The 138,375-nt window shown below is 56.8% G+C and overlaps 5 protein-coding genes and 2 long non-coding RNA genes across 11 annotated transcripts in view; 4 read left to right on the plus strand and 3 right to left on the minus strand.

The window, feature by feature from the left end:
* Positions 1-22,604: 22,604 nt before the first annotated feature.
* On the minus strand, positions 22,605-28,344 carry LOC126935890 (uncharacterized). Its single transcript, XR_007719334.1, has 3 exons — positions 27,989-28,344; positions 27,776-27,858; positions 22,605-23,076 (listed from the first exon to the last, which is right to left on the minus strand). It is a non-coding gene; the product is annotated as an uncharacterized LOC126935890 (long non-coding RNA).
* A 1,709-nt stretch (positions 28,345-30,053) lies between these two features.
* Positions 30,054-51,439, plus strand: CD81 (CD81 molecule). 2 transcript variants are annotated; one of them, XM_050757950.1, is made up of 8 exons: positions 30,054-30,359; positions 44,147-44,261; positions 47,861-47,958; positions 48,694-48,822; positions 49,454-49,558; positions 49,909-50,010; positions 50,670-50,756; positions 50,846-51,439. In XM_050757950.1, exons 1-8 carry the CDS (start codon positions 30,294-30,296, stop codon positions 50,906-50,908), a joined length of 765 nt encoding a protein of 254 aa, XP_050613907.1. In that variant the 5' UTR covers positions 30,054-30,293; the 3' UTR covers positions 50,909-51,439. The 2 variants fall into 2 exon arrangements, with proteins under 2 accessions (XP_050613907.1, XP_050613908.1); XM_050757951.1 differs by having other exon boundaries at positions 48,748-48,822.
* Positions 51,440-54,861: 3,422 nt separating this feature from the next.
* On the minus strand, positions 54,862-56,671 carry LOC126935865 (uncharacterized). The gene has a single exon (XM_050757978.1). The coding sequence runs from the start codon at positions 55,492-55,494 to the stop codon at positions 54,862-54,864; it is 633 nt and encodes a 210-aa protein (XP_050613935.1). The 5' UTR covers positions 55,495-56,671.
* Positions 56,672-56,716: 45 nt separating this feature from the next.
* On the plus strand, positions 56,717-58,259 carry TSSC4 (tumor suppressing subtransferable candidate 4). The gene is made up of 2 exons (XM_050757923.1): positions 56,717-56,825; positions 56,986-58,259. Exon 2 carries the CDS (start codon positions 57,009-57,011, stop codon positions 57,996-57,998), a length of 990 nt encoding a protein of 329 aa, XP_050613880.1. The 5' UTR covers positions 56,717-56,825; positions 56,986-57,008; the 3' UTR covers positions 57,999-58,259.
* An 87-nt stretch (positions 58,260-58,346) lies between these two features.
* On the minus strand, positions 58,347-77,698 carry TRPM5 (transient receptor potential cation channel subfamily M member 5). Its single transcript, XM_050757848.1, has 24 exons — positions 77,582-77,698; positions 76,744-76,924; positions 75,689-75,855; positions 74,876-75,059; positions 73,081-73,145; positions 72,719-72,910; positions 72,274-72,376; positions 70,486-70,604; positions 69,673-70,023; positions 69,460-69,600; positions 69,268-69,391; positions 68,622-68,767; positions 68,048-68,160; positions 67,704-67,796; positions 67,324-67,582; positions 66,635-66,753; positions 66,152-66,284; positions 65,883-66,057; positions 62,046-62,199; positions 61,451-61,632; positions 61,025-61,157; positions 60,387-60,459; positions 59,903-59,969; positions 58,347-59,413 (listed from the first exon to the last, which is right to left on the minus strand). Exons 1-24 carry the CDS (start codon positions 77,696-77,698, stop codon positions 59,307-59,309), a joined length of 3,498 nt encoding a protein of 1,165 aa, XP_050613805.1. The 3' UTR covers positions 58,347-59,306.
* On the plus strand, positions 65,988-67,539 carry LOC126935892 (uncharacterized). Of its 2 annotated transcripts, none has more exons than XR_007719336.1 (3): positions 65,988-66,066; positions 66,440-66,726; positions 67,474-67,539. It is a non-coding gene; the product is annotated as an uncharacterized LOC126935892 (long non-coding RNA). The 2 variants fall into 2 exon arrangements; XR_007719337.1 differs by having other exon boundaries at positions 66,006-66,066; positions 66,437-66,726.
* Positions 77,699-100,793: 23,095 nt separating the features above from the next.
* The window catches only part of KCNQ1 (potassium voltage-gated channel subfamily Q member 1), a 403,706-nt gene continuing 366,124 nt past the window's right edge, over positions 100,794-138,375 (plus strand). For 2 of the 3 annotated variants that reach the window (XM_050758292.1, XM_050758293.1), the window contains exon 1: positions 100,895-101,280. In XM_050758292.1, the coding sequence (XP_050614249.1) occupies positions 100,895-101,280 (386 nt within the window). Of the gene's footprint in view, positions 101,281-138,375 lie in introns of all 3 variants that reach the window. The other variant, XM_050758291.1, reaches the window with a different exon arrangement.

Raw genomic sequence — 138,375 nt, forward strand, 5'->3', positions numbered from 1 at the left:
TACACACAGACATGAGAGGATTTACGAGGGGAATTGGCTCACCTGATTATGCAGGCTGAGAAGTCTCACGACAGGCAGTCTGCAAGCTGGAGACCTAGAGAAGCTGGTGCGGGGCTCAGTCCAAGCCCAAAGGCCTCAGAACCAGGGGAGCAGATTGTGTAACTCTCAGTCTGAGGCCAAAGGCCTGAAAACTGGTGGTGGTGGAGTAGCTACTGGTATGAGTCCCAAGGTGCAGTGGCTGGAGAACCCGGAGTTCAGATGCCCACAGACAGGAGAAGATGGGTTTCCTAGCTCTGGAGAGAAGGAGAATCTGTCATTCCCTGCCTTTTTTTCTCTCTCTAGGCCCTCAACCTATTGGATGGTGCCCACCCACATCAGGTGAGGGTAGATCTTCCTTATTCAGTCCATGGATTCAAATGACAATCTCTTTCAAATCTACCCTCACAGATACCCAGAAATAATGCTTTGCAAGATGTGATGGCTAATTTTGGGTGTCAACTTGACTAGATTAAGTGATACCCAGATAGTTGGAAAAGCATTATTTCTGGGTGTGTCTGTAATACAGTTTGGATATTCACCCTCCACCCCCCACCCAAATCTTATGCTGAATTATAATCCTTCATGCTGGAGGTGGAGCCTGGTGGGAGGTGACTGGATCACAGGGGCAGATGCTACATGGCTTGGTGATGTCCTCGAGATGGTGAGTCACAAGATCTGGTTGTTTAAAAGTGTGTGGCACCTCCCCCCACCTCTCTCTTGCTCATGCTTTTGCCATGTGACATGCCTGCTCCCCCTTTGCTTTCTGCCATGATTGGAAGCTTCCAGAGGCCTCCCCAGAAGCAGTTGCTGCTATGCTTCCTATATAGCCTGCAGAAACATAAGCCAATTAAATCTCTTTTCTTATAAATTATCCAGTTTCAGGTTTTTCCCTATAGCAGTGCAATCACAGCCTAAGACAGTCTGTGACGGCGTTCTCAGAAGATATCGGCACTTGAATCAGTGGACTGAGTGTCTTAGTTCATTTGTGCTGCTATAAGAAAACACCTGAAACTGAGTAATTTATAAAGAAGAGAAACTTATTTTCTCACAGTTCTGGAGGCTGGGAAGTTCAAGATCGAGGTGGCAGCAAATACGTTGTCTGGTGAGGGACCCTATCTCTGCGTCCAAGATGGTGCGTTGTGGCGGCCTCCTCCAGAGGGGACGAATGCTGGGGTCCTCGCATGGAGGATAGTGGAAGAGCAATACAGGGTGAACTGTCCCTGAAGCCTTTTTGACAGGGTATTCATTCATTCATGAGGACAGAGCCTGCATAGCTTAATCACTTCCCAAAAGCCCTGCCTCTTAATACCACCATGGGATTACGTTTTAACATGAATTTCTAGGGGATATGTTCAAATCATAGCATTCTACTCCTAGTCCCCCAAAATTTGTGATCTTATCACATTAAAAATATATACATTCCATCCCAGTAACTCCAAAAGTCTTAACTCATTCCAGCATCAACTTTAAAATAAAAGTCCAAAGTCTTATCTAAACATTGTCTACATCAGATATGAGTGAGACTCTAGGTAATATTCATCTTGAGGCAAATTGCTCTCCGGCTGTAAACCTACGAAATCAAACAAGTTACATGCTTCCAAAATATCATGGTAGGACAGACATAGGATGGGTATTTCCGTTCCAAAAGGGAGCACTAGGAATGAAAAAAGGGATAATAGATCCCAAGTAAATCCAACGTTGAACAAGGCAAGCAAAATCAAATCTTGAAACTTGAGCATCATCTCCTTTCACTCCACGTCCCACCTTTCAGACACCCTAGGGTGGGCGTTGGGCCCCCAAGTCTCCAGGTGGTCCTGCCCCCATGGCTTTGCTGGCTGTGGCTCCCAAGCATTGCAGTCCCATGCCTTTGGCTGTCCCAGGCTGGAGCTGCGCAGCGGTGTTTCTACTGGCCCGTGGTTGAGGCTCTACTGATCCCATGGCTGACCCCATGACTCTACTAGGCCATATCTCCATAGCACATGCTCTGTGTGTGCCTGCAGAGGATGCTGCCAAGGTTTATTGCTTGTGCCTCTGGAGGGGCAGCCTGAGCCACACCTGGGCCCATGTGAGCCATAGCTGAGGCAGCTGAGGAGTGCTACACTGGAACACAGGGAGCAGAGACTTGAGGCAGTACTAGGCATGGAGGCCCAAGGTCCTATAGGCACCCAGGGACCCTCCAGAGCCCGGGGTTCCTCCCTTGACTCCATTCTGCCCTCAAAGCCCTAGGACTCTGAGCCTGTGATGGCCACGGCAGTCTGGAAGATCTTTGAGATGCTGTCAGGGCCCTTCTTCCATTGTCTTAACGAATAGCACCTGACTTCCCTCTATCCCCACGAATCTTATCAAATGGTCACTGGGCCGCACCCTTGGTTTTCTCTCCTAAACACGTGGCCAAGCTGAGACTCTTCCAAACCTTTAAGTTCTGCTTCTCTTTTGATTATAGATTCTCTCTTTAACTCATTTCTCTCTTCTTGCATTTCACTCTACGCAGTTAGGAGAAGCCATGCAGCCCCCTTCACGTTTTGCTTAGAAATTTTTTCCTCTAAGTATTCTAGTTCATCACTGTTAAATTCTGCCTCCCACAAAGCCCTCAGGCACAGACACAATTCAGCCTAGTTCTTTACCGCTTTGTAACAGGAACGGTCTTTCCTCCAGATTCCAATAAGATATTCCTTATTTTGATCTAAGACTTCATCTTTACTTTTCGTATTTCTACCAGCTTTGGGATCATGATCACTTAAACATTTCTTTCTTTCTTTTTTTTTTTTTTTTTAGACGGAGTCTCGCTCTGTCACCCAGGCTGGAGTGCAGTGGCACGATCTCGGCTCACTGCAAGCTCTGCGTTCCGGGTTCACGCCATTCTCCTGTCTCAGCCTCCCCAGTAGCTGGGACTACTGGCACCCGCCACCATGCCCAGCTAATTTTTTGTATTTTTAGTAGAGACGGGGTTTCACCGTGTTAGCCAGGATGTTCTCAATCTCCTGACCTTGTGATCCGCCCACCTCGGCCTCCCAAAGTGCTGGGATTACAGGCGTGAGCCACTGCGAGCGACAGGCCCACTTAAACATTTCTAAGAAGACTGAGGCTCTCTCTACAGATCTCCTCTTCTTCTAAACCTGCACCAGAATTGCCTTTAATACTTTGTTCACAGCCGTTTAGGCTTTTTCTACCATGCACTCCGAAACACTTCCAACCTCAACCCGTTACCCAGTTCGAAATCTGCTTGCACATTTTCAGGTATTTATTACAGCAACACCCCACCTATGGGTAGCAAATTACAGCTCAGTCCCTTTGTGCGGCCATAACAAAATACCTGTAGTTTGGTCATTTCTACAACAAATTTATTATGTCACAGTACGGGAGGCTGGAAAAAGTGCAAGATCAGGACACTGGCAGTTTCGGTGTCTGGTGAGGGCCCCAGTCTCTTCTTCAAGATGAAGACTTGTCGCTGCCTCTCCTGAAGGGGACAAATGCTGTGTCATCACACGGTGGACAGTGGAAGAGCAATACAAGGTGAACTATCTCTGAAGCCTTTTTTATAAGAGCGTTAGTCCATTCACGAGGACTGAGCCTTCATGACTTAATCACGTCTCAAAAAACTCTACCTCTTAATACCACCACAGCGGGGATTAAGTTTAAATATAATGTTTGGAGGCCAGGCGCAGTGGCTCATGCCCATAATCCTGGCACTTTGGGAGGTTGAGACGGGCAGATCACTTGAGGTCAGGAGTTCAAGACCAGCCTGGCCAACATGGAGAAACTCTGTGTCTACAAAACACAAAAATTAGCTGAGCGTGGCAGTGCACACCTATGGTCCCAGCTACTCGGGAGGCTGAGGCAGCGCTTAAAGCCCGGAGGCGGGGGTTGCAGTGAGCCGAGATCGCACCACTGCACTCCAGCCTGGGCGACAGAGTGAGACTCTGTCTCAAAAAAAAAAAAAAAACTTGGAGAAGGCAAATTCAAACCATGACAGTAGAGAAGGTCCATCCTCACCCAGCGTGAGTGGGCACTATCCAATCAGTCATGGGTCCAGATGAGGAAAAACGGTAGAAGAAAGGTGAACTCTCCCTCTCTCTTTGCCTCTCCACACGCTCTTTTCTGGAGCGGGGACACCCATCTCTCTTGCCCTTGGATATCAGAACTCCAGATTCTTCAGCCTTCGCACCTTGAGACTTGTACCAGTGGCCTCCAGGTCCTCAGGCCTTCAGCTGCAGACTGAGAGTTACCCGACTGGCTTTCCTGATTCTGAGGCCTTCACACTTACATTGCACCACACAGCTGGCTTCCCTGGTCCCCAGCTTACAGATGGCCTATTGTGGGAATTTTCAGCCTCCGTAATCATATGAGCTAGTTCCCATAATAAATCCCTTTTCATGTATCTACATATCCATACCTGTATCAATCCTATTTCTTTTCTTTTTTTTTTTTTTTTTTTTTGAGATGGAGTCTCGCTCTGTCCCCCATGCTGGAGTGCAGTGGCGTGATCTCGGTTCACTGCAACCTCTGCCTCCTGGAGAATCAAGCGATTCTCCTGCCTCAGCCTCCTGAGTAGCTGGGACTACAGGCACGTGCCACCATATCCAGCTTTTTGTATTTTTAGTAGAGATGGGGTTTCACCATGTTGTCCAGGATGGTCTCAAACTCTTGACCTCGTGATCCACCAGTCTCTGCCCCCCAAAGTGCTGGGATTACAGGTGTGAGCCACCACACCTGGCCTCAATCCTATTTCTCTCCTATCGGTTCTGTTTACCTGAAGAACCCTCACATAGGTTTTGGTATCAGGAGCGATTCTAGAGAAACAGAATCATAAGAATGAGTTTTCTGAATGTGTGTTGTGCTTTTTGGAACTGGCTTTCTAATATGACTTGACTTAAAAGTGCAAGGAACTCTACTTTCAATAGTACACAGAACACTGATGGTCCATGGTGTGAACAGTTTATGAAAATATGCAAATTTCTGCATTGTATACTCCTAGTAAACCACTTACAAGAGGTGAGGAGCTTAGTGACTCTGTATATGATATTTTCGAATGCTTGTGGAAAACCAAGGAATATAGTGATGTAGGCTGGTTACCAGTTGGTTGCTGGACAAAGTGATGAAATCAAAGGATGTGCTCAGTGATTCAAATTCCCAGTTCCAGCTCTGTATAAATAACCTGTGAGTGGCTGAGTGAACCCTGAAGGAGAATCTCCTTTCCTGTAGCCCTAGGGCCAAGACTGCTGAAAAGGAAACAGAGTCCTCATCATGAAACTGGATGAATTACAGAGCAAGTTGAACTCTCAGCCTTGCAGGTTGTCCACTGTTACAGTGAGGGCATTGACTGGGGAACAGGGGATCCTGTAAATTGGGATGGAGACATATGGGAGGACCCTGATGAAGCTGGGGACGGTGAGCCTCTAAGTTACGATGAGTCATTTTGTCAGCAGAAGCAGCCTCCCTGCACCCAGTGGCAGTGCTACACCCACCCCCAGTGCTACACCCACCCCCAGTGCTGCACCCACCCCCAGTGCTACACCCACCCCCAGTGCTACACCCACCCCCAGTGCTGCACCCACCCCCAGTGCTGCACCCACCCCCAGTGCTGCACCCACCCCCAGTGCTACACCCACCCCCAGTGCTACATCCACCCCCAGTGCTGCACCCACCCCCAGTGCTACACCCACTCCCAGTGCTACACCCACCCCCAGTGTTGCACCCACCCCCAGAAGTACTGGCCTTGCCACCTCCTCTGAGGCATTAATCTGTGTTGCCTGAGGAAAGGGTAAGGACTTCCCCTAAGGCAGTTGCTGATTCTTCTCAGGAGCCTCCCCAACCCCTCCCTTTGCTTCAAGACCTATAACAAAACTCACAGCCCAGCAGCCCCTTGAAGGTGAGGCCCACGGTGTGACACAGGAGGAGACAGGCCACATCCCAGAAGAGCCACCTGACCTCTCCGACGTATACAGACAGACACCCGGAGGCATGAGTGGGAACAGACACTGAGTGTGGGCACGGGGGGAGGAACGTGGAGGTGGAGGGGCCGGGTGTGCAGACGTGTCCACCAAGCAGAGGCTGCATTCCAGGCTGCAGCTCGGGAACTTGGAAAAGCTCTATCTGGTGGGTTAGTTGAAACATGGATCAAAGGATGCCTGCAGTGAGCCAGCTGGAGGTGCTTAAGCCCCCTTGGCTTAACATAGAGAAAGGGGTTCAAAGACTTAGAGAGACTGGAATGTGACAGTTAAAACTTCCTCACCCACCCTGGAAGGGCCCAGAACTCAGACCTTTCACAACAGGGTCCCCAGCCCCCCAGGCCAGGGACTGGTGCTGGTCCACGGCCTGTTGGGAACTGGGCCACGCAGCAGGAGGTGAGCGGTGGGCGAGTGAGCGAAGCTTCATCTGTGTTTATAGCCACTCCCCATCGCTCACATTACCACCTGAGCTCCACCTCCTGTCTGATCAGCAGCAGCATTAGATTCTCATAGGAGCACAAACCCCACTGTGAACTGCACATATGAGGGATCGAGGTTGCACACTCCTTATGAGAATCTAATGCCTGATGATCTGTCACTGTCTCCCATTACCTCCACATGGGACTGTCTAGTTGAAGGAAATCAAGTTCAGGGCTCCCACTGATTCTACATGGTGGTGAGTTGTGTAATTATTTCCTTATATATTACAATGTAATAATAATACAGATAAGTGCACAATAAATGTAATGTGTTTGAATCATCCCCAAACCACCCTCCAACTCCGAGTCTGTGGAAAAATACTCTTCCATGAAACCAGTCCCTCGTGCCAAAAAGGCTGAGGACTGTGGTTTCACAACGCTGAGACATAGATTTGTGAGGGAGCCCAGTCTCCTTGCAGAGCTCTGTAATTGTTCTTCTCTGTAGGCCAGACTCACAGTAGGAACTGCAGTAATCAACTGCAAAACTTACATGCAACAGGAATAATTGGATCCTGGGGTAGCAGGGCCCAAGTGGGGGCACTCAGGCACCAAAGGCAAAGTGGGCGTGGTTACCATGACCGACAGCAGAGGCAAAGTAGCAGTCAGACCTGGGCCACAGGTCTGACCCATGTAGACCTATGGCGCTGGCTGCTTACCATGTTGTTCCTAGCAGTGAAACAGACCAGAAGCCTGCTCAATTCCTACTGGGTACAAGCAAAAAACTTCCAGATCAAGTGGACAGAACTCTAACTCCAACCATAAAAACGAGAATCATGGCCTCAGCCATTCACAGACTTGAGTCAGTCTATGAATCCAGAAAGAATGAAAGAAAGTCTGGGTTCCCTTGAGGAAGGACCCCAGGACTGCCAAAAATGTATATACACTGTTAATTCTTCCCCTGGTCTTCTCCAAAGGGGTCTATGGCCTTCCATCTGGGTAACTGTGTATTGGAGAAAATAAAATAATGCGACATTTTGGGACAATTGGACACTGGCTCTGTCCTGACATTGATTCTAGGAGATGCTGGAGGGACGCTGTGGCCATCCAGTTAGGGAGGGGCTTAGGGAGCCAGGGGATCAATGGAGTTTTAGCTCAGGTCTGACTCCTGGGTCCAGTGGGTCCCCGGCCCATCCTGTGGTCATTTCCCGGGCTCCAGATGCGTAAGTGGAACAGACACACTCAGCAGCCAGCAGAGTCCCCACATGCATCCCCTGACCTGGGCTGCTATGGGGGGAAAGGCCAAGTGGAAGCCGTTAGAGAGGCCTCTACCTAGAACCGTCAGTCAAAAGCCATCCCACATCCCTGGAGGAACTGCAGACATCAGTGCCACCACCAAGCACTTGAGAGATGCAGGGGCAGTGATCCCCACCACAGCCCATTCCACTCGCCTGTTGGGCCCGTAGGGGAGACAGGTGGGTCCTGGAGAATGACGGGAGACTGTCCTAAGTTTGACTCCAACTGCAGCTGCTGAGCCAGACGTGTTTCCATTGCTTGAGCAAATTAGCACATCTCCTGCTTCCTGGTGCGCAGCTACTGATCCGGCAAATGCGTTCTCCTCCACCCCCGTCCACAAGGCCCAGCAGAAGCCAGGCCAGCAACGCACCCTCTCCACCCCACCTCAGGGGCCTCTCACCTCTCCAGCCTGTGTCGGAGGTAATTCTCAGGGGTCTCGATCACCTCTTCCTTCCCCAGGATGTCACACTAGCCCATTACACTGATGACATCATGCTGATGGGACGTAAGGCACAAGAAGTAGCCACCATTCCAGACTTGTCGGTGTCAGAGGGTGGGGAATAAACCCAGCTGCAATTCAGAGCCTTCTACCTCAGGGAAACGTCCAGGGGTGTGGGGCCTGTTCTAAGGTAAAGGACAAGTCATTGCATCTGAATCCTCCTGCAACCAAAAGAGAAAAACAGCACTAAGCGGGCCTGTTTGACATGGGGTTGACATGTTCTTTCTCTTTTAGGTGTCCAACTCTGTCCATTTACTGAGTGATTTGAAAAGCTGCTAGTTCGAAGCATGGCCCAGAGCAAGAGAAGTCTGTGCAGTAGGTCCAGGTTCTGCGCATGCTGTTCTGCCACGTGGGCCACACGACCCAGCAGATCCAATGGTGCCTGGGGTGTCAGTGGCAGACAGAGACCCTGTGTGGAGCCTTTGCCAGGCCCCTGTAGGCACAGGCCTTTAGGATTTGGGAGCAAGGTCCTGTCATCATCCACAGATAACTCCCTCTCCTTCTGAGAAACAGCTCTTGCCCTGCTTCTGGGCCTTTGTAGAAATTAAACATTTGGCAGTGTGAATCTATAATCCCAGCACTTTGGGAGGCTGAGGTGGGCGGGTCACCTGAGGTCAGGAGTTCAAGACCAACCTGGCCAACATGGTGAAACTCTGTCTCTACTAAAAATACAAAATTAGCCAGGCATGGTGGCGAGTGCCTGTAATCCCAGCTACTTAGGAGGCGGAGGCAGGAGAATCGGTTGAACCCGGGAGGCGAAGGTTGCAGTGAGCCAAGATGGTGCCACTGCACTCCAGCCTGGGTGACAGAGGGAGACTCTGTCTCATAAAAAAAAAAAAAAAGAAAGAAAGAAAGAGGCTGGGCATGGTGGCTTAAGCCTGTAATCCCAGCACTTAGGGAGGCCAAGGCGGGCGGATCACAAGGTCAGGAGATCGAGACCATCCTGGCTAACACGGTGAAACCCCGTCTCTACTAAAAATACAAAAAATTAGCCGGGTGTGGTGGCGGGCGCCTGTAGTCCCAGCTGCTCGGGAGGCTGAGGCAGGAGACTGGCGTAAACCAAGATTGCGCTGCTGCACTCCAGCCTGGGTGACAGAGCAAGACTCCATCTCAAAAAAAAAAAAAAAAAAAAAAGAGAAAGAAAAGGAAGGAAGGAAGGAAGGAAGGAAGGAAGGAAGGAAGGAAGGAAGGAAGGAAGGAAGGAAGAGAAACTAAACTAGACAAGGGCCACCAGGTTACCACGTGACTTGAACTGCTCATCATGATCTGGGGACCATCTGACCCACGTAGCCATGAAGTCGTGTGTGCACAGCAGTGCTGCATCAGCCAGTGGAAGCGGGGGATAGGTGATCAGGCCCACGCAGGTCCTGAAGGCACAAGTAAGTTATGTGAAGTAGTGGCCCAAAGCCTGTTGGGCCACCCCACTGCTGCTCCCCTGCCTTCTCCCTCCCCGTCTGTACCTGTGGCTTCGTGGGGAGTTCCCTCTCATTAGTTGACAGAGGAAGAGAAAACTTAGGCCAGACTTACAAATGGTTCTGCTCAGTATGCAGACACTACCGGAAAGTGGACAGCTGCGGTCCTATAGCCCCTAGGGGACATCCCTCAAGGACAGTGGTGAAGAGGAGTCTTCCCCGTGGGTGGAACTTCCGGCATGCACCTGTCTGTGCTCCACTTAGAAGGAGCAGATGTGTGACGATATTTGATTCATGGCTGTTGCCATTGATTTAGGTGGATGGTCAGGTGCTTGAAAGGAACATGATTGGAAAATTGGTGACCAAGAAATGTATGGAAGAGATGTATAGACAGCCCTCTCTGAACAGGCAAATGACATCAAGATATCTGTGTCCCACGTGGATGCTCACCAAAGGGTGACCTCAGCAGAGGAGGACTTCAGTAATCAGGTGGACAGGATGACCTGCTCTATGGACACCAGTTAGGCTTTTCCCAGCCACCCCTCTCATCACCCAGTGAGCTCCTGAGCAAAGTGGCTGTGGTGGCAGGGATGGAGGTTGTGCATGGGCTCAGCAACATGGACTTCCACTCACCAAGGCCAAGCTGGGTACCACCAGCACTGTGTGCCCATCTGCCAGCAGCAGAGACCAACACTCAGCCTGACAGGCTCCATTCCCCAGAGTAATCAGCCTGGTGCCTGGGGGCAGGTGGATGACACTAGAGGCTCCCATCATGGGAAGGGTGCTAAGGCTCCATTCCCTAGAGTGATCAGCCTGGTGCCTGGAGGCAGGTGGGTGACACTAGAGGCTCCCATCATGGGAGGGGCACTGAGGCTCCATTCCGTAGAGTGATCAGCCTGGTGCCTGGGGGCAGGTGGGTGACACTGGATGGCTCCCATCATGGGAGGGGCGCTGGTTTGTTCTTACTGGGATAGGGGCCTGCCATGGATATGCATTTGTCTTCCCTGCGCACAGTGTTTCTGTCGTCACTACCATCTGTGGGCTCAGAACGCCTCATCCACTGCCGTGCTGTCCACACAGCATTGCTTTGACCAATGAACTCACTTTGCAGCCAAAGAAGTGTGGCGGTGGGCTCATGCTCGCGGCATTCACGTGTCTTACCACGTACTCCATCATCCTGAAGCAGCTGGCGTGATAGAATGGTGGAATGGGCTTTTGCAAACACGGCTCCAGCACCAGCTGGGTGGCGATGCCTTGGAGGGCTGGGGCAAGGTGCTGCTCCAGGAGGCTGTCTGTGCTCTGGATCGGTGTCCGATATGTGGAGCTGTCTCTCCCACAGTCAGGATTCACGGGTCCAGGAACCAAGGGGCAGAAGTGGGAGTGGCACCACCCACCGTCACCCCCAGTGACCCAGTAGCAGGGTTTTTGTTTCCTGTTCCCATGACTTTACGCTCTGCTGGCCTAGGGGCCTAGGTTCCAAGGTGAGGAATGCTGCCACCAGGAGACACAACAATGACTCCATTGAACTGGAAGTTAAAGTGCCACCTGGGCACTTGGGGCTCCTCAAGCCTCAGAGTCAACAGGCCGATAAGGGAGTTTGGATGCTGGCTGGGGATTGAACCAGAGGACCCAGGGGACATTGGACTGCACTCCACACTGGAGACGTGGAGGAGTGTGTGGAATGCAGGAGGCCCCTTAGAGCTTCTCTAAGTGTAACCACACCCTGTGGTTAAGATCCCTGGAAACCACAGCAAGGCAAGTTTCCCTAGGAAACTACAGCAAGGCCCAGACCCTTAAGCACTGAAGCCTTGGGTCCCCCCGCCAGGTACAGAACCATTACCAGCTGAGGTGCTTGCTGAGGGCAAAGGGACTACAGAATGGACAGTGGTTATAAATACCAGGTACTCCTGTAGCTTGGCCAGTTGCAGAAACGAGGACTGCAACTGTCACGAATGTTTCCTCTCTATTTTGCTAAGAAAGCATTTGTGCGTATGCGTACATATATTCAGCAAATATCTGTTTTCTTTCCTCTCTTACTCCTTTATCATGTAGTGTAAGATCTACTGACTTTGTCTCAGTATCAAGGTATTGTGAATTTTACATGACAGTGTTGAGGTCGTGGGATATTGGGAGAGACTTCACCTCCTCTTCCAGGGAGGGAGTCAGTGCGTGTCTGGTTGTTTGCGGGATAGTTGTAACATGTTGGTTGGAACCATGACCTTGCTGCTGTCTATTTGGAGACGAAGTACAGTTTAAGGAGGCGTGTATGGGTTCCAAGCTGACAAGGAGTGAACTTGCGATGGTTCGTTTCAGCTGTCAACTTGACTGGATGAAGGGATACCCAGAGAGCACGGAAGCATTACCTCTGGGTGTGCCTGTGAGAGTGTTTCCAGGAGAGGCTGGCGTTTGAGTCCGTGGGCTGAGTAAGGAAGGTCTGTCCTCACCCAGCGTGGGAGGGCACCATCCAATCCACTGAGGGCCCAGGCAGAAGGGAAAGATGAATTGGTGCTCTCTTGCTCTCTCTTCCCCCGCCAGAGATGGGACACCCACCTCCTACTGCCCTTAGACATCGGAACTCCTGGTTCTCTGGCCTTTGGACCCTGGGACTTATACCAGTGGCCCCTCTGACTGCGAGTTACACTGTCGGCCTCCCTGGTTCTCAGATCTTCAGGCTTAAACTGAGCCACACTACCAGGCTCCCTGGGTCCCCTTGCACAGGGCAAATCATGGGACTTCTCAGTCTCCATAATCATGTGAGCCGATTCCCATAATAAACTCCCCTTTCTTCCATCCATCCATCCATCCATCCATCCATCCATCCATCCATCCAGCTACTCAGCTAGCTACCTATGTCTCTACTTATCTCTCTCTATGTCTACCTATATCTCTGTCTACATCTGTATATCTCTCTGATCTATCTCTATCTCTATGGTAATCTCGATCTATCTATCTGCCTGTCTGTCTGTCTGCCTGCCTGCCTGTCTGTCTGCCTGTTTGCCTGTCTATCTGTCTGTCTGTCTGCCTGTCTATCTGCCTGTCTGTCTGTCTGTCTGCCTATCTGCCTACCTGTCTATCTGCCTGCCTGTCTATCTGCCTGCCTGCCTGCCTGCTTGTCTGTCTGCCTGTCTGCCTGTCTATCTGCCTACCTGTCTATCTGCCTGTCTGTCTGTCTCTCTGCCTGTCTATCTGCCTGTCTGCCTGTCTGTCTGTCTGTCTGCCTGTCTGTCTGTCTGTCTGTCTTGGTCTCTATGGATCTGTACTTATTCATCTATCTCACTCCGTTTTTCTGTCTCTGTATCTATCAATCTACATCATGGAGGACCATGGCAGGCGCTCACCGCTGTGCACTGCACCATCCCTCCCAGTGGGACCAGAGCACTGGTCCAGCCGGCTGCCCACAGCTCTCAGCTCTCTTCTCCCAAGGAAATGCCCTCAGCCAAAGTCAGGTCCCTCACCCATGGCTTCTCCCTGCCCTGGAAGCCACCTCAACCCAATGAATGGTTGATAGAGGAAGCAACAGGTCAGGTCCTTCACCTCAATTCATGGCCTCTCTAAAGGCCAATGCTCCAAAAGCACCCAAGGCATCATCAGAAACCATCTTTGCGAGTGCAACACAGCTCAGCTCCCCACACCTGCTCCTTCCCTCTCTCCCAGCCTTTGTCCCTAAGAGCACTCGCCACTTTAGCCTTGACCTGCACGTCTGTCTGGCAGTGTCTCTCGGGGAACCAAACCTCAGCGGTTTGGAAACAACAAATTCCAAAGGTCGTGCCTGGGCCTGGAGCTCTGCTGACACGGAAGCCATGCCCACCTGGGACCTGAGGGCGTTTCTTGTCTCGCAGGCCTGATATTGAGTGGTGTGCACCTGCACATACATGTGGTTGTTAAAACACAGAACGGCTTCCATGCTGGTTGTTAAAACACAGAACGGCTTCCATGCTGGCTGAACAGCCCCGACCTTGAGGCTCCAGGTGTCCCCCAGAGGCCACCCAGTCCCTTCCCCCAGGATCCAAGCAGGGCACGACAGAGAGCTTCTGGAACGTCACTCGATGCCGTGGCCAACCCCATTCTGATGGGTCCGCACCATTCGGGGCTGCTTGTTAAGCATGACTAAAGTCACGCACCGTCGTCTCCCAGGACTGCCACAGCAAAACGCGTCTGGCAGCCTTCACAGCAGACATTTATCTCCCCAGCCCTGGGGGCCCCAAGTCCAAGCCCAAGTTGTTGTTGGGGCTGGTTCCTTCAGGGGCTGCGAGGGAGCCTCTGCCCAGTCCCTGCAGCCTCTGCCCAGTCCCTCCAACCTCTGTCCAGTCCCTCCAGCCTCTGCCCAGTCCCTGCAGCCTCTGTCCAGTCCCTGCAGCCTCTGTCCAGTCCCTGCAGCCTCTGTCCAGTCCCTGCAGCCTCTGCCCAGTCCCTGCAGCCTCTGCCCAGTCCAGCAGCCTCTGTCCAGTCCCTGCCCTCTGCCCAGTCCCTCCAGCCTCTGCCCAGTCCCTGCAGCCTCTGTCCAGTCCCTCCAGCCTCTAGGGCTCCCCCGCAGCCTTGTGCTTCTTGGCTCATGGAGCATCACTCTAATCTCTGCCTTCACCTTCACACGGCGTCCTTCCTGTGTGTGCGTCTGCATCCAAATTTCCCTGTTCCTAAGGTCACTGGTCAGATCTGAGCAGGATCCTAATGGCTATAGCTTAGTTACATCTGCAGTGACCTTATTTCCAAATAAGGTCACATATGAGGCACTGAAGGTCAGGACTGCAACTTGCTTGTCTTCCTATCATGGAATCAGACCAGCAGGTGCGTCACATTCTGCCAGAGGGAGAGCGGGCAGACGCCCAAAGGGCTGGAAGCTCCGGGAAGAACTGCAGTTGCAGCTGCTTGGACAGGCGTGGGCGCTCAAACCCTCCCATGACAGCCCTGGTTGGGGGCTCCATCCATGGCCCCTGATGGAGTGGGGTAAGGCCCTTCCTTCTGACCTACAGGACCTTGGAACTCTGGGCCACTGCAGAGGGACTCAGGGTCTGACCAGCAGCCTTTGACATGGCCAAGAGTGAAAGTGATGGGGACCCCCCCACGAGCCATCAGAGCTCTGTCTCCAGAGCCTGCACAGGGAGTGTAGGACAAGAAGCAAAGGAATCAGGAGCACGTCAAGGCGGACACCAGATTTGGAAGAACGCCCCAGGGGAGGTGCTCCCAGGCGGGTGGGGCAGAGGGCAGTCTCCTCCTAGGCTTCCCTGGGTCCCGGCCCGGCCCAGCTGGGCGTCCCACCATCTTTGGTGTGGTGTGCTCTCTGCCCGGGGCCCTGTGATGGGAGTCTTGCTTCTCTAAACCGCGAGGCCCTCACAGAATCCCCCAGCACGTCTGAAGCACCTGGAGGAGAAAAGATTTATTTCCTCATTTGTCGCCAGATTCATGGTTGAGGCTCTCATAACAAAAGACAGATTAACAAGAGAAAAGCAGACACATGTATTCAATATCAGTTTCATGTAGTATAGGAGCCTTCAGAAATGAGGACCCAGCACTTTGGGAGGCCAAGGCGAGTGGATCATTTGAAGTCGGGAGTTCCGAGACCAACCTGGCCAACATAGTGAGATCCCCATCTCTACTAAAAATACAAAATCAGCCAGGCATGGTGGCAGGCACCTGTAGTCCCAGCTACTGGGGAGGCTGAGGCAGGAGACTCTCTTGAATCCGGGAGGTGGAGGTTGCAGTGAGCCGAGATGCCTGGGTGACAGAAAAAAAAAAAAAAGAAAAGAAAAGAAAAAAAAAAAAAAAAAAGAAATGAGGACCCAAAGGAAGAGGGAAACCCGTGTATTTTAATGTGAAGTTTGATGGAGAGTCATGCAGAAGTGTGACTGGATTGGACAAAGTGGGCGTACTCGTCCGTTCTCGCACTGGTATAAAGAATACTTGAGACTGGGTAATTCATAAAGAAAGCAGGTTTAATTGGCTTGCCGTTCCCCAGGCTGTACAGAAAGCATGGTGCTGGCATCCACATGGCTTCTGGGGGCGGGCTCAGGAAACTTACAATCATGGCGGAAGGCAAAGGAAGAGCTGGCACTTCACATGGCCGGAGCAGGAGGAAGCCAGAGGAAGAGAGGGGAGGTGCCATATGCTTTTAAACAAGCAGGTCTCATGAGAACTCACTATCATAAGAACAGCACCGGGGGGAAATCCACCCCCAGGATCCAATACCCTCCCAGCAGGCCCCACCTCCAGCATTGGGGATTACAATTCCACATGAGATTTGGCAGGTACACAGATCCAAACCATATCAGGGTGTGGCCTAAGGGTGATAAACCGGGGGGACTTGGCAAGTCCTGCGGTCCTAGTCCATCATGTTCTGTTAGAACAGAAAACCACAGACTGGGTAACTTCTTGGCTCCTCGTCCTAGAGGCGGGGAGGTCCAAGATTGAGAGGCTGCCTCTGGCAGGGGCCTTTGTACTGCCTCATCCCACCACAGAAGGGCAGAGAGGGAGAGAGAACAGCCAGAAAGAAGGGGACCAAACTCCTCCTTCTGTCAGAGCCTGCTCCCATAACAATGATGTTAGTACATTATGGGCAGAGAGATGGGGGACACATTCAGACCACAGCAGCCCCCTCAACCTCCACATACTGCACATTGAGGGGAGGGCCGGGGCACTGGAAGGAAACATCAGAGCCTGGAGAAGACCACCAGGCTCACCAGGGCTATGCCCTCACCCGGCACCCAGCACCAAGGGGCTCATGGGAAACAAGATGGGTCTCTCGGTGCATGAGTGTGGGGAACACACAGTCCACAGTGCATCCTGGGCTCATGATCTGAACCCCGGTCCTGGGCAGCCCTGGGGAGAGGCTCCAGGCTGAGATCAGCCACATCTGGGGGAGTAGACAGTGTCCCCAGTCTCGCCTTGTCCCATGGACTCTGACAGGGGTTGAAGAAGCAAGGAGGCTCCAAGGACCAGGGAGGGGGAGTCTGGCCGGCGATCTAGGAGCATCAAGGCGCCTGCTCCCTCTTGGCATGGCCCAGTCCTGTAGGTGGTCAGTTATGCAATGCCACTGCCTTCCTACCCACAAGGAGGGTGGGTGGACTCAGCGGTCAGGCCCAGGCTTCCTTCTTGGCTCAGGCGAGGAACACAGGGGGCTTTGGGCTTTGCTTATTCAATTAACAAATGAACTCCTAGTCTGTGCCAGGCCCCCATTTAAATGGTCCCTGGGATACAGCAGGGTACAGAATGGGCCCCAACCCTGGCCCCATGGCTGACCTTCTGGAGAGCCTGAGGAGTGAGGGGTGCCCTCCAGGCACAGCAGATGGGGCAGGCTCTGCATTCGGGGCACCAGCCGCTTTCCCATCACCCACCCACTCCACCCGAGCCCTTCTGGGTCAGCTGGGCTCCTGGCTCTGCCTGCCTGGAGTGCAAGACGCCAAGTTCCTTCCTGGACAGTGAGAGAACCACGCCAAAAAGAAATGAAAGGAAGGCAGACGGCGAGATGAGGGAGAGGGTGGGCACCCAGCCAGGGACTGCAGAGACGAGGAGGAGACACAGAGACCCACTGTCCCCAGCCACTGCCAGTGAGGCTGGCCCAGGGCCAGGAGCTCGGTGTCCCTGGCATGCATGTGGCCCCCCGCGCTCCCATGGCCAACAGGAGTGGGGCGGCCACCTCGTCTGCCACAAGCCCCTCCCACCTCCCATTCACTGGTCTCATTTTTAAGTTTTTCTCTCCCAGTTATTCAGGATTGATTAGGAGAGCAGAGCAATAACTGCACGTGGTTCTTCACTTTCCTTCACATAAGAACCAAACCATCATCCACCCCAAGCCTCTCTCTCCAGCCTGCCCCCGAAGTGAGCACGATCTCCCTCCTCTTCCACGGCTGTGCTGTTCCCAGCGGAGGCCCAGGCTTGGCCATCCGTTCATTCTTGGAGTCCTCAAGAGATTGTGAGCTCTGCAGTGGGGAGCAGCCGCTGTCAAAGACCCCGGAACTTCCTCCTTGCTGCGTCCACCAACCCCCACTGCCCGCTGGGCACTTCCAAGCTGAAGCAAGCTTGCTCACTGAAAAAATCTTACCTTTGACCAAACTTCCCACTCCCAAGATACCCAATCTGGCCTCCCCTCTGGATACCCCTGTGGGTTTCCCTTTGCTGATGGGGTCCCCTCTCGAGCTGTGGTTCCCCTCTGCTGATGGGGTCACCTCTCCAGGGGGGCTCCCCTCTGCTGATGGGGTCCCCTCTCCAGGTGGGGCTCCCCTCTGCTGAGGGGGTCCCCTCTCCCGCTGGGGCTCCTCTCCAGTGACAGGGTCCCCTTTCCATCTGGGACTCCCCTCTGCTGACAGGGTTCCCTCTCCAGGTGGGACTCCCCTCTGCTGATGGGGTCCCCTCTCCAGCTGTGGCTCCCCTCCACTGATGGGGTCCCCTCTCCAGCTGTGGCTACCCTCCGCTGATGGGGTCCCCTCTCCAGGGGGGCTCCCCTCTGCCGACGGGGTCCTCTGATGGGATCTCTACTCCAGGGGGGCTCCCTCCACCGATGAGCTCCCCTCACTGGGCTAGGTGACCTCCCTGCCCTATCTGTGTCTGCAGGTTGAGGCCAGGCAGGGCTGCCCAGTATCCGACAAGCTCCCTTTCTTTCTTGGGCACTGCCCACTTATTCAGGTCTCAGCCAGGCAGCCCCTCCAGGGGGAACCTTCAGAGTCCCCTTCAGCAACACAGCTTCCTCTCTGTGGCCCAGCTCATGCTGAAGTAAACAAGGCAATGTCATTAACAGCTGGTATCAGCTTGTACGGGGAACCAATGGCCCCAGAAGCCTCTGCGGAGGCCCAGGCTGTGAGGGTCCGGGGTCAGGAAGAGCCCTCAGGGGTCCCTCCTCACAGGGGATGGTGACAACACAGTGGGGGACAGAGGGGTCAGGGCTGGGTCCAGGACAAGGTGACCCTGGCCAAAAAAGGCCGGGCCTGGTGGGCACCAGCATGGAGGGAACACAGCCGATTGGAAAAGCAGGACTGGGTCCTCTTCTGTGCTTCCAGCCCCTTTAAACCTCATGCAGCTTGTAGGAAGGGGATCAGAGGCCCGTGGGCTTCCCACAGCTATGCTGCACCTGGGGACATGAAGCCCAGGGTAGCTCAGCCAGCTCTGGTCATGGCCGACAGACCCTCCCACCAGCCTCACCCACCCTTTCTCAGGGAACAGGGTCCTAACAAGCTGCTTCCTTATCCCTATGTTGAACAAAAACTCATGGGTTCAGACAAGAGTGAAGGTGACTCCGCCACCACCCATCCCACCTCCAGCAGGCAGCCGCCCCCAAAATTATTGATTTATTAAATCAATGTCAGGTGCCAGCCAGCCCCACCTGTCCCCAACCTGCAGGCACCGACAGGGGTCACTCAGTACAGGGAGAGGAGCCCATCAGTGAAGGGGGGCCCCCCTGGAGAGGGGACCCCGTCAGCAGAGGGAAGCCCCAGCTGGAAACAGTAAATAGGCAGACTATTCACTGTCTTCCCCCTCAAGCCAGTCCCACAGAGTCACAGAGTCCAGTGGCTACCAGACCTCCTGGGCCCACCCAGGAGGCCCCAACCCCACTCCAGCCAGCAGGACCATCTAGCCATGTCCCCTGGGCAGGGCCTCCCCCTGCTCAGCTCAGCCTGGATTTCCGGATTCCACTGCCTGCCAGGGATCCTGAGGAGGAGATAGTATCAGAGCTTCACCAGCCCTTCTCATACCCAGGAGTCCTTGTGATGATAACAGTGTGTGCACCAGGCTGTGCAGGTACTGGCCAGGATCCTCTGAGGGGATGAAATCTCCACAGTAGAGCACCTCTCTGATGTCCATCCTGGGCTTCCGTGGCCCTGCCTGGCCACTGCCTGCTGCTCTTGGTCCAGATCATGGACCCTCAGAGGCCAACCAGGCCTCAGCCTGTGCCTACAGCATCCCCTCTATCCACTGGGCTCCTGAATTGCTCCTTCCACCTGTCTCCCACCCAGAGCAGAACGAAGGGGAGGCCCCCAGAGCCCGGCAGCTCCCGGAGAGACTCCCGTCCCCACCCCACACGCCATCACCACAAACTGCCAGAGAGTTTAGCGGATCCCATGACTTGGGGTCTCCAAAGAGACCCCCGGGACATCTCATCAAGACTCCCCTGGGCACCACACGCTCAGGCTTCCCACCCCTGGCCTACCCCACGGGGTGTGCCCAGTCCCGCGTCTCCCCCCAAATCCACGCATGCATGAGCCTGAAAGCACCACACACCCTCTGGTGCTCAGCCCTCCCCTCCTCCCTGGGGTCCCCCACACCCTCTGATGCTCAGCCCTCCCCTCCTCCCTGGGGTCCTCCGCACCCTCTGACGCTCAGTCCTCCCCTCCTCCCTGGGGTCCCCCACACCCTCTGGTGCTCAGTCCTCCCCTCCTCCCTGGGGTCCCCCACACCCTCTGGTGCTCAGTCCTCCCCTCCTCCCTGGGGTCCCCCACACCCTCTGGTGCTCAGCCCTCCCCTCCTCCCTGGGGTCCCCCACACCCTCTGGTGCTCAACCCTCCCCTCCTCCCTGGGGTCCCCCACACCCTCTGGTGCTCAGTCCTCCCCTCCTCCCTGGGGTCCCCCACACCCTCTGGTGCTCAGTCCTCCCCTCCTCCCTGGGGTCCCCCCACACCCTCTGATGCTCAGTCCTCCCCTCCTCCCTGGGGTCCCCCGCACCCTCTGGTGCTCAGTCCTCCCTTCCTCCCTGGGGTCCCCCACATCCTCTGGTGCTCAGTCCTCCCTTCCTCCCTGGGGTCCCCCGCACCCTCTGGTGCTCAGTCCTCCCCTCCTCCCTGGGGTCCCCCACACCCTCTGATGCTCAGTCCTCCCTTCCTCCCTGGGGTCACCCTCTGGTGCTCAGTCCTCCCTTCCTCCCTGGGGTCCCCCGCACCCTCTGGTGCTCAGTCCTCCCCTCCTCCCTGGGGTCCCCCACACCCTCTGGTGCTCAGTCCTCCCTTCCTCCCTGGGGTCCCCCGCACCCTCTGGTGCTCAGTCCTCCCCTCCTCCCTGGGGTCCCCCACACCCCTGACGCTCAGTCCTCCCCTCCTCCCTGGGGCTCCTCCGCACCCTCTCCTCCTCCTCCCCTCCTCCCTGGGGTCCCCCGCACTGGTGCTCAGTCCTCCCCTCCTCCCTGGGGTCCCCCACACCCTCTGGTGCTCAGTCCTCCCCTCCTCCCTGGGGTCCCCCACACCCTCTGGTGCTCAGTCCTCCCCTCCTCCCTGGGGTCCCCCACACCCTCTGGTGCTCAGTCCTCCCCTCCTCCCTGGGGTCCCCCACACCCTCTGACGCTCAGCCCTCCCCTCCTCCCTGGGGTCCCCCACACCCTCTGACGCTGCTCAGGGGTCCTCCGCACCCTCTGACGCTCCCCTCCCCTCCTCCCTGGGGTCCCCCACACCCTCTGGTGCTCAGTCCTCCCCTCCTCCCTGGGGTCCCCCACACCCTCTGGTGCTCAGTCCTCCCCTCCTCCCTGGGGTCCCCCACACCCTCTGGTGCTTAGTCCTCCCTTCCTCCCTGGGGTCCCCTGCACCCTCTGGTGCTCAGTCCTCCCCTTCCTCCCTGGGGTCCCCCACACCCTCTGGTGCTCAGTCCTCCCCTGGGGTCCCCCCCACCCTGATGGGGGGTCCCCCGCACCCTCTGGTGCTCAGTCCTCCCCTTGGGGTCCCCCACATCCTCTGGGTCCTCCCTTCCTCCCTGGGGTCCCCTGCACCCTCTGGTGCTCAGTCCTCCCCTCCCCCACACCCTCTGGTGCTTAGTCCTCCCTCCTCCCTGGGGTCCCCTCACCCTGGGCTCAGTCCCCTCCCCTCCCTGGGGTCCCCTCCCTTGCCTTCCCTTGCAAACCTCACAAGAGGATTGTTTACTCTCCTGAAAGCAGAGAGGGCCCTTTTCTTGGAACCTCTCGGCCATCTCTGCCTCCAGTCCCAGCTGTTGTCAGCCTTGGCCTGGCCCCAGCAGGAAGTGATCACTGCTCTCCCTGCTTCCCGTCCGGCCCCAAGGTCTGTTCTTGCCCTTTGGCCAGAGAGGTTTAAAAGCACAACTCAGGCCCCACGTGCCCTGCCCCCCAGGGCTCCACACCTCTGAGCACCTGCGCAGTAACACGGAGGCTCCCAGCCCCGCCTCGCCCTACGGTCCCTTTCAACACTATCTGGCCTTGGGCCTTTGCTATTCCCGGGGCCTGGAAGGGCCCCCTCATCCCCCAAGTGTCAGACAAAGGCCTCAGAACAGTGTCCCTGCCCGGCGTGCTTGGTCTTGACTGCTAGGCCCCAAATCATTCCTTTTCCCATTGCCGCTTGGTTTCTCTGCAGCTCGGGTCACTACCCCAAATTCCTGAATTGAGTGACGTGTCTACCTATTTAATGTTTTCCCCGTCTAGACTGGGAGCCCTACAAAGGCAGGGCCCCCTGGGCAAGAACAGTGACGGCCAGGAGCCCCTGCAGAAGATAGCTATACGTGTGCCCCAGGCCCCAGATGGCACTCAGCCCTGCCTGTCAATGCTGGACATAGGGCAGTTTTGTGTGTGTGTGTGTTTTTTTTTTTTTTTTTTTTTTTTTGAGACGGAGTCTCGCTCAGTCACCCAGGCTGGAGTGCAGTGGTGCGATCTGGGCTCACTGAAAGCTCCGCCTCCCGGGTTCACGCCATTCTCCTGCCTCAGCCTCCCGAGTAGCTGGGACTACAGGCACCACCACCACGCCTGGCTAATTTTTTGCATTTTTAGTAGAGATGGGGTTTCACCGTGTCAGCCAGGATGGTCTCGATCTCCTGACCTCGTGATCCGCCCGCCTCGGCCTCCCAAAGTGCTGGGGTTACAGGCGTGAGTCACCGCGCCCGGCCAATAGGGCAGTTTTTATCCCGGCTTTCTACACAAGGAGGAAAGACTAACCATACCAGCGGGCAGCGGCCGGATCACATATGTCAATAGAACTCTGACCCCTGAGAAGCCTGGAAGCCAAACCACACCTCTGTAGCAATCAGCCCAGAGGCTCAGGCCACGGCTAATGGCTGCCAGGTTCCCTATTTTTGCCCCCAACTCAAGACCAACTGGAGGAAGGCAAATATGCCCCTGATGAAGGGTGGCTGCCTCCAGCTTCCCCAGCCCACAGCCTCAGCCTCCCCAGCCTGCTGCCTCTAGCAGCACACATCTGAAGCCTTCTCTCTTGGTTGGTTTTGTTGGTATTTTGGAAAGTTTTTCTTTTTTTTTTTTGAGACAGAGTCTCGCTCAGTCGCCCAGGCTGGAGTGCAGTGGTGCAATCTCGGCTTACTGCAAGCTCCGCCTCCCGGGTTCACGCCATTCTCCTGCCTCAGCCTCCCGAATAGCTGGGACTACAGGCGCCTGCCAACACGCTAAATTTTTTTTGTATTTTTAGTAGACACGGGGTTTCACTGTGTTAGCCAGGATGGTCTCGATCTCCTGACCTCATGATCCGCCTGTCTCGGCTTCCCAGCGTGCTGGGATTACAGGTGTGAGCCACTACGCCCGGCCTTTGGAAGGTCTTTTATACCTTTAATAAGATAAAATTCATATAGCATAAAACTTAGCAATTTAAACTGTAGACTTAGTGTGGTGTGACTTTAGAGTAGTCACAGAATCGTGCAACCATCACCACTGCCTAATTTTAGAACATTTTCAACATCCCAAAGACAGACCCCCATAGATACCTGTTAGCACCCACTCCCCATCGTGTCCGCAAAGCCCCAGGCAGCCACTTAGCAATCTACTTTCCATCTCTATTAATTTGCCCATTCTAACCACTTGAAAAAAAATGGAATCACAACAGTCTTTTGGGTCTGGCTTCTTTCCTTCAGCATCATATCCTCAAAGTTCATCCATGTTGTAGCTTGTATCAGTACTTTGTTTATTTTTATGGCTGAATAATATTCCACTGTATGGGTAGATCAATATTTTGTTTATTTATTTATTCGTTGATGAATATTTGAATTGTTCCCACTTTTTAGCTATTAAAACTAGTGCTGGCTGCATGCAGTGGCTCATGCCTGTAATCCTAGCACTTTGGGAAGATGAGGCAGGTGGATCACTTGAGGCCAAGAGTTTGAGATCAGCCTGGCCAACATGGTGAAACCCCCTGTCTCTACTAAAAATACAAAAATTAGCCAGGCATGGTGGGGCATGCCTGTAATCTCAGCTACTTAGGAGGCTGAGGCAGAAGAATCTCTTGAATCCGGGGGGCGGAGGTTGCAGTGCACTACTGCACTCCAGCCTGGGCAACAGAGCAAGACTCTGTCTCAAAAAACAAAACAAGGCCGGGCGCGGTGGCTCAAGCCTGTAATCCCAGCACTTTGGGAGGCCGAGACGGGCGGATCACGAGGTCGGGAGATCGAGACCATCCTGGCTAACACGGTGAAACCCCGTCTCTACTAAAAAGTACAAAAAACTAGCCGGGCAAGGTGGCGGGCGCCTGTAGTCCCAGCTACTCGGGAGGCTGAGGCAGGAGAATGGCGTGAACCCGGGAGGCGGAGCTTGCAGTGAGCTGAGATCCGGCCACTGCACTCCAGCCTGGGCGACAGAGTGAGACTCCGTCTCAAAAAAAAAAAAAAAAAAAAAAAAACAAACAAAACAAAACAAAACAAAACAACAAAACAAACCACTACTGCTATGAACGTATATGTGCATGTTGTTATACAGACATATGCTTTCATTTCTCTTGGATACACACACACACACACACACACACACGTCTAGGAGTGCAATTGCTGGTTTTTATGGCAACTCTGTGTTTAGCATTTTGAGAAACGGTCAGTCTGTTTTCCAAAGTGGCTGCACTATTTTGCATTCCCACCAGCAATGAAGGAGGGTTCTAACTTCTCCACACCTCTGCCAACACTTGTTATTGTCTGTCTCTTTTATTTATAGCCGTGGTATCTCGCTGTGTTTTGATTTGCATTTCCCTGATGACTAATAATGGGGACATCTTTTCATGAACTTATCGGTCATGAGTACGTCTTCTTTGGAGCAAGGTCTATTGTAATCCTTTATCCATCATTAAAGGTAGGTGGTTTGTCTTTTTGTTGGTAAGTTATAAGAGTTCTTTACATGTTTAGATACTACTCCCTTATCAAATAGATGATTCACAAAGGTTTTCTCCCATTTCGTGGGTTGCCTTTCCACTTCCTTGATGGTGTCCTTTGATGCACAAAAGTTTTTAGCTTTGGCCAAGTCTAATTTCTCTATTTTTTCTTTTGTTGCCTGTGCTTTTGGTAGTGCATATTAAAAACCATTGTTTAACACAAGTTCACCAAGATTTATTCCTATGTCCTTTCCTAAGGATTTTATTTTTTATTTTCTTTTTCCTTTCTTTTTTTTTTTTTTTTTTTTTGAGATAAAGTCTCTGTCTGTCGCTGAAGCTGGAGTGCAGTGGTGCAATCTCGGCTCACTGCAACCTCTGCCTCCTGGGTTCAAGTGATTCTTCTGCCTCAGCCTCCCGAGTAGCTGCGATTACAGGCACCCGCCACCACCACGCCCAGTTAATTGTGTTTTTAGTAGACACGGGGTTTCACCATGTTGGCCAGGCTGGACTCAAACTCCTGATCTCAGGTGATCCGCTCGCCTCGGCCTCCCAAAGTGCTGGGATCACAGGTGTGAGCCACTGCGCCTGGCCTTCCTAAGGATTTTATAATTTTAGTGCTTACATTTAGGTCTATGATCCATTTTGAGTTAATTTTTGTGCACAGCATGAGGTCAGGGTCCAACTTCATTCTTTTGCACATGGATATCCAGTTGTCCCAGCACCATTTTCTGAAAAGACTATTTCTTCCCCCATTGAATTGTCTTGGCACCCTTGTCAAAAATCAACTGATGGCTGGTCTGAAGGCAGTGAGTTATCGCAATTGATTGTTCACAGTCACCTACAGATGGAACACCTCGTTCTACTCTTTCCCCCCTTCTCACTGCTGCACTTGAATTGTCTTTAAAAAAATCAATTGACCATAAATGCAAGGATTTGTTTCTGGAGTCTCAACTTTACTGCATTGATCTGTATGCCTATCCTTATGCTAGTACCACACTGTCTTGATTACTGTAGCTTTGCAGTAAATTTGAATCAGGAAATGTGAGCCCTCCAATTTTGTTCTTCTCTTTCTAGATTGTTTTGGCTCTTCTAAAATACAAATACAAAACGCTTGTATTTCCTTATGAATTTCCTTATGAATTGGAGGACCAGCTTATAAAAAGACAGGTGGGATTTTGATAGAGATTGTGAAGCTATAGATGAATTTGGGAGTTTTGCCATCTTAACAATATTACGTCTCCTGATCCATGACTGCAGGATATCTTTCCATTTAATTCAATATTCTTTGATTTCTTTCAAAAATATTTTGTATTTTTCAGTACACAAGTTTTACGCTTCTTTTGCTAAAATTATTTCTAGGTATGTTCTTTTTGCTGATATTATAAATATTGTCTTCTTAATTTCGTTTTTGGATTGTTCATTGCTAGGGTATAGAAATAAAATTGATTTTTGTATATTGATCTTGTATCCTGCCACATTGCTATGCATGTTTATTAGTTTTAAAGTTTTTAGTGGATTTTCTATATATGATGTCATATAACCAGCAAATAGAAAGTTTTATGTCTTAGTCCCTTTGAGCTGCCACAACAGACTGCCATAAACCGAGTGACTTATAAACAACACAAATGTATTTCCCACAGTTCTGGAGACTGGGAAGTCCAAGATCAAGGCACCAGTAGGTTTGGTGTCTGGTCGGGGCCTACTTCTGGGTTCGCAGATAGCTGTCTTCTCACTGTGTCCGCCATAGTGAAAGGAAGGGGCTCAGGGTCTTTCTAAGGCTTCGTTTATAAGGACACTAATCCAATTTAGGAAGGCTCTGACCTCATAACCTAATCTCCCAAAGGCTTCACTTCCAAATGCCATCACCTGGGGAGTAAGAATTTCAACACTGGGGTGGGGCACAGATATTCAACATAGCATTTTACTTCTTCCTTTCTAATATGGGTGCCCTTAACATCTTTTTCTTACCTAATTGCCCTGCCAGAGCCTTCCGGACAGTGTTAAATGGTAGCGGGGAGTGTTCACCCCACGTTACTCCTGATCGCAGGGGAAGAGCTACCCGGCTTTCACCACTGAACACCACATTAGCTGGGGTATTTTTGTCAGTGCTCTTTATCAGGTGGAGGCAGGTCCTTTCCATTTCTAGTGAGTTCAATGCTTCTTTATGAGGGAAGAGTGTGAGCTTTTGTTTGGGTGCTTCCCCTGCGTCTGTTGAGATGATCGTATGGTTTCGGTCCCTTATTCTATTGATATGGCGTATTTATTACCTTGGTTGCTTTTTGGGTGTTGATAATATCCAAACACTTCTGCCACCCCTTTTAATAGAAAGTTGTACAACTCCCCAACCTGCCTGTGCGTGTCTGCCCAACACGAGTGCCAGTGGCCGACTCCCTGCTAGAGTGAGCACTGCACAAATAGCCTCTGTTTGTCCTCATTTGAGTGATCTTCACGTATTCCACAAGAAATCAAGGCACAGGGGTCTCATGAATGGCTCCGCCAACCGAAGGTGTACTCCACTGGGGCTGTGAGTCACCTCACACCAGGGGGAAAGGTCTCTGTCAAACATGGCTTCAAGAAGCCAGGGACCTGGTGCCTCCCACAGGCCAGGCCCTGCCCCCCAAGTGCAATGGGAATATATGCACATGTTACCTGTCCCAAAATGCTGGGAGATGGTACTTCTGCAGATGGGGAATCTGAGCGACCAGCCTGAAGTCACAGGAACGGGAAGACTCCTACACAAGCCCAGCCGGGCTACAAACGCCTGCCCTTCCTCAACATGCCGCCGGCTGTGCCCACATTGCTCCAGCAGCTCCACCTTCCCCAGGCATAAGCCTTCTCAGGGGCAAGCCTGGGCAGGGCAGGCCCAGGGAGTGGTGCTCCCATCCCAGGCCGGGCTGCTGGGCAAGCCCCTCCTCTTTCTCCCCCTCATCCTCTGACAGAGTCCACCTGGATATTTGTCCTGGAGCCAGGATGGAAGCTCCACCAGGCCCAGCCCACAACAGGAACCCTTTCAGATGCACTCCTGGGTGCCTACTGTCCCAGTATCACACAGACACAAGCCATGTCAGCCATGGGATCGCCAAGGTCCCCATGAGGTCACACCAGTGGGTCGCTGGGAAGGGCACTTCAGATGTGGTGCTCCCACAACCCAGGCCCTGCGAAGTGGTCCTCCTACCTCCTCGTAGCCAGTCCTCCCTGTGAGCCTGCAAGTGCCTGTGAACGTGAGTTCCACTCTGGAGCTGAGACAGGCTGCTGCCCCTGCAATCAGAAGTCAGGCCCATGAAGCCCTCCATCACCTCACTGCAGTCAGAATAAAATGCAGCCCTCCTCTGGCCTCCAGGTCCCAAGGCCAGCCCCCCTGCCTCCTAGGCTTGCACCTGCCCCTGACCTGTGTCAAGCCTCTTTCCCCTGGCTCTGTCCACTCTGAGGCCCTTGCTTTGCTTGTGTTCCTCCAGCCTCACTGGTCTGCCTGGAGTGCTCCTCCCCGGCTCCGCCTGGCTGACTCCTTCTCAGGCATCAGGGCCTGGATCCATCATGGCTCTTCCAAGCCTCTGCACTTGGAGTGCTCCAGCCCCGTGGTTGAGAAGTGCCCCAACCCCGTGACCCTCTAGCAAGCATCCTAGGAATTCCCTCCCTCCCCAGCACTGATATGACCATCGTGCTGTGACACCTGTCATCTCTGCCAGAGCGGCAGGTCCTCAAGGAGAGGGGTCTGCTGCCTGGCTCCCACACCCAGGGCCTGGAACAGTGCCTGGCACACAGCAGGCACCCACTAAATATTTGACGCATGGCTGAAGAGGACAGGCATGCTGGCTGCTGGCCGGGCATGGCCTGCTTCTGAGGCTGGTGGTCAAGGACAGTGTGCACGGATCTGCCCCTCCTCCCACTTCCTGAAAGTGGAGTCAATGTCTCTCTCCACCCAACTCCCCCTGCTGAGGACACAGCCCACACCTTTAGCGGGAAATGTCCCCATCACTGGGGACAGCAGGGAGCTGATGGGAGAGCAGGTGTCCAGGACATCCAGAGAAATGTTTCCTCACACTGGAACCCTTGTCTATTCCCTTCTAAACAAAAAGAATCCTCAAAGACTCTCAAGTGACCATATAGTGTCTTTTCTTATAATGTCACTTTGACAGGCACAAAATGTAAAACCAGGCATAAATTCGTGCTTGTAGTTCTTATGCAGGCATGAATCCAAAACCAGTTTACAAACTAACCACCCAGAAAACTGGTAGAGCACAGATGATTACAATAGAGCTGTTCTGTCCAATGTGAGCGCTACTGGCCACCCAGGGCCATGTGAATTTAAATTACAATGAAACACAATGAAAAATTCGGTTCCTTGTGGCCACATTTCCAGTACCCAGTAGTCATTTGTGCCAGGGGTTATCCAGCTACAGAACATTCCCATCATTGCAGAAGGTTCTATCAGTTAGCACTGGATTGGACGACATTTGCTAAGACGAGCTAGCTAGAGCATGGTTCTCCGGACCTGGTTCCACATGGTTCCCAGGTAAGCTCCCGCCCACGACGCAGCCCTGTTGTCCATCAATTTTCTTGGAGAGGACATGGGAGACCTTTGTCGGTAGTCATCTCCTGCGAAGGCCTTCACTCCTTCCTCTGGGCAGGAAGCACCCCTCACTCTGAATCATTAGCCCAAAGCAGTAAGTGCAGCGGGCCTGGCCCCACACCTACAGGAAGAGCCACAGCGTGAGGCTGGCATCCCTGGGGCACGACACAACCAGGATGTGGATGAAATAGATGCAATATCTGGAGGTTCTCTTATAGGTGGCTCTGGCCTCCTGGACACTTCACACTGGTCTGGGAGCTGCCCTCTCAGGGCCCAGTGACCTTTTCAGATGCAGACTCCTGCAGCATGGGTCAGCAATTCTTCCCTTCCATGGGACAGGGATTGGTTGCCTGTACTTGAGGCCAACACTGACTAGGGGGCCTCATGCCTGCCCCCGTTCCAGCCCCGGAGAGCAATGTGAGCAAACCCTCCTGTCTCTGCAAAGCCAACCACTGTGGCATCACCTCCTTTAGGGAGCCCTCCCAGATTGTCCAAGGTGCTCACCTCCTTTGGGGAGCCCTCCCAGATTGTCCAAGGTGCTTGAGGGAGGGAGGAATAGGTTGTTCTCCCGGCACCGGGCCTGCACTCCTGGGCAGACGCTGCATGCCTGTCCTCAGGCGCGGCCCTGCTGCCACCCCCTCGGGGGCTCGGAGCGCGACAGCAGCTTAGGGACGCCTCCCGCGCCCAGCACGGTGCACCCGGGCCCTGAGGTCCTGGCCGAAACGCGCCAAGTTGGGGGTAGGTGCAGCGCCCCCATACCCCTCCGATGCGCGCCCTGGCGACGGGAGGCGGGGCCGGGGGCGGGCGCGAGCTGGCCGGGGCGGGGCCTACGGGGGGCGGGACCGAGGCGTCCTATAAGTGGTGCTGAGCGGGGCGCGCGCCCGGCCACAGAGCGAGCGCGCAGCAGCGGAGATAGCGGCGACCCCACCGCGCATCCGGCCAGGCCTCCGGCGCCCCGCGCCCCCCGCGCCCCTGCGCCCCCGCGCCCCCGCGCCCCGTTCTTCGCACCGAGGCCCCTAGGCCCGCCAGGCCCCCTTGCCGGCTGCCCGCCAGGCCCCGCGCCGGCCCGCCCGCCTCCCAGGACCGGCCCGCGCCCCGCAGGCCGCTCGCCGCCCGCGTCGCCATGGGAGTGGAGGGGTGTACCAAGTGCATCAAGTACCTGCTCTTCGTCTTCAATTTCGTCTTCTGGGTAAGGCCTGGGCCGGGGGCCAGGGCGGGAGGGGACGGGCACACACCCCACCTCGGGGAAGTCCCGCGGCCGCGTGCTAGGCCCCGCGGGCGCAGCGCGGGCCGCGAAGTTGTGGGGCCACCTGTGGGCTCCAGGAGCGGGGTGGGGGGTCGCCCGGGGCCGCCGCGCCCCCCAACTTTGGGGCTGAGGGCTGCGAGCCGAGTTTCGGGGCCTCTGTGCGCGGGGGCCCAGCTCTGCGGCCGGGCCGGGGCTTCTGGGGGCCGCCGGGCAGTTCCCGCTAAGTGATAGTGATGGGTGCGGTGGGCGCGGGCCGGGACCCGAGTACCCGGCCGCCCCTCAGCTGAGGAGGGGCCTGCGCGGGTCCCTGGCCGCGGATTCCGGACTGCTGCTTCGCGGGGACGAAGGGGGGGCTCGCGGGCGGGACTCCTGGCGCCCCGCCCCCATGAGCTCATCAAGGGCCGCCGCCCCTGGATGGTGGGGCGGGGGCGCACACTTTGCCCGAGGTTGGGGGCGATCCGCCTCACTCTCTCCCCAGCCCAGCTAACTCGCCAGTCTGCTGTCACCACCCGGGACCTTCCCGGGGGTCGCGCCTAAAAGGACGTCACCGCTGGGATGGCCCAAAAGCTGGGGTGCGCGCACCCTGGCTGTCCTGTCTGGGGGCCGATCTCCCTCTCCTCACCCAGACACGTTCCAGCCTAGGCCTCCTCCCAGAAGGGCTCTGGAGGCCTTGCAGGAGTGGGGTCCCGCGGTTCTGAGTTGGCACAAGGAAGAGAGTGGCACCAGGGGCCTGGAGTGGATGGCAGGGTCTGGGAGTGGGGCCGCTGCTTTGGAAAGAGGGGCCCCCACGCTGGGCATCTTTGGGTGCCAACGTGGGTGGAGGAGGGTCTCCTGCTGAGAATGGCTTTCTCCTGACCGCAGTCTTTGCTGCTGGGAAGTGACTGATGGGCTTTCGCCTTTTGTTTCCATTTCCTGTCAGTGTTGGAATTGGGGAGGGGGTGGAAATCCCTTCTTGGCCTGGAAGGACTGGAGTGGGTGTCCATGATGGTGGCCTCCCCGCAGCCACGCCCCTGGGCAGACACTGCAAGCCCCTCCCCGTGTCCCCCCAGGCTGTCACCCCCTTCTCGTGGAAGACTCGGCTGATGTCCCAGTGGACCGAGTGTTTCTCAAGTTGAGGCAGGGAGGGCAAACTTTTAAAATGGCCCCTGGAGCCAGTGTGTGGGACCAGAGACATCTGTTTCCCATCTGGACTGTGAGGATCCCAGTGCGGATCTGGGGCAGGGAGATTGTTTGGACGGGGAAGGACAGAGGCTGAACTGAACTCTCAGCTGGGAGAGGAGTGGGGCGGTCACATCCCACCTTCCCCAAGACCGACTGTTCTGCACAGTCTGCTTGGGACACTGGTGGGAGTCACTGTAGCCTTTGGCTCTGCCCTGGCAGTGGGGGCAGCGAGGCCATCTGGGAGGGGCTTGCCCTCCCCAGGCACAGCCCTGGCACCTCGGCCGTTGCTTAGTGGTGGCCTGCTTCAGCCCAGGCATGTGGGAGAGGCACGGGACACAGGATGTCCCTCTGCCGGCCCCTGGAGCCCCATCCCCTGATGAGGAGAGTGTGGGCCTGGGGGCGGGGGCTGAAGGGGAGTCAGGGAAGGGAACTTCTCTGGAGGTGGATTTTTGCTCTCTGGACGATGCGTCACCGCTGGGTCACCGCTGGGTGAGTCCCTCCTGCCTGCCCAGGCTGAGAGGTCTCCCTGGCAGTCCCCCGGGAGTGTCGCCACGGCGGGCCTGGAAGTTTCCCAGGCAGCTGGGGTGGAGACCTGACGCATCCCAGGGATGCTTGTTATTAAGGCTCGAGGAAATGTCTCCAAGGCCTCACCACTCCTCTCCCCAGGGCCCGCTCCCCGCAAAGCATTGAGAACTGAGTCCGTTCACAGTCACTGTGGACCCACCCATCCACTGGGGCTCTGTTGTAGCCAGGAATGCCAGGCTGGGTGAGGTGAGGTTGGTGGGCACCACCCTGGTGGACCCCCCTCCACCGTGGTGTCGCAGGGTGTGTGGCTGAGAGCACAGTGCCATGGGCTTGGGCCTCCCTCAGTGGAGTCCCCACCATACTGCCCTGGTCCTGGGCCTTGGCCTCCCCCGTCTGCAGTGGGGGCCCTCAATGAGCCTGCCTCCTGGCGTTGTTGGTGGATTCACTGACATGCCTGAGTGTTGACAGGGGGCTTGGTACAGGAAGGGCTCAGGGTGTGGGGGTTGGCCAAGGGTCCAAAGGGACCCCTGCCTCAGAGAACCCAGCCCAGGCAGGCAGGATGTGCAGTGGGGAAGGGGCTGCAGGAACCCTGCAGGGCCCAGAGGGACTCAGTGCAGTCCCGTGGGCTCAGGGGAGGCTGGTGGGGAGGAGGTTGACAATGCGTGTCTGGATGGGGCGCTTGTTAAAAGTTCCATTTTAGAGAGGAAAAAGGCCTTGCCTGTGGGAGAAGGCAGCTGGGGTAGCCTGACCTCTTTCACAGAAAGGAGCCCCCCCACACACGCACAGGCACTCACACACACGAATGTGCACACACCCTCACTCCCACCTGCACACACACTCACACTCTTGCTGTCTCACTTCCCGAGCCAAGGTGCCAGGGGGAGGTCCGGGCAGCGTGCACCTGCGCCCTGACCGCTTTGGGGGCCAATGAGAACTGGTCTCCCTGGGTGCGGGGCTGGCCCAAGCAGGGAAGATATTGCAGACACCCTGGCCAAGCAGCGTGGAAATCCTGTCCCTTGGGTGGGTCTGGGAGCCTCCATCAGAGGCGGCTGGCACCTGAGACCCACTGCTGCCAGGAGCAGGGCAAGAAAGCCTGTGTCCCGGGGCAGGGGCAGGGGACTGGCCCATGGGAGCCTTGCCTTCCTCTTCTGTGAAATGGATATAAGAGTCTTCTCCTCGGGGGCTGGCCAGGGAGCCCAGGAGAGGTGTCACCGGTCCCCGCAGGGAGAAGAGCTGTGTCTCCTGCCTGGGACTGGCTGCTCCCCCAACCGAATGCAGCTGGTGGCCACCTCCCAGTGGCAGGGCAGCCAAACCCGGCCGGGAAAGAGACTGATTAGAAGCCTCACTAACGGGTATTTCTCGCTTCCAGACAGCGCATGACTGTCACTTGGCAGGTCTGTTGCCGTCCTTCCGGGAGAGGGGCTGCAACCCTGGCAGGCGCTGTGGGGGAGGGGGGCTAGGACATCCTGTGCCTGGTTTCACCAAGTGGGCGTGTGGACTTTCCCTGGCTCTCCCAGGCTGTCTGACTGCACAGCTTTGGGGAAACGGTCACTGGGGCAAGCAGGCTGAGAAGAGGAAGTCTGTGGTTTGTCCCTGCTACAGACTGGCCCCAGTGAGGCCGTCCAGAAGTGCAGGGCACAGAGCGAAAGCAAGGAGGTGTGGGCCTACTTTCCTGGTCGCCCCTCTGGCTGGCTGTGTCTCTACCGCGTGCTGACAAGTCACCCACCCTCCCTGAGTGCACCAGGGTGCGTGCCCGAAAGCCCTCCATTCTTTCCTGGGTTTGAGGGTCCTTCTCCTACACCCACCCCAGTGCCCAGTTCAGCTCAACTTTCAGAAATCTGATTCACCCCCAATCCCTATCTCATAACTGCTTCCAAGCCCAGACAGGGAGACAGACCCCAAACGATCCCCTATTTCTATACCTGAAATCCCACCATGGGAAGAGCTTTGCTCATAGAGTCAATAAGGCTTAGAGTCCAGGCACCTGTGCGAGGGAGCAGGTGGTCACCCTCGTGCCGGCTGCGGATTGGAGAGGACCCTGGGGATGGGGTGGGGCTGGGAGGAGCCAGGTACCCTGCCCCTTGCTTGGGCCCCACCTCCCTGTGATCCCAGCTGGGCGCACCGTGGGTGCTGGGTGGTCTTCCACCCCTGCAGGTGTCTGACTTGTTCCCAGCACCCCTTTGGGCAAGAAGAACCAGGCTTACCCAGAAATGGGCTTCAGTGATCTCCACTTCCGAGTCGTCCCCACCTGCCTGGTAGGACGCAGTGGCACCTGGTATGCTGGACAGCCTTCCAGGAACCTCTGGACTTACTCAGTGTCCCCCAGCCCTGCACACACATTCTTTGTGTTTCTGGGCCCAAACTAAGCCCCCCAACCTGGGCTGCAGAGCAGGTGCTGAATCATGAGAGACCCTTGAGGGTCCTCCAGGTAGGCCCCCAGTGCTGGAGGAGTCCCCTCAGGCAGGGGCCATGCCCAAGGGCATGGAAGGTCAGCTGGATCTCGCTTTCGGGGCTGTAGGCATCCTGTGCTAGCCACCAATGCCATGGCCTTAGGATGGCCAGAAGGCAGCTGCCCCCCACTCCCCACACGAGGTTTTTGAGGGCTGCGGGCTCAAGGAGGTGCGGTAGGGCTGGGGGGCCAGGGGCGCAGAGCTTGTAATTCCCTCTCTCCCAGATGCGGGTGCCCCAGCAGGGGAGCTTCGAGAGTCCAGGTGTGAGATGCCAAATGCCAGGGGCCTGAGAGGAGGTTGCGTCCAGCTTGGCCAGAGGCTGGTGGCTCACGCCCCCACCCCGCCTTGCCCTTCTGTCTGGAGCTGTGCCCTCCCACTACGTTTGGAAAGTGATTGCTTCCCTCTTCCTCAGCCCCTTGGGCTCCCAGTTATGGAAGTGGTGCGATTCGGAGAAGGTAAAGGATGGGAGGGAGAGGGCTGAGTGATGGGGACCCCGCAGGGCACCCTGTGCTGTGTTACATGGAGCTCCAGGATCAGGGCAGGCGGGCAGCCTGGGGTCCTCACTTCTGTTCCCAGCCAGACCAGGCCCCTCACAGCCTGCCAGGAGCATGATATCCAGTGCGGTGTAGAACTAACCTCAAAGCTCAACCCCAGGTAACAGCGTAGGTAAAACACATGACCATGACAGGGCATGAGGCTCACCCCAGGACAGGTGAAGGATCCAGGCTGATGGGGGCCCAGAACAGTCCTGATCCTGGAGCTCCTTTCTGAGTGGGACCCCAGGGGTTTCCGAGGGGCCACGGTTTGGGAAGCACAGACTCCAGCCCCCACCCCATCCTGGGCCCCTGGGAGCTCACCCTCTCACACAGTAGATGGGGCAGCCACAGGCCACTCCTCCACCCCCCGGGACTCGGCCTGACCTTGGGCCTGCATGGAACAGTCTTTCCTTCTGTCCCCGAGAAGATGAAGGCAGCTCAAAGGAAGTAGTCCCCACTCTGCGCTGGGCAGGCTCCGAGCCTGGAGCCACCCACACCGCCCCAGGCTTGCCTGGTGATTATCAGGCCCACTGGGCAGTAAGGAAGCCACGGTTCCAGAGTGGTGGCTTGTGAGGAGCCCCAGCTGAGTGGGGTGCCTCTGGGGCGGGTGGCCACACCCAGGCGGGAGCAGGTACTGGCTCTTGACCAGGCTGTGTTGGGCAGCATCTCAGGTGCAGCTGGAGCCCCTGAGCTGCCCTGGGCCCCTCTACCTGCTCTCTGGTCCTCTGCCTGAGGCCACCCATCTCCCGCCTCCCGTCACCCTCCCTCAGGGGCACTGGCCCACCCAGACCTTTTTCTTTGAAGCACATGGCCCTGGGGTTGCCAGCCACCCCACAGCCCCTTGCCTGGCTCTTCCCCAGTGGGTCACTGGGACTGTGTTGACACACCCTTCCTACAGGGGCCAATGGGGTAGAGGAGCTTCCCAGAGCAGGGATAGGCTTAGAGTGGAGCAAGGGACTTCCTGGCTTCCCTGCCTTGGGAACAGCTGGCCCTGGAAGGGGCTTGGTCCTCGGGGCACCGGTGCCCACCACCCCCAATGCCTGGGAGACACCAGCATCCTCTGAGCCTGTGCCCATCCTCCTGGTCCTGAGGGAAATGACTCCTCACATCCCCCCAGCAGGCGGGGCCCGAAGGCCAGCATCCTCGCCTGACACCTATTTTTAGATGCTGAGACAGGCGGCTTCCTCGGGGCCAGGGGCCAGGGGCCCTGTGAGTGGAGCTTCCGCTTCCTGGCCTAGGAGAGGATTCCTGCTCCTCTTCCCTCCATGCTGCCTTCCCGGCCCTGGAGGCCACAATGGGGTCGGAGGGGCAGCTGCTCACCACCTAGGAGGGCCTGAGAGGGCCCCACATCACCCAGGGAGGAGTCTGGCCCTGTCCCCAACCTCCACACCCAGGCCTGGCACTGCCCCTTCTTGGTGGGCGGAGAGTGAGGGGTTGGCCTGCGGGGACCCAGGCTGGAGGGGCCATTCACCTCTGGCCCCCAGCGTCCCTTCCTGGAAGCACCTTGGCGAACTGCTCCCCTCCTTCACCCAGTATCTCCAAGGAGACTTCTTCCCTTCCTTCCTACCTCAGGGCCTCACTGTCCTCCTGGAGAGGGTGTTTCAGGCCCCGGCACCTCCCAGTGGCTGAACCAAATGGGCCTTTCCCGGTGTGTTTCCTGCTTGTGCAGTCCCTGGGGTGGGTGAGCAGGCACAGAGCCCGCAGTACGGCCCTGCCTGGTGACCCCTCTCCCCAGGAGCATCAAGGGAGGGCCTGGGCTAGAGACACACAGATGCCTGGCCTCTGTGTAAAGGCGGGTGAGCTGATGTACCATCGTCCTCGTCCCCCACTGGGGTGCCTGGGCAGCACTTGGGGTGACCACTTGGCCCGTCTGGGTGGGAGTAAGGTATGGGTGCAGCGACCAGATCCCTGCCCCTTCCTGCAGCTGTGGGGGTGTGTGTGCTGGCGTGGAGAGCTCCCACCTGAAGTTCTGACTCCCGGCTGTCTGGGGCCTGCGGGGGCAGCGGGCAGCTGGCATGGGTAGGGGAGCTGCCCTCGGCCTGCCTGGGCAGCGCCTGCTGCCTTTTGCTCCCTTTCAGCTGCTTCTTGGAAACAGCGGACAGGCTGGGCAGGAACCCAGTGTGCTTGGCAGCCCCCCCTTTTGAAGTCGATTCTGTTATTTATTAATTCCCAGGAAGGAGAAAGAAACAATCCTTCATAGAGTTACAAACACTGCTTTCAGTAGCCTTGCAAGGAGCCCTCCAGGAACCCCACAGGTTACCTGGGCTCCATCCTGAGGGCCACCCTCCATCCCCAACCCCCAGCACCGCATCTTGTGGGGTGGGGTGTCTCGGGAGGTGGGGCGCCTCGGGAGGTGGGGCATCTGGGGAGGTGGGGCGTCTCGGGAGGTGGCGTGTCTTCGGAGGTGGAGTGTCTCGGGAGGTGGGGCATCTGGGGAGGTGGAGTGTCTCGGGAGGTGGGGCATCTGGGGAGGTGGAGTGTCTCGGGAGGTGGGGCATCTGGGGAGGTGGAGTGTCTTGGGAGGTGGGGCATCTGGGGAGGTGGAGCGTCTCGGGAGGTGGGGCATCTGGGGAGGTGGAGTGTCTTGGGAGGTGGGGCGTCTCGGGAGGTGGGGCATCTGGGGAGGTGGAGTGTCTTGGGAGGTGGGGCGTCTCGGGAGGTGGGGCATCTGGGGAGGTGGAGTGTCTTGGGAGGTGGGGCGTCTTGGGAGATGGGGCATCTGGGGAGGTGGAGTGTCTTGGGAGGTGGGGCGTCTCGGGAGGTGGGGCGCCTCGGGAGGTGGGGCATCTGGGGAGGTGGAGTGTCTTGGGAGGTGGGGCATCTGGGGAGGTGGAGTGTCTTGGGAGGTGGGACATCTCGGGAGGTGGGGCATCTGGGGAGGTGGAGTGTCTTGGGAGGTGGAGCGTCTCGGGAGGTGGGGCATCTGGGGAGGTGGAGTGTCTTGGGAGGTGGGGAATCTCTGGGGCCGGGCCACTTGGGAGGCAGGACATCATGAGGGCAGGGCATCTCAGAAGCCGGGCACCTCCAGAGCCTGGAGTATCTTAGGAGGTGGGAGCTGGTGGCAGAGAGGCGTCCCACAGGCAAGCTTTGAGCAGGGAGGTGCCTGTATGGATGTCTCTGTGGGGAGAGGGATGACAGGAGGTCCAGATTCCAGCGCTTATGACGCCTGTGTTGGAGAGCCGGGTGCTGCTGTGCAGGCTGAGTTGTGTGGGTGTCAGCTTCTGCACTTTTATTTCCTGGTTTGTAGACAAGGCAGAGAGAGGCTGAGATGGGCCTGAGGTCACCTAGGTGAAAGGCACTCAGCAGCCAGGGCCTTGGGCTGCCCTCTACCTCATCACCATGAAAGCGGGACTCTCTTTTAACTGACATCCGGGCTCCATAGTTACTCCAGTCCTAACTCTGATTGATCCTAAGACTGCACTTCTAAGGACACGGCTTTGGTGTTTCCCACGCTGCTGCTTGCCCCTGGGAAGCGTTGGCTCCGCCTCGGAAGAAGTTAGCACCAAGATGGCAGCCTGGAGCCTTTGGGGCCCAGAAGAAACACTGGCCCCCAGGAGTTCAGTCATCAGGGACTTGGGACGTGGGGGCTTTTCAAACAGCTTTATTTAGACGTGATTGACACACAGTAAATGCAGATGTTTAAAGGGACCAACTTGGTAACTTTTGACAGATTTATACCCCTGTGAAACCATCACCAACTCCCCAAGCGCCTCTGGGACCCTTGGGATCCCTGCTTCCTGCCCCTCCTCCCCGTCCCAGGGCAACCACAGGCCCTCGCTGTGGGTGCACACAGCATGCATTTCAACAAGTGAACTCAGAAGGCCCTCGTGCACCGTTGCTGTTCTGCCTCTTTGGTTCAGCACAATTACCCGGAGGCGCACCCGTGCTGTGGCGTGCCCGTCGTCTCTGCACCCGTGCTGTGGCGTGCCCGTCGTCTCTGCACCCGTGCTGTGGCGTGCCCGTCGTCTGTTCCTTTTTATTGCCGAGCAGGGTTGCACCCACGTGTGCAAGGCCGCGATGACCCCCAGGTCCACCCGTTCACCGGTCAGTGGGCATGTGGGTTATTTCCATTTGGGGCATTTACAAGAAACGTTGCTAGAACATTTGTGTACAAGTCTTGTGTGAACCTGAGTTCATCTCTCTTGGATAAATACCTAGGCGTGGAGCAGCTGGGTCATGTGAATGTGGGTTTCACCACTTAAGCAGCAGTTTTACATAACTGCCAAACTGTTATTCAAGGTGGCTGGACCGTTTTACAGCCCCCGTTGCGTGCGCCCCACTCGCCTCGCCCAGCAGCACGTGCTGTGGTTGGTCGTTTTCATGGCAGCCAATCCTCCGGGTGTGCTCAGGCCGTGGCTGCGGCTTGACCTGGGTTTCCTGGTCCCTAGCGAGGTGGAGCATCTCTTCGTGTGCTTATTTGCTGTGTGCGTATCTTCTATGGGGAAGTGTCTGTTCCTATCTTTTGCCCATCTTGTAAAGCTTGGGTTGTCGGTTTGCTTGCTTTTGAGTTTGGAAAGCTCTGCATACGTTCAGGGCACAGGTCCTTTACCAGGCCCTGCCCCGTGTCTTTCGGAGAGCAGGTGGCTTCCGCGTTCCTGACTCTGGGGAACGCTAGTCCTGCCACGTGGGGTCTGTTATGGGGCAGGGGCACCTCTGCCTTTCCCACCACGGGGCGTGGGGCTTTGGAGCTGCCATTGCCCTCCCTCGTAGGTGGCCCTAGGGGAGCCCCTCCGCCTCCATTTCCTCATCCAGAAACTGGGGGTGACCATCACCACCACTGTTGTCACCTAGCTCCAGCTCAGGGTCCCTGCTGAAGGCCGGAGAGCCCGGCGCGGCCCCCTGTGGGTCCATGCTAGGGCTGGGAAGACCAAGGCCCAGGTGAGGCCTCTGCCCAGTGCCTGGCACTCCTTCCTGCCCCATTTTTCCACCCAGGGTGGCTCCCGACTGTTTCTGGTGGCCTCGGGGACAACTGAGGTGGGCAGGCTGGCGTCACCCCCATTTCCCACTGTCCTACCCACCCCCTCCTGGCCCAGCTGTTTTGCCCTATTAAAAGTCACATGGGCCCTCGGGTCCTTCCTGGTGTTGACCCAGGCTCCTCCAGGCCCTGCAGGCCAGGACCAGCCTTCCCTGCAACCCTCAGCAGAGGCCTGGGGCCGGGGCTTGTCTGGGGGCAGCCTCCCCACACGGCCCTGGAGTCTGAAAAGAAGCCCCTTCCCAGAGCCCAGCAAGGAGCTGCAACGCGGCCTGGAGTCCCACCGTTAGCAGGTTTGGGGTTTAGGCTAAGCTTTGCTGTCACTACCTTTCTGTTAGGACGTTGTGCCCATTAGATGGGGTCATCCCCTCAGTGCCCAGGCTAGAGGAGAGGTGGTCCCTGCCCAGCCAGGGAGGGCGTGGGGTGGATCAGCCCCTATGGAGCAGCTTCCGAGCCAGGCACGGTTCCAGGATCAGCTCTGTTTCATAGAGGGGGACACTGAGGCACAGGGAGCCCAGGGACCCTTCCAGCGGCCCCGCAGCTCCTGTGGCTGAGTCAGGGTTTGTCGCCAGGTCTCTGTGGGGATGAGGCTCCCCCATCCACCTGCCCCACTCTGTCCTGGAACAGCTCTCAAAACGGTCTCCGGACCACAGTTTCAAAACAAAATAAGCGATGTTTTCAGAGGCCCTGGAGGAAGCCAGAGTTACCACGGCAACTCTCGGCCTCGCCACCTCCTCCCACCAGGCTGCAGATGGAGCCAGCTCAGGAGGGCAACAGGGTGAGGACAGCCAGGCTCTCTGGGGCCACCCCCCAGCCCCCACCCTTCTTGCCTCTCCTGCACTGTCCACGACCCTCCCTGTGCTCCCACGGGTGTAATGGGCCCAGAAGAACTAGGAGCTGTCTGCTCCTGCAGGATTCTGGAAGTCGGGGGCCCCTGGCCTCCCTGGGGCCTTGTCATGTGAGGGGCACACTTGGGGTCCCAGCTGCCAGATGGCTTCCAGTACTGCCCGCAGGTGCCCGTCGGGCCCTCGGTGATTCTAACACACCTTCCCCTCAGCACGGAAGAGCTTCAGTCTGGGGCCTGGGCAGGGGAAGTAGGCTGCCATCCTCTCTAAACCAAAGTATGAAAATTGAGTTGAAACTCCCATAGGAGGGCAGGAGGTACAGCTCCTCAGAAGAAGGTCTGAGAAACCACAGCCCAGGTGGTTGTGTCGGGTGCGTGGAGAAGGTGCTCTGGCAGCCCCGCTACGGGGGACCACCAACAACCCCTTTGGGGTGAGAGCCCCACCAGGCTGGAGTGCAGCAGCATTGTGGTCACAGCTCACTGCAGCCTCCAACACCTGGGCCCACAGTCTGCCCACCTCAGCCTCCCAGGTGGCTGGGACCACAGGCATATGCCACCATGCCCAGCTAATTATTTTTACTTTTTGTAGAGATGGGGTCTTGATATGTTGCCCAGGCTGGTCTTAGACTCCTGGCCTCAAGCGGTCCTCCTACCTCGGCCTCCCAAAGCGCTGGGATTACAGGCGTGAGCTACCACACCTGGATAATTTTTTTCTCGGAGACAGAGCCTCGCTCTGAGACCCAGGCTGAAGTGCAGTGGCACAATCATAGCTCACTGCAGCCTCAATCTCCTGAGCTTAAGCGATCCTCCCATCTCAGCCTCCTAAGGTACTGGGATTACAGGCGCTTGCCACCACGCCCAGCCCCCTCTGGCCTTATTGTTTGCCAGGCCCAGCTTAGGTCCCAGAGGAGGGGAGGCAGGAGTGTGAGGGGAAGGGGGAAGAGGTATAGAGCCCCCAGCTCCTCCACCCACCCGAACCCTCACCGAGGCCCTAGACCGGCCTGCCTGGGGAGTCCTCAGGGCTTTCCTTGGGTGTGGGCCATGGTACTGGGGCCCGAAGCTCACACTCTGCTGGGCACAGTCCCCTGCCCACCCCCACCTTAGGGCCTTGCTTCCCTGGCAGGGCCGTTGGAGCAGGAGTGGGGCTGTCCAGGTGGTGGTCTTGGGTACAGCTCCCGGTTTCTCTTCTTTTTTTTTTTTTTAAGCTTTCGGTTTCTCTTCTGCAGTTGACTGGCAGCCCTGCATCTGTGGTGGGGTCGGCGCCTGGTGCTGGTGAGGCAAGGCCTCAGCTGCTGGGACAGGACCTGCCTGGCACCCAGCTGGTGGCAGAGCCAAGCATTCCGACTCAGCTCTGGGAGCAGCTGCCTTCTGGGCTGACATTCTCCGCTGGGGAAGTTGTGCCCTCATCGCCCCGGGTGTCTCCTCACCTGGCTGATTTCATCTTGTGTCCCCCTGCCTCCTCCTCCAGGAAGCCCCCAGGGCCTGGCCCTTTGTGAGAGTGGCATGGAGGAGGAAGGCAGACTCACCCAGGCCAATGGGAGCCGGATGGTGGCCACACTTGTGGGGCCCCGACCCCACAGGCTTCTTTAGAACGCCCTGGCGTGGGTGGTCCCTGCCTGAGTGCTGCGTACGGCTGTCTGCCAGACTGGGTTTTAGGGGATTCTCGTACTGTCCTCCTGGGGCAGCAGGGGGTAAAGCCTGACCCACCCAGACTGTCCAGCAACAAGGGCCTCCTATTGTGGACCAGGGACCCTGGAACTGACTGTGTCCTAGAGATGCACTGTTCCCAGGCTGCTGGAGGGTTGTGGGGCCATGTTTCATGCCTGGGGCGGGAAGAAACCCCAGGAGGGGTCTGAAGGGGACCCAATCCCCATCCCATCTAGCAGGGAGGAGCATCTGCAAGAGGCGACCGACGAGTCCTGGAGTGGAGGAGGGTAGGGGCAGCAGGAGGCCGAGGGGTCCTGGAGTGCAGGAGGGTGGGGGGCAGCAGGAGACCAAGGGGTCCTGGAGTGGAGGAGGGTAGGGGCAGCAGGAGGCCGAGGGGTCCTGGATTGGAGGGTAGGGGCAGCAGGAGGCCGAGGGGTCCTGGAGTGGAGGGTAGGGGCAGCAGGACTCAGGGCCACTGGTCATTTATGGGGATCACATGGCCGCAGTGTGCCCTGCATGGTGCTAGGAACGAGGGACAGAAGAAAAGCCTGTGTCCCCTCCCACCACCAGAGGGCTGGGCACTGCCCCTAGGGAGAGAGGAGGAATTGGTGCGTGCGGAGGGGGGCCTAGGGCACGTGCCTGGCCTGGTCGGATGATCAGAGTGGGCTGAGCTGGGCCTGGTTTGGGACCCAGTCTCAAGGGTAGACCCCACCTGGCTAGAGTTGGTTGTGTGCACACAGGACGACCTGGCATTGAGGGCCTCTCCTCTCTGTGAGCCCCATCCCCGCCGGCCAGACTCCCAGCACAGCCCCCTTCCTGCCCCAGCTGCTGAGCGGCAGTGCTGGGCCGGCTTCTGTGCACCCCTTCCCCCAGCCCATCTTGGAAACCACAGCAGCTTCCTTCCTCCCGTTTCCCTTCCCAGGGCTGATGGCAACAGGGATGTATCCCACAAACCCCGCAGGCCCTGGTGCCTACAGCTTGGCCCGGTAACATCAAATCCTACTCCCTCCTCCTGGCAGCAAAGATGGGGTGCCCCCACCCCAGAGTTTTCAGCACCCCCAGACAGAGGCAGTGCCCCAACGAGCTCAGAACTCTTGGGGTGGTGCCACATCCTTGCAGGAGGGTGTGGTGTTCCTGGGATGCTCAGGTCCTGGTATCACCTCTGGTCAGATGTGGAAAGTGAAACTACAGGGTGTCCAATTAAGCTTGAACTTCAGATAAACACTAGATTATTTTTTTGTATGTCCCATGCAATATTTGGGACACACTTATCCTAAAGAAGTATTCCGTTTTCATCTGAGAGGCAGATTGAACCGGCGTCCCGTATCTTCCTGGCAGTCCTGTGCTGGAGTCGCACTCCACAGGTGCAGGGCAGGGCCAGGCTCCAAGAAGATGGCGGCCAAAGCACCTGCCTCATGCTTCCTGACTCCCGGGGCTCCTCAGGGCATTGCGAAAACCAGGGCAGCAGAGCTGACACCTGGTCCCTGCTCGGGAGCCAGCGGGCAGCTCAGCAAGGCAGGAGGCTGCTCAGGCTGCGCGTGTGGGGCAGGCGCAGTCCTCTTGGTACATGTGACACCGTTCCCGCTCTTTCCCAGCTGGCTGGAGGCGTGATCCTGGGTGTAGCCTTGTGGCTCCGCCATGACCCGCAGACCACCAACCTCCTGTATCTGGAGCTGGGAGACAAGCCTGCGCCCAACACCTTCTACGTAGGTGAGTGCACATGTGGCCGCAGACGCATTCAGGGAGGGCTTCCAGGAGGAGGCAGGGCCTAGCCTTTTGGGTGAGGACATGGAGGGTGAAAGGCAGTTAGGCATGGCATATCTGGGCAGGGAGGCGGCCCTGGAAAGGGCTCTGGGCACAAGGGTTGAAATGGAGGTGGGCCTGTGGCCTGCTGGCTCCTTTGGCCTGAGCCAGGGCAGGGGGTGGCAGCCAGGCCTGCGCAGGGACTGTGTCGAGAGCTTGCTTATTTTAAGTGTGGGGTTATTTCAGGGGAGGCTCCCGGGGAAGGGTGGGGCTGGATGCCTGGGCTGCACTGAGCCTGGGAGGGAGGGAGGGATGGAGCTCAAGGGATGGAATCCAGTGAGGGGTGGAGAGGGGGCAGGGCAGGGGTGGAGGGGGGCAGGGCAGGGGTGGAGGGGGGCAGGGCAGGGGTGGAGAGGGGGCAGGGGAGGGGTGGAGACACCCCAGAGGCTGGTGTGACTCAGCTGCCTCTGCAGGCAGCTGCACCTTGCGGCCTTATTAGGCTGCGTGTGGGGGACTGAGCTGCCCTCCCCACCCCCAGGAGCAGAAGTGATGGAGGAGGAGGCGGGGAGGGGCAAGGCCCGGAGCAGGAAGAGGACCGGCTCACTGTGCAGAGCAGCACCCCTCCTCCTGGTGCCCCTGGCAGGGCTGGTGCTGGTGGGGCTCTGGGAGCATTTGTTGAGTTGCTTCTGTCCTTTAGAGGAGGCCTCTGGGATGGCCCTGTTGCCCTCACAAGCTGGGGGGTGGGTGGGGTGGGCAGCCTGTGTGTCCCCAGTCTTCAGGGCTTCCTTCAGCCGGCAGGTGCCCCAGGCCTGGAGCTGTAGGGCCAGGCCCCCTGCCAGTTATGGAGGCTGCTTGGCTTGGTTGCTGAACCAGGGCCCCAGGAGGCCCGAAATGGCCCCACACCTGCACCGTCCCACCTCTGTGCAGTCACCCCAGGGCCAGGTGAGGGCCCTGGCCACACGGCGTGCCCGTTCCTTCTTCCCCATACCCCGCTCATGGGTCAGATGGCTGGTGCTGGGGTCCAGACGGTGTCAACAGGGACAGTCCCTGTCCTCCCCAGAGACAGAAGCCTGTGGCCCACAGAGGGTTTCTGGGCCTAGCCGATTCTGGGGAGGGTCCCGTGACCCTGCCCATAGGTTCCTGGCCTCTCTCGGGGCGTGGTGCCCTCACAGGTGTGTGTCAGGAGAATGGGAAAGGCTGCTTGTCCCGGGGGCTCGTGTGGAGACACCCCCTGCACGCAGCTGGGGCGCTCCTGCCCGCGTCCTCAGAAGCACTTGGCTTAGCTTTGCCCGTGTGCCTGGGCTGTGGGCAGCAAAGCCTGGCCAGCATCCTCCTATCTCCGAGGGTGCATCTCTCCTGGGGGGCCCCTCCCGGGCCTCTTCCTCCCCGCTCCCCAGATCATTAGGGCTATTTGGGGTCCAGAAGGTCCTCCCAGCCATCCTGGGCCTTGTCCTCCAGGGCCACCAGTCCAGCCAGTGACAACCACAGCATCCCTGGCCTAGAACGAGGCTGCCCCCAGCACATTCCTCGTACTCCTGTCCAGGGACAGGAGGGGCTGCCCCCAGCACATTCCTCGTACTCCTGTCCAGGGACAGGAGGGGCTGCCCCCTTCTCCAGGACCTGGGGCTGCTGGGTGTGAGGCAGCTGTTCCTGGAAGGCGTCACTCTCCAGGCACCCAGCAGCCGAGCCTTGTGGCTGGAGCAGCTCCTGCTGCTGGACCGGCGTCCCGCCCCATGTGGCCGGAGAGGAGCTGAAGGGTCACTAAGCTTTGGGCTGGGGCAAGGACAGGGGACACCCCAGAGAGGTATGCCAGGCCTCCTTCCTGCGCCCCACTCTCGGCAGAAGCAGAGGTCACAGGCTGTGCTGAGGCCCCATGGGGCAGTGGTGCTGCCTTCACAGTGCCAGGGCAAGGCTGATGTTGGAAGCCAGGGTCTGACCCGCATGGTGTCACCGTGGTCACATCAGAGCTCCAGCCCCACAGCCGCCCACCCTCGGTCCTTGGCTGTGGTTTCCCTGGGCTGGAGGAGCCTGCTGTGGTGTTGGCCACACGACCACAGGACCCGTCACCTCTGACATGAGCTCTGCCTGGGTCCCCACTGGACGGAGACCGCTTGGATCTCCTCTGGCCGTCAAGTCCTTGCCCATCCCAGAACTGGCCTTCTGGAGCCTGAGCCTCTTGCTGTCCCCGATGCGGGCTGGGCCCTGCCGAGGGCTTTTTTTCCCAGCGCTGGGAACAGGGCGGGTTTGCTGGGCTCACTCCCCTCAGAGACGCTGCGGGTGCGGTGGGTTAGGCCTGAGGGCTTTGGAGAGGAGCCTGGGGTGGGGCTTGGGCCTGGCAGGGGGTCCGGCAGCCCTGGGCCTCCCACCTCCTGTCAGGACCAAAAAAGGCAATGCGCCCCTCCTGACCTGCACCCCTGAGTGAACCCAACCTTGCAACCCAGGAGTGTCAGGGCCTGAGGGGAGGGAGACCTGGCTCCTGGGCGCTGTGCCCACAAGGAGGTGGCCACCTGCAAGGCATTGCTGGCAGAGGCTTCATCCGATCAGGCAGGAGGCTGGGTGGCCAAGCCCTAGATCTGGGTGTGTTCTCTGCCTGGCGGTGGGTCCTGCCCCAGGCACCTTCTCCCCTGGACTGGCTGGGCAGGGACAATGGGCCTGGCTGTGAGGAGGGGGCCCGGGCTGCCTTCTGCATTGCCGCAGCGACAGGGGACAGTCCCGCCTGCTGAGGGATAGGGGAATGGGCAGGCACTGAGAGACACTAACAGCTGTCCCGAGGGTACAGGGCCCTGTCTGGGTGGCCAGGCCCATGTCTCGGGCCCACAGTGTGCCCCCCACCCTTGGACGGCGCCTTCTCCCTCCCCAGGTGTGTGCTGCCCAGCCAGGGGCCGTGGGGGAGTTCGGGAGGGCTGGCCGACATGTCCTGGTCTAGCTGTCCCAGGTGGGGTGCTGGGCTTCAGCCCTCAGCCCAGGGCCTAGGAAGCCAACTTGATCCGCCCACACAGCAGCCAGGTTCAAACGCAGGTCCCATAACCGAAGTGCTGCTGTGCAGCCAAGATGGGGGGCAGGAGCCAGCAGGGCCCCCCGCCCTCTTCTCGCACCACACTGGGGAGGCAGCACTGGTTCCGGTTCCGGTTCCTGGGCTGCCCCCTCAACCCCAGCCTACAGCGGGGCCCACCCTGTGCCTTCTGATGCCACTTCCACCCCACGCCTAGTCCCAGAGGCTTTGGGAGTGGGTGCAGGTGGTGGGTGGCGGGTGGCAGGCTGTGGGCCACACCGTAGGTGTCATCCCTGCGAAGCACCTGTCACCAGCACTCAGAGCACTCACAAGGTGCACAGTCCCCACGTGGCCTCCTCAGTCTCCGTCCTGTGTCATGGGAGAGGTAGCTAAGGCACAGAGAACTCACCAGGCCGGGCTGGGATGTGGGGTCCCTCGCCGCTCATCCCTGGCCATCAGCAACCCCACATCTTCCCAGCTGGGCGGCCCGTGGTGGGGTCGGCACCCAGGACCCTCCGGGGTCTTGGGCTGTGACGAGTGTGCAGGCACCCACCGGTGTCTCTCTCCCCACAAGGCATCTACATCCTCATCGCTGTGGGCGCTGTGATGATGTTCGTCGGCTTCCTGGGCTGCTACGGGGCCATCCAGGAATCCCAGTGCTTGCTGGGGACGGTAAGGCAGGGAGGACTGGGGATTCATGTCCCGGGCTGCAGACGCCGGGGCCCGGGAGGGGCTGGGGGCTGCGTCTAGCCCTGAGGAGGGGCCAGAGCTGGTGCTCAGGGCGGAACCTAGAGTTCTGGGGGAGGTGGCTCCTGTGCCCTGGTTTTCCTGTTTGGTTTTTAAATTAAATCCCATCATGCTTGATCTCCATCGTGGCCAGTTCCTACGTGACCGCTTTTCTTTGTCAAAAAATAGCCACAAATATAACAGGGAGCAAGCCTTAGCTCTGAGGCGAGCCTCAGCGTCCCGGGCACACCGCCCCCAGTGGGAAGCCCAGGCCTGGCTGTGCCATCCAGGGCCTGGCCAGTCCAGGAAGAGGGAGCCTGTGCCCGTTGTCTCCAGTGGGGGAAACTGAGGCACATCCCATGGCTCCCCCTTCCTGTGGGGAGCAGGAGCAAGGGCAGTCAGGGGTCATGCTGCTGCACACGCCTCCCTGGGGGCTGCAGACATCCTGGACTCACCAGCCTGTGACCCCAAACCTCGCGCCCCACCCCATCCACCCCGTCCTGCGGAGCCTGGTGCTGCGTGGGGACATCGTGGGCTTTGACGGCTCCTTCCTGGACTGAGTCTTAGTCTCTGTGCCCCAGGGCTCCACACAAGCTGCTCACTCCTCGTCAGGTCGTGGGCTGTTGACTCCCACTAGCCCCTCACACACACACCGGCTGGGCACCTGGGTGTGTGTCCCAGGTCCCTTCCCACAGCCTGCCCTCTTTCCTCCCTCTGGCCACTGCCTGGCTCCAGTTCTTCACCTGTCTGGTCATCCTGTTTGCCTGTGAGGTGGCGGCCGGCATCTGGGGCTTTGTCAACAAGGACCAGGTGAGCCTGGGTGTGTGGGTGTGCCCCTCACCCGCCACACCTCCCCTGTTGCGGGTGGCGCGGGTGGGGGGGCACCCTCCTCCCCTGTCGCGGGTGGGGCGGGTGAGGGGGGCACCCTCCTCCCCTGTCGCGGGTGGGGCGGGTGGGGGGGGCACCCTCCTCCCCTGTCGTGGGTGGGGCGGGTGGGGGGGGCACCCTCCTCCCCTGTCGCGGGTGGGGCGGGGGGGGGCACCCTCCTCTCCTGTCGCGGGTGGGGCGGGTGAGGGGGGGACCCTCCTCTCCTGTCGCGGGTGGGGTGGGTGAGGGGGGCACCCTCCTCCTGTCGTGGGTGGGGGTTGGGCTGACCCATGGTTTGTGGGAGCTCTTTGGGCTCCTCCTGGGTCCCCCGTGCTAGGAGGATCTCCAGGGGCTTTATGAAGGAGGCAGCATTGGGGCTGAGCACAAGGCCAAGCTCCCGTGTCCCAACACCCCCTGGGCAGCTGAGAGTGCAGAGTCCTTGTTCTCTGGGGTCTGGCCTCGAAGCCACCCTGCCCAGGGAGAGCCTGGGAAAAGTGCGTCCGCCTGGGGCGGGGTGGGGTGGGGACAAGGTGGGGGAGGCCCCCCCGTGCATGTGACCGCATCGCTCCCCCAGATCGCCAAGGATGTGAAGCAGTTCTATGACCAGGCCCTACAGCAGGCCGTGGTGGATGACGACGCCAACAACGCCAAGGCCGTGGTCAAGACCTTCCACGAGACGGTGCGGCCCGCGGGGGCGAGGGCGGGGAGCAGGGCTGCGGGAACCCGGCTGGGGAGTGTCTCATCCTGAACAAATCCTGCCTCCGCCCAGACCTCAGGAGCAGGAGGGGTGCCCTTGGGACCTCCAGGACCCCTGGGCTCAACCGGTCCTCGGGTGGGAACCTAGTGGGCCAGGCTGGCCCAGGGTGTGGAAAGCTCTGAGCAGCGCAGCTGAGGAGGAAGAAGGCCGGCCCCTGGATGCGTTCTGCAGTGGGGAGCGCTGCGTACCCCTGGCCGCCTCCCCGTGGGTTCCCCAGAGCCGCCATCCCCCGGGCACGTCCAGGGCTGACCTCGCACCCCCGCTCTGTGCAGCTCGACTGCTGTGGCTCCAGCACGCTGGCCGCTCTGACCACCTCAGTGCTCAAGAACAATCTGTGTCCCTCGGGCAGCAACATCATCAGCAACCTCCTCAAGGTGTGCGAGGCCGCCGGGGCCGCGCCTGATCCCCTCGCGCCGCCCAGCCCCTGGGTGGAGTCGGCAGGTCACACGGCAGCCCCACGGGGAGCGACCACGCTGGGTGGCATGGCCCCTGCCAGGGCTGCCCTGCTGGGAGGGTAGGGGTGGGACTGCATCTGGCCCACGAGGAAGGCAGGCGCCCTGCGCTGCGCATGCCGGGTGAAGAAGGTGGAGGCTCTGGGGGGGCGGAACTCACCTGCACCCCCAGCTCCACGTGTGCACTTGTGGGTGTGGATGCCCCTGACAGCCTGTAGCTGGCAGGGCCTGCAGGCCGTATAGTGCCCTGTGGAAGTTGCCTGCTGAGGCCTCAGTGAAAGTCGTCAGTGGGTGCACATCAGTGATGCTGTAGGGGTCTAGTGACACCAATGATCGTGATCTCAGGGGAAAAGGGCACAGTGTGTCCCAGGTATTTCGCGTTTATATTAAAAAGGGTGGAAAATAGAAAGCTGGCAGAGGCCGGGCCGCTGCACCCACCTGGTCCGAGGTGGGTGGGGGGTGGGGGCTGTTTCCAGGATTCCCCTCTGCACTTTCTGTGGTGACCGCGGATTACTGAGTGACAACAGGGAGCCGGGAGCTGAGGCCCGGTCCCTGACCACACGCGCCTGGCCACCCTGCAGAAGGACTGCCACCAGAAGATCGATGAGCTCTTCTCCGGGAAGCTGTACCTCATCGGCATTGCTGCCATCGTGGTCGCCGTGATCATGGTGAGTGGGCGGGGGCGGAGAGCCTGTTCTCTGGGCTGCCCCTTCCTCAGGGCCCTATGCTGACCGAGCGCCCCACCACCCTCCCGCAGATCTTCGAGATGATCCTGAGCATGGTGCTGTGCTGTGGCATCCGGAACAGCTCCGTGTACTGAGGCCCCGCAGCTCTGGCCGCAGGGACCTCTGCAGTGCCCCCGAAGTGACCCGGACACTTCTGAGGGGGCCATCACCGCCTGTGTATATAACGTTTCCGGTATTACTCTGCTATACGTAGCCTTTTTACTTTTGAGGTTTTGTTTTTGTTCTGAACTTTCCTGTTACCTTTTCAGGGCTGACGTCACATGTAGGTGGCGTGTGTGAGTGGAGACGGGCCTGGGCCTTGGGGACTGGAGGGCAGGGGTCCTTCTGCCCCTGGGGTCCCAGGGAGTTCTGCCTGCTCAGCCAGGCCTCTCCTGGGAGCCACTCGCCCAGAGACTCAGCTTGGCCGACCTGGGGGGCTGTGTCCACCCAGCCCGCCCGTCCTGTGGGCTGCACAGCTCACCTTGTTCCCTCCTGCCCCGGTTCGAGAGCCGAGTCTATGGGCACTCTCTGCCTTCATGCACCTGTCCTTTCTAACAGTCACCTCCAACTGTAATCACAACATCCTGAATCCGTCATTTAATAAAGAAGGAACGTCAGGCATGCTACCAGGCCTGTCCAGCCCCTCAGTGCCAGTGGCGTCTGAGACCTAGGGGTTGGCCAGAGGGCGGGGGAGTCCGGCACGGGTGGGGCTCGGCTCTGTGGACTGTGTGGGCTCCAGGGTGAGGGGGTGGGTTGGGATCCCTGGTGTTCACAAAAGGAGTCACTCTGTAAAATTTGCGGAGTTATTTATTCTGAGCCAAATAAGAGCACCTGTGGCCTCTGACACAGCCCCGGGAGGCCCTGAGAACTGGTGCCCAAGGTGGTCTGGCTACTTGAATTTATACATTTTAGGGACATAAGACATCGATCAATACATCTAAGATGTATGTTGGTTTAGTCAGAAAGGTAGGATGATTTGAAGGGGAGGGACTTTCAGGTCATAGGCGGATTAAAAGATGTTCTTTTTTTTTTTTTTTTTTTTTTTTTTTTTTTTTTTTTTTTTTTTTTTTTTGAGACGGAGTCTCGCTCTGTAGCCCAGGCTGGAGTGCAGTGGCCGGATCTCAGCTCACTGCAAGCTCCGCCTCCCGGGTTCACGCCATTCTCCGGTCTCAGCCTCCCGAGTAGCTGGGACTACAGGCGCTGCCACCTCGCCCGGCTATTTTTTGTATTTCTTAGTAGAGACGGGGTTTCACCGTGTTAGCCAGGATGGTCTCGATCTCCTGACCTCGTGATCCGCCCATCTCGGCCTCCCAAAGTGCTGGGATTACAGGCTTGAGCCACCGCGCCCGGCCTAAAAGATGTTCTGATTAACAATTGGTTGAGTTTATCTAAAGACCTGAAATCAATAGAATGGACTGTCTGGGTTAAGAGAAGGAGTTGTGAAGACCAAGATTCTTCTTATGCAGATGAAGCCTCCGGATTGTAAATGTTTCTTATCAGACTTAAAAAGGTGCCAGAATCTTAGTTAATTATCTCCTGGATCAGGAAATAGACCCTGAAAGGGAGGGGGATTCTCTATTGAATGTAGATTTTCCCAAGAGACAGCTTTGCAGGGCCATTTCAAAATACATCAGAGAAATATATTTTGGGGTAAAATACTTTGATTTCTTTCAGGGCCTGCTGTCACGTTGGTATCTTATTGATACAGAGTCTGTTTTGTGAGTCTTAAGGTCTCTGTTTATTTTTAGGCAAGAGTTTCGCTCTTGTCGCCCAGGCTGGAGTGCAGTGGCGTGATCTCGGCTCACGGCAACCTCCACCTCCCGGGTTCAAGAGATTCTCCTGCCTCAGCCTCCCGAGTAGGTGGGACCACAGGAATGCACCACCACACCCAGCCAATTTTGTATTTTTAGTAGAGACAGGGTTGCGCCATGTTGGCCAGGCTAGTCTCGAACTCCTGAACACCCGAACTCAGGTGATAGACCAAGTGCTGGGATTATAGGTGTGAGCCACCACACCGGCCTAAGGTGTCTGTTTTAATGTGAATGCTGGTCAGCAGTGCCTGAATTCCCACTGGAAGAGGGTATAATGAGGCACATTGGGCCACCCACGGTCATCATGGCCTGAACTAGCTTTTCAGGTTTACTTTAGAATGCGTTTGGCCAAGAGGTGTCCATTCGGTTGGTTGGGGTTGCTTAGAATTTTACTTTGGGTTTAAACCAGGGAGTAACTCCAGGTAGCAAGGGCCCTTTCTGGGAGGATTCTCTGTGTTCTCTTTTGGGAGAGGCCCTGTGTTGCCTGCAGTCACTTCCACCCTGCCCCTTGGGCACACGAGGAGCACACAGTGTCAGTAGGTTGGCAGGAGGGATCGGGCAGCCAGGGAATGCAGTATGAGATGGGCTTGGGGTCGGGGCTGGGTGGGCTGCAGGACTCCTCCTCCTCCTAAGGGACGGCAAAGGATGGACACACTGCTCCCTCCTGAGCATTTGAGGGTCTCTGTCCTGCCCATCTATTTCCTGTAAGTGTTCCTTTGAAGAGCTGGAGGCTCAGGCCTGAGCCATGTCTCAAAGGGGCTGGAGGGGAAGAAAGACCTCGTCCTACTAGGGAGCCCACCCAGCCCCTCAGCGGGCGGTGGTTGGGGGGTGGACAGGCTCTGGGGCTAAGCAGCCCCTGCGCTCCCCGTCCTTGCCAATGGGCTTGGTCTAGACTCTCCTATCTTCCCCTACATCGTGGGGTGGGGCTTGCTCTGGGTCAGGCTGCTTTTCCCTAGTTGTGGGGTGGGAGATGCTGGCACATTTAACTGACCCCTGGAGGAAATGAGTGCCTGGGAATTCATGTCTAGGGCTCCCAGCAGCCTCTTTGCGGGCCAATTTGGAAACTGTCCCCAGCCCTGCATTTTAGGGGGTTACAGAGTCTCTCAGCAGGCCCTCCTCCCCTGCTGCTCCCAACTTCCAAGCCTGCACTGGTTGGGGTAACAGGATGGTTCAAGGAGCCCCCTCTCTACTTTCCACTATGTTCCCTGTGGGGAGGGAAGAGCAGTTTAAGGAATAAGGTATCCCAAAGGCGCACAGCAGACCGGGGGCCGAGGAGGGGGTCCTGCTTCCCCTCCTTTTCTCTAGGCTGAGCCACAGCAGGTCCTTGAATCCTATTTCCCAGCGGATGCCAGGACAGCAGGCCCTGGGGGAGTTCTCTCTCGAGCCTTTCAGAGGGACCAGAGGTCTAGCAGCCACCGGGAACTCAGATTCCTTGACTGTGTGGGGCATGAACTCTCCCAGCTGAGAAGGGGCACAAGGTGCCAACAGGGCCAGTGGCCAAGGGAGACGCGGCTTGTCGAAAGAAGAACCTGGGCCCTCGTCTTCCCTTTCAGGGTGGGCATCTGACCTGCCCCCTGGACAGGCTCCCAAGCACGGCGGAGGCCAAACCTTCCCGGCTGCCGCCCACCCAGCCACGCTGACTTGGAAGCTTGAGCATTCAGCGGCCTCCATCCTGCCCGGAAGGACCAGGGACCTGGCCCCGGCTTCCCCGCAGCGCCCTCGGGGGACGTCTCAGTGCCTCCCGGAGCCCGGACCAGTGCACCAGAGCTGAGGGCCCAGAGGTGTCAGGGTGGCCGGGCAATTGTGTGAGGACGACGCCCCACAAGTTTGCGGCCAGGGCCCAGTAAACCCCTAGGGGTGGGAAAGCGTCGGCCCAGCCAGCGGGTAAAGCCCCCTTCACCCGTGACCCAGCGGCTACGACCCCGCGTCCTCATCTCGGGCTGGGACCGCCTCTGCATCTGGCCTGAGCGGGACCGTGGGATCCCGGGGAGCCCCGCCTCGCTGCATTGACGAAGCCCAGGAGGAGCGACAGTTACCGCTTCCGGTCATGACCGGAAGTGCTGGGAACGGCATTCGTTCTCCATACGAGATGATGCACTTCCTGCCTGGGGCGGCCGCTGTTCTCGCGGTTTCCGGCAGGTGGCGCTGGGACCACGGGAAGCCGGCCCGGCTGTCGGTTAGCCGTCGAGCATTCTGGGAATTGCAGGCCTAGCCCCTCCTCTTCCTGTTCTTTTTGGTCAATTCCGGTCTTGGTTCCCCAACAAATGCCGTCGTTTCCGGGGCCGCTTCCGAGCCGGACCCAAGGGCCGGGGCGTAGAGGGGCGGGCGCATGCGCACAGGGCTACACATCCCGACAGGCGTCGGGAGTGGAGGCCCAGTGCCTTGTGGGAGTTGTAGTTCTGCAGGTGCGGAAGCCGCGGCGCTCCGCCGGCAGAGCACTCGGTTTCCCAGAGGGCTGAGCGCGCCGCGCGGACGTGCGGCGCCGACCAAGATGGAGATTGCCGTGCATCCTTGAGCCGGTAGGTTTGTGCTGAGGGAGGACGGGCCACGGTGGCCGGCCGAGCCTCCGGAAGGTCACCGAGCGCAGCTTTAACACTTGAGCTCGGAGGCCCCGCTGTGCTCGCCGACCCCCGTACCTTGCGACCGGGCCCTTGGCACCCACAGCATCCTCTTGAGGCCCGGACCCGGGCCTGTCCAGCCCGACTTCGCACCGAGAGCCAACTTGGCACTGAGAGTTCGTTCTTTCCCTGGCGGGGAGGTCTTGCTGGCACATAGAGTGGAGAAAGGCCGGGCTCTGCATTCATGTGGAGAAAGAGACGGCTTCCTTCAGTCTCCGGACATGAAGGAGTCAACTCTGCCCTTCCACTCATTGCCGGATCTCGCCGAGAACCCCGAGAACGGACTCCCGGAGTCCCTGTCTTGCAGCCCGATCCTCGCTCCCCCTCGGAGTGCCCCGCTGACCAGGCTGCTTCTGGCCGCGGCGGCGTTCTGCTGCAGAGGACGGGAGTGCGAATCTGGGAAGCAGGGGTCTGGTTGGAACTCCAGCGTCGTCTGCAACATACTGTGTGACTTGGGCAAATTATGTCCCCCGCCCCATTCCTGCCAGTTTTAAAACGGTCATCAGTGTGGGGGGTACTGGGTATCGCCTTTCCCTGGGGTGGCTTCTTCACTGAGGAGAGTCAGGCCTCAGAGGAATTGAGGTCCTTCCTGTGTTTGACCTGGTGGAGGGCACTGACAGTCCCTAATAGTACCCCTGACCCCATCCTTGTTGGGTGCACAAGACACAGGTCACCCTGGGCGGGCAAGGAGTGTTGGTAGCAGGAGAGGAGTCAGTGGATGGATGGCCGAGGACAGTGAAGAAGGGTGTGGATGGGCCGTCTTTTTTGCTTGGAAACGCAAGCTCTGAGGTACCTAGTCACTCTACCACTAAATGGGTACAGGAGGCAGCATTTGTCTGCCCAGCTGGAAAGGCAAGGTATGTGCTGAGTGTTACAGGAGGAAGGTCACTGGAGGTCGCTCCAGGAGCTGCGGGGATTTGCTTCTGCCTAGCAGGGCTGCTCAAGGTGATGGTCGACACCCCACTTTCCTGAGAGCTTGACCCTCAGATGCCAGGGCCTTGGCTGCAGATTCCTTGGGAGCTCCCGGGGATCTTCCAGCAAATAGGAGCAAACCTTTTCCCCATGGATCAGGAAGGTGCTGGCTCTTTGTGGAGTACCAACTGCTCACCCTGCACAGCAAGCAGCTTATAAGTGGCCCTCCTGCCTGATCTCGGCCCTGGGTTTAAGCCCTGGGTGGCTGCTTACTACTAAAATCGCTTAGTAGCTCCAAGCTTGCCTGCAGAGGGTTGGCACGATTAAATGAGGTAACGAGTCAAAAGTCCCTACCCTGAGTCCTAGCCTGTCAGGGGCTCTGAAAACCCAGACTTAGGTCGGTCCTGCCTGGCACCTTAAGGGGTGACAATGTGCTGGCACTGGACACAACCTGTTTCACACATGTGTGCTCTGGTCTGAGGTTGGTCCTCTCCCCCACCCCACCCACCTGCAGTTGAGCAGCTGAACAGCGGCAATGCTGGGGCACTCCCAGGCCTGAGACGACCACGCCTGTGCCACTGAGGACCTTCAGCAGGGCTCCATTCACCTGGCCCACTTGGCTGTCCAGTCACACTCCAGTGTCAACCACTGGCACCCAGCAGCCAAGAGAGGTGAGAGGAGGGCTTGGAGGGGGAGGCGGGACTCCACCCTGTGTGGGACAGTTCTGTCAGTTGATTCTCTACTTGTCCAGGGGCAGTGGATCTGCAGGGGGAACTCATTCTCAATACTGTTCCTCCTGAGAGACAAACTTCCTGGGCCGTTTTGGTTTAGGTGTGGTGTGGCCCTGGGGACCCATGGCTGATGCAGGGACAGGTGAGCCGTCCCCCAGCGTGGAGGGCGAGCACGGGACGGAGTATGACACGCTGCCTTCCGACACGGTCTCCCTCAGTGACTCGGACTCTGACCTCAGCTTGCCCGGTGGTGCCGAAGTGGAAGCACTGTCCCCGCTGGGGCTGCCTGGGGAGGAGGATTCAGGTCCTGATGAACCACCCTCACCCCCGTCAGGCCTCCTCCCGGCCACGGTGCAGCCATTCCATCTGAGAGGCATGAGCTCCACCTTCTCCCAGCGCAGCCGTGACATCTTTGACTGCCTGGAGGGAGCGGCCAGGAGGGCTCCATCCTCTGTGGCCCACATGAGCATGAGTGACAATGGAGGCTTCAAGCAGCCCCTAGCGCCCTCAGGCCGGTCTCCAGTGGAAGGCCTGGGCGGGGCCCGTCGGAGCCCTGCCTCCCCAAGGGTGCCTCCGGTCCCTGACTACGTGGCACACCCCGAGCGCTGGACCAAGTACAGCCTAGAAGATGTGACCGAGGTCAGCGAGCAGAGCAATCAGGCCGCCGCCCTGGCCTTCCTGGGCTCCCAGAGCCTGGCTGCCCCCACTGACTGCGTGTCCTCCTTCAACCAGGACCCCTCCAGCTGTGGGGCGGGGAGGGTCGTCTTCACCAAACCAGTCCGAGGTGTCGAGGCCAGACACGAGAGGAAGAGGGTCCTGGGGAAGGTGGGAGAGCCGGGCAGGGGTGGCCTTGGGAACCCTGCCACAGACAGGGGCGAGGGCCCTGTGGAGCTGGCCCATCTGGCTGGGCCCGGGAGCCCAGAGGCCGAGGAGTGGGGCAGCCCCCATGGGGGCCTGCAGGAGGTGGAGGCACTGTCAGGGCCTGTCCACAGTGGGTCTGTGCCAGGTCTCCCGCCAGTGGAGACTGTTGGCTTCCATGGCAGCAGGAAGCGGAGTCGAGACCACTTCCGAAACAAGGGCAGCAGCCCTGAGGACCCAGGTGCTGAGGTCTGAGAGGGAGATGGCCCAGCCTGACCACACTGGCCACTGCCATCCTGCTGCCTTCCTAGTGGGGCTGGTCAAGGGGCAGCCTGGCCACTGCCCAGCTGGAGTGGGAGGAAGCCTGCAGGCTGCCTGTAGGTGGCACTGGAGGCCCTGGCTGCAGCTCTGGGTGGCGTCCTCCCGAGCAGAGACCTGCTGAGGCTCCTGGGGTGTGGGGTGTGGGCTGGAAGCACTGGCTTCCTGGTGGGGACAATAAAGGTTTTGGGTCTTTCTCAGACTTTGTGTATATTTAGGCCCTGCTTACTCAAAGGGGTCTGTCGGCAGCAAGAGGTCCCCACACCTGACAGTGCTGGACCACTCGAGGGTGGCTGACACCTGCATCCCTTAACAGCAGATCACCCAGGTGACAGCAAGAGTTGGTAACCCCAGGCCGCCTCTAGGGCTTGTGGCTCAGTGGCAGGTGTCCAGCGAGTACCCTCAATGGGCCTGAGTGGGTCCAGAATCTGCCCTCCCCCAACCAAAGCCCACAGGATGCCATCAGCCCCAGGCCTAGTGCGGACCACAGCTTGGGAGGCGACAGGGAGATGACAAAATGGGTCTGGACAGAGAAGGCTGGGGTGTGAGTGGGCAGTTGCGGGGCTTGGGCAGGTGTTTGACTGAGCCAGGGGTCCAGTTTTATCTGGGTGTTTTCCAGGCTCCACTGGAGATAAAGCAGCCACTGGCACCAACAGGGGCTGTGTCCTAGCGCCATAAACACCAGCGTGTGCTGTACTGGCCATTGGGTGTTGTGGGGACAGCTGACAGACGCCGTGGGTGCCCAGCCTTGTCTTCCAGGAGCCAATCACCTGAGCCCCAAAGGACCTTTTGGGTCTTAAGTGGCAGAAATTCTAACCAGTAGTGTTTCAAAAAAAGATGAGTCTCTTGTCAGGCAACACAAGTCAGGGCAGGGGTGGGTGCAGACCCCACAGCAGCTGCTCAGTCTGGATGGGGGTGCTCCCCCGTCGCACCGCAGGGCCAGCTTTTCTGCGGTGCACGCTGGTCAGTTTCCAAGTAGGGTTACGGTGGGGCACGTTTTCTGCCCGGGGAGTAGTGCCTGTCAGGGTAGACAGCCCCATGACACTGCGGTGCCCCCAGGGAGGCCGGGAGGGACAAGGAGCGGTTCCTTTGGGTGAGGGTCTGGTGAGGCACCAGGAGGGCCATTGTCTGCTGGGGGGTCTGCTGCCCCCTGGGGGTTCCGCTGGAGGTCGGCAAAGGTCAGTGCACAAGACCCAGGGTGGCCTGCTGAGGTGAGATGGCCCCACATATGGCAGGCCAAGCAGCTTAGGTGTCCGAGGAAGGCTGGCCAGCCCCGGGTTGTTCCTGGCCATCTAAACCCCCTCTGTGGTCAGAGGCCACCAGCCGGCTTCCCCCGCCACAGTGTCGAGAGCCTGATGGGAAGGAAGGCCCCCCTGAGTGGTGGGAGCCAGCAGGGCAGGCCCAGGAAGGGGAGAGGTAGCTGGCTCAGAGGCAAGGGCCAGGATGCCATGACTCCCAGAGTGAGTCCCCACAGGCCAGCCTGGGGAAGATGGGGAGCCCAGAGACAACCAGGCCTCCTCCTGCACTCCTGGGACTAGGAAAGCAACTCCCGTGAGGCTGAGGGGCCCTTTTGCCCCCTGAGCAGGACAGCCTGGTAGGGCCTGTGCCAAGCAGAGCCTCAGGAGTCTGAGTGAACCACATTTGACCCTGGCCGAGGCTCCGTCAGAGGGTTCCCACACCGCCCTGAAGAACCATGTCTAGCCAAGGCCTCCTGAGACTCCCAGGCCAGGCAGGGAAGGCAGAGTACACAGCACAGCCTACGGCCCCCACCTGCTCCCACCAGCTGCTGCAGGGTGGGTGCCCATGCCCACCCTCATCCCACGCTCCCCAAACAGGCTTACTGCAGGGGCTGCCACCCTGGGCCAGCATGTCAGCCACAGAGGACACGAGCACCGAGCAATAGTTGATCTGGAGGAGGGAAACATGTCCGGGAAGCTCCAGGGCTCTCAGGACAGCAGGGGACAGGCAACCTCCCCATCTCCCCTCTCCTGCCAGGGCCCCGCTGCCCCGGGACTCCTCCCTCTGGGAGCTGCCACTCAAAGGCGGGGTGGGTGAGGCTCCCGTGAGGCATGTAGAGTGAAACGTGAGGGGTTGTGAATGTGACACCCTCATTTAAGGCTGTGGCCTCTCAAGTGGCAGGGTGGAGCAGGCACAGGTGGGACGGCCCCCTTCCCCAGGACCTTCCTCCACCCACTGGGGTGCTCCTGCCCTGGCTCTGGTCTGGCTCATTTCTGTGAACGACCGGGCAGGGCTGTGGGCAGGTCCCAGTGGCCCCACGCGGCCACCCGCCTCCCGTCAGGGAGAGGAGCTCCAGGGCTCGCTTGCCTGTGACTCCAGATGCTTGATGCGTTTTTCTTGCTCCCTCAGCCCCCCGAGGTACTTGGCAACGAAGTCCACTCTGCAGCAGGAGCAGGCGGGTAGCTGTGGATGGCCACGCAGCACTCCGCGTGTGGGGAGCCTCCCCATCCCCTCAGGCCTCCCTGTGTGCCCGAGTCTGGGTGCCCTGGCCCTTTCCCTTCCCCCCTCATGCCCAGATCTGGTGGCACCAGGACCCCTCAGTGCACCTGGCACAGGTACAGAGCGCTCTGTGCCTCCCTGGCAGGGCTGGGGTGCCGTCGCTGCCTGGGCACACCACCCAGCAAGACGGTACAGGGCAGGCAGTCGGGGACAGGCCCCTGCAGCCAGGGCTGGAGGGAAGCGGGGGTGGGGAGTCCCACTCCTGAGACCACAGCAGGGAGGGCGCCACGGTCACTGTGCACGCTCCCTTTTCGCCTGGCCGGGCATCCCAGCAGGGTCCCGCACAGGTCAGGCTGGAAAGTGAGGCCCTTGGGCTTGGCCAGGGCCCTGCCCCTACCCGTTCAGCTTCGGCTCCCCAGCTCAGATCCTCTGTCACTGACGCCAAGGGCACATCCCTGCTTAAAGGCAGCCGGACACCCACCAGTGATCAGGACAGGCCCCCGCACCTGTTGGCGGTTTTCCGCAGCACCTCCCCCTCGCTGTCCCTCTTCCGCTTCTCCATCTTGCTCAGGAAGTTCTCCTTCTGCACTGTCTCCCAAGTGACGACCTTCTGGTCCAGGGGGTCTGGCAGGTCTCTCTCTGGGAAAGCGGGGCGGCAGTCAGCGTTACTAGAGCACATGGGCCTCAGTGGCAGAGCCCAGGCCTGGTCCCGGGGTGAGGTAGGCCCGGCAGGAGTGAGTGGGGCCCAGCCAGCGGATGGAGGGAGAGAACAGCCCTGTGCAGGGACGGCCAAGCTGCAGGGGGACGGGCTCAGCGGTGCCAGCCTGCACAGAGCCCAGCCGAGGACCCACGGGGCTGAGGAGGGGCCCAGGTCTCTCCAGACCCGCCTCCGGCGCACAGCCCCGCCCTGGGACCCACCGCCCCGGCCTCACCCAGGTGCTCCCGCTTGTGCTCGGCCTCCTTCTTGAAGACCCTGCGGAGGGCCAGGCTCAGGTGGCTGAGCAGGATGAAGGGCGGGGCCAGGGCGGGGCGCTCGTGGTACTCCACAATCAGGTTGTAGCGCTGGAACTTCCAGAACATGTCTGCGTTGCCCTGGACCACCTGGAACGTGTAGCTGCAGGGACACAGCCGAGCCGTCACCTGCCGGCTCCCCACGCCCACCTGGGGGACGCATCCCACCTGTGCCCTGATTGCTGTCGGGGAGCCCTTTTTGAAACCGAGGCCCAGCACTGCTTCTGCACTCTCCTTGGGTCTTCCCCTGTCCGCTCTGCTCTCCTGGACAAGCCCAATGTTCTCGCCACAGCACCCGTCCCCCAAAGACCCAGGCCCTGCTTCCTGGGACCAGGAGGGCGGCCCACAGAGTTCGAGGTCTTGGGCAGGCAAAGCCCCGCAGTCCAGGCTGTGCCGCCTCCTATCTGCCCTGGGGCACCAAGCCCTGCTGCGGACCGCGAAGGAGGCGGTGTTGGGGAATGACCCGCTGCTCCCTCCGCTCCAGGGCGCTCTCCTCCGGGGGTTGGGTGGAGTCACCTGAACATGGCGATAAGCAGGTTCATGAGCAGCACGTTGGTGACCAACAGGAAGGTGACCAGCAGGAGGATGACCAGCCAGTTGGCGTAGAGGCTGGGGCAGGATGGCGAGTCCTCCAGCAGCAGTGGGTGGGTGGAGCAGTTCACACGGGCTTCTGGAAGGCAAGGGTGCCGTGGGGAACACCGTGGGGACCAGACCAGGGGCAGCCACAAGGGCGGCCTCAGGCAAACGCCCTGAGGTAGAGAGCTTAGTCTCAGTGTTGAACCCAGGGGACACAGGTGCTAGTTAGGTGACCCACTGTCCCAGTTCACCCAGGATGGCCTAGGTTTTAGCACCGAAACCTCCATCACAGCAAACCAGAACCAGATGGGTGGTGAGCCCCACCCTGGGCCCCCTCTGCCATGTCTGCTGGGCTTCCACCAGGGACTGGAGTCAGCCAGGGCCACAGGCCCTGGAGGTAGAGTCAAGACCCCCGGAGGGATGGAAGGTGGGGGACAGAGGGGTCACGGGACACAGGTTTCTGCCGGTTGTTGCGTGTGTTAAAACCTCCACCCCTCATCCCAAAAAAGCCTCTGCTGTTGAAGGTTAGGGGAAGTTGCTGAGGAAAGGGAGATGGGGTCCTTACTGCAGGACGTCTCAGAGCCGTTACAGCACTAACCCCTGTGATCATACTCCAAGCTGGGGAGTAATGCCGCCACCTTTCCAAAATGTATTGCGCCAGCAGGCTCCAGACAGGGCTCGCTGCAAGCCCTGAGGGCACCGATCCCACACTGGGCCACTCAAGTCAAGAACATTCTTCAGGCAGTGCACTCTGGGAGCTGGCAGGCTGAGCTCCCTCGGCCCTGGGCAGGGATACCCTGGAGGGGCAGCAGATCTCACTCCAGTCCCTTAAAACCAGAACCTCACACCGGCTTCTCCATTGCAGGGCTCAGCCTTAGACCCCCACCCCACCCCAGCCTGCAGGGCAGGAGGAGGGAGGAGGGAGCCACAGTGGGAGTCAGGGTGCTCAGGATCCCAGCCAGAGGCCAGAGCATGCCCCGGCCATCCGGGACCACATATCCCCTCCATATCCTAATGGGAGCTCCGCTCTCTCCTCCCTCCCCAGCCTGCATGCTGGGTTGTGTCTGTGTGAGCCTGTACATGTGTTTGGATGTGCCTGGCACACATGCTCATGTGTGAGTCTGTGTGAACACACTGGCACACACACAGGCACATTCAAGTGTGTCTTGGTGCCTGCCAGCTCCAGGTTGCCCTGTGGTGGGTTCTGGGGGTCTCCCTGTTCCCAGGTTCCTGCCTCTGTGCCTGGGTCCTGAGCTGGAGGGGTCCGTTCTCCTTCCTGGGGTGAATTCCTGCCTTGTTTCTCCCGAGTGAGTTATTGTGACACATTGGCCCGTGTGTGAGTTATTGAGTGTTTGTGTGTGCACTGGCAGCCAGTGAGCACCAGCCCTCCCCACGCTCCCACCCCAGGCCTGCCCCTCCTCTGCCCGCCCTGGCCACCTCCAGCCCATGAATCTGTTCCTGGGCAGACTGATGACCCCTCTTGTCCCCGCACGCTGGAGGAGCGGGCCAGGGCCAGCCTGGAGAGCCTGTTTGTGAAGCCGTAAATCTGTCTGATAAAAGCAGCTCTGAGGAATGAGACCCCCACACCCTCCCCGACTCTGTGATTTGGGAAGGCGCCACCAGGCCGGGCTGGAAATTAAATTGTCCCTGGGGCCTGGAGCCCCAGAGAACAAGCTCATCACCACAGCTCAACCCCAGCTCCAGCTTGGCACGAGTGCAGAGTGGGGCAGGGGGCTGTCCTGGGCTCTGAGGAGACCTGCAGGCTGTGCAGAAACTGTCTGAGCCTCAGTCTCCCTCTCAGCCCAGCGTGTGTGAGTGACTCTCTGCCCAGCAGCCCAGCGTGTGTGAGTGACTCTCTGCCCAGCAGCCCAGCGTGTGTGAGTGAGTGACTCTCTGCCCAGCAGCCCAGCGTGTGTGAGTGACTCTCTGCCCAGCAGCCCAGCATGTGTGAGTGAGTGACTCTCTGCCCAGCAGCCCAGCGTGTGTGAGTGAGTGACTCTCTGCCCAGCATGTGTGAGTGACTCTCTGCCCAGCAGCAGAGGGGCTCACAGTGAGTGGCTGAGTTCAGCCTGAAGGGCCCAGACATTTGCTTGGCAGCTGAACTGACCCCAAGGAATTGCAGCTCAGAGAGGGGAAGTGACACATCTGAGACTCAGTGTGCGGCCGGGGCTGGCCCTGTTGTAGGCGTTTCAGCACAGGGTTCTGAGATCCCAGCAGCACCGCAGACCTCCCTGAGAGATCCCAGCAGCACCGCAGACCTCCCTGGGGCAGCACTCGGAGCAGGCTCCTCGGGAGTCTGTTTCCCGCCTTCTCCCATCGACAAGGAGGCCATGGCCAGGCCTGTCTCCCCATACGGGTGTCTGGGACTGGCCCGCCAGAGAGGCAGCCACTCAAGAAAGGGGGGACCCCCAACCCTGCCCCGGCTGGAGGCGCCTGTCTAGAGCTCCTCCTGCCCCGAGGGGCCCTGCGGACAGGGCAGTGTTGGAGACCATATGGTGAGGGCGAGGTGGGGTCGCAGGCAGGCAGGGTCTGGTTAAACTAATGGCCTGGAAAATGAATGCCTGTGATGAGCAAACACCAAAATGTCAGGAGGGGCTGCGGGGGCTAAGAAAACAGCCCAAGGAAATGAGCCGCGCTGGGAGAGGCGATTTCCATCACGGCGTCGCCCACGCCTGTCCCGGAGGCCTGTGTTTGCTCCGGTCTGGCCGTCATCCCATCAACAAATATTTATCGCAGATCCTGAGCGCCACTCCACAGAGGTCAGGGTCAGGCCTGGGCAGCACGTTGTGCCATGACTGCCCCATGCTGGGCAGCCCCAGCTGCCTGACACCGCCTGAACAATGTTTCCAGCACCTTCTCTGCTGGATCTCCAAGCATACGGCACCCCTCGAGGGCCCCAGGGGCTGGCTGGCTGCTGGCCCACCTTCCCAGAGGTGTGCGTCCCGTCCCAGGTCGGCTCCTCACTGAGTCCCAGCCATCCCAGGGGACTGCACAGGTCCCTGCCCCATCCCTGAGCTGCCCCATCCCTGAGCTTCCTACCAACCCATCAGCACAGAGGCCCCCATGGCCAAGCGGCTCTGTCCCCCCACCCCGCCCTCCCCACTGCACTGGCTTATGAAAAAGTTTCCAGAGCCTCCACCAGCCCCAGCCAGCTACAGGGGTCGGCCTGGGGACACCCACAGGCACGGACAGGCCACACACACACGTTGGGGTGGGTCCCCAGGAGCAGCCAGGGTGCCTTTAGGAGTGGCCGCATGGTGGAAGGACGGCATAAGGGCTCTGGTGGGTGGGTGGGTGACGGGGCACCTAGGTCAAGCAGGGCCCTGTGGGAGAAGGGCAGAGGCCAGGGCCCGTGAGGAGAGCCAGAGGGCCCAGACCCTGGATGATAGCTGGGACAGCCTTTGGGCGTACTCTGTGCCCTTAGTGACTGCCCATCCCTTCGCCCCCGATGGACCACCCCCAGAGCAAGACTTGCCGCTTGGCCTTCCCAAGCAGGAGGCCAGTCCTGGCTGCCTTGGGGTCTCCTTGTGTCCCCTTCCCAGCCCAAGGCCCCAGGTCGGGGCTTCGTGACTGGAGCTGCCTCTGCCTCGGGAACCAGGCCTGGCCCTTTGGGGTGTGGGGGGCCTGGGGACCAGGCCTCAGCCACTTTTCCCATCTCTGCCCCAGGCTGGGGTCTCCCTGGCCCCAGCAGACCCCTCTGGAGAGACTCGTGCCCAGGGCTTGTGCACACAGGGCTCCACTTGCTCCCCGCCCCGCCCCTGCTGGCTGTGTGCAAACCATCGATCTCATCCAGTGGGATCTGCCCGAAGATCTGCAGGTAAGGCCGGTAGAGCACCCGGCGGAAGATCCACTCCAGGCGGCCGTCATGGGGGTGCAGCAGCGCCTGGGTGGTGACGCCGTAGGCCACGAGCCACACGCTCAGAAAGAAGAGGAAGAAGAAGACGTCCTTCATCTCCACAGGGTGGGGCAGAAAGAGGGGCGTCAGCGGCCAGCCAGGGGCCCGGGCAGGGGCTGTCTGTCCCTCCAGGGCCAGGCCCGGGGCTCACCATGCGCTCCACCACGATGATCTTGGGGCCCAGCTGCTTGTGTATGGCAAAGATGTGGATCAGCCGCAGCGTGAACACCATGAAGTCCATGGCGAGGACTGTGCGGCCAGCCTCAAACGCCAAGGGCAGCATCCTGGAGGGTGGGAGGCTGATGCGGCTGTGGGGCCCAGAGAGGGGCAGAGGCTTCCCCAGGGGCACACAGCATGCTGGGTGTGGGCAGGGCCAGGGCCAGGCCAGGACTCCTGAGGCCCTGAGTGGCTTCATTTTTTGTTTATTTATTTTTAGCAGACAGGGTCTTGCTCTGTCACCCAGGCCGGAGTGCAGTGTCGTGATCACAGCTTGCTGCAGCCTCAAATTCCCTGGTTCAAGTGACCCACCCACCTCAGCCTCCTGAGTAGCTGGGACCACAGGTGCCACCACCACGCCCGACCTGAGTGGCTTCATCTGGAAGCCTGCCCACAAGCCCCCCTGGGCCCCACAGACCTGCAGGTGACACCCACGATGAACAGGAAGATGGCCACCATGTCACACTTGTTCCAGTTGTCCCCCACATACAGTGTGAACTTCTTCAGCAGGTGTGTGTCCTCATCTGTGAAGAAGCCCTGGGAGGGAGGCAGGCAGTCCACTGATAGCTGTCCAGGCCCCCTCGCTGGGGACAGCCCTACCTGGACAAGCTCGGATCTGTAAGGATCAGGGTTCAGTGTGCCATGGGGATCGGGGTTCCATCTATGACCAGGGCCCAGGCTACCAGTGGGACTGGGGGTCCACTGAAGCTATTCCAGGGCTGTCTGGGGACAGAAGCTGAGATCAGTCTTCACTTGGAGTCAGGGCTCTTTGTGCCCAGAGTCTAGGGATCAGTTTATTCAGTGTCTGGACTCAGTCTGTGATACAGGTCAGGGTTCAGACTCTGACGAAGGAGACCATGGTCATGCTCAGTCTGGGGCAGGGATGAAGGCTCAGTCTGGAGCAGGGCTCAGGGCTCGGTCTGGAGCAGGGCTCAGGGCTGGGTCCTTGACCAGGATCATGGCCACTGGTGACTGGGAAGGTGGGAGGCCCCATGCTGTTCTTGTTCTACAGATGGGTAGCCCCACCCCAAGAGGGCAGGACCCAGCTTAGGTTGCCCAACCTGAAGCTGCAGAGTGGAGGGGACCCAAGCTAGTGTGGCCACCTACCTGCCGGATTTCCTCCAGCACCAGTGTAAAGACCCAAAAGTAGAGAGTGACCTCGGGCCCCGAGGGTCCCTGGGGGGGCGGCCTGAAGTCCAACAGCAGGACATAGGTGAACAGGAAGAGGAAGGCGAAGTACATGACCACATTCCCCAGGAACACAGTCACGGGAGCGCCCCAGAACTTCCGCCAGCGTGTGAGCAGGAAGACAGCATGCGGGCCTCGGCCACCCTGAGCCCTCGGCGCCTCCACCATCTCCTCCACCCTGTGCCGCAGAGAAGGCCGCAGCGGTGAGGCTGGCGCCCAGCTGGGTGCCCCACCACAGTCCAGCCTCCCAGCCACCACCCGCCGGTCCCCTCCACTCTGCCCGGCCCTCTGCCTCGCACCGGCTGTGCAGGCCGCACAGCAGACTCTTCTCCGTGTCCAGGCTGTCCAGCTCCTGCAGGTCCTCCAGGCCTGTCCTCAGGGAGGCTTCCTCACTGCAAGCACAGGAGAGCTCAGGGCCTGCAGGAAGGACTCCCAGAGGCGCCTGCGTGGCTCCGGGCGCTCGGCCATCAAAGTGCCCACTGGGTGCAAGGACTGTGGGGAGTGGGACCTGCAGGGAGTCTGGACTTGGGGGCTACAGAGTCAGGCTACCACCAGCACCAGCGAGGCCCAGGCCCTCCCTGTGGTTCCGGCACATGCACTGGTACCTGCCCCAGCCAGCAGGCAGCCCACAGGCCTGACCCACCTGAAGGTGATGAGGTTGGTATAGACGAGGGCGGGGCAGAAGAAGGCTCCTAGCAGCCGCAGAATGGGCGTGCCCGCAGCCATGTCCCCCCACCAGATCCTGGTCAGGAAGGCCTGAGGTGAAGGCAAAACTGTTGGCTCCACCTCTGCCCCTTCGCCCAGGCTATGCCCTGCCCCAGGAATGCCCAGGTGCCTGGCCCACGTGAGCTGAAGGGGCGCCCAGCCCAGCCTTCCCTCCCGGAGCCCCCGTCCTGGTGGGGGACGTGCTCCTCGGGACGCTCATCGCAGGGGTGTGGGTTGAGCTGCTGTGCCCTTCACTAGGGAAAAGATTGGGCTTGGTGGTTGGGAAGGACTGAGAGGAGGAAGTGGCACTTCCGCTGACCCCAGAGGCAGGAATGTGCCTGGTGGAGGAAGCCGGGGGGCACCTTCCAGGAACAGAAGCCCCACCCCGCTCCCCTGTGCTGGGGACGGGAGTGACAGGGCAGCCGCAGGCTGCGAAGTCAACTCAAGCTGGGCCCAGCTCGCCTGCCAGCCCTGCCCCCTGGCAGCTCTCCCCCAGGCCAGCTGGCACTCACCTGCACGCCATCGTGGGCAAAGAAGGCCTTGGCGTCCGCCTCGGTGGCCAGGTGCAGGCAGGTGGTCTTGCTCCAGCAGCGGTTCCGGCGCACCAGCAGGGCGAAGGCGAGGTCCTCACTGTTGCTGTAGCACTCAGAGAAGAGGTCTGCCCCCGGAGACCCTGGCCGCTAGGACAAGACACCGATGCCCGGCCCCCAACGCCCCTCCTCCATCCCCCGCCCAGACCTGGGGTCTGTGGCCGCACCCTGCATTCACCTCCCAGGGCCCAGCCAGGCCTTCTGCCCCCGCCTGGCCTGCTCTGGACCCTTCCTGACCCTTTGTCCTTCTCTGGCTCTTTCCCTCCCCCAGCAGGATGAGGGGGCCTCCGCCGCCCCGAATGTCCCTTGTCCCGCGGCAGGGCCCAGTGCATGCCTGGGGCGTGAGGCTCTATCTTCCTCACCACGTGCCCAGCGGTCCCACACTCAGGGTCTGGGTCCGCCTCCACCCCAGGCAGAGCCGTCTGTCCTCTCCTACAGAGGAGGCCACTGAGGGTACCTGGAGCCCCACAGCGGTAACAGGCGGCCCTGGCGAGGCCCAGGACCCTTTGTCTGACCCTCTATCACATCCTCCCCCGACACGCGGGCCTGGCCCCGGCTGGTCACTCACCCAGGGCCAGCTGCTCGTACTTCGCCTCGCGCATGGCTCGGGCCGCCTCGGCCTCCGTCTCCAGGTGTGACATCTCTTTGAGGATTTTGCAGGCAGCCAGAGCGGCTGCCACACCTTCCTGGCCCTAGGAGACCCGGTCTCAGGAGGCCGTCCCTCCCCCGCCCCCACGCTGGGCCCACGGCCTCGGCTCACCATGGCCCAGAAGTAGGTGGCCATCTCGTGGCGGTTCTGCAGCACGGCCCACAGGAAGAGGTCCCGCCAGGGGTTCTCACTCTTCTGGTTCAGGTCCAGCAGCCACTTCTGGCCTGTGGGCTGCTTGGCCGGGCCCTTCTCCTGGAGGACATGGGCGTCGGCCTCCCACTGTGGCCCTTGTCTCACCCCCCCGTTCCCTGGAGCCCCGCTCACCGCCTTCCTGCGGCCCCCCGGCCGGCCGGCCTGGTAGAATCCTCGGCAGGCGTCCTGCAGGAAGTCCTTGAGTACACGGGAGACCTCGTGAAGGGAGAAGGCAGGTGGCCCCGTGGGTGGCTCCCGGGCCTGCTGGGCACCCAGGCCGGCCAGCGTCAGCCGGGCCTCCTCCTGCTTCCGCTGCAGCAGGTCGAAGAGCAGGCTCTTGGGCGACACGGAGCGGTAAAGCTGCTGCAGCCGCCCATACGTCAGGAAGTCAGCCACGTCCGCGCCGTTGTCCACAAAGAGGCGCACAAACTCGGGCTTGTTGCTGACCAGGGCGTCCACCATCACCTCCTCCAGGTCACAGGACTTGGCGGCCATGGAAACCCAAGGGAAGGGGGGCAAGAGAGTGAGTGAGAGACAGGAGGAGGGGGTCCCAAGGAAGGAGAGAGCGGGGAGCACAGGGACCCCATCCCCAGGGCCAGGTCACGCAGACTCTCGCGCTCTCCTGCACCCCAGCCTGCCCCCTGAGTTGGGGCGGGCACAGAGGGGCCAGTCGTGAGAAAATGCTGAGGGTGTCAAGACCCCCTTGGGCTTTGGGGACAGCTGGCACCCAGCCGGCTCTGCCTGGGCCAGTGAGCGAGGCAGAACCCCGGGCGGAACCGTGTGGCCTGGTCTTGCCCCAGACTTTAGGACAGTTGGGCAGAATGGGCTCAGCCAAGCAGCCCGCAGGGTGCAGAAGCAGGCAGCGTAGGCAGCTTGGGCAGTGCCGGGAGGGGGAGGGGGAGGGGGAGGGGGAGGGGGAGGCGGGTGGGCCAGACTGGGAGGCACCTTCCACTCCACGTCCCCATTGAAGATCTCACTCTTGGCGATGTCCACGTGGTCCCAGGCCACGGCCAGCTTGAGCTCATCCAGATAGTCCTGAGGCTCCTGGCTGTGGCTCTTGCAGGCTGTGGGCAGAGCAGGCGGGCACTGGCGAGGGTGAAGCTGAGGGCCTGACAGAGCTGGGGCACAGGGTCCCCGAAGGTGGGCTGCCTAGAGACGCGGAAACGGGAACTTCACGCTGGGACTTGAGGGGGCACATGTGCCACTTCTGAGCACCAGCAGGAGGCATAAGACTTTGTGCAAACCACAGGAGAAGGCGCACTGCCCTGGTCTGTGTCAGTATGGCCCATCTGCTCCCATGTGAGGCACCTTCCTCGGCCGCAACGGGGGTACCCCAGCTAACACCTGGGCCTTGAGGCCACTTCCTGGATGTTGTCAGGGTAGCACGCTGGGCCATGTTTCCTCCACAGGCAAGGGCATTTGACCATGACTTGGTGAGGTCACCAGGGTCACTCGAGGGAGGCCTGCAGCACCTGGGCCGGGTGCATCTGCTGGAAACCGCCGTCCTCGCCAGCCTCAGCCTCCACGGTCGTAGACCCCATAAGACTACGGTACCTCTCTCAGGCCGCTGGGACCAAACTGAGACTCATGAGAAGGGGTGGGGGAGCTCCTAAACAGGGAGGTTCCTAAACAGGGGGGCTCCGTTGACCTCCTTGTCCTGGTGAGGTTGCTAAATCCCGAGCTACCCGCAGTCCAGACACCCTTCCCAGAGCAGCCCCTCACTCAAGGTGTCCCCAGACCCTGCTCAGCAGCGCCCCTCCCTGCTGGGGCTATGTCTGCCTGCCAGCAGCCAGCCCTTCAGCACGTGTTTGTCTCCAACAAAAAGCACATCAAATGCTGATCAAAATTTTCCATCGGCGGGTGAACGGATGCATCAGCCACAGTCTGTCCACAGGCTGGAACCTGACTCCGCCTTACAGAAGGAATGAAGCATGAAATGGTATACGCTGCAACACGGATGAACCGTGAAACCCTCCCGCTCCTGCAGGGAGCCATGGACACGAAACGCCCGTCGGCAAATCCATAGAGACAGGAAGCAGATTGATGGTTCCCAGGGGCTGGGGGAAAATGGGGAGTGAGTGCCAAGGGGTATGGGCTCCTTCTGGGGCGATGAAGGCTTCTGGAATTAGATAACAGTGATGGTTGCCCCACCTCGCGAATATACTAAAAACCACTGAATTGGCCAGCGTGGTGGCTCACGCCTGTAACCCCAGCACTTTGGGAGGTCCAGGCGGGCAGATCACGAGGTCAGGAGTTTGAGACCAGCCTGGCCAACATAGTGAAACCCCATCTCTACTAAAAATACAAAAAATTATCTGGGTGTGGTGGCGGGCACCTGTAATCCCAGCTACTTGGAAGGTTGAGGCAAGAGAATCGCTTGAACTCGGGAGGAGGAGGTTGCAGTGAGCCGAGATCGCAGCACTGCACTCCAGCCCGGGCGACGGTGCGAGACTCCATCTCAAAAAACCAAAAACCAAAACAAACAAAAAACAACCTCCCCCACTAAAAAAAACCCCACTGAATTGAGAGCTTTAAGTATAGTTTTAAGCTGTGGTAAAAAACACATGTCATAAAACTTGCCAAATACAGAGAGATGCATGAATCACGTGTCATCTTTCCTGGGAAGGGACAGGCGGGCGAGCGTCCCAAACGGCCAGGCTGCCAAACCCCAGAGTGTCTCCGAGCATGAAGCCGCCTGATGGTGCCTGCCGTGCCCACCCTGCCCGCCCTCACCTTTCACCAGCGCCTTCAGGATGACTGTGTCCAGCTCCTCGGAGCCCTCCTGCTCAAAGTCGTACACGGTGAGCAGCTGCTGGTGTGACGTGATGTTCTGCAGCTGGGCACCAGAACAGAGCCCCGATGGGGCCGCCTCAGCCAGGACAGGGGCAGGGGCAGGGGCAGGCTGTGGTCGACACCAGCGGAGGCACAGGCAGTGTCCCCAGGTGAGCTTTGCAGCCTGCGTGCCCACCACCCACTGGGCCCGGCCCGGGACCACCCGCAGACCAAGGGGCTGCCTGCGTCCCTCTGCTCCCTGTGGGCCTGAAGCGAGAGCGGGTGGGGAGCCCGGCAGTCTGAGGTGGGAGGAGTGGGCTGGAGGCTGCATCAGCAGGGGCTCTCCCAGAGGACCACCGCCACCCCGGGAGGAGGGTCGGGAGGACGGGGGGGGGGAATCGCATACCAGCTTGGTCCAGTGCACGATGTCCTCCCAAGAGAAATGCTCGCTGGGGAACTTCTCCTTAAACTGCTTCTCAGCCACCCTGGGCACCAGGAGGTGGGGCTGGTTCACCAGGGCAGCGAGCACATCGGCGATGCCCCCTGAGCCTGCCAGGATCAGCCACGGGGCAGCCTGCTCCACGGCCCTGGAGATCCTCTGAGACGGGGAGGGAGGGGAGAGTGGAGCCCAGATCATCCCGGCGACATCTGGCTGCAGGTGTCAGGGGGGCCCCCCATCCCTTCCAGCCCCGTCCCAGGGGTGCCCAGAATCCACCAAACCCCTCCACAAGGCTTCAGCCAGCCAGGGGGCCTCAGCCAGGCCCCTACCTCCAAGGTGCTGGGATCTCCATTGACCAGCAAGCAGAGGACAGGGATCTCGATGCTGCCAGTGCCTGTGGACAGGGTACCGGTGAGGCCTGAGGACTCTCTGCCTGGGGTGACCACCCGGATCTCAGGCTCTCAGGCCACCACATTTTCTGGTCAAAGCTAGCTCTTCCGAATAAAGTGAGGGCTTCGTCTGGGCCATGTGGCACAGGCCGCTATTACAGCCCCTGCCATATGGGGGCCGAGGGCTCCAGTTCTAACCCCCACTGCCCAGCACACGGACTTTGTGGCAAGAGCTGGCCTACGGCTGTTAAAATACAAAGTGACATGGAGGAAACGGAGTCCCCAGCCCTGCAGGTGCACCGCCACACCACACACACTCATGCTGAGCGTGGCAGAGGCAGCATCTCGACCATCGAGGGAGCTCTGCTGGGCGGGCTGCTCCTGACCGCTCAGCAAACCAAAGAGGTAAGGAGGGAGTCTTCAGGTTTCTCCCCCAAACAGAAGCTGCAAATGAGACTTCTATATGTGAAGCCCCCAGAGAGTCCTGGACCTGCCCCCGTCTTCTGTGAGGGAGCAAATTGACTGGAGATGCCTTAGAATCACCCACAGGGAACTGAACTCCCAGGCGGGCCCCTGACTTTGAAAGGTGCCTCCTGATTGAATCTGGAGGATAAACCAGACCTGGCCAAACGGTGCCCAGGCCAGCAGGGCTTCCGCAGAGCAGAGCAGGGCCCTCTGCCTGTGTCCCCAGAGTTTGATGAGATTTTGTGTTTTCATTTCTAAAGAGTGCTCAGTTGGCCGGGCACAGTGGCTCATGCCTGTAATCTCAGCACTTTGGGAGGCCAAAGCAGGCGGATCACCTGAGGTCAGGAGTTCAAGTCCAGCCTGGCCAACATGGTGCAACCCCATCTCTACTAAAAAAAAAAAAAGCCAGGCATGGTGGCACATGCCTATGATCCCAGCTACCCAGGAGGCTGAGGCAGAAGAATTGCTGGAACCCGGTAGGTGGAGGCTGAGATTGCACCACTGCACTCCAGCCTGGGGGACTGAGTGAGATTCTACCAGAAAAAAAAAAAAAAAAAAAAAAGGCTCAGTTGGCCTTGCCAAGAAATTACGGCAGCCCGAGGCCCTGACTCTCCACCCCACCCGGCACGGGCAGCGCTCCCACCCCACACGGCAGCCCGACGCCCTGACTCTCTGGGCCATCCGGAGAACAATTCCCGAAACTGGCCACCCAAAAACTGCCCACAAAAAACCATTTTTTGTTTCTAAATATTGTATATTGTTCATAGACGTTATAAATAATTATATGCTTTGTTTATGAATATTATTTACACACTAGCACTTTCTTAGTAAGTCCAGCTTTTGAAAGTGCGACTGGCCAGAGGTGCCCATTTCTCGGGTGACGCTGCCCTCTGGTGGCAGCGTACCTCATGCCTGGTGGCAGGAAGTAGCCCTCTTTCAACTCACACCCCAGAGCCTCTGACCACGGCAAGGCCCAGTGAAAACAGAACTGCACCGGCTCTGGTGGGAATGTCACTGCCCAGCCAGACCCACTCTATCCAGCTGTGCCTCCTGCACCGCCCTGCCCAGACAGCTCCTCCTCCCAGGCCCCCACGGCCCAGGTCTCCAGGTCTCGGTGCCCAGCCATGCTGGCTGCGTTCTGCCTGGGAAGCCCTCCTCCTCCTCCCTGGCGGTCACTCCCACCCTCCCATAGGCGGGTCCCTGGATCCCCACTGGGTCCCAAGGCAGTTGGCCGCCGGCGGCTTTCCTGGGTGGCTGGGGCGGGCCTCACCCCCGTAGCCTGTCCTCTGCTCCGAGATGTGCTTCTCCAGCCTGAGCCGCAGCTCCGTCAGCCCATCGCCCTTCCCCGGGGGGCCTGGCTCCACCAGGATGAAGTGGGAGAGGTTGCTGTCCAGCGAACAGAGAGGCCCCTGGCTGCTGCCGTCATCCTCGGGGTAGTGGACAGGAATATCCTCCTGTGCCCATTCAGGGAGACGAGGCTGAGCCCTCGGGAGGCAGCTTGGGCTGGGTCCCGCTACGGGATCCTCCCTGCCAGGCCATACACACTACACTATGGGGCCCTGCACAAGGCTTCTGCCTGAGCCTTGGTTTCCCCACCCTTCAGACAAAAGGAGGGACCAACAGCTGGGGCCCGGGGACCCTCCTTCGACAGTCAGGGGCAGGGGCGGTGGGGAACAGGTTCTTTTAGACAGAGCCATGGAGACAGCCGGGGCTGCCGGAAGCTCCTCCTTCCCGACTCTAGGGCTGGTGTCCAGACATCCACCAGGGGCAGCCTGGGCCTCCCTCCGCAGTGCCTTAGACAGACCCCAGCATGGGGGACGGAAGTTGCTTGTCCAGGCTTGGACAGGGCTTGGGGCCTGGGCCCACGTGGTATAGGAGGAGGCGAGGGACCTCGCCACGTTCTACACTGGCCGTTCCCTATGCGGTACTGCCACCTGCCGGCCGCGTGCTTGCTCTGTCCGATCCCTGCTCCTCCTCCAGCCCGAATCCTGTCCTCCCAGAGCTCTCTGCCCGCTGCCCAAACCCTTCTGAGTCCCTGCCTCCAGGCCCCCAGCAGTCGTGGTGCTGGGAGCTGGATGTGCACCTGGGCCTCCTCCAGAATGCGGCGGTGCAGGACGCGGCCCAGAGAGGCCATGCCGACGGCAACCACACGGGCCTTGGTGGATGTGCTGGCCAGCGAGTGGTCGCGCACGGCCTGCCCGATATGCCGGGCCAGGCCCACGTGGAGGGCACTGGTCAGGATCCAGGCTCCTGTGGGGACGGAGGAGGGGCTCACTGTGCCGCACTGCCCGGGTCTTTCCTAGTTGGCCCCACGCCCTAACACCTAGGCCCAATCAGCAGCCAGTTACCTGGGAGTCAGTGGTGGGTGCTGGGGAATACCTCAAGGCGGGGTGGGGAAGTCGAGGCCCAGAGAGGGCAAGACAGCCACCCAAGGCAGGGGACTGGGCAGCAGTGGGACTGGCTGGGCCCAGAACCTGTGAAGTGGCACCCCCACCCCACCTGGAGCACACATGCTGGGGCCCAGTCCTTCCACTGGGCTCCCTCCGGGACAAATCCGACACAGCTCTGTCCAGCTGCCTCTGCTGGGCCAGAATCCCAGGATGTTTTCCCAAACTTTTACAAAGCCCTCGGCCATGTCTGGCTGGAAGATCTCTTCGAGTTTGCCACAGTCATTTCTTTAGTGAGGGTCCCTGAAACCTCAGGCCCTTCTCCAGGGTGTTGCATAGGCCAAGCTGCCTCAAAAAAGAGCCCAGTCATTGGACTCTGACCCCTACAGCTGGCTGGCCCAACTGCCTCCCCAGGGGGTCCCACCCTGTATACACCGGGGTGCTTTGGTCCCAGGTATGTGGGAGCAGGGACATCTCGTAGTGGAGGGGGCAGCTCTAAGGAAGGGCCAGGCCCAGCTCGGGGAGGCGCTGGTCCAGTACGTAGGCACTGCTGCACCTGTGGGTACTGCAGAGGACAGGTGGGCAGTTTCGGGAAATGTTCTCCTGATGGTCCAGAGTCAGGACCTCGGGCTGCCGTGTGGGGTGGGGTGGAGAGTCAGGGCCTCGGGCTGCCGTGTGGGGTGGGAGCGCTGCCCGTGCCGGGTGGGGTGGAGAGTCAGGGCCTCGGGCTGCCATGAGGGTGGGGGCTCACCTGTGCTCTGAGCCACCTTCACCAGCCCCTTGCGCAGTACGTCCCGCAGCCAGGACTTCATGGCGAAAGGCTGCTCCTCGCCCACAAGGGACACCACCAGGTTGGGGGCCGGCAGGTGCCACTCAGCAAGCAGCAGGTCAAAGAGCACAGACGGGGCCACTCCGCTCAGCACCCGTACAAACTGCAAGGCGGGGGCTGCAGCTCAGGGCTTTCGGGGCACGGGAACTGCTGGGCATTGGGGTGGGCTGGACGCAGGAGGCACTGAGGAGGCGCTGAGCATTTGTGGGCTGGACATGGGGGGCACTCAGCACTGGGGACTTGTTGGGCATCAAGGGGGCTGGACACGAGGGGACACTGGGCACTGGGGAGGTTCTGGGCATCAAGGGGGCTGGACACAGGGGGCACTGGGGAGGTGCTGGTTCCTGGTGGCAGGTAGCAGGAGGAGAGTGGCCCCCAATACCCCTTTTGGGACAGAGCCAGTCCTCCTTTGACCTGCTGTGTGACCTGGAGAGTCCTGACCCCTCTCTGGGCTGGCGTCCTCCTCAGTGAGCTGAGGGCACTGGTCAGAGGTGGGGCCTTGGATGCGCTTAACCTTGCACCTCCAAATCTCTCGGGGGGACCTCAGGGGTCCCGGTTATCACAGGGAGGTAGGAGGCTGGCCAGAGCCACTCCTTCCAGCTCTGGAACTCTGTTTGTCTGGGGGGTCTGAATATGGCCCCCGGGGAGCAGACCCCAGGGGTGGGGAGGACCCTGGCACTCAGCTTCCAGGGAAGGAAATGGGGGCTCATGGGTTCCAGGTCAAGGCAGACATCGCCCGAGGCCTGGGGACTGCCCCTACCTTGCCTCGCTTCTTCCCAGACCCTCCAAAGTCGACCTCGCCCCTGTGCAAGCCTAGCCCCTGCCGGTCTTCAGCATCCCCGGGGCTTCCGGGACAGGGGCCTTGGACATCCTGCATGACAGCCTCTAGAGATGCAGGGATACCCCGGCCCTTGAGGGTTGGGAATGCCTATCCCCGCCTCCCTCCCCTCAGGGGGCGAGTGCTGCCTTCCCCTAGGAAGCCCCTCTCCAGCCAACATGCACAAGGAGACCTGGGGACTGCCCCAGGCATCTCTGCCCCAGGGACCTTCTCTCCAGCCGGGCCCTGCCCAGCGACCCCCTGCAGCTCTGTCTCTTGCTGTAGCACCGCCCCAACCAAGCTCCTTTCCAGGTGAAGGTGGGATGTGTGGGGCTCTGCCACTGCCTCCTGGTTCCTCTACTCACCCCACTCTGGGCACCTCAGGTCAGCCACACCTGCAGACGCTTCTCCAGAGGCCTTTTGTGGGGATGACCTGGAAACTCTGGAAGACTCAGCAGAGGCCTTGCAGCCCCCTGGCCACACAGCCCACTCACTCCCAGGACAGGGATGCAGAGCCCCTGGGTGCACCTGGGCAGAGATGAGAAGGTGAGGCAGGTGCCCTCAGCTCAGGTGCAGGAGGCAGTGTGGACAAGGGACCACCTTCCTTGCCCAGGAGGTCCAGGAGGCCCAGGACACACAGAGGGGAGGCCTCGCCCCGGCCCACACAGCATCAGCGGCAGAGCTCTTCCCTCAGCGCTCCCGCATCAAGGGAGAAGAGGCCTCATGCACCTCAGCCCTATTCCCTCAACCCTCATGGGGCTCACGTCTCCCAGCTGCCTAGTGAGGTCGGGCATCTCAGTCCCTCTCTATGTGGCAGGGATCCAAGGATCGGCACTGTCCCCTCAGTGCCCTGCCTCCATCCCTGCCCACAGCCTCATCTCTCAGCTGCCCAGCCCCAGCCTGGCTGACCTCGGACTGGCTTGGCCCCACCTCCTTCCGATTGCTTGTCTGAAAACTCAGTATTGGAAGCTGGTGTCTGAGGACAAGCCCTGGCAGGCAGAGGGCACCTGCTCCACTGTCTGCCTTCCTGGAACCATGCGCCGGGTCACAGGACACCGGGCAGAGGTCTCCCTGGGCCCCCAGTCACACTACCCTGCCCAACCTGGGGCTACCTGGAAGCTCCTGATCCCACAGAACTGTCCCTTGGTTATCCTGTGCCCACCCTATGCCCAGGCGCTCTGGGCTGTGCCCACCACAGAAGGCCCTTTGTAAGAAGATAATGGACCGTTCTGTAAAACCTTTCATTTCCTAGAGAGGGGCCCACCTGTGACCTCAGGAAGGGACATAGGAGTTGAGGGGACCTTCAGGCACGAGAGGGAGTATGTCCTGGGACCCCTGGTGGGGGCCTGGCTTTGGGGCAGAGGCTAAGGCCAAGGCCCTCCCCATTAGGCCTCTGGAGCCAGCACAGTTACTGCGTCCCCAGACAGATATGTCCAAGCCCCAAACCCCAGTATGTGGGAATGCGACCTTTGGAAACAGGCCCGTTGCAGATGTGATTAAGATGTAAGTAAAGATGAGGCCATGTTGGAGCAGGGGGAACCCTGATTCCCAGGTTCTGATATAAAAAGGGGACGTTTGGACATAGAGACAGATGAGCAGGGAAAGACACAGGGGAGGTGGAGGCAGGGGTTGGGGGATGCAGCCACAGGCCAAGGGACACCTGGAGCCCCGAAGCTGGAAGAGGCAGGGAGGATCCCCCTCAAGAGCTTGGCCCTGCCGACACCTTGACTTAGGACTTAGCGCTGGTGGCCTCCAGAACCATGAGAAAATCAATTGCCGTTGTTTTAAGATGCCCAGCTCAGGCTGCTGTCACGGCTGCCCAGGGTCCCTGTGCGAGGCCCAAGTCAAGCCTGGCACGACTTCTGGTGACTGCCAGCCCCAGGCAGGACCCACTCACGGACCTCAGCCCCCTCCTCCGGCCAGGCCTGCGGAGGCGCCCTGATGCTGTCAGCACCACGTGGGCCTCAGCCGTCCCTGCAGGGTAATGCAAATCCTCCCGCACTTCCTGCCTGCAGAGCACGAACCAGCCGCAGACCGCAGAGAGGCAGTATTTGAATACGGCCTCCCGCGCTGGTGGAGACGCTTGGCGGTTTTCAGTGTTGGAAGCTCGTGTCTGTGGCCAGGCCCTAGGTGGGGGCTGGAGGCTGGGACAAGGCTTGGCATTGCTGTTGCATCCCAGGGCTGCTGAAACAAAGGGCCACACCTCGGGGGCTCAAAACAACAAACGATGATCTCATAGTTCTAGAGGCCAGACATCCCAAATCCAGGCATCGGCGGGGCCGTGCTCCCTCTGGAAGCTCTCGGGTGGGTCCCTCCCACCCCTTCCAGGTTCCCAAGGCGCCAGGTGTCCCTGGCTGTGGCCGCGTGGCTCCAGCCTCCGCCTTGGTTGGCGTGCGGTCCGCCTCGCCTATCTGTCTCCTCTGCCATCACTGAGTGCCCAGGCCTGCCCTACCCCAGTGTGCAAGGACTCCACTTCCAAATGAGGTCACATTCTAAGCTTCGCAGTGGACAGTATGCCACCATTAGTGTCGTCCCGTCTGGGAGGACACCACTTAACACAGAACAGGCAGTGAGGTGCAGCCCTGGGCATGGGTCCTCACCCTGGGCGGGAGTCTCACCCTGGGCGGGAGCCTCACCCTGGGTGGGGGTCCTCAGGCTGGCCTTCATTCCCACCAGGCCCTGCCACACCTGGTCACCCACTGGGGTCAATCCTGGCTACATCTGGACATGTGCCCTGCGGCTGGGGATGCATGGCCAGACTTGTCCCCAGCACAGGGTGTAGGGGTTGGGGTTTGGCCATGACCCTCAGCCTGGGGCACGAGGCTGGGCTGGACGACACTGTTATCCTTACCTTCCCAATGACTCTTAGGCCGTAGATGGGGGACTCCCTCTTCTTTTCCCTTCATCCCCAGTGGGGAAGCTAATGGGGGCCTGGGCCTTGGGAGGGGTCCTACGGGGCTCCCTGACCCTTGAATTCCTCTCCAGTGAACCTCAGTTTTGCCTCTTGGAAGTTCTGGGATAGGACACCCATGAGCACCCTTCAGCCTGGAGCTCAGCAGCGCCTCCCCGACTCTGTGCAAGCCCCCCGGGGGGAAGAGCAGAAGCCATTAGAGGTGGAAGCAGCCACAACCCAAGCTCTGGCCCTTCCCAGGGCCCACAGCACCCCTTTCCTCCCGAGGACGGGGCAGAACTAGGCGCCCGGCAGCTGAGGTCAGGGAAGCCCAGCAGCAGCGTCGGGCAGCCTCACCTTCCCGGTGGCTGCAACCACCCCTTGCCCCACACCCAGGCTCGGCGCCCCCTACACCCACCGGCCAGCCCAGGGGCTGAGGAGGCATTTGGGCAGGTGCTGGGCACCAGGCAAATGGGCCCAGAGGGAGGCAATGCAAACAGCCGGGATTTGCATGAGCAGGTGCCCAGGTCTTCCACACCCCTCCCTGTGCATCCCAGGGTGGGGCAGGGAGCCGGGGACAGCCAGGGGCCTTCGTGACCCCATCCCAGGACTCCCAAGAGGCAACACTGAGGCAGCGCCCCGGGCAGTGAAGGTGCTGGGGCTGTCAGGGCAGTGGGGCACCTGTAGCCACAGTCATCCCCGAGACAGCCAGAGCCAAACATGGCTTCCCCGGCCTCCCGGGACCAGTGCAGGACAGGACTGGATGGCCAGGTCCTGGGTTCCCAGCCCCGCTCATCCCCACCAGGCTGTGTGACTTCGGGCGGGTCCCTCAGCCTCCCTGGGCCTGTCTCATTTGTGAGATTTGGGGGAACGGCGGGTCACACGGGGAAGGTGTCAGAACGGTCCCTGCATGCAGCAGGCAGGAAGTCAGATGTGTGTCCGTGTCCTCCCTATGAGGATGCCACATCTCCCTGGGCTGCAGTGGAGGACATGGCTCAGGGAAGTGGTGGCGAGAGGACACAGTAGTGACCTGGTGACCCCAGACCCCTCCCACAGCTCCACTCCCCTCACCCTCGGCTTCTGAGCCACACCTGCCTTTGCAGGCTGCCGGCCAGACACTGTGCCTGAAGTCTCAGATCCAGAGCCCGTGGGGCTGGCCCTCCTGCCCAGACCATCTTCCAGCACTAGGCAGCCCTTCCAGAATGCCCCACCTCGCCCACAGTGGGGCCGGCCCTCCACAGCCCAGGGAAGCGGGGATCCTCCCTGCTAAAGATAAGGAAACTGAGGCAAGAGGCAGGGTGTGGCCAAAGCCGCACTGTCCTGGTCCCCACTCCTCTCGTGCCCACCTGCCCTTCCCGCCCGGGAGGAGGGGTTACAATCCTGCCCCTTCTCCCCACCTGGGCTGGCAGCGGTGTGAGGGTCCCTACCTGCCTGCCTTCTCCCCAGTACCCTGACACGCGGCTGCTGGCCAAGGCGCGGGTGGAGCCGTCTGCCTACCTTGCAGGGTGTGCCCGTGGGCCCAGCTCTCAAGCCTCTCCTCCTCCTCTTCCCCGCCCACAACTTCTGGCCGGGGCAGCCAATGCCGGCCCCAGGGAGCTGGCCGTGAACCAACACAGGGCACCACCTGACCTGCTCGGCACGGCCGAGCCCACAGGCCTGCTGTTGTCAAAGCCACCCAGACACCAAGCGCTGGCCTTCCTCAGGTGTGACTGGCACCAAGGCCCTGGGGGCATCTCTAATGTGACTGGGAGAGGAGACCCTGTGTGGACGTGGCTTCTAGGCCACTTAGATTGCTGCTGTTGCCTCCTTTGGTGCTGTCTGGCGGGGTGGCCCGGGACTGAATGCAGCTGAAATCCACTCTGAAATGTGATTGGACAGGGCTCTTCAACCTCGGTTTCCACTCTGAAATGTGATTGGACAGGGCTCTTCAACCTCAGTTTCCACAGTAAGTAGGAACAGGAGCTGCCTCAAGAGCACACGTGTCATCTGGGGTGCTGGGCGCAGCTGTCCCATGGAGGACAGGGAGCCAGAGGGACTGCCTCCTCCCTCCTGTGGCCCTGTGAGGCCACGGGGCATCGGCCCCCATGGTGTCTCATCTGTACTGGAAAGGCTGCCCAGCCATGGGCCAGCTGTGAGTGATGTCCAGTCACCGGTCAGCACTGGGGATGCTCTGTGAGGACTGTCTCTGCATCTGGAGTCAGGACAGGGTGCCAGTGGGACAGAGCGTCCAGTCACCGGTCAGCACCGGGGATGCTCTGTGAGGACTGTCCCTGCATCTGGAGTCAGGACAGGGTGCCAGTGGGACAGAGTGTGCCTCTGGAGTCCCACAGTCCTGGGATTGGATCCTGCATAGCTGTTGAGCTACTTAGCCACTCTGGGCCTCAGTACCTTGGAGTGTCAAACAGGGACTCTAGTAGCCTGGCTTCTGGGAGGCTGCAGGTAACACATGAGGAGAACAGAGCCTGGGGGATACCTCTGTGTGCCCCTTCACAAAAGAGACTCCAAGGACCCCCTGTCCGGGGCCCCCTCAAACTATAAACTCCAGGAATCGTGGGGGACAGTATCTGGGACTTGCTCTCTGGGACCCTGGTGGCCTCGCTAGTCTGGCCTTTCAGCCACCAGAGGGCGCCAAAGGACCACAGGCAGAATCTGAGGCAGTGGTGGTAATGGGTGAAGGTGATGGTGGTGGTGGTGATGATGGTGGCAGTAGTCAGGGTGGTGGTGGTGATGGTGGTGGTGGTGGTGGTGATGATGATATTGATGGTCATGATGGTGGTGGTGACAATGATCATGGGGACCGTGCTGATGGTGGTGTTTGTGATGATGGTGGCAGTGGTTGTGATGGTGGTGGTGATTGTGGTTGTGGTGATGATGGTGGTGTTATTGATGAGTGTGGTGGTGATGGTGGTGGTGGGCATGAGGGTAGTGGGGGCGGTGATGGCCTTACTGCTGATGAGGGTGGCGATGATAGGGATGGCGATGGTGGTGGGAATGATGACAAAGATGATGATGATAGTGGTGCAAATGGCAATGGTGGTGGTAGTGACTGTGGTGTTGTTGTTGATGGTATTAGTGCTGATAAAGGTGGTGATGATGATGTTGATGATGGTGGGTGGTGAAGGTGGTGGTGATGGTGGTGAACATTTTGGCAGTGGTGATGGTGGTGGTGGTGGTGGTGGTTATAATAGTTGTGATGGTGGTGGAGGTGGTGATGATAGTGATGGTCATGATGGTGGTGGTGGTGGTGATAATGACTGTGGTGGTGGTCCTAATGGTGGTGTTTGTGACGCTGGTGGAGGGGTGGTGAGGATGGTGTGGTGATGATGGCCACGGAGGTGATTATGGTGATGGTGAAATGGTGGCAGTGGAGTTGATGGTGGTGGTGAACATGGTGGTGTGGTGGTGGTGGTGGTGATAATTATGGTGGTGGTGATGGTGGTGTGTGGGATGATGGTGGAGGTGGTAGTGGTGGTGGTGATGACAGTGTGGAAGTGACAATGGTGTTCATGTTGGTTGCGATGGTGACAGTGGTTGTGGTGATAATGACAATGATTATGATGATGGTGGTGGTGATGGTGGACATAATGGTGATGGTGGTAGTTGTGATGGTGGTGGTTTTGGTGATGGTGGTGTTTGTGGTGGTGGTGATGATGCTGCTGGTGGTGGTGATGCTGCTGCTGGTGGTGTTGATGATGCTGCTGGTGATGGTGATGGTGGTATTACTGATAAGTGTGGTGGTGATGATGGTGATGATTGTGGTGGTGGTGATGATGGTGATGACAATGATTATGGTAATGATGGTGATGGTGGTGGTGGAGGTAAAGATGGTGGTTGTGATGATGGTGTTCATGGTGGTGGTAATGCTGGTAGTGGTGGTGATTATGATGGTGGTGATTGTGGTGGTGATGATGGTTGTGGTGGTGATGGTGGTGGTGATGGTGGAAATGATGGTGGTGTTTGATAGTGGTGGTGGTTGTGATGGTTGTGTTCATGTTGGTAATGGTGATAATGGCGGTGGTGATGATTGTGATGGTCGTGATAATGATGGCAGTGGTGACAATGGTGGTGGTAGTGACAATGGTGGTGATGGTGGTGATACTGGTGATGATGGTGGGGGCGGTGGTGGTTTTGGTGGTGGTGATGATCATAGTGGTAGTGATTCTGGTGATGGTGATGGTGGTGGTGATGGAGCTGGTGGTGGCAATTATAGTTGTGATGATGGTAGTGGTGGTGGTGGTAATGATGATGTGGTGATGGTCGTGATGGTGCTGATGATGGTGGTGATGATAATGGCACTGATGGTGATGACAGAAGCGGTGGTAATGATAATTACGGTGTTAATGGTGATGGTGGTGATGATTGTGGGGATGGTGATGAGGGTGGCAGAAGGGGTGATGATGATGTTGGTAATGATGGTAATGTTGGTGTGATGATGATGGTGGTGATCATGCTGGTGGTGGTAATGGTGGTGGTAATGATAGCAGTGGTGGTTTTGGTGGTGGTGATAGTAGTGATGATCATGGTGGTGGTGGTGACGATGATGGTGATGATTCTGATGGTGGTGGTGATGGTGGTGCTGGTGGAGGCGATGGTGGTGGTGATGATGATTGTGGTTGGGATAATGGTGGTGATAGTGGTGGTTATTGTAGTGGTAATGTTGATCATGGTGGTGGTAGTGATGGTGGTCATGATGTTGGTGGTGTTGGTATTGGTGTTGTTGGTGATGGTGATGGTGGTGGTAAAAACCATGGTGATGATGATGATGGTAGTCATGGTGGTGGTGATAGTGGTGACAGTGGAGGTGATGGTGGTGGTGATAATGATTGTGGTGGTGACGATGATGGTGGTGGTGGTAGTGTTGGTACTGGTGGTGGTGGTGGTGATGGTGATGTTAGTGGTGGTGATGATGGTTGTGGTGGTGGTGATGATGGTGGAGGTGGCAGTAATGGTGGTGGTGGTACCTCGTAGTGGTGGTGATGGTGATGATGATTGTGGGGACGGTGATGGGGGTAGTGGTGGCTATGATAGTGTTGGTTTTTATGGTGGTAGTGATGATCATGGTGGTGGTGACTATAGTCACTGGTGATGCTGGTGGTTGTGGTCATGGTGATGATAGTGGTGATGGTTGTGTCAGTGCTGCTGCTGATGGTGGTGGTGGTGATGATGAGGGTGATGATGGCAATGAGTATGATGATGGTGGTGGTGATGACAGTGGTTGTGGTGTGTTGATGGTGGTGTTTATTGTGGTGGTGATGATAGTGTTAATGATTGTGGTGGTGGTGATGATGTTGGTGGTGGTGTTGGTGATGGCGTTGATGCTGGTGATGGTGGTGATGGTGATGATGATGGTGATGATTGTACTGGTGTTGATGATGGTGTGGTATGATGGTGGTGCTGATGGTCATGATGGTGGTGGGGGTGATGATCCTGGTGGTGGCGATGGTGGTTTTGATAATGTGATAATGTTGGAGATGGTGGTAGTGTCAATGGTAGTGATTGTGGTGGTGACAATGGTGATCATGGTGATGGTGATATCAGTGTGGGTGATGTGGTGGGGGGGATGGTTAAAATGTTGGTGATGGTGGTGGTGGTGGCAGTGATAGTTAGGATGATGGTGATGATGATGATGGCATGGGTGCTTGATATGGTTTGGCTCTGTGTCCCAATCTCACCTCGAATTGTAATCACTATAATCCTCATGTGTCAAAGGCGGGACCAGGTGGAGGTAATTAGATCATGAGGGTGGTTTCCTCCATGCTGTTCTCATGATAGCAAGTGAGTTCTCATGAGATCTGATGGTTTTATAAGCATCTGGCATTTCCCCTCACTCCATCTTGCTTCCATGTGAAGAAGGTGCCTCTAAGTCTATGGGGTTGGGGGGCACAGTCCTTCCTCTATCCTGGTCCTTCCCTCTACCTCTGTCTCCTGGACACCAAAAAAAACCTGCAGAAGTTCTTTCCCAGCCACCCCAATGTTCCTTCCTGCCTACAACCTTCCATGGCTCCCTATTACCCTGACAATAAAACCCAAAGAAGCTTTGGAACTTTGGCTTCTGGTGCTCTGCCAGGAGCACTCTTCCTTGGAACTCCTGCTGGCTCCCTCTTGCCACTCAGACACTGGCAGAACCTGAAGTGGGTGCTGGCTTGCACTCACTCCATCCTGCTGCCCTGTGAAGAAGGTGCCTTGCTTCCCCTTCATCTCCGTCATGATTGTAAGTTTCCAGAGGCCTCCCCAGCCATATTGAACTGAGTCAATTAAACCTCTTCCTTCTATAAATTACTGTCTCAGGCAGTTCCAATACAATGGTGATGTTGGTGATGGTAGTGATGGTGGTGGCGGGGGTGGATGGTTGTGGGGGTGGATGGTTGTGGTAATTACGGTGGTAGTAGTGATGGTGGTGGTAGTAATGATGATAGTGGTGGTGGTGATGTTGGTGGCAGTGATGAGGGTAGTGGCGGTGATGGCGATGGTGTTGATGGTAGTGGTGGTAGCTTTGGTGGTGGTGATGGAGGTGGTGGTGATGATGGTGGTCATGCTTATGGTAGTGATGACAGTGATGATGCTGGTTGTGGTCATAGTGGTTGTGGTAGCAGGCCATGTTATAATGCTAGCAGCTTTGCTCTGGGTAGGAAAGCTCCAGGTACTCCCAAAGTAGGCACCTACGGGCTGCTCTGTAAGTGTCCCTTTGTCCCCTAGCATCACTGAAACCTTCATCCTGAGAAGAGAAGCAGATATCAGGTTCTTCAGTAAATGCAGGTTGGTGTTGAGCTCAGAAACCCAGAACTTGGCTCTGGGCAAATGGGACTCAGACCAGGGACCTCACAAGCCCTCAGGCCTGAGACCCTAAAATCCTGGTTCTGAAGGTGAGAGGCCTATCTTGAGGGCCCTGGGCAAGGCAGAGGGTCCACTAGACCCTGAAAGTCCAGCCTGAGCTCACATCCACTCCTCTAGCCTGGATCGTTGTCCTACAGCAGGTTCTGCTAGTGTCTGTGGTATGTGAAGAATGAATAGGTTCTCCCAGACCCTGTAAGCCTATGGGGTTGGGAGGCACAGTCCTTCCTCTATCCTGGTCCTGCCCTCCACCTCCATCTCCTGGACACCCAAAGGACTGCAGAAGTTCTTCCCCAGCCACCCCTGGTTCAGTACCAAGTCATGTCCTTCCCTGCCTACAACATTCCATGGCTCCCTATTACCTTGACAATAAAACCCAAAGAAGCCTTGGAGCTTTGGCTTCTTGTGCCCTGCCAGGAGCACACTTCCTTGGAACTCCTGCTGGCTCCCTTTTGCCACTCAGATCTCAGCTGTCATGTCCTTCCTCAGAGACCCCTCACCCTAGACCACATCAGCACAGGGTGCTTCCTTCGGTCTCTTCCCATGTGACCTGGTGTTAGTTTTCAGTATGCCTCACCCTCTGAAATGTCTTTCATTTACTTTTTTGCTTGTCTGTGTCCCCTACATGAGACTAAGGCCTGGGCATTCCCTGCCACCTCCCTGGGGCCCAGAATACACAGGAACAGATCACAGACATGTTCTAAAGTGGTAAGTCAACGAATGAATGAGTGAATCAATCTCTGAGTGTCCAGGTGTGTCTCTGTGTGAGCACTGCCATCAAGGCAGAGACGGAGGTGTCTAGGGAAGGCTGCATTTTTGCAAGGAGTAACTTCCTGGCCCACACTCGTGCCCTGGATGGAAGGGCAGACACTGGGCCGGGGCTCCACTGTCTGCCCACTCTAGCCACGGGCACTGCTGCCGGGGAGGAGGTGCTCAGGCGCTCACCTGCGTCCATGCATGCTGTCATGAGCGACATCCTAGCTGCCGACCGCAGCCTCTGCCTGCCCTCTACAGCAGTTTGCCTTCAGCGGCCTCCGTCTCCTTTGCTACAGTTGGCCCTGGGCAGGCTTTACGTTGGAACTTCCTTTGTGGGAGAGGCCACGCCGTAGGGCAGGGCTCCAACAGGGCCCAGCCCCTGCCCCCACGGGGCCTCTATCCCTGGGACAGCAGATCCCCTTTGGACCCCCAGCAACCTGCCCGGCTGACTGCAGAGGCTCAGCTCTCTCCTGCTAAGCCCTGCCATGCGAGGCTGGGCCTACAGGCTCAGAAGCTGACCCCAGTGTCCAGGAGAGCATGAGCCGTCGCTGACCGGGGTCCTCCTCCTTGAGAGGAGGAGCTGCAGGCAGCCTCCACCCCGGGCACATTCTTGGGTGCCATGTGGCATTTTATTTACAGAAAGACTTGCAACCCACTTCTTCGTCGTCTTAGAGGAGAGAAACCACCACCCAGAGTAGGACCCGCTGGCCCTGGGTCCCCATGCCAGTGTGGTGGGTCCCCCCGACCCAGCACCTCCCTCTGAACCACACGTGGTCCAGCCCCCGGTGAGAGGGAGGCAGCTGGAGCCCCTCCGACAGGAAAGCTGATGGTGCGGGCATCAGGTCTGACCCCTCAGGGGGGCAGCCTGAAGCCATGCAATGGGGCAGCAGGGCCATGGACAAGCTCTGCCAGTGGTGCCTGTGTCCAAGGCCTCTGGGCAGATCCTGAGTGCCCAGCAGTGCAGACCGGGAGTCTGGGGACCAGTAGAGCCACACGTCCGTCCCCACTCCATTAAGCTCCCTGGCCTGGGCAGTGCCTGCAGCTGGCCACCGCTGTCTTGGCACCATCCTTGCAGCTTCACCTTATGCCTGTCCTTCTACTCTGGGAGGGCAACCTTGCCCCCATCACAAGATGTGAACAGAGGTAGAGGTTGTAGGGGCCAGCGAGGCCCAGTGACCTGCCCATATCAATGCTGCCACGAGGCAAGGCCCATGCCCTCTCCCCTGCTGTTCTGTCCTGGAGCTTCCGCAGCTGCAGGAAGACGTCCCCTACCCCACTCCCTGCAGAGGATGCTTGGCGGTCAGACGGCGGATCTGCAAAGGAAGGTGTACCCTTCTCAGTGTGCACAAGGGCTGCCAGGCCAACTCCACCATCGAGAGCAGACGCCGGCTGGGGAGAGGCCGAGCGCCGCCTGGGCCCAGTGGCTGGGGTAGGGGGCTCCATGCACTGTCCCTGAGGGCTTGTCCATCTGGCGTGTGTGCACCTGTGAGTGTGCTGTGTGTGGAGTGGGCACTGGGCCGGTGGTCAAGGCTGCAGTAGGACTTTCAGTGATTCCAGCTCCTGTCTGGAAATGGGGATCATGAGAATTCCCTCCACTGAAGGGTACGTGAGGCCTGAGCGTGTGCCTGGAATGTCGCGAGGACCAGCGGGGCTGGGGCCTGGACACGGCCTGGGTAAGTGCGAGAAGCAAGGACCAGTGTGTGCCTATGTGTGTCACTGTGGGCACACGGTGTGTGTGTGCGCATGTATGTGTGGACACCGTGGGCATTTCTGTGTGGATGTTGTGTGTGTGTGTGTGTAGCTGTACTGTGTGTGCGGACACCATGTGTGCCTGTGCGTATGTCTGTGTTACACTGTATGTGAGTGTATGTAGACACTGTGGCTGTGTGTGTAGATGCAGTGTGTGAGTTCATGTGTGTGCAGGTGCACTGTGTGTGTCTGTGTGGACGCTGTGTGTGAGTGTATGTAGACACTGTGTGGCTGTGTGTGTGTGGAGGCTGTGTGTGTAGATGTACCATGTGTCTGTGTGGACGGTGTGTGTGTTTGTGTGTGTAGTCCACCATGTGTAGTGCACCATGTGTGTCTGTGTGGACACTGTGAGTGCATGTGTGTGCATGGACACTGTGTTTGGTTGTGTGTGTGTCTGTGTGGATACTGTGTGATTGCATGTGTGTGGCTGCAGTGTGTGTGTTGCACTGTGTGTGTGGACACTGCGTGTGTGTCTGTGCAAATGCTGTGTGTATGTGGATGTGTGTGGGTACACCATGTGTGTCTGTGTGGATGCTGTGTGAGAGTGCGTGTGTGTGTGTAGGTGCACTGTGTGCAGACACTGTGTGTGTGTGTGTGTGTCTGGCTGTGTGTGTCTGTGTGGACACTGTGTGAGTGCATGTGTGTATAGCTGCACTGTGTGAGTGTGTGTATGTATGCTGTGTGTCTGTGAGAATGCTGTCTATGAGTGTGTGTGAGTGTATGTGTAGGTACGCTGTGTCTGTGTGGATGCTGTGTGTGAAAGTGTGTGTGTGTGTAGGTACACTGTGTGTGTGGACACTGTGTGTGTCTATGTGGACAGTGTGCGAGTGCATGTGTGTGTAGCTGCACCGTGTGTGTGTCTGTGTGGACACTGTGTGTGTGTGTCTGTGGTGTGCAGGTGCTGGGAGGCAGGCTCTGCAGGTGCAGCTGGAGCTCCAAAGTGTGAGCATTGGGCCAGGAGGACCACAGCCCGGCTGATCCAGGGGAGAGGAGTCGTTTCTGAGATTCTGGAAAGGACAGCCATTGGTAAGCACTCCACAGCCACTCATCCGTGAACTCAACCATCCGATCACCCATCAGTTCATGCAGTCATTGGATACAGATTTACTGTTATTCATTTATCCACTTGTTTTTGTAGAGATGGAGTCTCACTATGCTGCCCAGACTGGTCTCAAACACTTGGACTCGAGCAATACTCCCACCTCAGCCTCCCAAAGCACTGGATTACAGGCATGACCCACCACAGCTGGCCTGGGGAGAGATTTATTGAGCAACTTCTATGTGCCAGGCACTGTGTCAGGGGGAGACACAGACCATAAACAAGGGGATAAGTGAGGAAGAAGGAAAATCAATCAATGATTAAAATGGCTATGGAGAAAAATAAAGCAGGGGAGGCCCAGTGGCTGCGAGATTTTATTTTTAAATGGGCTGGTCGAGGAAGAATTAATGGAGAAGGTTCCATTTGTGCAAATAACTGGAGGAAGGGCGGCCCATCTGCTGGTCTATCCACCCAACCACTCACCCACCCACTCATGTACACATCCACCAGCACACATGCACCTCCTCACCCATCACCACCCACCCAACCATCCAGCCTTGCACCAGCCTGCCCACCCGTCATTCACCCATGCACCCATTTATCCATCCCTCCGTCCGCCCATCTGTCCATTTGTCCATTCGTCCACCCACCCACCTGTCTGTCCATTCATCCATCTATCCGCCGTCTGTCCATCTGTCCATCCATCCATCCATCCACCCACCCATCTGTCTGTCCATTCATCCATCTATCTGTCTGTCTGTCCATCTGTCCGTCCATCCGTCCGTCCATCCATCCATCCATCCACCAATCTGTCTATCCATGCATCCATCTGTCTGTTCATCCATCTGTCCGTGTGCATCTGTCCATCTGTCCACCCACCCATCAATCCATCCATCCATCCATCTATCTATCTTCACCCACCTGTTCACTCCTCTCTCCAGTCACCCACTCACCACTTACTAACTCTTCCCCAGTGCCTGGTCTCTCCAGGATGGCGAGTCAGTCTCTGGTCTCAGGATGCCCACATGCTGGGGCACAGGCAGCTCTTTTGCAGGTAGCCATGGGGGATTGGCCAGAGCACCCCAAGAGCATGGGTAGTTCTCATGGTTTCTCCCCAGCCAGCGTATCTCACAGAAGAGGTTACCATCCTTGAGGCCAGGAGCCTCACCTGCCGCTCCCCTGGCCTCCCCGACAGGCTGGGAATTCAGCAGGTGCCCAATAAATCCTGGCAGGCTGGCTGAGTCATCACACCTCCTCCTCTCCTACTCATCACCCATTCAGCTTCTGGCCCCATTGCCCAAACCCTGTTAGCCTTTGGGTGACCCGCTCAGCTGCCACCTCAAGTCCACTCTCGGCTTGGGGCCAGCTCTGGGCTCCGGCCTGTGATGGGCCATGGTGGGCTTCAGAGGGTGAGCCCCTGACGCCATTGTACCAGTCTGGCAGCATCTGCAAGACAGATGAGTGCCCTGGTCAGGAGTGGCCCACCATGGCCTGGAAGGATGTAGGGACATGCTGCCCACCCCCTGTCACACATCCTGGACAGGCCTGCCTGGGCCCAGGGAAGGGCTGTGTGTGGAGGTGGCAGGCTGCTGCCCTGGGCAGGGGCCCCGCCAGGGTTGGGGAGGCCTCAGACCCAACACTCCCACTGGGGGTGGTAAACTTGGTGGCCAGTGACGGGAGGGTCAACGGAGGGCCCTGTACTGCTGGCGGAAGCCAACCTCCCCCACAAGGCGATGCCGACAACTCCAAGAATGGATGCTGCTCCAGGAGGAGTCTCCAGAGGTGATTTCTGCAGACGGACTGGGCCTAGGTGGGAATCTGGGAGCTTCCCCAGAACAACAGGGAGCACGAGACCAGCTCAGAAAGTCTGCAGTGACATCAGATGATCTAACCCCAGACCAAAGCAAACACAGTCAGAAGCACCCTGCTTGCCCACCTGGGCGCCGGGCCAAGACCCTGGGTCCTGGGCTGGGAGGAGTGAGTGTGGGTGTGTGACTTGCAGGGAGGGCCCGGCCACCAGCCATGGGCCCAAAGGGTGTAGCTCCCCACCTCTTTACTCTGCCCCACTTTTCCCAGCCTGCCGGATCCTGCTGCTTTAAGTCTGCCTTTCTTAGGAGAAGGGATGGGGGATCCCCAGGTCCTTCATGGTGACAAAAAGGCTTATTCACACATGCACGCCTACACATACTTGCACACGTGTGGGCAGACACACATACAGCCTCAGTCTTCCCTGGCCGGTTCCCAGCTTGGCATCTTGGAAGAGGAAGAGGTAGGGTACACCCAAGCTGTGAATTGGCGGACAGGCCATGGCACACCCATCTCCTACATCTCCTGGTTTCACAGGTGAGAAAGTTGCCTTGGTAGGGAGCCCTGGCTTCAGTGTGCATGTGGACCTGATCCTGGGGTGGGGGGTGCCTTTCTCTGTGAAGGCGTGTCTGTCCTGCACCACTGTGAGATTCACGAAGGTAAGGCCTCTAGTGCGATGTGCGGGGCACAGTCAATGCCAGTGCTCACTGCTGAGTGACCATTCAACGTAGCCTGAAATCAGGAAGGACCAGGTCAAGGAAGAACTGAAGGACCTTGGGCAAGTTCTGGCTCTGTCCTGCTGTGGTGCCCAAACTTGGGGACCCTCAGGGTCTTCTGCACAGGAGAGAGGGGAGTACACTCAAATGCAGATTCCTGGGGCCCACCCAGCCCCACTGCATCGGGTCTGCATTGGAAGCTGTTTACAGAGTCCCCAGGCAACTGCCCTGGGGTCCCTTCCCAGACCTGCTGGTAGGAGCGGATCTGAGCTGACCAGTCTTTATGAGCATGCGGGGGCAGGTAGTTAGGGAATAGGTGAGGTAACAATGAACCAGGAGTTGCCTGTGGGGCTAGGATCAAGAACAGGGGCTTGCTGATGAACGTAAATGTAAAAATCCTCAACAAATAATAGCAAACCGAATCCAGAAGCACATCAAAAAATTAGTTCACCACAGTCAAGTAGGCTTCATTCCTGGGATGCAAGGTTGTTTCAATGTATGCAAATCAATAAATGTGGTTTGTCACATAAACAGAACGAAAAACCATATGGTCCTCTCAATAGATTCAGAAAAAGCCTTTGATAAAATCCAAACGTCCCTTCATGATAAAAACCTGCAACAAACTAGGCATCAAAGGAACATACCTCAAAATAATAAGAGCCATCTATGACAAACCCATAGCCAACATCATACTGAATGGGCAAAAGCTGGAAGCATTTCCCTTCAGAATAGGAATAAGACAAGGATGTCCACTCTCATCACACAAAAAAAATTACCTAGGAATACATCTAACCCAGGAGATGACACATCTCCACAAGGAGAAACACTCCTGAAAGAAATTGGCTGGACGCAGTGGCTCACACCTGTAATCCTAGCATTTAGGGAGGCTGAGGTGAGCGGATCACTTGAGTCCAGGAGTTCGAGACCAGCCTGGCCAATATGGCAAAAACCCCATCTCTACAAAAAAACCCACAAAAATTAGCCAGGCACGGTGGCACATGCCTGTAGTCCTAGCTGCTAGGGTGGTTAAGGTGGGAGGATCACCTGAGCTTGGGAGGTTGAGGCTGCAGTGAACCATGATTGTGCCACTGCACTCCAGCCTGGGTGACAGAGCGAGACCCTGTCTTAAAAAAAATTATAGATCACACAAATGGAAACACATTCCATGCTCATGGATAGGAAGAATCAGCATCATTAAATCACATTATCCAAAGCAATCTACAGATTAAACGCTATTCCTATTGAATTACCAATGTCATTTTTCACAGAATTAGAAAAACTGCTCTAAAATCTATATGGAACCAAAAAAGAGCCAGAATAGACAAGGCAATCCTAAGCAAAAAGAACAAAGCCAGAGGCATCACATTACCTGATTTCAAACTAATGTTTAAGGCTACTGTAACCAAACCAGCATAGTACTGGTACAAAAACAGACACATAGACCAATGGAACAGAATAGAGAGCCCAGAAATAAAGCCACACACCTACAGTAATCTGATCTTCAACAAAGTCAACAAAAATAGGAAATGGAGAAAAGACTCCATATTCAATAAATGGTGCTGAGATAGCTGGCTTGCAATATGCAGAATAATGAAACTGGACCCCCAATTTTCACCATATGCACAAATTAACACAAGATAGACTGAAGATTTAAATGTAAGACCTCAAACTATAAGACTACTAAGAGAAAACATCATAAATACCATTCTGGACATCAGCGCTGGGAAAGAATTTATGATTGATTTCTCAAAAGCCATTGCCACAAAAATATAAATTGACAAGTGGGACCTAATTAAGCTAAAGAGCTTCTGCACATCAAAAGAAACTATCAACGGAGTACACAGACAACCTACAGAATGGGAGAAAATATTTGCCTGTATGCATCTGACAAAGGTCTAATATCCAGAATCTATAAGGAACTCAAACAATTCAACAAGAAAAAAATAACCCCATAAAAATTGCTCAAAGGAGATGAACAGATGCTTCTCAAAGGAAGACATCCATGTGGCCAACAAACATATAAAAAATGCTCAACATCACTAATCATTAGAGAAATGCAAATCAAAACCATACTGAGATCCCATCTCACACCAGTAAGGGTGGCCTTTGTTAAAATGTCAAGAAACAATACATGCTGGCAAGGGTGAGCAGAACAGGGAACGCTTATACACTGTGGGTGGGAATGTAAATTAGTCCAGCCACTGTGGAAAGCAGTTTGGAGATTTCCCAAAGGACTCAAAACAGAACTTCCATTTGACCCAGCAATTCCATTAATTACTGGATACATATACAAAAGAAAAATCATTCAACCAAAGAGACACCTGCACTTCCATGTACATTGCGGCACTATTCACAATAGCAAAGACCTGGAATTAACCCAAGGTGCCCATTAGTGGTAGGCTGGGTAAAGAAAATGTGGTATGTATACACCATGGAATACTATGCAGCCATAAAAAAGCATAAAATCATGTCATTTACAGCAACATGGGTCCAGCTGGACGCCATTATTCTAAGCAAATTAACTCAGGAACAGAAAACCAAATACCACATTTTCTCACTTATAAGTGGGAAAGCGGGAACTAAATGATGGATGCTCATGGACAAAGAGATGACAACAATAGACACTGGGAACTAGTAGATGGTTGCGGGGGAAGGGGTGAAAAACTATTGGCTACCATTGTCACTATCTGGGTGATGGGATCATCCATACCCAGACCTCGGCGTTATGCAATATACCTACGTAACAAACCTGCACACATACCCTCTTGAATCTAAAAAAGAGCAACAGGTCCTTTAATGAGGCAATGCCTTACAGATGTGGGGCATCATATCCATAGGAGACATTCTCCAGCCAGAAGGATCCTCTGAAGAGACACATCAGCTTGAGGAATACAGGGCGGTGGCTCTGTCCAGCCAGCCTCCACCATCTCCTAGCTGCCCATCCATTCTGCATTGACTGCCTACTGCATGCAGAGTCCTCCAACAGCAAATACCTCCCAGATTCGCTGAGGGGCCTACTCCAGGGTCTCTGTGGAGATTACCCCAGGGCCCTTGCTGACCATCCTCCACATTCTGCAACCCCATCCTGTGCCCCCTTCATTTTCTTTGTCTCACCACTACCTGGTGGTCTTGCACACAGCTCTGTGGCCTGCGCCTAGAACAGTGCCTGGCACTCAGCTGGTGCTCTACGAGGATCTGGGGGAACGAATGAATGAATGAAGGAATAATGAATAGGTAGGAAGATGACCTGAAGGAGGATGTTGGCCAGGAAGCCTTTGGTGGGCTGGGTGTTCTAGCAGCCCATCCCTGGCCCACAGATGCTGATCTCATAGCAGCCACACACCCTTCCTTTGGTCAGCCTCAGTTTCCCCATTCCTCATGCATTCTTGGTGACCTCTGAGGCTCCTCCCACTGCGGGCCTCTGACCCTGTCGAAGGAACATGAGGTGAGCCTAGTGAACTGAGGGATGTCGGCAAACAGCCCTGGAAGGTTGGTGTGAGGTAGGTTGAGAGCTGTGTTCCAGAAGGTTCTGAGGCTCTGGGACAGCCTGAGGGCCTGAGAGGTTGGGGGAGGGTTGCCTCCCTGTTCAAGCTGGCTGGATAGGTCTGTCAGCCTTTGCATCCAGGACAGCCAGGGCTGGACATGTGCACCCACCAGAATGATAGAGGAGGGGCTTTCCTCAGTGGAGGGACCCCAGGGGTCCTGCTCCCTCAGCTGATAGGGGCCCTCCTCACCTCCTTGCTCACACAGAGTGGCCACTGGGCTCAGTCAGGCCCCACTTGTATTTCCTGTTCTACCAGGCCACCTACCCTTACTCCCCCACCCTCAGCCCTTACTCCCTCACCTGAGCCCATACCCAGCCCAGCCCAGCCCCACCTTACCTCACCTGTGCACCTGGCCTTACTCCCTCCTCTCAGTTCCCCACCCATCCCCCTTCAGTTCCTTGGAGTTTGCAGGGAGCATGAAGACAATCCCTTGTCCAGCCTCTCTCCTGCCTCAGTGTCCCCAAGCCAATGGGACCCCATAATCCCAGAGCAGCAGGCTGTGGCACAGCTCAGGGCCCAGGAGACAGCCCTGGGGTCCTCCAAGAAGCCTGCCCAGTGAGTTATTAGATTTTTTTTTTTTTTTTTTAGATGGAGTTTCGCTCTTGTCACCCAGGCTGGAGTGCAGTGGTGCGATCTCGGCTCACTGCAGCCTCCACTTCCTGGGTCCAAGTGATTCTCCTGCCTCAGCCTCCTGAGCAGCTGGGATTATAGGCATGTGCCACCACACCTGGCTAATTTTGTATTTTCAGTAGAGATGGAATTTCACCATGTTGACCAGGCTGGTCTCAAACTCCTGACCTCAAGCAGTCAGCCTGCCTTGGCCTCCCAAAGTGCTGGGATTACAGGTGTGAGCCACTGTGCCAGGCCTAGAATTTTTAAAATATGGAGGCTTGACCTGCTTGACCACTCTGCCTTTTCACTTGTCTTCAGAATAGTCAAGCAACCTGCAGAGGACCAAATAGGATTTTTCAGTATTATTATGAATGCATGGGCTTTTCAGCTATTTGATGTGTTTTAATCCATGACTCTTTTTGATGCTCAAATTGTCCCATTGTTGATCAGCCCATTCTCCAACTTGATAATGAACAGTAGTAGAATATACCTTTTTCCTAAGATAAAATAGCTGAGGAGTCTATGCTAACATAGTCCATTCAAATTTAAGGATTGGTTTGTACCTCTTTGATTTTTTAAATCTACATCTTTTTTATACTGAAAATCTTGGTTTCAAAGGAATTTAGCATCATTGTTTCTTTGATATATATATACATACACACACATATATAAATATAAATATATAAACATATATATACATATATACACACACACAAACAGTTCTTTGGGATCTTTTGGTTCTTTGAGTATTAGTAATCATATTGATCATGGCACTCCATCGTGTGGCTGTACCATGGCACAGCTGAACCAACTGAAGGACAGTGTGATTGTCTCTAGACTTTTGCTAACATAAAAAATGCTGTGTTGACTATCATTATATATATGTACTTTTCTATTTTTCCTACATATCTTTTGGTTATTTCCTAGAAGTGGGGTTTCTGTATCAAATGATACATTTAGTAATATCACTAGGTCCCTTTCTACCAGTGATGAGGAGTGCACCTGCTGCCTCTCCCACAGAGTTGCCATCAAAGGTCTGGATTTTTGCCAATCTGATAAGCAACCAGTGGTATCAGAGTGTACTTTTAATTTGCATTTTTCTTGTTATAAATGAGGTTGAACATTTTTTCCTAAGTGCAAAGGTCATGAACCCCATTTCCTATGAACTGCTCATGACTTCTGCTCCCTTTTCCATAGGACTGTCTGGCAGGTTCCTCACCTCAGTTTTGGATGTTCTTTATGTATTAGTGATATTAATCCTTTGTGATAGAAACTGCAAATACTTTTCCCATTTGGCCATTTGTCTCCTTTACTTTGCTAATGGTGCTTTTATTTTGATTTTTCTTATTTTATCTATTGCTTTTGGATTTCAAGTCATAGTTGGAAATGTTTTCCCAGTTCACAGGTTCTTGAGGAATTGACCTGTACATTCTTGTACAATTTGCATGGCTTCATCTCACCTTTTACACTTAAGCTTCTGATTCATTTGAGATTTATTCTTGTGTGTGATGAGATGGACCCAAGCTATCCTTTTTCTTTCTTTCTTTATGACTGTCCAGTTGTCCAAACACTGCTTATTCAAAGCTCACCTTCCTCCCGCTGAGGTGGGAGGGGAAGACAGAGACTCCATGCAGGCAGTACTTGCTGAATGCGTGCTGTGTGCCCTGCAGAGCTGACTGACTGCCCCCATCTTCTGGCCCGCTGCCCTTTTGTACAATATGCTTCCCAGGAAGGTATCCTCTCCTCTGCATCCCCTGCGTTATCATAGTGCCCAGCACAAGCTGGGAAGCTGGGACCCCACTCCATCCACTCTTGCTGCAAATACAGACTGTGCACCCAGGTGTCAAGGGCCTGGGCTGGACTCTCTCCATGATAAAAGAGCAGACTTTTGGCAGTGGGGTGGTGGATACGTCAAATTGGCCCAGGGTGCTCAGCGATGACCTGGAAGTGTCGCATGAGTTATGGGTCACCTGGCCGGGCTGAGAGTCACCGCTGAGCTTCACCTTCAGTTCTTGCCTCGAGTCTGTGTGCAACATCCTGAAAAAAGCTGGTCTTTTCTGTTGGCTGCCCCCCACCACCACCCCAAGCCTGAGATGTGCTGAGACCCAAATGCCAGCAGCGGGCGGGAGGCAGTGCAGAGTCCTGTGAAAATCTTCCGATGTGACCAACCCACCCCCACCCAGGGGAATCCACAGGGCACAGCGGCAGCGCGGTCCGGAGGGTAGAGAGGACAAGGCGCCCATTCTCCAAGACCCTAGGGTGGCTCAAGAGCCTCTCCCTTGACCTGCCCAGGCAGCCCCGCCCGTTATGCCCAGCAGTCGAGCCAGGTGCAGACCCAGGCTGTGCCGCCCCGCTCCCCAGCAGCACCCGCACAGCTCCCACTGGGGGGTACATCACAGTTCGTGGTTCCATCTCACCCTCCTGGTCCAAGGGCCCTGGTGGGAAGCGACCCGAGCGTATTCCCCGCCCACAGCTCGCGCGCCTGGGCACCCGGGGGCGCTCACAGTGATCGCGGGGCCAGCACACCCTCACCCAGTACATCCCTTTCCTCCCACCACCCCCAACTCCGGAGCGGCTCAGAGGGAGGGAAAATAGATGCCGGCACCCTACCCCGCCCCTCCTGCCCTGGCTGTGCAGTTCTTGGTGGTGGTATCGGCCTGGCCTTACCCCTTCCTCCCTGGCTCAGCTGGGGTCCTCCTCCGGGCCAGACAGAGCAGGCGGGCATCAGAAGTGGGGGCCAAGCAGGTGGGTGAGGGCAGGGCAGGTGCAAGCAGAGGAGATGCAGAAGGGGCGGGGCTAAGCAGGTGGGCGGGGAGAGTCGGAACCAAGCGGGGGGTAAATGCACATAGGGGCGGGGTCAAACAGGTGGGCGAGGAAGGGGCGGGGCCAAGCGGGGTAGTTGCAGACAGGAGCGGGGCTAACTAAGCAGGTGGGCGGGGGCGGGGGGTGGGGGCGTGGGCGGGGCGTGGGCGGGGGCGGGGACAGGCCAAGTCAGGGTTGAGGCGGAGGCAGGGCCAAGCCGGTCCTTGAGGGAGAGGGCGGGCCAAGCCGGTGGGCGCGGGTAGGGACGAAATGAGCGCGCCGGGCTGGCGGGGGCGGGGCGTGCAGGCGGGGGCGGGGCCCGCCGCTCCATGAGACCGGTCCTCGGCCACTGCCCCCTCCGGCCCCGCCCCGAGCGCCCGGGCTGCGCCGGCAGCGGCCCCCCGCGGCGGGGCTGGCAGCAGTGGCTGCCCGCACTGTGCCTGGGCGCTCGCCTTCGCTGCAGCTCCGGGTGCCGCCTCCCGGGCCGGCCCGCCGCGGGCTCTCCTTGTTATGGCCGCGGCCTCCTCCCCGCCCAGGGCCGAGAGGAAGCGCTGGGGTTGGGGCCGCCTGCCAGGCGCTCGGCGGGGCAGCGCGGGCCTGGCCAAGAAGTGCCCCTTCTCGCTGGAGCTGGCGGAGGGCGGCCCGGCGGGCGGCGCGCTCTACGCGCCCATCGCGCCCGGCGCCCCAGGTCCCGCGCCCCCTGCGTCCCCGGCCGCGCCCGCAGCGCCCCCAGTTGCCTCCGACCTTGGCCCGCGGCCGCGGGTGAACCTAGATCCGCGCGTCTCCATCTACAGCACGCGCCGCCCGCTGTTGGCGCGCACCCACGTCCAGGGCCGCGTCTACAACTTCCTCGAGCGTCCCACCGGCTGGAAATGCTTCGTCTACCACTTCGCCGTGTGAGTATCGCCACCGGCGACGGCCGGCACGAAGGTGCTTCCTGAGAGCTTGTGTGGGGGAGCTCTGTCCCAGCGCCACCTGCCCCGTAGGGGCTGCGACCCTGGAGCAGAGGAGGGAAGAAGTGGGGAAACGCAGAAACACAAACTGCACTCCCCCTTGAAGTTCAGGGGCGCTGCTGTGTCTGGGGGTGCGCAGCTGCTCGCAGGCCCGGCATGGGGAGGGAGCCGGCTGGGGAGGGGACCACCTGGAGCCCAGAATTTGGCTCCACACCTCCGGGGAGGGTCGGTCCAGGTGTGATTCTTTCTGGGAAGAGAAGCCTGCTGGGGAGCGCACCTTTGGGTTCAGTAAGAGAACTCCTCAAGGTCGGCTGATACTCGAGGCTCAGGAGCCCCCAAGAGAGAAGGCGCCTGATGTCCAGCTGGTGCCACATCTCAGACCTCTCTGAGGCCCAGTTGTACTCTGGGGCAGGGGGCTGTCCAGGAGAGGAAGGTGACGGTGGCAGTGCTCCCTGAGGGCTCAGCGTGCCATGGGGCGTCCCCACCGGCCTCATATTAACCGAACCAAGCTCATGAAAACCTGGCTTGATGCAGAGTGGAGAGGCACGTCTGCAGCTCTCACTCAGAGGCAGCTGTGCTCCCGCAGACGGTAGCGCTGGTAGCAGAGGCTCCTGGCCCTCCCTGTTACCAGGTGGTTCCAATTCCCGGTACAGCGTGCCTGAGCAGGGCTGGGCACTGGATTTCTCGGGGATGGGCCCGGGAAGTCACCTCCGGAAAGGTCCAGGCTGCTCTCCTCGGTGCCTGCCTGGGGCCCTCCCCCGCCGCCCCAGTGGCCCTACTTCCTGGCTGCCCAGCCAGCGGCCTTTTGGTGTGGTGCCAGCCTCTGGCCTGGGAGCCTCTACCCAGCCATCCCATGGCTGATGGCCGTGGGGCTCACCTGAGGGCTGAAGGGTGGTCTCCCTGAGCATCCTCAGGTGGAAGCATCTCCTCTGCCTTGGGCAGGCTCAGTAGAGAACTGGCTGGAGGGCATCCAGGGGCCTGTCCATGCCTGCTGGCAGCTGCCACCAGCAGGAGCCAGGCCCCAGCCAGCTTCAAGCATGGTCTCAGGTGAGAGGGTGGGGTAGAGGTCGCAGGGCTACTGCCTTCCTTGCTGAGAGGTGGCCTTCCACATCAGGAAGGGGAAGTCTCAACCACCTCTATCCTCAAAGATGTGGTTGGGGTGTTATCTTGGAGACTTTTCCCCACCCCCGGCTCCCAAGCCCCTGTCTCCTGACATGTCAGCGGGTGCCTGGGCCACAGCCGCTGCTGGTCTGTGAGAGGAACTGGCTCTGCTCATGGCTGCAGCAGCGGGGGCTTGGCTTGGGGTTTGGGAGATGTTTGTGTGCAGTGACCCAGGGGAACCCACCCAAGTCTGATGCCACTGTGCAAATGTCCAGCAGATGCCAGATTCACAGGTGCTGTGTGCTGTTGGCCACCTGCCTCCTGGACCCCAGACTCTCTGAGATGTCCAGGGGTGGGAAGACCCCCTCAGCCAGAGGCCAAGACAAAGCGCCTGCAGACCCCCTCAGTTCTCACTTGTATTCAGGTTTGTGGACATGTGCCTCTGGGCTCACTGCAGCCACCCGTGCGGAGGAAGAGGAGGAAGAGGGCCCGCCGCGCCCCAGAGGAAGTCTCTGCTTGCACTTGTGTTTTCTTCCTGATTTGGATTGTTTAGGTCTCGGAAGTTTGCTCAGCAGAGTCTACCTTTACCCAGCCTCCGTAGAGCTGGCAAGGCAGCGGTGGCTTCTGGGGACAGGGGCAGGAGGGCTTCTGTGAGGAGGTGGCCAGGAAAAGGATGCTTCTGTGAAGTGGCCAGACCCGGGGCTGGTCCTTTCCAGCTCTGGGCCTTGTCCCTGTAAGATGTGTGCCTGGCCCTGGGAAGTTGTCATGAACAGCCCCTTCCCAGGTACCTCCATGCGGGGTGGGACTGGAGGTGGACCCTGGCTGGGCAGGACATGTGACTTGGTGGGGGCCTAGGAGATGCACTCCCACCCTCAGTGCTCTAGGAGGTTGGCAGGACCAGTCTCTCAAGGGGAGACCTGGTCATAGAGCCAGGATGGCAGAGTAGCTGGAGGCTACTTACAGCCTCACAAAATCAGGTCCAGCCCTGTGCCAGTCCAGCCCTTGTGTTGCTGTAAGAAGTCTTGGCAATGGTGGCAGAGACAGGGCCCTGTCCTTAGGTGGATTGTGAAATGAGAAGTATTGTGGTTTTTGACCTGAAGACGACAAGCCTGGCCTTGAAGAGCCAGGGGGGTTGAGGCAGGAGCCGGTGTTCCGCTGACCCTACAGGGCTAGGCAAACTCTCCTGTGTGTGGCTGGGGAAGCCAGTCAGGATATCCTGTCCCCTCCTTGGGGAACCCCCGCCCCCAGGAGAGCAGCTCTTCCTGTGTTCCCTTTGGCCTCCCTGGGCTGGCCGGGGTGGACACGGCGCTGGGCCACGACCCTTGCCCGCTTAGGCTTCCTACCCCCAACACCCCCAGTTATCTGTGGCTGCTTGCGCCCCCACTGGGGGCAGCTCCCATCTTAGCTGAGGGGATGGGGATCCATACAGGCCTGCTGCACCCAGAGGTCCTAGCTCCCTTGCTGTGAGCCTTCGTCGGGGGTGTGGACATCCAGCTGGCATCTATTCTGGTTGCTGAGACGCTTGGAGATCCTGGTTGTGGTCAAGGAGAGGGATTTGAGGGGGGACCTGGAGTGCATGGGGACAGCCCTCGTAGGCTCTCAAACCCAAGCCTGGCTCAGCAGCCGCTGTTCCCCCTTCCCACAGCCTTGCCTTTCCCTGTTTCCCAAGAACTTTCCAGGGGTGTTGGCAGAACCCTCACGGATGCATGTTAATCAACAATGGAGCCAGAGGCAGGTCCTGGAGGTGGATTGGGCCGATCTGGTTGCCTCCCCAAAAGACAAAGCCATGCAGAGGCCAGCTCTCAGGGTGTAGCACCCAACTTTGTGGACCTCAGTGCCCTCCTGTCTCCAGGCTCTGGCACTGGAGTCCGAGGCAGCTGCTGGGCAGTTGTTCTGTAGTTGGGCAGGGAGGCCAGAGGCTGAAGCAGGTGCTGCAGCTGGGCACAGAGGAGGACGGAGCTCTTTGGGCCATCAGGTCTCTTTCCATCTTCTTTAAGACCCCTCCACCCACTCCTCAGCCCTAGATTCCCAGTAAAACTGGGAATGCCTTTTGGGGCTTTTCCCAGTGCCACCTTCTGTGGGGCCTGAGTCTTTGGTCTCATCCTCTGGCTGTCTGGGATCACCTCACCTCCATTACAGACTCAGCCCAGTGTTTCTGGATCCACTCTTGCCAACATGCTGAGTGCCTAACTGTGGCTTCACTCTAGTTGGGGGGAACGCATCCCTTACCCCTGGCCATCAGCTGGGGAGGGGGTAGTCCAGGTGGCACAAGAGCCTGGAGTCTGGGAGAAAGGGCCTCCCCAGCCTGTGTGGGGACAGGGGGTCAGGAGCATGGTAGGGACTTGGGTCCTTGGAGGTGGCTCGGGCAGTGCCTGGTGGGTGTGGAGCAGGTGGCAGGGTTTTGTGTCTGCACATGGCCCCATGGTTGGGCCGCCTTGGCCAGGGTCCAGGGCCTTCTGAGTCTGCGTCTTGTCCTCTGTGGCAGAGGCTACTGGTGCTGGCGCCCTCAGTGCAGGGTGCCTCAGTTGGAGGGAACATTCGTCTGTGCCTGGCACTGAAGCCACAGCTCCCTGTGGGCATGGTACTCGCAGCTTGAGCCTACAACCCTGGGGTGCTGGAGGCAGGGGAGTCCCTTTTGACTTGGCAGTTGCGAGGTCCTGGAACCTTTGCACATAATGTGCTGGCTGCAATGTGTCGCGGGACCAGGTCTGAGGGAGGGGCTTTGCAGGGACACTCCTGGGTGCCGATGGGATGAAATTCCGCTGGGTGTGAGGGCCTGGGGTGCACTTGGGCCGTCCAGTGCGAGGTCAGGTGGTTGGAGCCAGGGAGCTGGCATGTCAGCTGCTGCTATGAGTTCTGCCACGTGCCGTCCTGGCATGTGGCACGTCCTGCAGAGGACAGGAAGGGTGAACAGCTCCGAACCCACCCTATGTGTGCTCCAGAGCTGGAAACAGGCTGTGTGGAGCTGAGCGCCTTTGGGGGCAGCTGAGATGGGCAGGAGCACCGTGCCCACCGCGGGTATCAGAGTGACAGGGATTGGCAGGCAATTCCACTCGGGTGGCTGATGCCGCTGTTTTTAAAGGCGTTGGGTGCCGAGAATTCTGCTCCTGCTGCCGGGCTGGTTTCAAGTCTGCTCCTTCTACGCTCGACGCCCTTGCCAGGGTGATCCAGAGTTGCTCAGATGAGCAAGCGTCCTCGAGTCCCAGGGGTGCTGTTAACAGGGCTGTTGACTGACGCAGCAGGTCCAGGGAGCTCATGCCTTCCAGCGATGGGAATGCCACCGGTCCCTGTAGCCAAGGTGCAGACACACGCGTCCTGGTCCTGAACCCCTGCTCGGCCCTGGGCAGGGCCCCCAGTCCCTTGCATTCCACCTGCCTTGTCTGGGAGGTGGACGAGCCCTCCCTAGCCCTGACATTCCAAACTGGCTTTTGACCCCTGCGATATGTCACTGTGATTCAAGACTCTGTCCACGGGCAAGAACAACAAGGCTGGGACAATCTCATCTCAGGCACCTGTGGGAGGAGACAGGTCCCAAGGCCGGTGATGTCAGGAGAACATTCTAGGCCTAGGAGGAGCTGGGAGAGCAGACGCTCAAGGCGAGATGCTGGTGTGTGGCCAGTGTCAGGAGAGCATGGTGTTGGCCTGGGGAGATGCCACAGAGAAGCTTCCAGAAGCCCAACATCTGCTGCTGGGGGGGAGAATGAGGCAATGAATGTCACCATCCTGGGCCACTTTGACCCAGACCCCAAGGATTTGGTTACAGAGGGGAGGGCGGCAGGGTCTGGCTTCACGCTCAGGAGGTGCCTTGGGGCTGGCCAGTATGGGATTGCTGTCACCACGGGTCACTGCAGCCCCTGGGTGCTCCTACACCATGCTCTGCTTGTGCCTGGGGTCCCTGCAGGCACATCGGTGAGAACATCCTGGCCTCCACACCCCTTCCTGGTGGGTGGCTGTCTCTTTCCAGCACCTCCTCGGAGCACCATGAGAAACCCCAGACCTCATGGATGCAAAATTATGGTGGTTGATGAAGGGAGGCGGCTGGTGTCTGTGGTACCGGCTGGGTGACCACAGGGATGCCGCGTGACCCTAGTCCAGGGGGCCGGTTTTACATGAGGCATCTGACCATGTGAGGGGGTGTGGCTTCCGCTGCCCGGCCCAGCCCCCTTCTGGGAGCCACACGTGGGTGGGTGCTGGCTGGGTAGGGTCTTCTCTCTGGGGAGCAGGCCCTGGCTGGGGGTGGGGAAGATCCATGATGGGACCCAGGTGTCTTCCCACTTCTCAACCATCTCCCGGGAAGTTCTAATATTTGATTCAGGGTGTGGGGTCTGTCTGAGCAGGCGTGGTGCTTCCAGAAGGATCCAGGTTAAGGGTGGTGTGTCCAAGGGGGTGCCTGAGCCCTTCTGCAGAAACACCATTCCCCACAGAGCAGCAGTCCTCAACCTTTTTAGTACAAGAGACCTGTTTTATGGAAGAAAGATTTTTCCACCGGGACAGTGGCGATCTTGGGATGAAACGGCTCCATCTCAGATCATCAGGTATTAGATTCTCATAAGAAGCACGCAACCTAGATCCCTGGCATGCGCAGTTCACAATACGGTTTGTGCTCCTGTGAGAATCTAATGCCAGGGCTGATCCAACAGGAGGCAGAGCTCAGGTGGTCATGCTCATTCACCTGACACTCACTCACTGCCGTACATCCTGCTCCCTAACAGGCCACGGACCCGGGGTTGGGGAACCTTGTCTTAGAGGATTGAGGCTCGGGGCCGTGGGATCGGCACTGTCGTTGCCCTTGGAGGGCTCTGAGCACCGGAAGGACCTGACTGTGGTCCCAGGCACTGTGTGGGATGGACCAGCAGAAAGGATCCCAGGAGGGTGGTGGCTCCGTCATCGGCACGGGACTGTCGGGATGAGCCGCCTGGAGTCTGTTGGCATCTTCCTGGCCATCTCTGGCAGGAACTTCTCTTGATTGAAGAGCCGGGCTGGGGAGCTGACCTCAGGACATGCCCCTGCCCACTCTGGGACCTGGGACCTGGGGCCTGGGGCCTGGGCTCTGCTCCCCATTTCGCTCATCCACGCACAGACGGGGGCATTTGGGTTGCCTTACAGATGAGACAGCCAGGCCTGGCCACTTTGCTCATGCCACACCCAGGAAACCCTTAGCATGCCCAGAAGTCCTTAGGATGCTGTGGTCTCGAGTGAGGTGACGCACTATTCCTGGCCCCCACTCCCACCTAGCACTTGCCACGAGGAAGCACCCTGAGGACTGTCCCCTTTGAGAGGCGGCTCCCAAAGCCTTGCTCTGTGCCTGCATCCTGGTAGCGGGTGAACTCTGGCCGCCCTTACCCAGAGGGTGCAGGTTCCCTGGGGGTGGTTGCTCTTGGCTTCCCCTCCATATCTGCTAAGGTACACGCCTTTCTCTGCTGCCTTCCCAAATCACACTCTGGGGCACACTGAAAGGGTGCTCTGAGTAGCTCTCCCCAGCTCCTGGCTGAACTTGCTCCAGGCAGAGACTTGAAGAGATTCAGAAAGCAGGAACCACAGGCAGAGCAGCTGGACAGGGACCCCCACCCCTGCACTCCCTTCGGCCCTGGAACGCTCCTCTGCATGGAGACAGCCCAGCTGCACTGGGACCCCTCACCCCACCCTGGGGCCAGGGGCTGCCTCCTTGACTTCCACTCAGAGCAGCCTGGGCAGCTCAGAGGAGGGAGCAGAAGGATCTCTGACTGAGAGGGGCAGACCCCTCCCAGAGGCAGCCCCACAGAGGGGAGTAGCTGGAGACAGGGGGCGGGAACCTCCTCTGGCTGTGTCTGAGCAGCCCCAGGAGCCATGCGCTTCAAGCGTTTGATCTTGGCGGGCCCTGGGCTTGGCATTCTATTCCATGACGTCTCCAGCTGTTCTCTTGTGAAGAGTCACGTCTGTGCTCTTGGCTAGGATGGCTCAAATATTATAAAACATACAGCTTTGCTAATTAAAACAGCATGACACTGCCTTATAGGCAGGCAGATCACCAATGGAACAGCTTTTCAAAACCACATGTAACTCCATTGTATATGAATTTTAGTAAAGACAGAGGCAGCATCTCCAACCAGTGGGGAACAGATGGGCAGCTTCATGCGTGCTGCGGTGTGGGTGGGTGGCCACGTGGAAAGTGATCAGACTGTACCCACTTGTCACATCACACACCAGGGTAGACTTCCAGGGGGGCAGAAAACCACTTGGGTACCAAAAGAAAGCGCCTGGAATTCTTTAACCTGAGAGTGAAGAAACTTGTCTGTGACTTGAAAGCTAGATGTGTGGAGGAGGAGATTTATGTGTTTGACCACATAAGAAAGAAGCAACCTTGGCCGGGCATGGTGTCTCACGCCTGTAATCCTAGCACTTGGGGAGGCCGAGGCGGGTGGATCACCTTAGGTCAGGAGTTCAAGACCAGCCTGACCAACGTGGTGAAACCTGTCTCTGCTAAAAATACAAAATTAGCTGGGTGTGGTGGCACATGCCTGTAATCCCAGCTACTTGGGAGGCTGAGGCAGGAGAATCGCTTGAACCTGGGAGGCGGAGGTTGTGGTGGGCCGAGATTGCGTCATTGCATTCTAGCCTGGGTAACAAGAGCAAAACTCCATCTCGGGGGGAAGGAAAAAAAAAAAAAGCAAACTTAACGGGAAACAGCCAATGCCAGGCTGGGGGAATGTGCTGTTTGATGAAGGTTTAATCTCTTTACTATAGAAAGAGTTTCTGAAAACAGAAGAAAACCCACAGCCAGCAGGAGATATGAACACCACTCACAGTTCAGCAACCCATAGGGGGCCCTTGAACATGTGAGAAGGTGCCACCTACACTCCTGGCGAGAGGGGTGCCGAGGAAATGTCACTGAGGTCCCGTCGGGCTGGCAGAAATCCTTTGGCATTTGCTAGCAGGCATGCAAGAGGGTAGACTCTGTGAGGAGGGGATTTGGCAACATCTAGCAAAACTGTCTGCACTGACCTCTGACCCAGCAATCCCCCACCCCGGAACCTACCTGAAGGCACCGGCACCGGCACCGGCAAAGGCAGGAAAAGCCACGTGTGAAGGGCTGCTTGCGAAAGTACTGTTTGGAAAACTGCAAATGCCCATTGTAGGAGACTGGTTGAATCAGAGATGTGTGGAATATTATGCAGCTGTAAAAAAGGAATGCGTAGATCTCTCTTATTATGGAGTGATTATCAGGATTTATTTATTTTTTTAGACAGGATCTTGCTGTGTTGGCCAGGGTGGTCTTGAACTCTTGGCCTCAAGCAATCCTCCCACCTCAGCCTCCCAAAGTGCTGAGATTACAGGTATAAGCCACCACACCCAGCATATCAGGATACTTTTTAAGTGAAAAAGCACAGTGAATAAAAATATAGCAGCTATTCTTCGTCTGATAAAGGGGAAGATGCAAGTCTAGATGTATATTAAAAACAAAAGCAATGGAAGCCTCCAAATCTTAAAAGTTTACCTCAAAAGGAGGGGGGTATGGAATCAAGATGTCTTTGAACGTACCTTGTTTTATAGATTTCACTTTGGAGCCATGTAAATAGTTTGCATAATTTTTAAAAAGCTGTTCCTAATTGCTTAGTGAAAAATCCCTAAATAAATCTTAACCGGAAAAAACAGTCCCTCAAAACTGAAATGAAACAAATGAGCCTAAAAATGTGTGCTGAGTTAGTGGCTTAACCACCCAGAAGGACTGATTTCAGGTGACATATTTCTAGCGGGTTACTGCTGAAGGCAAATAGAGCTGCCTGCAGTGACCACATCATTGTTGTGATACTATTTGTTTTATTATTCTAAGAGTGCTGCAGGGGAATTGCAGGTTAAGATAAGTAATTGTGTTGGTGTCACCAAGAATGGAGGTTTTACAAAATATGATTCACATAGAAACAGAATTAAAAACAACCGTATGATCATCTCAATAGATGTAGAAAAAAGTTTTTGATAAAATGCATCATCCCTTCATTTAAAAATCCTCAACAAAAATAGGCATCAAAGGAACATATCTCAAAATAATGAGAGCCATCTATGACAAACCCATGGTAAATATGATACTGAATGGGTAGAAGCTAGACGCATTCCCCTTTAAGAATAGGAACAAGACAAGGATGCCCACTTTCACCACTCCTATTCGAAATAATACTGGAGGTCCTAGCCAGAAAAATCAGGCAAGAGAAGGAAAAGGGGATCCAAATAGGAAAATAGGACCTCAAACCATCTCCCTTCACCGATGATGGTAAGATTCTATACCTAGAAAACCCTAAAGAGTCTGCCAAAAGTCTCCTGGAACTGTAAGTGAAGTCTCAGGATACAAAATCCATGTGCAAAAATACGCATTCTTTTTTTTTTTTTTTTGAAACGGAGTCTCATTTTGTCACCCAGGCCGAGTGCAGTGGCGCAATCTCAGCTCACTGCAAGCTCCGCCTCCCGGGTTCACACCATTCTCCTGCTTCAGCCTCTTGCGTAGCTGGGACTACAGGTGCCTGCCACCATGCCCGGCTAATTTTTTGTATTTTTTAGTAGAGAAGGGGTTTCACTGTGTTAGCCAGAATGGTCTCAATCTCCTGACCTCGTGATCCACTTGCCTCGGCCTCCCAAAGTGCTGGGATTACAGGCATGAGCCACCGCGCCCGGCCAATCAGCAGCATTCTTATACACCAATGACGTTCAAGCTGAGAGCCAAATCAAGAATGCAATTCCATTTATAATAGACACAAAAAGATTAAAATACCCAGGAATACATCTAACCAAGGAGGTGAAAGATCTCTACACAAGAGTTACAAAACACTGCTGAAAGGAATCATAGATGACAGAAATGGAAAAACATTCCATGCTGATGGGTTGGAAGAATCAATATTGTTAAAATGGCCATATGGCCCAAAGCAATCTACAGATTCAATGCTATTCCTATCAAACTACCAATGTCATTTTTCGTAGAATTAGAAAAAACTATTCTAACATTCATGTAGAACCAAAAAGGCCAAATAGCAAAAAAGAAACTAAGCCAGAGGCATCACGTTACCTGACTTCAAACTATACTTCAAGGCTACAGTAACCAAAGCAGCATGGTATTGGTACAAAAACAGACACACAGACCAATGGAACAGAATAGAGAACTCAGAAATAAAGCCACACACCTACAGCCATCTGATCTTCAATAAAATCAACAAAAATATGCCATGGGGAAAAGGTTCATATTCAATAAATGGCTCAGGGATAACTGGCTCCCTGTATGCATAGGAATGAAGTCAGATTCCTATCTATCACCATATACAAAAATTAAAAACAGATTAGACGTGGCCAGGCACGGTGGCTCATGCCTGTAATCCCAGTACTTTGGCAGGCCAAGGTGGGTGGATCATGGGGTCAGGAGTTTGAGACCAGCTTGGACAAGATGGGGAAACCTTGTCTCTACTAAAAATACAAAAATTAGCTGGGTGTGATGGTAAGTCCCTGTAGTCCCAGCTACTTGGGAGGCTGAGGCAGGAGATTGCACCACTGTACTCCAGCCTGGGTGACAAGAGCGAAACTCTATCTCAAAATAATAATAATAGTAATAATAAAGATTAGATATAAACATTAGACTACAAACTGAAAAAATCGTGGAAGAAAACCTAATACCCTTTTCAATATTGGCCTTGGCAAATAATATATAGCTAAGTCCTCGAAAGCAATTGCAACAAAACTAAAAATTCACAAGCAGGACCTAATTAAAGAGCTTCTGCACAGCAAGAGAGACTGTCAAGGGAATAAACAGACAACCTACAGAACGGGAGAAAATATTCGCAAACTTTGAACTGACAAAGGCCTATCTGGCGTCTACAAGGAATTAACAAATCAACAAGCAAAGAAACAACCCCATTAAAAAGTGGGCAATGGCTGGGCACGGTCTCAGCACTTTGGGAGGCCAAGGTGGGCGGATCACGAGGTCAGGAGATCAAGACCATCCTGGCTAACGTGGTGAAACCCCGTCTCTACTAAAAAAAATACAAAAAAATTAGCTGGGTGTGGTGGCGGGCACCTGTAGTCCCAGCTACTCGGGAGGCTGAGGCAGGAGAATAGCGTGAACCCGGGAGGCGGAGCTTGCAGTGAGCCGAGATTGCGTCACTGCACTCCAGCCTGGGTGACAGAGCAAGACTCCGTCTCAAAAAAAAAAAAAAGTGGGCAAAAGATATGGTAGACATTTCTTAAAAAGAAGACATACAAGCAGTCAAACACCTGAAAAAATGCTCATCACGGATCATCAGAGAAATGCAAATCAAGGTCAGAGTGAGATACCGTCTCACGCCAGTCAGAATGGCCTTTGTTTAAAAAGTCTAAAAACAACAGATGCTGGAGAGACAGCAGAGAAAGGGGAACACTTACATCCTGTTGATGGGAATGTAAATGAGTCCAGCCACCATGGAAAGCAGTTTGGAGATACCCCAGAGAACCAAGAGTTGAACTACCGTTCGATCCAGCAGTCTCATGTGCTGAATTTATACCCTAAGAAAAATTAGTCGTTCTACCAAAAAGACATATGCACCTGTACATTCATGGCGAAAGACATAGAATCAACCCTGGTGCCTGTCAATGGTAGATCGAATAAAGAAAATGTGGTATAGATACACCATGGAGTACTATGCAGACATGAAAATCATGTCCTTTGCAGCAACATGGATGCAGCTGGAGGTCATTATCCTAAGGGAATTAATGCAAATTCCCTTTACTGCATGGTCCACTGAAAACCAAATACTGCATGGTCTCACTGATTATAAGTGAGGGCTAAACATCGAATACATGTGGACATAAAGATGAGAACAAGAGACACTGGGAAATACAAGAGTGGGGAGGGAGGAAGGGGAGCAAGGTTTGAAAAGTTACCTGTGGGTGCTGTGCTCACTACATGGGAGGCAGGATCCGTTTATACTCTAAACCTCAACATTATGCAATATACCTTTGTAACAAACCTGCACTTGTACCTCCTGAACCTGTTAAAAAAGTTGAAAAAAAATAGTGGACACTTTTGGCATGGGAGAAAAAACAAAAAAAAACCAGATGTAAGTTAGAAGAGGTTAAGCAAAAATCCTCCATCCCTACATTTGAATGAGGACTACCAGTATGCATCCATGATGACATTTACTTAAATATCTCTGTTTACTGGAAAGGCCCAGGACCAAGGACCACTCAGTAGCTAAGAGCATCTCTAGACCCCAGACTGTGGCCTCTAGGTACCATTTCCCCCTGAAAGAAACCAGGGCCCCTGGCGGGTTCCAGGTTGTGGCGGGAGATGTGCAAGCTAAGCCTGGAGTATTCATCACAGCAGAAGGCAGGGAAGTTATCAAAGGCCGTCTAGGGCCATGTCAGTGGGACTTGAAGGTGTCCCTGTCTTCCCCCTTCTCCCCAAGCTGAAGATGCAGTGGGTAAGCCTCACTGAAAATAACAGAGGAAGTGGATGAGCTGCATCGATGGGGTTCAGATCCCAAGTTCATCCTGATACTAAGGGGCAAAACCAGCGGACTTTGATTTGCATTTCTCTGATGATCTGTGGAGGTCGACAGGGAGACCACTCATGATGTTGAATCCTGGCAGGGTAAATGGAGAGAATCTGACACGTGTCCCTGCCGTGATTCCCCTGTGAACTGTAACTTGGGGAAACCCAGCAGCTCATGAGGTTGCCTCTTTCTTCAAGACTCCCGCAGATGCCTGAAGCAGCAGTGCTGCTAAAGTCCTGCCAGACTCCAGCTCCTGGTGAGGTCAGGGATTCCGCATGGAGCGTCACAGCTGCCAACCTCTCCAAAGCAGCGAAGGCCTTTGGATGGGGCACAGAAAGCGCTCCCATCCACAATGCTTCCTTGCCTGGATGGACGGATGGATGGATGGGTGGATGGATGGATGGATGGATGGATAGATCGATCTCACCAAACCTCGTGCTCTAAGTACAAGTTTACTGGAAATACTCGGGCCAGAGGAACACGCTGAATGACACTACAGGAGGCCGCTTGCGAAATCCCAGTGGTGGGGGATGCTCCATAGGACACATGACCTGATTTCCTCAGTAAGTCAATGACCAAGAAATAATGGGAAGGCAAGGAGGAAAGAACCACCTATCCACCAGTTGTGACATCGGCCTTAGTTAGGTCCTCACTAAATAAATGGCAACAAATATTGTATTAAATTACTTCTGGTTTGCTGACATGTTCCATTTGTGCCCATGCCCCACCTGCCAGGGTGCGTTTCTGATCCACGTGCCCATTTGGGAGGGTTTGGGGCTGTTGGGATGCTTTTGTGAGTGGCTTCCTTCCTTCCCAAGCACGGGGGCTTAATGGCGCTCTGAAGCAGACAGACCACAGTCTGCACCCAGCTCCCAGCTGGCCATGTTACCTCAACCGTAAAACGAGGAGAGGCAGACTTCTCCGGGACGCGGTGGTGGGGACACTGGTCTGTCTCCTCTGGACGCCCCGTGGTGCCTGGTGGTATGAGGTTAGGATGTGGGGTGTGGTGTCCAGGGGCTGTGTGGCCTGCCTGGAGCTGGGCAGAGACAAAGCACGTATGTGACACTCCCTGACTTTAGTCCATAACAGGGGCGGGGGAGCGGTGGGGCAATCAGGGTTCCTGGAGGAGAACCCCATGTAGTTCCTCATTGCAGGGCTTAGTGGGAACAGGTGAAGGCTTACCTGTCTCAGGTAATGAGGAGCTGTGGGAGCCTGAGACAGTCTGGTTCCTTTAAGGGTATGTAGGGGTCACTGCCAGTCTGTAGCTCCCTCCGTGCAGGGCAGACTGTGGCACTGTGGTGACTGGCAGTACTGACTTCCTCTAAGCCAACCAGGCAGGGACCAGTCAGCTTGTTCTTCTGTCCACAGTGGAGGGCAGCCCTGGGGGTGAACAGCTGACCGTGAGGGCGTGGTCGCTCCCGCCAGACCACCCTGGAGGCCCCCTCAGCCCTCCTGCCTACAAAGAGTTCCCCCTATGTGGCGAGAGGCCTGGGCCTCAGAGGTAGATGATTGGAGTCTGTGAAATCAGGGCAGGGGTTCACTTCTGCTTAAAACCCACTCTCCTTCCCTGCGGAGACACCTGCGGCCAAAACCCGCGGCTGGGTCAGAGGACTGGTTTAGTAAGAATTGTTTTTTTTTTAATTTTATTTTATGTGGTTACCTGCTAGCCAGAAAAGGTGTGTGGTTTTGCAGTCTTTCAGACAAATGAATAGCAGTTGACGTGAACAACTGTTTCTCCTCTAGGCTCCAGAGCCCCACCCCAGTGCAGATGTGGAAGCTCACTTCCTCCAAAACCCAGACGGGCCTCGGTGTCCTGACTGCCACCCCCAGGGCGCCCCTCACTCAAGTCCTTGCTCGTAGCGCCCGTGGGCAGCAGAGGTCTCCAGGGACGCAATAGGGCCCAGACCCCTACCAGCCTGTGGCCCAGCTGGGGGCAGGACTCCGGGGCAGGGCGAGTCCCTGAGTGACCTGATTCTCTGTAGGCAGGCCGGGCAGGGTGGCTGCGGGTCAGTGGAGCCTTTGCTGCTGGCCTGTATTTCTCTGGCTGGACAGATACTGTGCTCATATCCCTGGTCTTTCAGGGGGCTCTGTGGCTGGTGGAGGGCAGCAGTGCCCCAAGGGAGGAGCAGGTGCCCAAGCCCCCAGGCGGCCCTGTGGGTACAGGTACTTGTCTACTCCGTGCATCAGTCCTGCTTCCCAACTCAAGGCTCTGGCCTCCACAGGCCGCCTCCCTTCCTCCCTCCCTTTTTTCCTGTGGCTCTGAGGCCTACTGGAGAAAGGCTGTGTCCATGTGTCTGGAAGGGCTCTCAGGTACAGGGACTGTCAGCCCAGCTATAAGGGGACCTTGGACCATAAGTTTGCATAGGCCCCTTTGCCAAAGCCCTGTGCCCACTGCTGGGGAATGCTGGGGACTCGCTCTGGTGGGGTGGTGGGGCTGGGTGGGAGCAGCTCCCCATCCAGGTGGCTGTGGCTGGGGCTGTCTCTGGATGCTCCGAGGCCCTTATGAGAGGGAGGTAGGTGTGTCTCCACAGTGGGGGACCAGATCTCTCTGGTGCCAAAGACTGCTTCAAGCCTTTGGAGGAGCACTTCGCCCCAGGCTGGGGTGTGACTGCTTCTGGTTTAGCGTCGCTGCCTGTGCAGGTGGCCCTCTTGTCAGTCTTGTCTGCTGCCTGGGGGTGTGGCCTCTTGTGGAGGGCCCGTGTTCTGGGTGGTACCGCTACAGGACCTGGGCTTCCAGGGGTGTCCGGGAGTCAGATGGGCCTCCCTCTTCTGGCCTCCACTGGGTGCAGTGGTGGCGATCTGTGAGCCAGTGGCCGTGGCTGGGGGCAGCCTGGAGTGGGTGAGAGGCCCTGGGCAGCCACCTTGCGTCTCTGAGTTTGTCCTCATGTGTCAGGTGTGATTAAGTGTGTGGGACTCAGTCTGTGTGTGCAGGGCTGTTTGAAGGCCTGCAGGGCTGTCTGATGCCCCCCATCTCTTCCGCCTCAGAGGGCATGGCATCTCAGGCCGCCTCGCAGCAGATTTGCGGGCTGGTTGCTGTCGTTCCTGAAATAGCCTCTGAAGCTCTGTCCGGGAAGGGAACCTTGAGTGTGGAGGAGATAAGGCCGCTGACTGGGTAAGCTGGCCAGGGGCGGGGGGTGGCCCCTCTTCCCTTCCTCCCCTCCAGCTTCCATGGCCTGGCGCTGTGAGAGTCCCGGGAAGGCCCTGTCTTTGCACCTGCACACATGTGTGTCTGGAGTGCGGGAGGGCGCTGGTGCTGGGCCTAGATTTACTCAGCCCAGATCATAGCTGCTTTTATTTACGTGGCCCCTGCTCTCACCCACAACTCCAGGCTTCTGGCTCTCAGGAATTTGAGGCCTGTGGCCGCTGTGGACCCTGGGAAACAGCCTGTGCTGCCTGAGACAGTGCGGGGCCTGGCATGGAATAGGTACCCTGGGGGTGGACAGGTAGGCAGAGGGAGAGATGGGCAGGTGGATGGGGGGATGGATTGTGGTGAGTTATGGGTGGCGGGTAGATGGGTGGACAGCTGGATAGATCAAGTAGTGGGTGGGTGGAGAGAGAAAGGGGTAGGTGGATGGAGGGATGGGCAGGGAGAGAAATGGATGGGGCATGCTGGTTCCAGCACCCATTGGGTGCAGCTGTCTGCCGTCTTCTCTCCTGGGGGAAGGTCTGGAGAGGGCCTCTCCATGCGTGTGGTCTCGGCCAGCCTAGCCCCAGTACACTTGGGATGCATTGCTGCTCCTTCCGCCATCCCAGCAGCTGTCCAGGGATGAGACCCAGCCCCACTGTGTCTTTCTGGGATTCACAAGTGACTCCGAGCCCTTCCCTGGGCTGAGGGGCGTCGCTGTGGGTGTATATCACGGAGAGCCCCTGGGAGCCTGGCTGGAGCCTTCTGGTGGTTTGGGTTCCAGATCGGTGGGTGCTGGGTGGGTCTTCATGGCTGTTCCTGGGGCTGCCAGGCCTGCAAGGTAGACAGGACTCTGCACTCGAGTGTGGCTGTGGATGAGGGCAGCGTGGCCATCAGAGGCAGTGTCTAGGGCCGCCCCATCTCCCCCTCTCTCTCTCTCTGACTTGCCTCCTCTCTCTGACGGGCCTGCTCCTGAGCCTGACACCTGCCTGGGGGCTCCCAGTGAAGGTTGCTGGTTTCTAGAATGCACCATCTCTTCCTGGCATGACGGGAACCACCTGTGATGTTGCCACCACGTGACTGTAAGTTGTCATGATCCCCCCATGTGCCCCCTGTAAGACCCCCACCTGTTACTGAGTGGCAGGGACGTGCTCCCACACCCCCATGTGCCATCCTGCAGGCAATTTCTGCTGACCTCTGTGTGCCCTGGGGCCTGCTCTCCTAGTAGGGGGTGACCCTGTCTGTGACTTAGACGGCTTAGAGTGCTAGGACTGAGGTGAGGGGCCAGTGGAGTGAAGGGGAGCGTGGGCACTGCTGGCAAGAACCACAGGCAAAGGGTGCTGGGGGCAGGGAAGGCCTGGAGTTTTGAGGAGCAGAAAGGAGACCCTCCCTGGACTGGTGAGTCAGGGCCCAGCCCAGAGTGACAGGGACCGAACCTGGGTCCATGTGCCGTGCCCAGTCTGGGGTTCAGGTTTCTTCCCAGTGAGCCGAGCAGACAGGGAGGGTCTTGGGTGAGGGCTGCAGGCTCTTGGTGGAAGTCTCGGGTGAGGCCCCTGAGCTGGTAGGTGGGGCAGCAGCGGCAGGGGGCCCAGGGAAGTGGGGCCAGTCGGGGGTCCTCGGGGGTCTTTCAGGGATATATCTGCTGTCAGGGTGTGGGGAGTCGGGGGCGGGGTGGATCCCGGGTTGTGCTTGGTTAGAGTGGGGAACCGGACTCCCCGTCCCTGGCGCAGCCTCTGCCGGCTGTGACCTTGGGGGACCACTGACCTTACTGTGTGCCTGGTGAGCCTAATCCCTACCTGCCAGTGGGTGAAACAGTAGGCAGGAATACAGAAGGCCTTTCAGAAGTTCTCGCTGACCTGCAAGGTAGAGGCTGTTTTCTGCTAAGGATAAATTTGCCCCCTCTATCTCCCAGATCAGCGGCTGCTCGAGGAGCCCGGTGCAGCTCCACGGAGGTGCAGCAACCACAGGGCAAGTGGTGGAATGTTCTGGTTGTCCTTGGTGCAGGGGGCGGGCGGGGCTGGGGGCTCTGTAGCCTTCCTGGCCTCGGTCCCCTGGGCAGGCTCCACCTCCCTTTTATCGTGCCCCTTTGGCAGGCTGCCTGCCACCTCAAAGTCACGCCGCCCTGGGCGTCCTGCCGCTTCCGGGGACTGGGGCTGGGGCTGGGGCTGGGGCAGTGGTAGCCGTGTTTATGGGTGTACTCCTTGTGCTCGGCCCTTCACTGAGTTCAACACACAGGGGCTTAGGGAGGTCTGTGGGTGCCCAGGCCAAGATGTGAACCCTGAGTTTGTGCAACTTGAGTTTCAGAGCGGTGACCTCTGCTGCTCACAAGACATTGCCCTGTGAGGGGGTCAGCCCTGAAGCCGGATGGCCCGGCCCCTGGCTACCACATGGTGACTCCCTGTAGTTGCTCATGTAGACACCCCTGTGGGGGCACTTGCTTGGCCGATGGATCAGAGGGAAGGTTCTCCCCAGGGTGTGAGGGAGCTCTGAGGGCTCCGTGCCCAGCAGGCTCGCTGTTGGGAGTTGGGTCTGGTTTGATAACCGTGGACCGGGGTGACAGGCCCTGACTCTGCAAAGCAGGACTGTGGAAAATGGACACTGATGCTGCCAGGTGGATCCAGGCAGGGCCAAGATGTTTGCAGGACCCAAGGGACAATTAGAACGACTGGGCCTGACTGGCACAGGGATGTGGAATACGGTGCTTGCCATCAGCAGATACAAGCTGTATGCGGTGGGCTGAGGGTGCTCCCTGGGCCAGAACGCACGGATGTGCAGATGTGGAATGGCCCAGACAGCAGATACCAAGCCTTCATTGTGGTCACCCCTGGGTGTGGGCTGTGGGTTTTAATCTTTTCATTTTTGCTCATCTGAATTTTCTAATTAAAAATCTATTGCTTTTTAAAAATTATAAAAGATCATTTAAATTAAAATATGTAAGTGAGGAGAGGCCGGTAAGAACGTTCTGGAGCCCCTGGAGTGTCTTCTGGCATCTCAGGGCTGAGAGCTCTGAATTGAGTGTGATTTGACCTAGGAGGGTGCCGGGGTGGGGGCAGGTGCACTGTGGCCCTGGGTCCACATGGTGCCAGGGTTCCATGGGCTTCTGGCCCCTGGCTGCTGCCCCTCTATTGGGCCCTGCACAGGGCATGAGTCCCATGTCCTATCCTTGGGGAGGCCTGGGGGACGGGAGTGGGTGGGATGGGCAGTGCCTCTGTTTGGCAGATTCCAGCTTCTCTCAGGGGCCAGGATTGCACGGTCCGTGTTGGACTCTGGGATGCTGGTGGGAAGAACAGTCTGGGTGAGGAGGAAACGGTGGCCCTGCTGACCCCTCTTAGGTGGGCTGGGGCTGAGGCGGATCCCACCTGTGGGGCGCTGCCTAGAGATGGAAGGAGCCGGAGTCCACAGGGCACTTCTCTTCCTTTTTCCTGTATGTTAAGGTAGTTCAAAGGCCTCCTGCCTAAGGAAGTAAGACAGCAATCTCTGTGGTCCTGGGCACCAGCTCTGGCTGCCGATGGGCCGGTCCAGCGCGGGGAGCTGCCTCGGCAGCCCCTGTGGGTGCAGGCCATGGGCTCCTGTTTCCTTTCCCCCATCTGTAAAATGGGTAACGGCAGCTCCTTCAGGGACTGTTAGTCATGTGCTTAGACCACGCCTAGAAAATGCAGTCCCTCCAGCGCTCCTAACCTTTCACGGGCCACAGGCCCCTTCCCAGAAGTTTTTTTATTTTTTATTTTTTGAAGCAGGGTCTCTGTTGCCCAGGTTAGAGTGTAGTGGTGCAGTCATAACTCACTGCAGCGTGACCTCCTGGGCTCAAGCTGACACTGTGACCCCTCGTCCAAGGGACCAGCCTGGGAGGCTGGTCTCTAGTCCAGGTGTGAGGCTCTGAGGCCCTGGCTGCAGCTGGAAGCTCTTGGGCAGTGCTCTGTGCCCATAGCAGACTGCCTCCATCAAGCCAGGTGGCCTTAGATGCTCCTCCAAGGCCCAGCCAGTCAGGATCTGAGTTGGGAGGAACCATGGCCCCCACCAGGGCTGAGATTCCTCTGAGCTCATCATCCGTCTTGGTTGGGTGGAGGCCTGAGAGGGCGGACACTTGCCTAGGGTCACACAGCTGGTGCTAGCAGAGCTCTCTGTCCGGTCCCTGCCCCATGCTGGCCCCTCTCGCACCTTGCTCACACTAGGTGCCTTGTACCAGTGCCTGCTTGGCGGTGGAATCAGAGAGGGGAGGGGTGGGCACGGAGCTCTGCCTCCTACTAGCATGCTTCCCGGAGCTTCCTGGGGGAAGGTTTTTAGAGGAGTGGCTTTGTCTGGTGTCCCTCTGGGTAGAGCCTGTGTTCTGGGCAGGCTGGGAACAATGAATGGTACAGATCCATTGCTCCCCTCAGGCCTCGGTGGGTGCCAGTTGTGCCTCCTGGAAGGTCATTTGGAGCCTGGTCGGCAGGCAGGAGCCGAGTGCTGCCAGGCGGATCTGGATGTGGTTGGTTCCTGGCTGCACCTGCCAGGCTCATGACCCGACCTGTCCTTTCCTGAGGGAGCTTGGTGATGGCTCAGGCCGACTCCCAGGGGCCTGCCCTTCAGGGCCTGCATGAGTGTCTTGGACTGGCTGTGGGGGCATTGCTTCTTCCTGTGCTAGCCAGGACCTGCCCATCCACCCAGGGGGCTCAGGGACGTTTTTGTTTTCCTGAGGCTCTGCCTAGGGAGTGTTGCTGAGGAAGCTGGAGCAGCGACCTTCGTTGTTGGGGGAGGAGATGCAGGTAGGCTGTGGCCCAGCTACCCCATTTTGTAGCTGGGGAAACTGAGGCCCAGAGTGGAGAAGGGATCTCCAAAGGGGAGGTGATCCCTTTTCAGGCTGAGCCCCTGCCTGACGGGTGCGTGCTGTGGGGAGAAGTCCTGGGGTTCCCCTCCCCAGGCTGGGGTTTGTCCCCTATTTTGCAGGAGGAGTGGGTCTCCCAGAAGAGAGTGAGTTTTGGGGGAACATAGTGCTGGGGGTCCCCTCCTGGGCCTGGGGCTATGGTTCTTAGAGGGGCAAGGGGCTGGCCCCTGTTGCTGGCCATGGCAGCCACAGCCTTCTGACCCTTGCTGGCCTGTCGTGGAGTGGGGTTCAAGATGCTATCACAGACATCTGCCCAGCCTCGGGGGCTTCTGTGTGGTGCCAGCCTTGCCCGGGGGCACAGCCCTCAGCAGGCCAGAAGTCCTCAGGAGAGCTGCTGCCAGGCCGCTGCCTGGGGACAGGCTACGGATATGCTGGCCAGCCTTGTCCAGGGGGCCTCCTGCCCGGGGGGCAGAGGGAGACGGCCTTCCTGTCCTAATGAGAACAGGGCTGGGCTCCATGCCTGGCAGTTCCTTAGCCTCTCTTGGCCTCAGTCATCCTATCTGGAAACAAGGATCATAATAGTTTTGGTTTATAGAGAGTGAGGGCCCGACCCCTGCCCTCTTCCTCTGTGGTCTCCTCTGCCCACTCCCAGAACACCGGGCCTCCTGCTCTGAGGGCCAGCCCTGGGTTGCAGCAGTGAACATGACCTGGCCACAGTCCAGGGGCTTTGAGGTGGGTTTGTGGGCAGCTGGGCTACAGGGGGCTGTGGGAGTCCGAGGGAGTGCCTTCCAGGGGAGACCCGACAGATGGGGGTACTCCAGGCAGGGGCAGGAGGTGATCTGGAAGTCAGGGAGCAAGCTGTGGCTGGAGAGCCAGGCAGGGTTGGTCAGCAGGACCGAGGGCCTGGGCCTCCCTGGGGTGAGGGCCAGGGTGCCTCTGCAGGGGTGGAAGTGGGCTCTGAGGGGGTCTGGGTTTATCTCCCCATTGCACAGGGCTCCATGGGGTGGGCTGAGCCATGGGTGCTCTTCGTGGCACCTTGGTGTCCAGCAGGGAGGCAGGGCCCAGGAGGAGGGCATGACTGGCTTTGACAGCGTCGGTCTCTACCCTTTTGGTCCTCACAGAGGAGGCTGCTCCGTCTTCCGTGGAGCAGCCAGGGAGGACGTGGGGGACTGGTCCCCTGGCTCGATGTAGGCTTCCGCAGAGGATATCGTGTGGCCGGGGGCTCAGCTGAGAAGCCACCAGGAGACAGATACGGGCTCAGGAAGTGGCTTTGTATCTCTGCTGAGAACCACAATCCGAGTCACAAGGGACCACTGAGATCACGTCAGGGTGTAGGCGGGGCAAGGCTGGGAGCTGGGGTTTGGCAAAGGCCCTGGGGTGCTCCTGTGCTAGACAGGCTGCTGTCTACCACCGGGCCTGGCCCAGGTGAGGTGAGAGACACCTGCCCCCCACATCAATGCCTGGGCACACGGGCCCAGCGCACACAGCCAGAAGGCGTGCGTCTTGCAGTGGGGGCTGGGGGAACCCCTTTGCTCCCCGATCCCTCCCCTGCAGACCCAGGCAAGGTAGATTCAAGGTGTGGGGCAGGGTAGGGGCTGGACACTGCCAGATGGCACGGGCCACCCGCACTGGGGCTGCTGTGACCTCTGAGTCCAGGTGCTGCCTTCCATGTGGTTAGGGACAGGGCAGGGAGGCTGATGGGCTGGCCCAGCGTGGGGACCTGCCCAGTGGCCCTGTGGGTGCAGGCCATGTGCCTCGGCATTTCCTTTACCCCATTTGTAAAATAGGGATAACAGCAGCTCCTGCAGGGGCTGTTAGCCACGTGCTTAGACTGCACCCTGAAAATGCACTGTCTCTCCTGGGCTCCTAACCTTTCACAGGCCACAGGCCCATTCCCAGAAGTTTATTTATTTTTTTTTTAAATTTTTTGAGACAGGGACTACCTCTGTCACTTAGGTTAGAGTGCAGTAGTGTAATCTTGGTTCACTGCAGCCTCGACATTCCTGGCTCAAGAGATCCTCCCGCTTCAGCCTCCTGAGTAGCTGGGACGACAGACGCGCACCACCACGCCCGGCTAATTTTTGTATTTTTTTGCAGAGATGGGGTCTCGCTATATTGCCCAGGCTGGTGTCAACCTCCTGGGCTCAAGCGATCTGCCTGCCTCAGCCTCCCTAGGTGCTGGGATTACAGGCATGCACGTTTTTTCTAAGTAGCTTTACGGAGGCGTGCTTGGCATGTGGTAAATTGCCCCAGTTTAAAGCAGACAGTTCCATGAATCCTGACATTTGGAGACCTGTGAAACCAGCATCAGAGTGGGCACACCCATCACCCTCACAGTGTCCCCCTGTCCCCACGGCCAGGCCACCACTGCCTACCATCAGGCATGCTGGATGGGCTTGTGCCTTGTGGAACTTTATTTGGATGGACTTTCGCAGCCAGTGCTGGTTTCGTCTGGCTTCTTTTACTCAGCGTCATGATTTTGAGCTGTGTGTCTATTGTGTGTGTCAGCCTGTTGTTTGGGTAGAGGCTACTTTGCTGTTCCATGCACCTGTTGATGGACATGTGGGCTGTATCCTGTTTGGGCTCTCACAAATGATGCTGCTAGGAATAGTTGGAGTCTTTGTGCGAGCAAATGCTTTTGCTTCTCTTGTGCAAGCAAATGGTTTAACTTCTCCACAGCCGGCTGGGAAGTGAAATGGCTGTGTCATGGAATGGGTGTGGGTTTAACTTTCTAGGACACTGACAACTCTTTTTCTAAAGCAACAATCCCCTTTTGCAGTCCAGCAGCCCTGTGACAGCTCTAGTTCCTCTGTCTCCTCGTCAACACTTGATGTGGTTGGTCTTTAATTTTAGCCAACCTAACGGATGTGTTGGGGCCCTCCCTGGCCTTCCTGGTGACTCGCTGTGTGGGGCATCTTTTCAGCTGCTTAGTTGTCCACATATCTTCTTTGGTGAAGTGTCTGTCCAATTGCTTGTTAAGAAAACTTGGTTGTTTTGTATTGAATTCAATAGTTTTTTTTTTTTTTTTTTTCTGAGACGGAGTCTCGCTCTGTCGCCCAGGCTGGAGTGCAGTGGCACGATCTTGGCTCACTGTGACCTCTGCCTCCCAGGTTCAAGCGATTCTCCTGCCTCAGCCTCCTGAGTAGTTGGGACTACAGGCACCTGTCACCACACCCGGCTAATATTAGTATTTTTGGCAGAGACAGGGTTTCACCACTTTGGCCAGGCCGGTCTCTAACTCTTGACCTCGTGATCCTCCCAAAGTGCTGGGATTACAGGCATGAGCCACCGCTCCCGGCCAAGATGTTACATGTTTCTATATTCTGGACCAAGTCCTCTATCAGATACCTGCTCTGTGAAGGCTTCCCTTGTCCCTTGCTAGTCCTTCTGTTCTTTTAAACAATTTTTTTAGAGCTGTGTTCTTACTCTGTCACCCAGGTTGAAGTATGTGGTGCTATGATAGCTCACTGCAGCTCCAACTCCTGGGCTCAAGCCATCCTCTCGTCTCAGCCTCCTAAGTAGCTGGGACCACAGGCGCATGCCACCACGCCTGGCTGGTTTTTTAATTTTTTGTAGAGCTGGGATCTCGCTATGTTGTTGACAATCAAAATGAGTACTTGAAGCATACTCCTCAAATCATCGAGGTTTATTGCGCCGGCTTGAGGGCACGCCCAGGAAAATCTCGAGTCACAGAAGCATCTGTGGCTGCTTTTTCCAAAGAGGTGCTTAGGAGGTTTCATTCATATTTATATGTTTTCTTGAAGAGGGGAGGGACATCAAGTGAGACAAATGATTATATACTGGCGAGACTGTAGTTAGTAGCCAGTAAATCTACGTTTTATAGAAGACGCACATTGGAGGAAAGAGGGAGCGTGGAAGCGAACATCTCAGGGAGGCGGAAGAACATCTTGTTATCTCATCTTGTCTTTGTTCTGTGCCTGGAAAGGAAGACAAGCGGTCATCTTATGAAAAGGCTGGTTTCTGTTCACCCTTTAGGAAGAAAACCCGATGACTGTTATCAAGGGAGGGGGTGTGATGATACGTATCCGACCGCACGTCCATCATGGCCCTGAACTCAGCTTCCAGGGTTTCTCTGGGGTTCCCTCGGCCAGGTGGGGATCCATTCAGTTAGGTGAGGAAGTGCTTAGAATTTTATTTTTATTTCTCATTGCCCAGACTGGTCTGAAAATCCTGATCTCAATCCATTCTCCCACCTCGGCCTCCCATTCTCTTAATAGTGCTATCTTAGAGAACAAACGTTTTGACTTTGATGAAGTCCAGTTTATCAGTTTGTTCCCTTATGGATTGTGTTTTTTGGTGCCGTCTCAGAAATCTTTGCCTAAACCAAGGACACAGATTTTCTGTTTTCTCCTAGGAATTTTGTAGTGTCAGGTTTCACACGGAGGTGGCTATTCCTTTCGAGTTAATGTCTGACCAGCTGAGAGGTGTCGGTGGAGGCTCCCTTTCTGCCTGTGGGTTCCAGCACATTTGCTGGGATGGCCCTCCTCCCTCCACAGCAGAGCTCTGCCCGCCCTCACCACCCTGTATGAACCCATCTCATCGAAATCTTCCAACGGCTGGGGAACAAGGGCTGACTCGGCTGCAATCATCCTGCAGCCAGACTCAGCGACCTAGGACTCTGAACCTCCAAATGGTGTGGTTTCAGGCTCCCCAACCTTTCAGACCCCACTTCTGTGTTGCTCTGCAAGTGGGGATCGGCAGGGCTATACCCCAAATGCTGCTTGCTTCTCCCGCGTTCCTCCCTCTCCCCATCTGCTTTCGACTGCATCCCCAACCCTGACCCAGGTGTCCTCTGCACTGGTCAGCAATGCCACAGCCTCTGACACTCCAGGGCACTAAAGTGTCAAGAGACCCAGGGAACCTGCGAGATCCATCTCACCCCACACACCACCAGGTCCCCAGGGCTTGGAGGACGCTGATGGTCCAGCTCTGGGTCCTAAGCATGGCAGCATCACAGCCTCACATGCACATTTGTGTGTGTGTGCGTGTGTGTGGGTGTGTGTTCACCTGTGTGTATAGGAGTGTATGGGTGTGTGCACGTACGCATGGATGTGTGTACACATGTGTATGGGTGTGTGCATGTGTTTGCACGTGTGTGTGCATGTGTGTGTATGTGTGCATGTGTATGGGCATGTGCAATGTGTATGAGTGTGTGCGTGTGTATATAGGTGTGTGTGCATGTGTATGGGTGTGTGTGCACCTATGTGTGTATGTTTATGGGCGTGTGTGTACCCATGTGTGTATAGGTGTGTTTGTGTGTGTGTGTGCACCTATGTGTGTATAGGTGTGTATGTTTATGGGTGTGTGTGTGTGTGCACCTATGTGTGTATATGTGTGTATGTGCATGTCTGTATAGGTGTGTTTATGAGTGTGTGTGCACCTATGTGTGTATAGTTGTGTATGTGTGTATGTGCATGTCTGTGTGTGTGTTCATGTCTGTATGATTGTGTACATGTGCATGTCTGTGTGTGTGTGTTCATGTCTGTATGATTGTGTGTATGTGCAAGTCTGTGTGTGTGTGTTCACGTCTGTATGGGTACCTATGTCTGTATGGGGGTGTGTGTATGTGCATGTCTGTGTCTGTGGGTGTGTGTGTTTTCATGTCTGTGTGTGTGTTCATGTCTGGGTGTCTGTGTGTGTTCATGTCTGTATGGCTGTGTGTGTTCATGTTGGTATGGGTGCATGTGTGTGTTCATGTCTGTATGGGTGTCTGTGCGTGTGTGTGTTCATGTTGGTATGGGTGCGTGTGTGTGTTCATGTCTGTATGGGTGTCTGTGCGTGTGTGTGTTCATGTCTGTATGGGTGTCTGTGCGTGTGTGTGTTCATGTCTGTATGGGTGTCTGTGCGTGTGTGTGTTCATGTCTGTATGGGTGTCTGTGCGTGTGTGTGTTCATGTCTGTATGGGTGTCTGTGCGTGTGTGTGTTCATGTCTGTATGGGTGTCTGTGTGTGTGTGTGTTCATGTCTGTATGGGTGTCTGTGTGTGTGTGTGTTCATGTCTGTATGGGTGTCTGTGCGTGTGTGTGTTCATGTCTGTATGGGTGTCTGTGTGTGTGTGTTCATGTCTGTATGGCTGTGTGTTCATGTCTGTATGGGTGCGTGTGTGTGTGTGTGTTCATGTCTGTATGGGTGTCTGTGTGTGTGTGTTCATGTCTGTATGGGTGTCTGTGCGTGTGTGTGTTCATGTCTGTATGGGTGTCTGTGTGTGTGTGTGTTCATGTCTGTATGGCTGTGTGTTCATGTCTGTATGGGTGTCTGTGTGTGTGTGTTCATGTCTGTATGGCTGTGTGTTCATGTCTGTATGGGTGTCTGTGCGTGTGTGTGTTCATGTCTGTATGGGTGTCTGTGTGTGTGTGTTCATGTCTGTATGGCTGTGTGTTCATGTCTGTATGGGTGTCTGTGTGTGTGTGTTCATGTCTGTATGGCTGTGTGTTCATGTCTGTATGGGTGCGTGTGTGTGTGTGTGTATGCATGTGTGCATGTCCCTCACGGCAGAGCTGGAAAGAACTGGAGAGGCCGAGGCTGGTCCCTTCATCTCAGAGTGAATGAAGCACCTCTACCCAGAGAAGGAGGGTCATGGCCTGGGCTACTTTGTGGGCTTGAGTCCTGGTCTCTGTCACTGACAAGAGCAAGGCAGAGTGGCTGGGAGGGGTGTCATACGGGGCCTTCTGAGTTGCTGGCTGTGTGCGATATGAGTGGGAGGTCTGTGGGAGAGGGAGCTGGCCAGGGACTTGAGCTCCCTGCCTGCTGCGACCTCAGTCAGCCCCTGCCCCTTGTCAGTCTCAGTCTCCTTCCCTGTCTGGGAGTACCCAGTAGAGCTGCCCAGCCCTGCCACCCCAGCTTGTCTGAGGAACAGGTGCAACCATGCTGTGGGTGGAGCCAGGTGTGATTTTGTCCTCAGGGGCATGGGGGTGACTCCATGGCTCTGAGCCAAGTCACAACTCTGGGGCCCTTCCTGATACTCCAGGGCCCCCAGCACCCCAGCACCGAGATGGGCATGAGCAGAGGGGCTCGTGGTGATGGGGTGGCGTGGCTGGGAGAAGCCTGCACATGAAGCCCTCTATCATTGGAGGAGACCGTCCCATGTCCCCCCAAATCATGCCCCTGAATGGGGAGCACCTTCTGGGCAGAGTGGCGCACAGGGTCCCACCCGTCTCAAGTGTCCCATCCCCGGTTTGTCCCTGGGCAGTTCCCTTCCATGGGAATAGCTCCCCTGTGCTGGAACCTGCAGGAGCTGCTGCCTGTGGCTGAGGCGAGGCCAGGTCAGGCCAAGGAGAGCAGGCGAGAGACCAGGGTCTGGCAGGGAGGGAGCTCCATTAATTCTGATGTCCTTTATTGCTGTTCCTATATTTGTATAATAAATGGAAGAAAATAGTGGTTGGGGGCTTGCTGGGGACTCAGGGAGGGTTGGGGACCTCCAGGGCTTCCATTAGCTCTGGGGCACGTGGTGCAGTGAGTCCTGCCTGGAGTCCCATCCAGCAGGAGGCAGGAGAGCTGGTTTCTGGAGATGTGAGGGGCTGGGCCCTCTCAGGTGAGCGGGGTGGAGAAGGAAAGGGTCTGTGCTGGGAAATTCGAGGGGCAAGGCCATTTCCCGTCCTGGTCTGTCGTTGAGTCCCCTACCGTGGGACAGCCCTCAGCACGGCACGGACGCTCAGCTGTGTCATGTGGCCTGTAGAGCGAGGGTGTGTGGTCGGCATCATCCCAGGGAGCTCTGGAGGGACTGGGCCTCGGTGGGCATGGCCCGGGGCTGCCAGCCAAGAGCCTTCCTCCATTGCATTGAGAGCCAGGGCAGGTCCTGGAGATGGCAGCCTGCAGATTGAAACCCCCGACGGCTGGGGGAGGCACTTCTCTGCAGCGGCAGGGCCATGGGGCCCGCTGGCCAGGGTGGCCGTTGCTCAGTGGCACCAGCTGGGCAGACAGCCACATGCACTCACCCCTCGCTCTTCACAGACGGGAGCCTGGGAGAGCCCTGCCTCCAGGAATGGACGTTCTCCTTCACCAAACCCGCAAAATAGGCCTGATGCCAGGAACGGGGCACTGCAAGGCCCTCGGGAGGGAGGTAAGCGGGCAGCCGGGCCAACCTGCTGCTTGGGGAAGGGCTGTGGCTGGCCCCAGCCTCCTACCAGCTGCCGGCCCAGTGGTCTCTCCACACATCACCCAGTGTGGAGTGGTTTTTTGTCCTTCCTTCGAAACAGGCTTTCCTCACTGAGGGGCTCACCGTGGGGCTGTGCTGGGGACACTGGATGTATACAGGGTCTGTTAAGAAGGGTTGGGGGTGGTCAGGGTCTCGGGGACCACTCTGCTGTGCTCGGGTCTCCTGGTGGTGACCAGTGGTGACTCTTGTGGCACCTGGGCCACAGCTGCTTTGTTCACCTCCTAGGAGGGAAGAGGGCAAGGGTGAGCCTAGGGCAGACACCAGGGCAGCGAGGCTCACGCAGGTCTCTCTGCCTCTTCTTGCGCCCAGGCTACAGTGGACACCCGAGCGCTATGGCAAGTCCTGAGTCTGCAGCTGAGCAGAACGGCAGCCGCCAGATGATGGGCCCTAAGTGGCTGCGGATAGCAGGCACCATTAAATGCAGAGACCATCTGAGGCTGCAGGCTCAGCACAGGTGGCTTTGGTGCCCTTAGGGAGGGGCAGCGGTGGAGCCCAGGTCTCTGAAACATTTATGACTTCATACATCAGCTGGAGGCTCTTTCACCGCCCAGACAAAAGGCCCTTGCGTCAGAGTGTTCCATGTGGGGCGGGAGCTTGGGTTGAGAGCTTGGGCCCATGCTCCCAGGGAGAGGCCCAGACCTGGGGCAGCCACACCTGCTGGGAATGCCGCTGGTGGGACTAGGTTAAGGCGAGGAGGAGGGTGTCCATGGCCAGGTGGATTATGGCAGATTGTGATGGCGTGGTGGTCCTCACGGTGGGGGACTTGCCCGTGGCAACTTCATCACAGCCCCACACTGGCCCCTTTTACAGATGGGAAGACTGAGGCATGGGGTGCATAGCTAGTGAGGGGCAGAGCCAGATGGGAACCCAGGCGTCGACTTCAGAGCTGACCTTTGTGCATTTTTGTGTTGTTTGTAGTGTGATAAAATACACGTAACGTAAAATTGACCTTTTTAACCCATGTTTCGTGGTCTTCGGTTTACTCGAAACGCTATGCATCCGCCACTTCTTTCTTCTAATTCCTGAATGTTTCCATCATCCCCGAAAGGAAATCAGAAGCCACTCCTTTCCCCCTGCCCCCAGCTCTTGACAACCACAAGCTCACTTTCTACCTCTGGATTTACCTCTTCTGGACATTTCATGTGCCTGAAATCATGGCAAACGTGGCCCTGTGTGTCTGGCTTCCTTCACCGAGCATCCTGTCCTCACTGTCCACCGTGTTACAACACACAAGGGAATTCCCTTCCTTTCTGAGCTGAGTAGTGGTCTGTCGTGTGGGTGGACTATGTGCAGTTGTCCCGCCTTTGGCTGTTGTGGCTAGAGGTGCCTTCCTAACAGCCTAATACTTAGAATGGATTTAAAAACAAATTCAAATATGTGGTGTTTATGAAAATCAACAAATTAAGTATGATGCCATCAAAATGAAAAGCTGGCTAAAGATTTTCAAGTACACACACCTAAAGATAGCAGAAGTTTCATTCAGCCTTAATCCAAAGAATTAGGGCAAGGAGGGCAATTCTAAATGGCTGAAGACATAGTCAGCTGTGAAGCTGTAACTTTCATGAAGACAATGACATGGTTTGACTGTGTCCCTGCCCAAATCTCATCTTGAATTCCCGTGTGTTGTGGGAGGGACCTGGTGGGAGGTAATTGAATCATGGGGACAAGTCTTGCCTGCACTGTTCTTGTGATAGTGAATACATCTCACAAGATCTGATGGTTTTAAACAGAGCCATTCCCCTACACAAGCTCTCTCATGTTTTGCCTGCCACCATCCACGTAAGATGGGACTTGGTCCTCCTTGCCTTCCACCGTGATTGTGAGGCTTCCCCAGCCACATGGAACTGTAAGTCCAATTAAACCTCTTTCTTTTGTAAATTGCTCAGTCTTGGGTATGTCTTTATCAGCAGTGTGAAAATGGACTACAGACAATAAAGTAAAAACTATTTAAAATGCAAAAGAAAATATACATTTAAATCTCCTCATCCAGTCTTTGGTAGATCAAGAAAACAAAAATAATCTGAATTATTAATATAGTTAAATCAATAGATAAACTTTGTAATTTTAAAGCAAAAGGTGTACCTTTTACAGTATTTCTGGGACACTCACAAACATTGATCATATACTAGACTGCAAAAACTTTAAGACATTCTAAAATTAAGAACCTATGCTAGATATCTCTGATTTCAACATATGTTTAAAACTTATATTATTAATTACAAGTTTAATTAATGAAAGTCTAAAAGAAGAAAAATCTACTTAGAAGTAAAAACATCAACAATAGATGTTTTGATTAATAGATCAAAATAGATGTTTTGTGTAACAGATATGAACGTTAAAGGAGTATGTATGCGTATCTGTACACTGAGGCAAATTTATAGCTACAGGCATTTTCATTTTTTGAAAAAGGTAAATATGTAAGTTAAAAAGTTCACAGTTAGAAAAGCAAATATAAATAAGAGATAAGAACAGAAAATAATAGGAAACAGGAAAACAGACTTGAGAGTTCTTTTCAGGAGGTGATTCTTGGTTCTTTGAGGAAAAAAATATATTTCAATCATGGAAAAATCCAAAATATATAACTAAATTTAGACATGAGAAGGCTCTTCAGCAACCGATTTAGAAAAGTTTTGTTTGTTTTCTTGAGACAGAGTCTCACTCTGTCACCCAGGCTGGAGTGCAGTGGTGTAATCTTGGCTTACTGCAACATCTACCTCCTGGGTTAAAGCACTGCTCCCCTTCTCAGCCTCCCAAGTTGCTGGGTTTACAGGCACTGGCCACCACCCCTGGCTAACTTTTTGTATTTTTAGTAGAGACAAGGGTTTCATTATGTTGACCAGGCTGGTCTCGAACTCCTGACCATGAGTGATCCACCCACCTCGGCCTCCCAAATGCTGGGATTACAGGCATGAGTCACTGCACCCAGCCAAGTTTTTAATGTGACAGTACTTTGTAAAATTGTACTCCAACGAATTTGAAAAATGTTGTGAGATGGCTTATTCTTTGGGAAAAGATGTTAAGTCAAAATTAGGAAGAAGTGGAGACAATCTCAGTATGTGTGAGATGAATCTGAACCATCATCAGAACGCCCACAGCTGACGTCGAACGCATTGGCAGGTGAGATAGGTGGAGACGTGGCACGTGGTGAAAGTGCTTGGCAAAGTGTTCATGGCAGGATGGAGACACTGTATGGGAATTCACTGGACACTGTTTTCATCCTGTATGTTTGAAAAAATTTTAATATGGGATCAAAGGTAGGAAATGCTCCTTACAAAGTCATCAAAAAGTTTTTTTCTGGAAAAGCCTCTCACTGCTGAAGTAAGATGCCGTCTGCTACTGAGAGATCCAGTCATGTTAGTGGCTCAATGGGCAGGGTGCCCAGATTGGCTGTGAACAAAGTGATCTCTCTGCTGCCTCGCTAGCAGAGAGGAAAGAAAAATACAGACCACTGATATGTACACAGAGAGAGATGAAAATCCTCATTATGATGGCAGACTAAACTCATAGTGTGTTAAAAATGACCACACATGTAGGCCAGGCACAGTAGCTTATGCCTGTAATCCCAGCACTTTGGGAGGTTAAGGTGGGAGGATCGCCTGAGCTCAGGAGACCAGCCTGGGTGACATAGTGAGACCCCAGATGTTTTTGTTAAAAAAAAAAAAAAAAGACCACACATACACACATGCACACACAACAGTGGTAATGAATTATAACTCATGAAATGAAAAAGGAATCTGTGCATCCATGGTGACACACCCATGTATATACACAAGTAAATAAGTGAAGAAAGGAAGCCAGTTCTCGCAATGGAATCAACAGGGCTGGAAGGCCATCAAGGAAACCCCGTGGCAGGGGCAGGTGTTCAAAGAGCCGGTGGTTGTAGTCTCAGTGTCTCCCACCACTACTTACTAGTTACAAAGGAAAAAGAGTCACTTTCCAAGGGCAAAGCTGGTGACACCACCCGAGCTAAGTGATCCAAGTTAGCATCGCCAGGAACGGGACAGGCCGGCTTCACCACCTTCTGGATGGACAGCCTTGGTAGCAGAACTCCTGCCAAAGACACAGCTGTCCAGGGTCAAATCATCCGGAGACATAGGGCAAACCCACATGGAGGGAGACACACAGTGTCCTGAATACTTCAAAAATGCCAGGGCCAAAAAACGTAAAAGGCTAAATAAAGTACTGTTCAGGGCGAAGGGGAAGGAAGAAATGTGATCCCTAAGTGGGAGTCTATGATTCCACTATGTTATGTATTAGTCCATTTTCACATTACTGATAAAGACATACCTGACACTGGATAATTTATAAAGGGAAGAAGTTTAATTAACTCACAGTTCCACATGTCTGGGGATGCCTCACAATCACGGCAGAAGATGAGGGAAGAGCAAAGGGACATCTTACATGGTGACAGGCAAAGAGAGAAAGAAAACTGAGCACAAAGGATTTCCCCTTATAAAACCATCAGATCTCATGAGACTTATTCATTACCATGAGAACAGTATGGAGGAAACCGGCCCCATGATTCAATTATCTCCCACGAGGTCCCTCCCACAACACGTCAGAACTATGGGAGCTACAATTCAAGATGATATTTGGGTGGGGACACAGCCAAACCATATCATTCCACCCCTGGGCCCCTCACAAATCTCATGTCCTCACGTTTCAGAGCCAATCATGCCTTCCCAACAGTGCCCCAAAGTCTTAACTCATTTCAGCATTAACTCAAAAACCTGCAGTCCAAAGTCTCATCTGAGATAAGGCAAGACCTTTCCACTTATGAGCCTGTAAAATCAAAAGCAAGTTAGTTAATTCCTAGACACAATTAGGGTACAGGCCGTGGATAAATACACCCATTTGAAATGGGAGAAATTGGCCAAAACAAAGGGGCTAAAGGCCTCATGCAAGTTTGAAATCCAGTGGGGCAGTTAAATCTTAATGATCCAAAATGATCTCCATTGACTCCATGTCTCACATCCAGGTCATGCTGATGCAAGAGGTGGGTTCCCATAGTCTTGAGCGGCTCTGCCTCTCTGGCTTTGCAGGGTACAGCCTCCCTCCTGGCTGCTTTCACAGACTGGCATTGAGTGTCTGCAGCTTTTCCAGGCACATGGTGCAAGATGTTGATGGATCTATTATTCTGGGATCTGGAGGACAGTGGCCTTCTTCTCACAGCTCCACTAGGCAGTGCCCCAGTGGGGACTTTGCATGGGGGCTCTGACCCCACTTTTCCCTTCTTCACTGCCCTAGCAGAGGTTCTTCATGAGGACCCCCACCCCTGCAGCACACTTCTGCCTGGATATCCAGGCATTTCCATACATCTCTGAAATCCAGGCAGAGCTTTCCAAACCTCAATTCTTGACTTCTGTGCACCCACAGGCTCAATACCACATGGAAGCTACCAAGACTTGGGGCTTGCACCCTCTGAAGCCGCAGCCCAAGCTGTACCTTGACACCTTTTAGCTATGGCTAGAATGGCTGGGACACAGAGCACCAAGTCTCTAGGCTGCACACAGCAGGGAGGCCCTGGGCCCAGTCCAGGAAGCCATTTTATCCTCCTAGGCCTCTGGGCCGGGGATAGGAGAGGCTGCCACTAACGTCTCTGACATGCCCTGGAGACATTTTACCCATTGTCTTAGTGATTAACATTTGGCTTCTCGTTACTTATGCAAATTTCTGCAGCCAGCTTGAATTTTTCCTCAGAAAATAGGTTTTAATTTTCTATCACATTGTCAGACTGCACATTTTCTGAACTTTTATGCTCTGTTTCCCTTTTAAAACTGAATGCTTTTAACAACACCCAAGTCACCTCTTGAATGCTTTGCAGCTTAGAAATTTCTTCCACCAAATACCCTAAATCATCTCCCTCAAGTTCAAAGTTCCACAAATCTCTAGGGCAGTGGCAAAATGCTGACAGTCTCTTTGCTAAAACGTAGCAAGAGTCATCTTTAATCCAGTTCCTAAAAAGTTTCTCATCTCTATCTGAGACCACCTCAGCCTGGATTTCATTGTCCATATCATTATCAGCATTTTGGTCAAGCCATTCAACAAGTTTCTAGGAAGTTCCAGATTCTCCCACATTTTCTTGTCTTCTTCTGAGCCCTCCAAACTGTCCAACCTCTGCCTCTTACCCAGTTCTAAAGTTGCTTCCACATTTTTGGGTATCTTTACAGCCGCACCCCACTCCCAGTACCAATTTACTGTATTAGTCCATTTTCATGCTGCTGATAAAGGCATACCTGAGACTGGATAATTTATAAAGGGAAGAGGTTTAATTGACTCCCAGTTCCACAGGGCTGGGGAGGTCTCACAATCATGGCAGAAGACGAAGAAAGAGCAAAGGCACATCTTACATGGCAGCTGGCAAAGAGAGAATGAAAACTGAGTGCAAGGGGATCCCCCTTATAAAACCATCAGATCTCATGAGACTTAATTTACTACCACGAGAACAGTATGGGAGAAACTGTCCCCATGATTCAATTATCTCCCACCCGGTCCCTCCCGCAACATGTGGAAATTATGGGAGCTACAGTTCCAGATGAGATTTGGATGGAGACACAGCCAAACCATATCAGAGTTGAATCCTGGCTGGGAAGAGAAGGCTGCAATAGCCAGCGTTGGGGCAGCTGATGACATGAGGGTGTGAGGTAGAGAACTGTAGTGTGCAATAGAGACCTTTAGTGTGCATGTCAGTGTTCTTTCCCAATTTCGACAACAGTACCACATGGTTACAGAAGAGAACACCGTTATTCCTAAGAAATCCATGAGGAGGCATTTAGCAGAAAACAGGCATGGTGTCTCCAAGGGCTCAGAAACATTCAGCTGAAAGAGGAAAGGCTGGAGAGGGATAGGACGGAGCAGGACGGGGACAGTGTCGAAACTGCAGTCAAGTCTCGGCCGAGCATGTTTGGGAGTTCCTCCTGCTATTCTTGCAACTTCTCTTTAAGTTTGAAATGAAATCATATAAATCGAAAGTTAGAAGAGAATTACCACATCACATTGGATTTCACTCATAGCCACAAGAATGGGTGGTGGTCTTTTCTGCAGTGTACTGATGTGATGTGTGATGTCACTAGTTCTCATCCAAAGCAGGTGACAATTCCAGTCACTGCTGGGAGGGTTAGGGTTATCTCCTCACCAGACATGAGAAAATGTTTTTAGTAGATCAGTTTTTCTGATTGTAAAGTCCAGAAATGTTAATCAGAGAACGTGCGGAAATTTTAAAGAAGAAAAGGAAAATGACTCATCATACCAAAAACCAGAGATGCCAGCTTTTAGTTTCCTGCTGGTCTCTTTTTCTCAGCATGTGTGTGTGTGTGCATGTGTGCAGGCACATATTTCTTCTTGGTCATTGTGTGTGTGTTAAGGGCGTGTGCACACACAGTGCAGTCAGGAGTGAGTTGCAGGTCTATAGCTAGGCTGCTCCCCGGAGGCTGTGTGGCCGTCAGCCAGGCGTCCCCAACCCCCAGGCCACGGAGCACTACCAGTCCATGGCCTCTTAGGAACCAGGCTGGACAGCAGGAGGTGAGCGGTGGGTGAGCAAATGAAGCTTCATCTGTATTTACAGTCACTCCCCATCGCTTGCATTACCGCGTGAGCTCCACTTCCTGTCAGATCAATGGTGGCATTAGATTCTCATAGGGGTGTGAACCCTGTTGCAAACTGCATGTGAGGGCTCTAGGTTGACTGCTGTTTATGAGAATCTAATGCCTGATGATCTGTCACTGTCTCCCATCACCCCAAGATGGGACTGTCTAGTTGCAGGAAAACAAGCTCAGAGCTCCCACTGATTCTACATGATGGTAAGTTGTATAATTATTTAATTCTATATTGCAATGTATTAACAGTAGAAATAAAGTGCCCAATACAAGTAATGTGCTTGAATCATCCCAGAATCACCCCCACCACTGGTCTGTGGAAAAACTGTTTTCCATGAAACCAGTCCCTGGTTCCAAAAAGGTTGGGGACCACGACCATAGGCTGTTTGCTTTACTAATTTGTGCCTCAGTTTCTTCATCTCTGAAATGGGAACGACGGGATCCCTCACCACATATGGTGGTTTGAGGATTGAATGAACTCATTGTCCAGCACTCTTAGCTTCTTGCCAGCTCAGGAAGTGCTGAGCAGGGTAACTCCTATCACTGTGTGTGTGTGTGTGTGTGTACTTGCCTATGCATGTCTGTGCAAATACTTGGTAAAATTGGGAGGGTACTAGACAACTCATTTGTATCTTCTTACCTCTTGACACATGGCAGACGTGTCTCATATTTGTTCTTCCTCCAAATGTGAGCTTTCAATGACTGCCTGGCATTTCCCCTGTGTTATTGAATGTGACCAACTCTCTATTGACGGCT

The sequence above is a fragment of the Macaca thibetana genome, chromosome 14 (genome assembly GCF_024542745.1).
Source record: "Macaca thibetana thibetana isolate TM-01 chromosome 14, ASM2454274v1, whole genome shotgun sequence".
Lineage (NCBI taxonomy): Eukaryota > Metazoa > Chordata > Mammalia > Primates > Cercopithecidae > Macaca > Macaca thibetana.

Bases quoted from the DNA above. Each gene is read 5' to 3' on its own strand.
- CD81 (XM_050757950.1), top strand. From the start codon at position 30,294: ATGGGAGTGGAGGGGTGTACCAAGTGCATCAAGTACCTGCTCTTCGTC. The intron at 50,011-50,669 runs GTGTGCGAGGCC...GCCACCCTGCAG, and splicing joins TCATCAGCAACCTCCTCAAG to AAGGACTGCCACCAGAAGAT. The intron at 50,757-50,845 runs GTGAGTGGGCGG...ACCCTCCCGCAG, and splicing joins TCGTGGTCGCCGTGATCATG to ATCTTCGAGATGATCCTGAG.
- LOC126935865 (XM_050757978.1), bottom strand. From the start codon at position 55,494: ATGAGTGGAAGGGCAGAGTTGACTCCTTCATGTCCGGAGACTGAAGGA.
- TSSC4 (XM_050757923.1), top strand. From the start codon at position 57,009: ATGGCTGATGCAGGGACAGGTGAGCCGTCCCCCAGCGTGGAGGGCGAG.
- TRPM5 (XM_050757848.1), bottom strand. From the start codon at position 77,698: ATGCAGGATGTCCAAGGCCCCTGTCCCGGAAGCCCCGGGGATGCTGAA. The intron at 67,583-67,703 runs GTGCGAGGCAGA...TCTGCGGCACAG, and splicing joins CTGTGCGGCCTGCACAGCCG to GGTGGAGGAGATGGTGGAGG. The intron at 59,414-59,902 runs GTAAGCCTGTTT...CCTTCCCATCAG, and splicing joins CCAGGGTGGCAGCCCCTGCA to GCTCTCGACACTGTGGCGGG.